The following is a 131,524-nucleotide window of genomic DNA, read 5'->3' on the forward strand; positions in this document are numbered from 1 at the left end:
CTGTCTCAACCCCCCTCTCCCCTCCATCCAGTTCTTCCTAAGGCCCAGAGGATAGGCATTTAAACAAACCTATAGGGTTCCAGCATGGAGAGAAGTGAGTTTCGAGAGAAAGTGGCTGTCACGTACCTCTGTCTTGGCTGCCACCTTTGTCTGGCTCTGATACCAAGAAAACAACACCCATATTCCATAAACAAAGAAACCGAGTAGCGTAAGGCTGAGATGTGTCGGCAGGGGGAAAGCGAGCCCCCATATTAGGGACATTTCTCAAGCCTATGCCCCTCTCAACTACTGAGTGTCTGTCTCTAGACTGAGATTCCATGACATCACAATAGACAGTACCAGGTAAAGCCAGTGTACACTCAGGTCCCAGCTGATGCCCTTCCCTGTGGCTGACCTTGGCTCTGAGCTCTAAAAGCCAAAGCTCAGGGAAGAATCCATCTATGAATCTTCTAGGGTCCAGGCAGACAAACTCGTCACTAAGGAAGGAGTGGCGAGGTAAAGTTTCAAAGGTCTTCCAAAATGACTTGTTCTGACTCACATTTTCTTTGGAGCCGGTCACTGTCATAAACTGGGAGTGGGTCTATGGCCATAAATTTCAAACTGCAGGTTAGAACACAGAGTCAAGTGGAATCTAAGAGAGCTGGGATAGTTGAAGTGGGAACTCTCAGGGACTTTGAGGCACCTGGTTTTCTAAGTTCACAGGTCTCCATATTGCCTAGTTGCTGTTGACCTGACAGACATCACACTAAGCAGTGGCCTTAGAGGATCTACAGTCTTACTGCCAAGTTTAGAGTAGTCATGGATCACCACACCATCTTATCAAGTCAACACAGTGCAAACAATACTGATGTGATCAATTCATGTGATCAAAATTATTCTTTTCATACAGGAACACTAATGAACCACTGACTGGTAGGCATCATTTCAGAAGACAAAGTCTTTTCCCCCCACAGTATATTCTGTCTATAGGGGCAATACAATTAATATTCTTGGGAAACCCACTAAAAAAAGAAATAGTTAAATAAATATAGTGTGTGTGCTTTATGAAGCACTATGCAATTTCTACAAGGATTTTAATTATAAAGAACTCTGACTTGTACATTGAGCACATGCTATGTGGCAGGTATATACCAGCTGTATACCAGCCTGGAGTCCTGGTGACATGCTATTATGATCAGGAATTCTGCTTTTGTTTTGTTTTCTCGAAACAAAGTTTCTCTGCACACCCTGGCCATCTTGGAACTCACTCTGTAGACCAGGCTGACTTTGAACTCAGTGATCCACCTGCCTCTGCATCCCAAGAGCTGGGATTAAAAGCATGCACCACCACTGCCTGGCAGGAATTCTATTTTTTTAATACACTTTTTATTTCGTAGTAATCACAAAAGCTGTAATAGTAGTAACTAAACCCCATTTACCCTTTCTCCTCTATCCTTAGCATCTTTTTTTAAATTTATTTTATGTGTATAGATATTTTGTCTGCATGAATGTCTGTGTACCACATGTGTGCCCAAGAGAGTCAGAAGAGGGCATCAGATCCCCTGGAACTGGAGTTACAGACAGTTATGAGCCACCATGTGGGTGCTGGTACTCAGCCCAGGTCCTCTGCAAGAGCAGCTAGTGATCTTAACCACTGAGCCATCTCCCCAACCCCACTCTTTTGCTTTATTTTTGTTAGTTTGCTTGTTTTGGTTTTTGTTGTAGTTGTTGTTTGAGACAGGGTTTCTTTGTGTAACAGCTCTGGCTGTTCTGGAACTCGATCTGTAGACCAGGCTGGCCTCAAACAGAGATCTGCCTGCCTCTGCATCCCAAGTGCTAGGATTAAAGGCAAGTGCCACCACTGTCCAACCCCAGCTCCACTCTAAACATAAAGTTATAAAACTTTAGTACACTTATCAAGACCATGAGCTAAACCTTGGAGGTGGAGGCAGGAGTATCCAGATTCCAAGGTCATCCTTGGCTACACTGAAAATTCAAAGCCAGCTTGAGCTACATAAACCCTATCTCAAAAAATAAAATAAAAGCATTGGCACATTTACTATTAACTAAACTTCAGCCTTCATTTGGATCTCACTCTTGATTTTGTTGTTGTTGTTTGTGATCGTGTCGTGTATTACACATTTGGCCAGGGGTTTGCAATAAACTCCAGGCTGGCCTCAAATACATAATCCTTTTGCCTTAGCTCCCCAAATTTGGGGATTACAGGGATATACCACCATGCCCAGCTCCAGCTCATTTTTGATTCTGGTTTTTTTCTTTTTCCTCTTTTGCCACTGAGGATTGAACTTCAGACTTCTCACATTCTACCATTAAGCTGTATCCCTAACCCTTTTTTCTACTTTTCATTTTGAGGCAGGGTCTTACTAAGCTGTCCAGGGCGGCTTTGAATGTGTGATCCTCTTGCCTCAGCCTCCTGAGTAGCTGGGACTGCATTCTTCTTTGCTGGCTGATGTGTATCTCCTGTAGTAAAGTTAGCCTCGTGGTGCCCATTCACATCCCTCCTCTTCCTTTCCCCAGCACCACATGCACACACACAAATGCATTATTCATAGGTGCACCAGCACTGTGGTTTGAAAAGAGGCACTTGGTATGACCTCTTTCAGGGCACACTCTCCAAGAGAATGTTTTGATGATGGGGAGATTCTGTGTCTCTTGTAGTCGGTATGGTAGCCACTTTTCATAGTTGGCTATTGAGTACTTGAAATATGGAAATTGTGACTGGAGACTGCATTTTAGATTTAAGTGAAATTAGATTTACATCTATGTTCACATTTTTTAAAAGATTATCTATTTTTATTTTATATGTATGGGTGTATTTCGCCTGTACCAGTGTTCCATGTGCATGCAGTGCATGTGGAGGCCAGAAGAGGGCAGCAGATCACCTGGAAATGAGTTACAGACAGTTGTTAGCAGCCATGTGGGTGCTGGGAATAAAACCTGGGTTCTCTGGAAGGGCAGCCAGTGCTGAGCCATCAATACAGCTCTAGATGAAATTCAATTTAAAAGCCACATGTGGCTAATGGATTTATTGGGCATTGCGGATATAAACTGTACTATATTAGGATACTTTCAACTATTACTTGATTTTTTTTTTCCTTTTTGTTTTTTGTTTTTCCAGACAGGATTTCTCTGTGTAGCTCTAGCTGTCCTTGAACTAACTCTGTAAACCAGGCTAGCCTTGAACTCGTAGGATCTGCCTGCCTCTGGCTCCTGAGGGCTGGGAATTAAAGGTGTGTGCCACCACTCCTGGCTAAAGGAAAACATTCAGTTGGGGCTGGCTTACAGTTCAGAGGTTTAGTCCATTATTGCCATGGCAGGAATGGCAGCATGCAGGCAGACATGGTGCTGGAGAGGTAGCTGAGAGGTCTACATCCTGATCCATAGGCATCAGGAAGAGAGAGACACTGGGACTGGCTTGGGCTTCTGAAATGTCAAAGCCCCGCACCCAGTGACACACTTCTTCCAACAAGGCCACACCTACTCCATCAAGGCCACACTTCCTAATAGTGCCATTCCCTATGAGCCTATGGGGGCCATAGAAAGAGAAGAAGCCAAAGTATGTATTTGCCAATTATAAGATCTTATATACAAAATCTCATAAAGATTACACAAAAGCTCTTAGAACTAATTTAATTCAGCAAAGTAACAGTACAAATCTGTCTTAGGGTTTCTATTGCTGTGACGAAATACCATGACCAAAAAGCAAGTTGGTAGGAAAAGGACTTATTAGGCTTTCACTTCAGCATTGCTATTGATCATTGAATGAAGTCAGGACAGGAATTCAAACATGGCAGGAGCCTGGAGGCAGTAGCTGATGCAGAGGCCATGGAGGGGTGCTGCTTACTGACTTGTTTCCCATGGTTTGCTCAACCTGCTTTCTTACAGAACCCAGGACCAGCAGCCCAGGGATGGCAGCACTTATCATGGGCTAGGCCCTCCCCCATTGATCACTAAATGAGAAAATGCCTTACAGCTGGATCTCATGGAGCTTTTCCGCAGCTAAGACCCCTTCCTCTGATGACTCTAGTTTGTGGCAAGTTGACACAGAACCATTCAGTACAAAGTAAGTTATGTCTCAGATACTAACAATATCCAGTTGTTATGGTTAGTTTTTTGTAAACTTGATAGGAGCTAGCGTCATTTGGAAGAGGAAACACAATTGAGAAAATACCCACAAAGATTGGCCTGTAGGTAAGCCTTAAGCCTTAGTGCCACTCATGGGCTGTTGGTCCTGGATATAGTAAGGAAACAGGCAGAGCAATCCTTGAGGAGCAAGCCAATAAGCAGCACTCCTCTGTGGTCTCTGGTCCAGGTTTTTCCTCCAGGTTCCTGCATTAAGTTCTTGCCCTGACTTCTTTTTGTGATGGATTGATCAGGACATACAAGCTAACATAAACCTCCTCTCCCCAAGTTGCTTTTGGTTGTTGGGTATTCTGGCAGCAAGAGAAGCCCTAACTGAGACACCAATCTAAGAAAGACATAGTGCAATCAATTCCATTTATAGTATATTCAAAAAGAGGAAAATATTTAGTAAATATTTAGCCAAAAAAGACTTGTGTGATGAGAACTATACTTAGAATTAGCAGATGGACTCAGTCAAAATGATTCTGGTTTGTTTAACATCCAAAGCATCAGAATCAGGAGCCAGCCTCACACACACCTTCCTCTCTCCATCAGGACTGATGTTGACGTCATTAGTGTCATAGAGTTTCTTCACAGCCTGCTTGCTCTGGTGCCTGTTGGCCTTGCAATCTCATCGAACACACCTGACTTGTTGTCTGCCTCTTCAGGGCTGACTCAGTGGTCAGGGGACACGTGATGACAGCACACTGGTCAGTCTTCTTGCTCCTGGAAATGCTCTTGAGAAGGTTTTGAGCCACTTCAAGAGCCTTGGGGTCTTGGGCTGGGAGGTGGGCGACTTACGGATCTTCTTTCGTGCTTGGTTGTGGACGCCGCTCAGCACTCACTGCCTTCTCTGTTTTCAGAGCCTTTGCTTGGGCTTTGGCCGTGGGAGGGCAGGAGCCCTTCTTCACTTTCAGCACCGTCTTGGCAAAAGCTAGAATGTGATTTCGATTTATTTAGATAATTTTGTTTTATTTCTCTGTCCCATATTTATCACCATAAGCTACATCATTCTCATTTTTAAAGTCTCTTAAGCATCAGGCTTCAAATGTTTATTTAGATTGTCTAATGATGCACCAAATGAACCCCAAATGGACTAAATATACGCCAAGTACTTTGTCTCCCAGAAAACAAGGAACGGGAGAGAATGCTTAGAAAGTTCTGCTGTAGGAATGAAGGGGAACTGAGTGCAGAATTCACGAGCACATTCAAGTAAAGATGAGCATGTAGTTCATAATAGTGACACATTTTAAAATCTTTGTTGTAAGAATAGAATATTCAGTATGTACCAAGTTGTTAGCCAGACATTAAGTCCAAAAAGTGAAGTTCTGCATCCATCCATAAGCCAAAATAGTTCAGATGGACAAAATATTTAAATTGGAATTCTAAACAGAATGCTACTGTAGGTAAGTGTAGACTTGGGAATTAGGCAGCCTGAGTTTGTCCCGCCTCTCTCTGACTCACTAGCCATGTGACCTTGGGCAGGTTAGTTAACCACTTCCTGCCTCAGTTCATAAGACAGGGATGAAACGGCAGCCACCTCCCAGAAGGGACAGTTGTGAGGATCAGATGTGTTAGTACACGTAATGGGTGTGGCCTGGGGCCTGGTGCATGCAAGTGCATTTAAAATAGTTGTCACCATCGTCAAACAGGTAAAACCGTAAAAGCATTAAAGAAAAATTTGGTAGATATTTTTATGAGCTTGGGGGTGGGGGAAAAGACATATAATCATGAAATCATAGAAGATGAAGAGATTTATCATTTAAAACTTCTGCACATGGAGAAGTACTTCTGATCAGTGAGTGAAGTGTGAGGTCACCAGCCAAGGGGAGACAGGCTATGAGGGTGACATTGTTTTGTGACTTCCTGCACTGAAGCCAGGCCTGGCCAGGTGAGTGCCTGGGAAGAGCTTATTTGAATGTTTTACACATTGTTTTGGTTCTTCTCAGAGCTGCTGTAACAAATTTCAACAAACTTGGTGTTCTGTGGAAGTTTCTTCTTGTCGTTGTAGTTCAGCTCTGGAATCCAGAAGTCCAAAATCAGAGTGTTAAGTTGTCATGTTCCTGGGATTCTGGGGGGAGGTCCTTCTAGTTTCTAGTGGTCCTGGACCTTCCTCTTGTGGTACCGAGGCTCCAAACTCAGTCATGTCTGTATTCTCTCCTCTCTGTCTGAGTTCTCTCCTCTTACATGGAAGGAATCAATGACTTCCAGTCCTAGCTACTGGGCTGAGGGAACACCTTGGTCCATATGACCTCATCATCACTAATTATATCTACAAAGACCCTGTTTCCCCCCAAACACTCATATTCTGGGGCCCAGGATGGACATGAATTTGGGAGAAACTTTATTTCACCACAATGTTATACTCCCTTTCATGGGGAAAACAGCTGTAAGCCTGGCTGTAAGAGTGTGGTGTGGCTCTCGGAACTCTCCAGAACAGATCCAACACCTCCCTGGAGGCTGGTGGAAATAGCAGAGGGGACGTGAGCAGAGGTACCTTGAGGGGAAGCCGGAGACCCTCAACTAGTCATGCCAGCGGCTTTCCTTTGGACACTGTCAGGGGTTCGGATGCCCAGGAACAACAGGGATATACCAAGAATATAGGAGGGGCTGGGTCTGTAGAAGATGGTGTGTTTGTGTGTGAGGTCCTGAGTGCAGTCGCCGGCACTGGGGAGAAAATCGGAGTTCACAGAAAGATGCTAAACCTCCAAAAGAGACGAGTGGGGCCAGCACGATGGTTCAATGGGTGAAGGTGCCTGCCAGCAAGGCTGAGGAGCTGAGTTCAACCCCTGGAACCCACAGTGTGGAAGAAGAGAAATGACTCCTCATTTATGCTGTGGCATACGCGTGTATACACCACACGCGCGCACACACACACACACACACACACGCATGCACACACACATATACACACACTCATATTTCAAAGTCAAATAAGAGGTGTGCATCTGCTCGTATGTAACATTAAGAGACAGCACTGGAACACCAAGCCCTAGAGAACAAATCAGAATTTCTAAAGAAATCTCTAGGAGATTATGAAATTAAATACCAAGATAAAAATTGTGTATATGGGTAAATACGTAATTGGGAGGATGTTCCAAACTCTCATTAGGTCCGGAAGGGTGTCAAGACCCATGAAGAGTGTCTAGACTGAGGAACTCTTCAGTGTAGACTGTTAGACCAGTCTCAGAGAAAAAAGCTGATGGACCTCCCCTTACAATTGCCAGGGAGTAGATTGGTCCCTTTAATGTATCACAGTACAAACAGGAAAATATCACAGGGCACATTTACTCTTGTTCTAGCTAGCATTGAAAGTTAGCATTGTTTTCCAAGTATGTGTAAGTAATTATATCCGTAGAAACAAACCAAAACCCTTAGCTCCACTCTGCTGCCAACCCCCCTCTGTCCCTTATGGCCAGTTCTTGGTGAGAGGCTGCCACCGGAGGCCCTGGGAACCCATGCCATTTAGTGCCATCTGCTCTCCCTGAGGGGCAGCTGACAGGGTGTGTGGCCATGTCTGCTGATGTCCAGCCTTCAGCCTCATGGAGCTCCACTAACCGCTGGTTCTTCACCTGGTTTTGAAATTTCTTGCTTCTTACCTCACCAGGTGTTTCCTAGCCTCTTTCACACACCCGCTCCCCTTTTCTTCTCTGGGAGAGGGTCCCCAAGTGTGATCCCCTCACTAATCTTCTTCCATGTAGTGAGGCTCCCTAGGGCATCTCATTCCTTCCTTCCATTTCTCTCCTACCCCCTGAGGTAGACATTTGTGAGCCTGACCCTTTAACTCTTCGTCATTGGGTCAGGTCATCTCATGCTGCGTGCTCTTTTCAGGTGTCCTGGTTTGTTCCTGTTGGCTGTGCTTCCCTCGAAATACTGGCGTCTGACTGATGTGTACTGGTGGGAGAGGCTAACACTAAAATGGAGCTCTTGCTGGAACTGGGCCATGGGGGGGTGCTCACCCCATCACTCTCCTCCTGCCACTAGTTGGTTCCTCGGGAAGCTCTGACTGCCAGGCGTACACTTTCCCGTGTCCGTCATCTGAACAGTCAGTTTCCCCTAGAATGTGGAAGATCCTGCCTGCCCCCTCCCCTGCAGCGAAGACCCCTGCCCTGAGGTGCTCACATGGTCCCTGGCTCGCACTGAGCTCGCCCTGCTCTGTTGCAGTTGGGCCATGCTGATGGCACGTGGCCCACAGCAGCAGGTGAAGGAGGAAAGGGCACAGTGCCCTCCCTTTGCAGCCGTCTCTGAACCTTCCCACCTCTCCCCTTCCTCCCGGCCACTTCTGTTCATTGGAGGATCTTCCTGTTAGCTACCTTCTCAGCCCGGCACCTAGATGCTTTTTCAAGTGGTGTTGCAGGCTGGCACTCGGAGGAGCTAGCAACGTGTTAGTTTATAATGAGCAATAAAACTTTCACGTTGGGGGGAAATGAGGTCAATGTACATTAAGAAAAATGTTAATTTCTTGAAAAGGAAGTATATTCAGTTCACAAACATTTGGAAATGTTTAAGGAAATGGTGAGGTTTAATTTCAATGATACCGTTAAAAAATACCTTTTGTAGAACAGTTTTCAGAGATTTTCATCCAGTGATGGTAATACAGAATAAAATGAATATATCCACATACTCCTGGTGGGTGTCTAACCTACTGCCCTTTTATATGGTAAAATGAGTATCTCCATGTACTCCTGGTGGGTGTCTAACCTACTGCCCTTTTATATGGTAAAATGAGTATCTCTATGTACTCCTGGTGGGCATCTCACCTACTGCGCCCTTTTGGAGTATATCTAACTCACTGGAGTCCTAAAATGTTTATTCCCTTTGACTCCACAATTTTGTTCTTGAAATTTTAACCCACAGGAAGCTTCAGCATGAGAAATCTTCAGGTACAGAGATATGTTCTTTGTATTATTTATGCTCCTGTCACCAACAGTGACCACACACAGAAATGGCCTGTCTGACTGCATGGGAATGTCCAATAGGCTGTAGTCCACAGGCCCAGGCAAACAGTTTGAATCTGGTAAGAACATATGGAAAAAAGAAAAAGAAAAATTGTGTATCAAATGTCGTGGCAGCGGAGAGATAAAATGGCTTACATGGTGTATGGCTCTCACACAGTAAAGACTAGAAAGAAACTCAGGCTGACATTCGTAGGCTTATATTCAGTCAATGGACAAATGAGAATTTTGTTTCCTCTTTTTCTGTTATATGAGCGCTAATGTCTTAGGAGAAATTTTTCATTAAAATAACTTAGAAAACAGAAATCTGTCTCTTTGGTAGATTCTAGATTTAGCAAAGAACAGTGAAATGATAAAGGGTTCTAGCTCATTATTTCATAAAAGTGAAAGGTTTCTGAAGAGAAAAGCAGGGAGCTATGCTTTGTTAATTAATATGACCAATGTTTGAGAGCAGGATTCAGGGCGTGGATTGTGAGTTCAAGTCCACACATGTCCCCATGTGTGTGACATTGGAGAGGTTGTTGCAGTTTTTAATCTGCAGAGTGCACCGGGCAGCACACCTTGCTGGCCGGATTGAGTGTGCACATGGTGCTGGCCTGTAGGAGGCGCTCTAGCCACTGTACTGCTCCCCTGTCATCACCTCACCAAAGCTCAGCCCCAGAGCCGGGAGCTACTCAGGGGTAAAGCGCTTGCTCTGCAAGCATGGGGTCCTGAGTTCTGTTCCCAGCACCCACGTGAAAACTAGGCATGGAGGCGCACATCTGTGACTGTAGTGCTGCGGGGTGGTCTGGAGGTGGACAGGTGCCAAGAGTGCAGTCTAACTGAAGGTGCCAGCTGTGCAGTCTAACTGAAACAGTGGTGGAGACCTAAAAAACAGTTGGGTGTGATGGCAGGCAGATCTCTGTGAGAGTTCAAGGCCAGCCTGGTCTACATAGCAGAGTTCCAGGCCAGTCAGTTACTCTGTCTTTAAGACAAACAACCATAAATAAGTGAAAAAGATAGAGTGCAATTAGAAGAAAATGCCTGAGTTTGACCTCTGACCTTCACATACATACACATGGCTGTGTACTCCCCCACTCCCCAATCAACTTGATAAGTCACTTGCTGGGTGACCTTGACAATTACTTGTGCAAGCCTTGTTTGGCTTTTTCGGTTTTTAGTTTGTAAAGTGGCAGCAGCAAACCACTTGCTTCCAAGTTATTGGGAGAATTGACTGAAGTCGAGCCAGAAGCTTGGTGTCCATAACAAGTGCAGAGGTGGAGAGGGGTATGGAGGGCTGATGGGATTGGTTCTGTTTTTCCATGGGTTTATTTTGAAGCGTGAAGAAGTAGGGAAGTGAGCAGAGGTGGGAGAGCTGGCTGGAGGTGAGTAAGCCAACACGTGCTGAGGGTTTATTTCTGCCCTGACAGATTTGGGGGAAAGTCTGTGGTGTCCACAGCGGCTGTAGGTTCACTCTGCAGTGACTCATTGGAAGTCTGTGATGTCGTTGGTTTGTTTTTCTTATTTATTCTTCTGGGGTGCAGCCACCAATTCCCAAATAATTCACACAGAGGCTTATTCTTTTTTTTTTTTTTCTTTTTCTTTTTTTCTTTTTTTTTTTTTTTTTTTTTTTGGTTTTTCTTCTTAATTACAAATGCTAGGCCTTAGCTTGGCTTGTTTCTAGCCAGCTTTCCTCAACTTAACTGATCCCATCTACCTTTTGCCTCTGGGCTTTTCCTGTTTTCTTTCTTGTGTAAATCTTACTCTGTGGCTTGCTGTGTAGCTGGGTGGCTGGCCCCTGGAGTCCTCCTCCTTCTCTGGCTCCTTCTTTTCTCCTCCCAGATTTCTCCTTCTATATATTCTGCCTGCTATTGGTCATTCAGTTCTTTATTAGACCATCAGGTGTTCTAGACAGGCACAGTACCACAGCTTCACAGAGTTCAATGCAGCATAAACGAAAGTAACAACCTTGAATCCTATTCTGCAGCAGTGTGATGTAAGTAGAGAACCTGTCCTCATTCCTGCTGCCTGGCCCCTTCCCAGGCTTCCCACATGCCCATGCACGTGACCCCTCCGCTGCTCTAGACCCAGTTGTTCCTGACTGGGGCTGGCCAGTGATGCTTTGCCTGCTAGGAATGCAGACTCTCATTACCCAGGGTGCTGGAGCACTTGCATGTAGGATTTTGTATTTCCAACAAGTTCCCAGCTCATGGCCCACACCGAGTAGCAGGGTTCTAGAGTATTCTCAAGCTGGTTCTTTAGATGGTTCTATGTGCCCCCATTCAAAGAGTGGAAGACTAAGGACACTCTTTGTGCATCTCCAGGGAAGCTGTTTTAAGATGCGCAGCTTAATGTAAATATGGCAAAGGTTTTGTGTTATGATGTAACCTGTTGTAACCTGTTAAATCCACCAACCAGTGTTCAAAATTCCCAGGTACAATCTGAGAACATGGTATTCTAGAAAGTTGCTAAATGGCAGGCTGACTTGGAGTAGTGGGAGGGAGAAGAGATGCTTTTTTTGGGGGAGGGGGATTTGAGACAGGTTTTCTCCATGCAACTTTGGAGCCTGTCCTGGAACTCCCTCACTGTAGACCAGGCTGGACTCGAACTCACAGAGATCCACCTGCCTCTGCCTCCCGAGTGCTGGGATTAAAGGCGTTTGCCACCACCACCCAGCTGAAGAGATGCTTTTTGAGGGTAGCATGTCAGTGTATTGGCAGCTTATCATTTGGCATTTAGGAACCTCTTTTAAGCAGCAGTAGAATGATGTCACCACAGTGCAGGTCAAAGTTCATGAGTCCGCTAAGATAGAGGAGGATGGACATAGGATTAGTAGGGAACTTGGAGTCAATTCTGCTACATGTGGCAGAATATCTATGCTATGATGTTCCAAAGTGCCAACACAAAACATCTTTATCAGAACTGTCTACACAATTTCAAAAATGTCCCCAGAAAACCTCACTTACTTCTTAGCTCCCACGATCCTGGTGCTCCTCTGTGGCTTAAAGGCTGTGGGTCCCGGGGTCTAGCAAATCACAAGCACACGAGTGAGTGCCAGGGACCTTGGAACCTCATCCACAAAGAGATGACTCCCCCTTGTGCCTTCAAATGGAAGGAAGGTGGGTGACACTTCTTAGGAAACGTGTGCCATCCTATTTTTCTACAGTGTGAAGGCGGGCTGACAATACCGGAGCTTTCGTCTTTGCCCATTCTCAAAGCCCTGTCCTAGAGGAAGGATCGAAAAAGGAGACGGAGGAAAAAATAAGAAAAAAAGGAACCGGGAGGCACTGGGGATGCTGAAGGAAGGTAACTAATTACAATCTGTCGAGGAACTGAGTCCGAGGACATGGGGAACAGGCAAAACTAAAAATGGGAGAGAAAGGGGGGCAAGTGGCTCTGATATAAAAGAGTGGGGCCTACGATGTGCTCTGATAAAACCAACTCCGAGTTCGGGACAAAAGCAAGGGCCCTGGTGTTCTCGGCTCGACAGTTCTATCTCTAAAGTATAATGGTCACACCAAGAAACTCACGGCGGTGACTGCACTGAGTCTGGAAGACATCACTCTCCCTCCACGCCTAACAATTTCACCCAAGGGCTCCGGCCAGACCAACGCCACTTCCGCTCTCCTCGCCTCTCCCGGATGTGGTCTCCTAGGCGACTAGCCCTGTTCTGAACATCTCCTTCCACCTAGCAGCTTCCAAGGGCGCTGGAGCGGGGAAAGTCACATGACGACTCGTCTCCTGATGCTTTTGAGACCCTGCCCTCATGGCGGCAGGAGGATTAGGGAGGCCACTGGGCCTGAGGGTTGGAGCAAGTGGGCGGAGTCTGAAGATTTAAGTGAGGGGTCCTCCTGAACCCCAACCCTTGGGTTCCGGCAGTTTGCACACCTAGTCCCACCCACCCCACAAGTGATCTTATGGATGCAAATAGAGTTCGATTATTGCCCCTTTATTGATCTTAAATAACAGACCCATTCTCACTCCCCTCCAGAAAGCTCTTTCTTTGCTGAGGGTGCAGGCAGTGGCTGAGCAGAAAGGGCAGCTAGGTGAAGATTTGCAGGCTATAATTAATAGAGGCAGGTCTCTCCTTATCTACTAACTTCATGTCTCCAAAATTGTCCAGCTTTTGGATTTTTTGGTGTGGTCCCTAGGAGGCATAAGTCCCTAGGAGTTTATAAGTCTTGAATCTTTATAGCTATGTCCGGGCTTCTCCTTACCCCTGAGCCTCTCCTTGGTACTGTGATGGAGTCCCTCGTTGTGACCTTGCCGGCTCCTCTCAGAATAACTGTGTCTATTCTCAGAGGGACTGTAGTGAGTTCTCTCAGAATGACTGCGGTGGAGTCTGGAAGAAGACCTGTATAGCCTGGACTCTGAGGGAAGGTGGTGGACTCTCCCAGAAGAATTATGCCTTTTCCTGCCAGAGGGACTGAAAGGGGTCCTCTCAGAGAAACTACCATGGCTCCTTTCTGAAGGACTGCACCGTGTCCTCCGGATGGGACTGAGATGGCACCTTTTTGAGGGACTGTGTCCTCTTCTCTCTCGTCCTCTTCTCTCTCTAGGACTAAGAGACCTCCTAGAGGGACTCCTAGGGCGTCTCCCAGGACTGAGTCGGCTCCTCCCTGAAGGAATGCGACCTATCCCCTTAAAGAGACTGTAATGGATCCAGTCAGAGATACTTTGAAGGGTTCTCACAGAGGGACTACTATCCTGTCTCGGGGAGGGACTGCAATGACTCCTCTCAGAGAGATGTCTAAGGGTTCTGTCAGAGGGACTGCTATGCCTTCTCTGAGAAGGACTGCGGTATCTCCTTTCAGAGAGACTTTCATGAATTCTCTCCCAAAGGATGCGATTGGTCCTTTCAAAAGGCTTACTATGGAGGGCCCTCTCCCTGAAGAAGCCATGTTGTTCTTCCTTGGGTGTGTGTGTCTCTTTAAAGTGACTCTGCAGGGATCTCTTCAAATGGGAGTCAGGTCCCATTCTCTCTTGGGCCTGAAATTTGGCTCCTACGTGAGAACAGTTCTTAGACTCCAGATAGGAGATTTCATCACCATAGTTTTTCTTTGCTCTGCCAAAATGCCGTTGACATTTTGAACTGCACTCAAAGGTTGGAGGATTGAAAGAGATGGATAGTGGCATCTCTTTCCGAAGCCATGGTCTCCAATTGCCAAGGTCTGGGTTGGAGAGAGCTCACTTGTTTTGGCTGTTGAGTCTGTCTACACTGGTCACCTGTTCCCTGCAATCTGTCCTCTTGCTTAGGCTTCACACCTGCTGACCTTGGCTGGGCAACTGGTGTGCTGGCTCCTTTGCTATCTCCTGCTAAACAATAACCCTTGGCTTTTTGTTTGGGGTGCAAGTATTTGGTTGACCTCAAATTGTCTGGCCTTGTCCTGTCCTCAGGCTTCTGTCCAGTATAAGCCACAATTCTATGTGCTATTTGGAATGCCTGCCTTAGGCCCTGGAAAAGCAGCTGGATGAACTTGGGCTGAGAGGATTTCTTAGGTTGTGTCTTCGAAGAAACAGTGCTTGTTTGAATGGTTTCAATACTCTTGCTTCTTGATGGACACATCATTCTAAAAGGACTCTCTTCCGGGGTTTCACTATTTTTGTAGAGCTTTGTGTTTTGTGTTTTAAGTCCCTTCATGGTTTGCTTCATTGGATAGTTTAAGTCAAAGGTCTTTTTGAGGCTTGATTTCGACCATTTTTTTTCCTGATTACTTTCAAAGCCACTCTCGGATACAGAGTGAACCTGACGGAATTCATGGTGCTCAGAGTCTTTGGCGTCTGTCTGGCGGACCACCCCATGGCTGCCCCGTTGCTTTTTTCTAATGTGCACTTGTACAGAAGCCTGGGAAGATCGGGCCTGGAAATCTCTTGGAGTAGTTGGACTCTTGGAAGCTGGAGGATAGATTTTAGCTTTCCTTCGTGATGGTGATGTAGTGCTCTTCCATGTATCTGCTCTTTTTCTCCCACGATGCTTTGAGACTTGAGGTCTTTTCCCAGTTCTCAGTCTAAAACCAAGATGCAACCGAATCTCAGCATGGCCTTCAGGGGTGCTTAAAAGGTGGATCTGTGGGTAGACGAGAAGATATGGACCAAAAGCAGGCTGTAACTTATGACAGCAATTAACTCCTGAACATCGGCCACACTGCAAGCAGGTGGGATATTTCAGGACAAGACCTGATGAGAAAGGTGGAGGGACATTGTGGGGTACTTGACTCTCTAAGAGTTTTGCTGCTATTTTTAGCTGTAGATCTTTTAGCAGATGGAGCTGTTCTGAGATATCCCTCTTGGCCTGAAAAAGACAACTTGCCTTGAGGGAGTGGTGAGAGTCAAGAGTCCTTGTTGGTGAATCACTCTGTGAGTCTTTACTCTGGTCACTGGAAACAGGGTCTTCCCTATTATAAAGTATCTTGAGAGAAGACTCCGGCTTCACTAAGGCAGGAAACTGGGCCCTGGTACACGAGACAGACACATGCTGAGTGACTTCCTGGAATATATCACTTAGTTTTGAGTTTGTTTTCTTTATTCCCAATCTGGTACCGGAGTATGGCTGTAATATGGAAGATGTGGATCCACGTGTCCACATCTTTAAGGGCATTCTTTTCTCGTGACCACGGCATAAAATATGTCTCTGAATATAGTTTCTGACCACTGAAGTCTGTGAAATCGTCCTAGGACCCCTCTCTAGTAGGCTCTGGGAAAATGCCATCAGTTCAGCTGGAACCCCAAATAAACTCTGAATAAATTGACAGATATCCATCGTGGCTCCTTCTGTTAAAAACGGCTGAGAACAAAGCTTCCTTTCCATAGTGGTTCCCAGGACATTTCCCAGCATCAGCATATTGGAGAGATACTTTCTAGGGAGTCGCTGCCTACAGACATGACTTTCCCAGACATTCTGTTGTCTACCCAGGAAAGAACGGATAGAATTTCTTCGAGCCCCTAATCCTGCCTGAAACTCCGAGGGTAGTAATCTCAGTGGATCTGGAGAATAGCTCTGGAATGAATTCCCAAATTCCTCCATTTGTTTCTTTTCAGTTGCTTCCTTGGATAGGACATCCATTTCCCAGATGTCAGGATATAGGGTTCCCACAGTGTTCCCGATATCAGGGGAAGAACCAAGGGAAGGGCTGATGAATGGAACATAATAGTGTCTGTACAGGACTCTGGAGACGGCAAAATACCAACAGCAAAGTTCTTCATAGCCAAGGCTCTTGATACCTCCGGCATTCCAGAACCCTGAAGGGGTCCTAACTCAGTTGTTTTGACAGAAATTGAAAAAATTGGGATTGAAGGGCTGAGTATGAACCTAGAGAAGGAATTCTGTGCTAGTAACTTTTCTGATGTTATCATTTCTGAGTCTCTATCCTCACACACCCGTCTTTGATTCAAAACCTCAATTTCCATTACTTTAGGAGATTCTGTTCTGATCTCTAGAGATTTTTCAGCCTGAAGCCTTTGCTCGTGAGTTAATACTGGAGGTTCCTCAAGTGGAGATGTTTGCTGTAAGATTAATTCTGCAAAATTCTCTTGAATATTTGCCCTTGGAGTTTGTTCCATAGGTTTTACCATGTCTTGAAGATGTGGTCTTGGGAGTAAATTCAAACCATCCATTATTTTAACGCTAGATTTTGTGGCAACTCCTATTGGTTCTATAGCCTGAGGATTTGGTCCTGGAGCCAGCTCTTCAGATTTTACAATCAGAAGCAGTGGTTTGGGAACCAATATAGTCTTTATAACTTGAAAGCCTGACAACTGTATTGTTTCTAAAATTTGATGTGTTGGTGCTGAGATTAATTTTTTGGATTGAACATTTTGTAAACAAAGGCTTGAAGCAAATTCTGACATTATCACATCGTGCAGTTTGGGAGTCAAATCAGTATGTTTTGACCCTTACGAAGTTGGCTCTGGTATCATCACAGATTCTATAACTTGAAACGGCGGTCCAGGGATAACTTCCACAGATTCGGAAACTTTGGGGAGAGCAGCTGACTGAGAAACATGATGCCGTGTCTTTGCAGATTCTGTCCCTTGACCTAGCTGCTTTGGACTGATCGTTATAAAATTTATCATTTGATCCAGTGATTCCATTGGAGTTATGTTTAAAGTTCCCAGGCTTGCACCCTGGGGCTTTGTTAGCCTACTTGCTACCTCCCCTGGTTGCCATGACTCAAAAGTGAGCTCCTCACAGTCTGTATCTTCGACAACTTGACTCGTTTGCTGGGTTGACAAATCTAAGGATTCTTCTATTTGCAGCCAAGGCTTAGAGGTCAAACTTACAGATTCAGGAATCTGAGGTTCTTGCCCTGGTGTTATCCCTGAAGCAGAATCTGGAATGTGATAGGATGGCCTTGGTGGCGATGCTACAGAGTGTTCCCTTTGGGATCTTTTCCCAGAGCTCACCACCACAGGTCCTAAGTCTTGAGGACACGGCCTTGGAGATTTTTCTACATGTCCAGTCTCTCTATTTACTGGCTTTGAAGTCACACTAAGAAATTCTTTCCTTGGTCTTACCTCACAAGTTAGCATCCTTACTTCTGCAACATGATTCTTGAGGTCGAGGGTCATTCTATCAGACTCTGTGGCTTGTTCTGTTGGTAACTCCTTGAAATCTTTAAATTGAGGCCACAAACAAGGCAGCAACTGCAGAGTTTCTGGGCTCCAGCAGCTTCTCTGTGGGGTTAGTTCTGAGGACTTTGAATCTTGATCACTTAGTGTTGGAGTCAGAGCAACAGATTCTGGTCCTTGAAGATCTAGCTGCTGAGGCATCCCTAATGATTCTAGGCCTTAATCTGTTGGTTTGGGGGTCAACCTCATAGATTTCTCTGTTGTTTCTGGGCTTTTATGTCCCAACCCTTTTGTCATTTCTGAAGACCCCGCATCTTGATAAACTGGTAATGAAATAAAATCCATGAATTTAGGGACTTGATGCCTCATCTTCTCAGCATAGTCCTCCAACTGGTGCCCTGGTCTGTATATCACTTGAGAGGATTCTATGATTTGATCACGTGTTTGGGGATTTTGGTTCCCAGGTGTCACATTTTGAAGGAATGGTCTTGGTGATAACCCCCTAGAGGTTCCAGTTTGTGGCAGAGACACCGATGACAATTTCACATGGTTTATACTTTGCCACTTCGGCTCTGAAGTAAATTCCGTCGATTTCATGCATTGTTGCTGTGATTCCGGAATCAAATTTGAAAATTTGACACTAGACAGTGCTGGTCCTGCTAAGAAGTCCCCGGTGGACTCTGGGGTCAATACCACTGGTTTCTCATTTAAAGGAAACTGTTGGCAATCCATGCTTTGCTGTTGGGAGCCTAGTCTCAGCTGCATAGGCTTTCTTTCATGAACACAAGGCTTCGGTGCAAAGGAAATCTTAGCACGTTGAGAACAGTGGCATGGAGCGAACTCTAAAGGGTTCACACTTGGAGTCGGTGAGCCTGGCTTCAACTTCACAGATTTAACTTTTTGAAAACAAGGTTCTGGTGAAAATTCCTTACTTCTCACGTCCTGCAGACCGCAGCCAGGTGTCACTTTTACAGATTTTGTCAAACAAAGGAATGGCTGGTTGCTCATCTCTGGAGACATTCTATCTTCAGACAGTGGGGTTGGTGAAACTCCCACAGATTTCACACCATTTGACTGAGGCCTCAAAGTAAATGTGGGTCGTGCAGTTTCCTGCCATGACCCAAGTTGGTTCTTCAAAAATGGGATCTCTTGAAACTCTGCCCCTACCATTAAGTGAGATGACCCTGGAGTTGATTCAAGCTTCAAATCTTGCACGTGTTGTCCTTTCTTAACTATTATAGGCATCTCTCTTTGAATTCCTGTCCCTGAGTTCGACTCAGAAAACTTCATACCTTGAAGTTTTGGGGCTTGTAAATGTGGCCCAGGGTTGTATCCAGTAGAATTTACAGACTGTGACTCTTGTCTTCTAGTACAGGCAGAAGAATCCACATCTTGCAAATGTGTTTTGGTATTGCACCAAACAGGATTTACACACATAATTTGTGGTGCTGGAAATGTTCTACCATGATTCATACCAAGAAGAAGTGGCTCAAGACTACACCTATTGGAATGTTCACACTGAGGGTTTTGCCCTGGAGTGCGTGAGGAAGGATTCATACCTTGATAATGTGATTTAGGATTGCGCCCAGTAGAACCTACACACTGAATGTGTGGCCCTAGAATTGATGCCCATTGATTCACACTTTGCGTATATGCTTCAGGATGGCACTCAGTGGAATTTACACATGGAGGACTTGGCCCTGGGGTGTATGCAGAAGAATTCACACACCGAGGCCTTGGGCCTGGGGTGGTGCATACAGAAGAATTCACACACTGAGGACTTGTCCCTGGGGTGCATGCAGAATTCACACACTGAGGACTTGGTCTTGGGGTGCATACAGAAGAATTCACACACTGAGGACTTGGGCCTGGGGTGCATACAGAAGAATTCACACACTGAGGACTTGGTCTTGGGGTGCATACAGAAGAATTCACACACTGAGGACTTAGTCTTGGGGTGCATACAGAAGAACTCATACACTGAGGACTTGGCCCTGGGGTGTAATTTACAGAAGAATTTACATCTTGCCAGTTTGGCTCATGAATGCACCCAGTAGAATCTACGCATTGCAATTTTGGTCCTAAAATGAATGCAGAAGAACTCATTCCATGCAAATGTGGCCCAGCATTGCACCCAGACTTTGTACATTGAGGGTCTGGCTCTGGAATGCATGCAGAGGAATTTATATCTTGCAAATATGACCCACGTTTGCACCCACTGGAGTTTATATATTGAGAATTTGCATTGGGAGTGCATGCAGAATTCACATCTTCCAAGTGCTGCCCCAGGCAGAACACCTTAGATTTTATACTTTGAAGGTCTGGAACAGGGTGCGACTCAGACAATTCTACATTTTGTGTTCTGGTGTTGGATGCCATAAAATTTTTACAGTGAATCTGTGGCCCTGCACTCGGGTCACAGGATGCCCTACCTTGCAGTCTAGGCTTATACTTGAATTTCAGAGATTCTGTGAGCCCCTCAAAAGGTATTATCTCTTGCAAATGTGGCCCAGGGTTGCCCTCTAAAGACTGAGGACTTGTTCCCAGGCCCAACTCAGAGGACATCACATCTTGCAACTGTTGCTCTGAATTGAATTCCATAGATTTCAGGTCTTGAAGCTTTGTACATAATTCTGATGACTTGATATGCTGCAAATGTGGCTCATCCCTGAACGCTGTCTGTTTTATTTTTTGAAGTTGTTGCTTTTGACTTAATTTGTGAGACTTCCGATCTCGCTTCTGGTTTCTGGCATTGAGTTCAGAAGGCACCACTCTATAAACCTTTGAGTCTGAGGCCTGCTTAGAGAATCCCACAAACTGTGATTCTGCACCATGACTGATCCCTGTATCCTTCATTGTGTAGATATATGTGGGCTCAGATTTCACACCTTTCCACTTTGATACACAGTTGACTGAGTCAGGTTTCATACCTTGAAGATGTAATTCTGATGTTAACATAGTTAATTTCCTGTCCTGTAAATGAGCGGTTTCCAACTGCAAAGGTTCCCTGTCGAGTGCCTTACCAAATGTCCACTTTAAAGATTTTACATCTTGCCAGAGCGGCTGATACACAAAACCTACGGGTTTCTCTTTTTGAAGTTTGTCCTCTGAAATCACTTCGGGAGACTTCATACCCTGTGAGCATAGGCCAGGACTGACCTCCATAGGTCTTCCATATTGAAGCTTTGTCCCCAGAATTGACTGAGAATATTTCTCATCTTGTAACTGAGGGCCTGAGTTTAACTTCCCTGATTCCCCATTTGGGGGCTTGGACTCCACTGTCACACCTTGTAACTTTGGGCCTTGATTAAACTCTACAGACTCCTTAGCTAGGAGCCTTTTCCCTTGAGCCAACTCAGACGGCTTTTTATTTTGTGTCTGTGGTCCAGAATTGAGGTCCACTGCTTTTACACCTTGGGATTTTATCTGTGTTACCACCTCAGAAGATTTTATACTTGTGACATGTTGTCCCATAGAGTTCACACCTTGAAGTTTCTTGCCCAGGATATTTCAAATCTTGTAAAGGGGGGCCTGAGTCCAGCTCTACAGATTTTGTACCTAAGAACATCTTCCTGGGGTGAAATCATGTTTCTTACCTTGTAACTTTGAACTAGGTTTGATTTCTACAGATTTCATACCATGAACCCTCTTCCCTGTAATGACTTCAGAGGTCATACCTTGTAAGTGTGGTCCAGGACCAAAGCCCACAGACATGACATCATGGACCTTTATACCCATGATTGTCCTTGAAGATTTCAGATCTTGTAACTGCGGGCCTGGTTCCCAGTCTTCCATTTCCATTTCTTGAGGCTTTGTCCTCAGAAATGAGTTAGATTTTATACCTTGCCACTGTGGCCCAGGTTTACAGCCTAGTTTGACACGTTGAGTTTTGGTACCCGTAGCTAACTTAAATACATGGTTTACCTTTCATCTGTGAGCTGCAACTTAACTTAGTACATTTCATATTTGGGGACTCTGTTTCAGGTGTCAAGTCAGAACATTTTGCACGTTGCCACTGGGACCCGGAGCTCTTCTCAGATTTCATACCTCGAGGCTTTGTCTGAAGTGCCAGCTCAGAAGATTTTCCACATTTCAACTCTACATTGTTTTGTGATTGTGGCCTTTGGCTTATTGCTCCATATTTCACTTCTGAGGACTGTGACTCTTGTTTAAACACTGAAGGTGTCACAGTTTGAGGCTGTGTTCCTGGGGATGACACTAAGGGATTCACTGCTTGTGGCTGTATTCCAGGGTTTAATCCAGGAGAGCTCCTGTCTTCTAAGCAAAACCTGGGTTTCAATATCAATTTTATATTATTGATTTTGACCTTAAGTTTGGGTCACATGCTTTCGTATTTCTAAACTGTTGCTCAGAGTTAAAATCAATACTTTTGGACCTCTGAGACTGATGTTCCTGGGTTGACCCTGAAGGTTGTTTACCTTGTGACTTCAGCCTCGTAGTCAACTGATCGGATGTCTTCACATCTAGTTGTACTGAGGGTTTTAACTCTTTAGCTGTGACATCCTGAGGTGGTAACCTAAGACTCAGTGTAGAGCTATTAACTTGATAGACAGTGGTATCCAAAGATCAGATTTTGTATTTTCAAGCTGTGGTCCCTGAAGTAATGCCACACTTTTCACACACTGAGACTGTAGCTCTGAGGTTGATGTGATGTTTTCCCCTTCTTGTAGCTCTGGTCCTGGGGACAACTCAAGGGTCTTCACACACTGTACTTGTGGCTCAAGGTTAAAATCCACGGATTTTTTTCCTTGAGGTTTTGGCCCTAGAGCCATCTCTGATGTCTTCCCACCTCTCAGCTGTATGGATGGTTTCCCTTCTGTAGATTCGACACCTGGAGATGGTGACCCACTATTGAATTGTAAAAATGTCACATACATATCAGGTCTTGGTGTCCACTGGATGGATCTTTCTACCTGTGTCTCTTTGTTTAGCTGATCAGTTTTGATCCCTTGAGGCTGTGGCTCAGAAGTTTTGTTCAAAGTTTTAGTTTTCTGCAGCCCTAGTGCTAACGCAGAGGTTTTTACTTGCTGTAACTGTGACTCAAGATGAAACTCTCCGGATTTTTCTCCTTGAATTTTTGACCTGACAGTCAACTCAGATGACCTCACACCTCTCCGTTGTGTAGACGGCTTCAATTCTGTAGGGCTGGCACTCTGAGACTGTAACCTAAAGTTTGACCCTATACATTTCTCCCTTTGAAACTCAGATACTGGAATCCACTGCACAGATTTTGTACCTCCAATTTGTGGTTCAGTATTTAGTGCCACAGTTCTCCCATCTTGAAGCGGTGGCTCTAACATTGGCTCCAAGTCTTTCACTTGGTACACCTGTGATTCTGGCGTCAATGGACAAGGTCTCATACTTGGCACCTGTGGCCCATATTGGCCCTCTTGAGCTTTTACCTTATGAACAACTGGTTCAGGAGCCAATTCAAATGAGGGTGCATCTTTACTTTGTACTTTAGAGGTGAGCTCTATGGGTTTTCTACCTGCAGGTTTGGGTTCTTGATCTGACCCCACAGACAACATATCTTCCGACTCCAACTGTTTGTTCAGGTGGCTGAACATCCCACCTTTCCACTCTGTTGAGCTTATGTGGTCATCCTGTCCGGGCTCAAGAGTTAAATCCATGGGTGCCCTCCCTTGATACTGTTGTGTTGAGACTAAATCCATGAATTTTACTCCTTGGATCCCTTGTGTTTTGGCTCTATTCACAGGTTTTAGACTTTGCTGCTTCAGACATGAGATAATCACACGTTTGCTATCTTGTGTTTGTGGCGGTGAAGTCAGTTCCTTGGGTTTTACATCTTGTAGATAAGGCCCTTGCAACACCTCCATAGGCTTGTCTTGAAACAGCATCCCTGGTACAAAAGTCACGGGACTCTCCCCTTGCTTCTTTGGTTCAAGTTCTAAGCCCATGGCATTTACATCTTGAACACGTGCATAACAGGCCAACCCCACAGTTATCAAATCTTGAATTCTTGAACCTGGAATCAGCTTTACAGATTTCATACCATCTAACTGGGAACTACTTGGGGATATCACTGTAGATTTTATCCTCTCTAGACATTGTCCTAGAGTTAAGACTGCAGGTTTCCTGTCTTCTAACTGTGGTCCTGAAGGTGGTAACTCATATTTTAAACCTTTCAAGTTGGAGCCCAGAGGCAACTCCTCACGTTCCTTATCTCCTGCTTGTATCCCCGGGGTTGACAGCATAGATTTGACTTTCCCCAGCTCTGACTTTGACCTTAACTCCATAGATTTCCTGTCTTCCAAATGAGGCCCTGGCGTTAACTCTTCTTGCTTTGAGGCTATGATCTTCTCTACAGGTTTTATATGTTCCAAATGTTGTCTGTGGATCAATGTAGAAGATTCTACACCTTGTGCCTGTGTTCTTCTGATCAACTCAGAATGATCTACACCTGCTAAGTGTTTCCCAGGAGTCAGTTTCTTTGATTCTGCTTTTGGTATCTGTAGTTCAGATGCTAGTTTATAAGACATTTTGCCTTCAAAGTTTGGTACTAGATTCCTTGTGACATATTTTATATCTTTAAAGGGTGACTCTTTTACTATTAACTCTGGCTTCATTCCTTGCCTCTCTGGCTGTGTGGTCAACTCAAATATTTTTACACACTCTAACTGCGGTCCTGAGTTTAACTCTGAAGTCTTCACACCTTGAGGTTGAGTTCCTGGAATTACATCAAAAAATTTGACATCCTGCAGCCATGGCCCCGAGTTAAAACTCACCTGCCTTGTGTCTTGTAGCCCTGGAGTCGCCTTTGCTGATTTGGGATCATGTATCCCTAACTCTGGAGTCATAGGACTCATACCATGAGACAATGATCCTGGAGTTTGCTCCCCTAATCTGACCCCTGATAGTTTCGGCCTAGAAGCCAACCCAGAAAATTTGGTATCTTGGTGCCACAGTCCTGGATTGACCTGCTTAGCTATCACTCTTGGATGTTGTAGTTCAGAGGCTGGGATTAGACGTTTCATGCTGCAAAACTCTGATACTTCCGGAGGCAACACAAGCTTCTTATCTTGAACCTGTGTCTCTTGGCTTAATGGCAAAAACGATTCTGGCATCAATCCCTGAGGCTTCCTATCTTGAAGCTCAACACCTGGCATGAACTGTACACATTTGAAATCTTGGTGCTTGGGCTCTGGGATCGCATCAGAGAATCTCACATGTTGCAAGCATGGTCTTATGTTTACGTCTACTGGCTTCCCAGGTTGTGGTTGTGGTTGTGGCTGTGGTTCTGGAAGCTTTGGCCCCAGGATAAAATCTGATGATGGGGTTTCTGGCCCCAGGAAACATGAAATTTCATCATGAGATTTCACACCATAATGTGGGAGGCCTGAGATGAAATTTGCTGGGTTTTCCCCTTGAAGAAGTAGCCCTTGATATAACATTGGAAACTGGACACTTTGCAATTTTGGCCCTGAAATTAATTCTGATTTGACACTTGGCTGCTGTGGGCCTAGATTTAAATCCACAGATTTCACATTTGTGTTCCCTCAATCCGTTCCTTCGGTGATAAACTTTGTAGACGTGGCTCTGGTTTTGTCTTTTCAGGATCTACCTCTCCTGCAGATGACAGTTGTATTACATTTACAGAGTTCTCATTTTGCAACTGTGATTCTCTATCCATTTGCCTAGACTTTACTTCTTGGAGCTGTGGCCTTGGGATCACATCTTTAATATGTGGTTTGGGTCCTGCAGTTAGTCCTGTAGGTTCCACAACTTGTAAGGGTGGTTCGGTGATTACTTCTGCAGACTCCAAATTTTGGGCAAAGGACTCTGATTTCTCACCTTGCACTCCTGGTTCTAGACTAAACTCCAGAGATCTCACTTCTGAATACAGGTCTATGACAGTTCCCTGGGTATCATCGACTTTAGAGACTGTCAATCTGAAGGTCTCTGTGTCTTCATGTTCTGGTTTCAGAGTTCTTTCCGATGGGTTAGTAACTTCTGCACACGGTTCTGGAGGCACCTGAACAAACTTCACATCTGGGGGCTGTGGCTCTGGGGCCATCACTCCTGAGGTCATAGTTTGCACTTCTGAATCTAGTAGCAAATCCAGAGTATCTTTAATTGCACTTCCTGATTCTGGAGTCTCTTCCATCTCTTTTACAACTTGAACAACCAGGTTCAAGAGTATCTTGGAGTGGTGGTGAGCTCATCTCCACAGATTCTGAGGTCTGGCTCAATGGTGCTGGAGTCATCCCTAATGATGATTGTGGCAACGGAGCAGATTCTTCCACCTGCCGGCAAGGTTCAGAGGTCACCCTTGCTTCTGAGGTTGGATGCTGTAGGGTCAGTCCTTTAGGTTCTAGGAAATGATAACTTGGTTTGGGGGTGGCTTCAAAAGATTTTGTTACATAAAAGTGTGTGCTTGGGATCAGTTCACCAACTTCCATACTCTCCACCAGTGCCTCAGGAATTAGACTCCTACCTTCTACCAATGGAGTCTCTGTATCCTCAAGCAATGGTACAGGGGCTATCTTATCAGAGCTGGTGCTTTGTGAACATGGGGCCAAGTTCACAGATTTTATATCTTCAAGTGATGGTCTTGGAGTCAACTCCACCATTTTTATATCTCCTTGTATGTCCTGTGATAGGGCTGAAAGAGCTTCTTCCATTCCTTGAGACTGATAATCGGGGATCCAATGTACTGATTTATTATTTTGCAAAAAATCTGTGCAGCAGACTTTTTGGTTTGGTGTTGTGGTTCAACTGTCAGTTGGCCAGATTTCACATCTCGAAACTGAGACTCAGGGGCCGATGACACAGATGTCTCACTTTGCAGTTGTGGTATGGGGGTTAATTCCTCATATTGTGTATGTGTATGGTGTGATCTGCTGATGCAGTTCTGGGGCCAAATCTATACATACCACTGTTGAGGTTGGTGGTCCGTATTTTTCCATTTCTGGGACTAATCTATGGTTATGTCCACAGATTTCACAGTTTGCAATCTTGGATCTGGGATTAGGTGCTCAGATTTTACATTCTTTAGTTCTGGGGGAAAGTCCATTGAATCCCTCACCTTAGGCTGTGGGATTGTGCTCCCCCCCCCAAATATTCCATTTCCTGTAGCAGTGGTATGACTGGCACTACTTCAGCTTCTGGAACTTGATGCTTTTGGCCCCTTCCTATAGGTACTGCACCTTGATCTGGTGGTGCTGGGATTGTTTTCCTGGATTCCATTATTTGATGATGTGACTTTGGAGTCAGTGACACACACTCTGTGCCTTGAGGTTGTGGCATAGTCTCCACGGAGTCTTCAACTTGACCCTGTAACCCAGAAGTCAATTGCAGAGACTCTTTGGTTTGAGGCTCTACAATTTGTAGTGGTGTGCTCATACTTCCTGGTCTTATGGCTTGATAGTTATGCAATGTATCCATCTTCACTAATTCCATGACTTGGTATTGTGGCTGTGGGGCTACTCCTACTGGTTCTATGCCATGTGGACTTAATTTGTCAATCATCTCCATGGAATCCGTGACGTGAAACAATGCCACAGGAGTTACCTCCAGGTCATCTGTGACTTGACTCAGTCTTGAGGCCATGCTCTTTAATTCCGTGGTTTGATGCTGAAGATGGGTTACTTTTATTGGTTCAACTACTAGTTTCAATGGCTGAGAAGTTACACTCACTGTTTCTGCTTGATTTGGCGGCTCTGGGGAAAACCCCACAGAGTCTATCAGCTCCGACTGTGATTCTGGGGTTACTGCCATTAAGTCCATAACCTGAAGCAATGCCAATGGAGTGACCTTTATTCTGTCAGTGGCTGAACGTGGTGTCTTGGGTGTCAGCTCCACATTAGTTAATTGGGCCTTATGTGTCTGTACCCTTTTTTTCTGGAAGACCTATGACCCTCTGCTCTATATTCAGCTCTAACACATGCTTTGAATCCTTTTTCACTAAAGCTTGTTCTTCCTGAATTATGTTAACTCCTAAATTTCTGGGAGATGGTGTGCCCGTTGATATAACTAAAGGATTCTATCTAAAGTTCTTGGCGGTCATCCTCGGGTTGTGACTGCCTGTTTGAGGGAAATGGCTGTGAAATGATTGCTTCCGTCCTATGGACTTCAGAATTCACCCCAATGTTCATGTGGAGATGAAATGATGGAGGATCTGGAGATGTGTTGGTATTTTGCTCAACACTCTGAGGGATGAGTGTAGGTAACTGAGTTTTCGGGAGCTCTTCTTCAGGGACTCCTTGTACATCCATGAAATGATTGAGTATGTTCCAGGATTTCTTCACAGGCAGAGGCATCACTTGTTGTCCCAAAGTAGAAACCTTCTGAGACATATGTCCTTCCAGTTCTCCTCTGATCAAAGGAGAGAGCTGGAGTGGAGCCCATACTAGGGGTCCTGGACTCTCATCCAAATCAGAGTCTGACCCATGATTTGATTGAAAATGAGTCTTTCCCTTATCTTTTGTTTTCTCTTGTTCCCAAGGATCTAAGGAATTTAAAATAGAGCTAATGAGGGAAGTTTGAGCTTGTAAGGGACGAAGAACTGCCAAATTCGGAGAAAGATCTGATTTCTCAGGATCTGTCAGCTGAGAAGTAGGCAGGGATGTGCCAGGGCTCCTGGGCATAGATGCTTCCTTTTGGGAGGAAACAGGTCCACTATCACTCTGGAATTGCCAAGCTGTCCCTTCAGGAAACATGGGAAGATAAGACAGGCTCGAGCTGTTGTTGGATGATGCAGAGGACATGCTGTAGTCAGTCGAAGTCTTTCCCTTTTTACAGTAACAGCTGGGTGGGACAATCTCCTGAACCACAATGTCAGAGATGGAGGAAGAAGTCACATCTTGGGATTCTGAAACATTCAGCTCCATAAGTGTTGATCTGAGAAACAAAGAGAAATGTTTTCATTTTCTTTGGAATCAGTAGGGGAAGTTAGAGAGAAGGGAGGGAGTGTCTAGTTCAAATCCAGAATATTTTCGGTCTAAGGGAGAGAAGAAGGCAAAGAGGGGTTGCATCCACAAACATCAATTATTTATGTAAAGAATTCCTCCGCCAAGAGCAAAGTAGACGAGCCCGTCAGTAGAGTACTGTGGGAGCCCGTTCTCGGGTTCCTCGTGGCTTTACCCAGCAGGTCCACACAGAGGATGATGAGGACCACGGGCCTGAGTGCAGGTGTCTGAGAGGGTCTGCACTTGGCTGTGCTGGAGGAGGAGGTCTTTTGCTCCACCCCTTGGCATCTCTATAAAAACCCTGGGGCAGAGACAGTCGGGGCCCGTTGGAGTAGGTTCCAGGCTCTCTCGAGGCTGTCCTTTATTTTCTATCTGTCTATCTCCGCGATATTCTTCGCAATATATCCTTCTATCTAATATTTTCTGCTGCTCGCACTCAAGAAAACTCTGGGGAACTGTGGGGGTGGTTGGGTATACGCCCCACAGAATCGCGCCATGAACAGGGACTAAAGAAAAAAAAAAGGGACTAAAGAAAAAAAAGGGGGGACTAAAAAAAAGAGGGGGACTAAAGACAAATGAACAGGGACTAAAGACAAAGTAATAGGGACTAAAGATAAAGGAAAATAGTAGTTTTATTACAGAGTTTTTGGCGAAAGTGCTGAGTTCAGCCCTGCCAGTGGATAGGCATGCCGGTGTTATGGAAAATATATATTTTTTATATATATTGAGAGGCAGGGGTTTTATCCTCGAGAGAAAAGGAAAGTGGCCTGGAAGGATGTCCGATGCTGCAGCGAAATTCTCTTCTGTGAAAATATTCTATCTTCTATCGCTTTCTCAATTTCTGTCTGTGAAAAATAAGTATAAGGCATAGGGTAGTAATATAGTGTAGGAAAAACTTAGACGTGTAAGATTGTGTAGAAAATAAGGCAACTAGACGGAAAAACTATTTAATTTTCTAACTTTGGGGGCTATGAATGCAAACTGGAAAAAAAAATCTTTCTTTGGGCTTTACGTGTAGTAAAAAAGCTCTTCTCTGAGCTTGTGGGGAAGAAAAAGTTTCCTATGGAAGCTTTTGACCTGGGGACAGCTGAAATGCAAAGTCCAAGCGGCAGGAGAAAGTAATTTCTCCTTGAGGCAAAAATGGGGGTGTAAGAAGTCAAAGTTTAAAGTTGGGAAGTTTTGGGAAAAGTTGGTCTTTCTCTCTTGGGAAAAAAAGTCTTTCTCTTAAACTATAAAGCTTTTCTTGGAAAATTTGGGGGAAAACAAATCTCTCTTAAAAAGCCTTAATCTTTCTCAAAAGCTTTCTTAAACTTAAAAACTAAAGCCTTTCAGAACTCACTCTCTCAGAAGGACAAAAATTAGAATCCCCTGAAGATTAATATGGGGACCACCTATGATTAGCTCTAAGGGAAAACAACAAACCTCTTAAGACAGCAAAACCTAAGCTCTCTTTCAAGCTTTAAAAATCCTCCCTGCAATGCAGGAGGCAGGGACAAGTTCCTAAAAACCTCTTCTAAGCTCTGTCTCTTCAAGCCAGGAAAAGACAGTGGGTCAGAGTACCCTGAGGGAAATGCTTGGGAGAGTGTGGGTAAAGAGCTATGGAGAGCCCAAAAGGGCGGGAACTTTACCTGAGAAAAGCAAAAAAGCCAAGCTTTTCAGTTACAGCCGAGCTGAGGCATCAAAGGTTTTGTTTGAGTGTTTCAGAAAGAAAAGGTGCTCCTAATCGTCCTTATGCAAAGATCCCCTGAAGCAATGCAAACTCTGTTAGCATTGTATCCTAGCTTCTGACCAAAAACTCAGAGGCGACTGGCCAGTGTCTGAGTTGGGGTGCATTTCGGGGATACTAGGGTTCCTGCAGTTGCAAACTTCCTGGAGCACAGAGCTGAGGCAGGAAGGTGCAGGACCCAGGGAAAAACTGCTAATGAACAAAAAAAGCTAAAGCCAGTGGGTATGGCACAGTTGTCTGCTTTCATGCAAATCCCGGGTTGATAGGTCCACAGCTACAGAAAGAAATCTAAAAAAAAAAAAAAAGCTTTTCTATCAAAATAAGGACCTTTCTGGGAAAACAGTAAAGCTAAACTGTGTCTGAAACAGTTGTGCTGCTGAGTCAGAACACTGTCTGGGGAAAGAGCCCAGCCAGGGCAGGGCAGAACTATCCAGGAGTAAAGCTTTCTTTTCTGTCAGAAAGCACCTCTTTGAGAAAAGCTTTGTTTCAACTGACTCCCATGAGATGAGGGAGTGTAGCCCTAAGGGGTGATGGTCTCTGGCATAAGCTCTGTCCTTGAGCACCCAGACAAGCAAATGCAACCCACTGGGGGACTGGGCCAGGTGAAGGCCTGATGAGGCAAAAAACCTGTCCTAATGGGAGTTTAGAAATGGCAAAAACCTCCCTTGTTAGATTTTCAGTCTGTACGCTAACCACACAGACCCCGAAAACAGACAAAAAGCCCTACCTTCAGTAGCAGGGAAAGCCGCCACTGTAGTGTCAGAAACTGTTTCTAGGTTAGAGGGGATAAACTGAGACCAAACTGGGAACTGTCTGGGAGAAAGACTCTGAAGAAACAGAGAAGGGACATAATCCTCCCCAGAAAATATATGACCTGAAAAAGCTGCTAGAATTTGAGGCAGATTCGGGGAGAGAAAAAAAAAAGCCCCTACCTCCAAAAGCAGCTAGCAGGGGAACAGAGCCACAGACAGATAACTGAAGCTCTGCATCTGGGGAAGGAAGGAACAAGCAAAATGAGATAGATCCGTGGGAGAAAATCTCTCTAAAAGAGCTATGGAAAAGCTGTTGTAAATGATTTTGTTTTTCACTGACTGGCTAAGACAAACACAAACCCCTAGGAAAGTTGCTATCAGAAACGCCAGCCTCAATGCCAGCTAACAAGGCAGGTGCAGTTCTGATTTGGGGGCCAGTGTCTGATGAAGGAGAAACACCTGTTAAAGCCAGTTGAGGAGAAAATAGGAATCTCCCAATGTCCCATAATTGAAAATGTAAAATGCTTGTTCAAATCTCCCGTTGCAAAAGCAAAAAACTTTGTTCAAACCTCCCGGGCAAGAATTTGTAAGCAAGTCTGGTAAAAAAACCAGTTGACTCTCAGACCCAAAAAGAACTATGGGAAATGACTGATATAAGGGAAATGATATAAGGGACTGATATTATTATGGACTGATATAAGGGAAATGCATTCTGGGAAAGGTAGTTTTTCCGCTAAAGATGGCGACATTGCCCTGAAACAATTTTGTCAGCTCAAAAATACGTTCATGATAAACTTAAAATACAGCTTTTAAAAGAATAAGGAGGAAAATCACCTAAGAGTTTAAGTGTCAGTTCCAATGAAACATTGAAAGGATATGGAACTAGGTGCTTCACGGTTTGGGGGTTGGTAAAATGCCTTATTTACCCTAATAGCTGTGCAAAGTTTTTATGGTAGTTAGATGACAAAAAGCTACCTATAAGAGCAAACAAGCCACTTTAAAATCCTTAAAACAAGGGAAAGCAGTTTATACACTGAACGTTGTCTTAGAATTGAAGCACTTAGGGGAGCTATCATGAATTTGGGTGAAGGGACAGCCTCTAGTTAAAAACCGTCTACCACTGACCGTGCATCTCTGCCGGTCCGGAACGGCTGAGAGAACTGGCAACTTTGGAGTGTGGCGTCATCCTGGGAAGGTTACAGTCCCCTAGCAACAACTATCACAGTTCTATAACAACACTCACTAAATCCCAGTGCTTTATAGCAAAGCTGACTATAAACTCTAAACTTTAGAAATGATGTATGTATTTCCTGTCTAGTTAAGAGAATCTAATAGTGATGATAATTAAGAGTATGAAGTAGAAAAAGATGAAAATAAGATATGTGAGTTTGTAGAAATTATTCTGTCTTGTTAGATCTGTGTTAAGGAAATCTTTAGGTGTTTGCTAAATTAGATATATGCTAATGGTAGCCCTATATAAGTTTGTAAAATAGATCTATAGAGTTCCTTTAAGAATATAAGCTTGCAAGAAGTATCTAAGGTAGTCTTAAGACATGTAGTAATAAGCTCGTAAGAAATAGATGCTAGTTGTAAATGTAAGTTTAAATAAGAAATAAGATGGAATGAATATAAGTATATAAGTAATAAGAAATATATTTGCTAAAGTAGTTCTATAGTTTCCTTAAGGAGTATAAATAAGTAGATGTTAATGTTACGAGTTTGTAAAAATGTGTAAATGTTGAATGTGAGTCTAAATGCTTTGCAAGGCAAAAAATATTATATTGTGAGTTTGTAAAAAAGTATAAATGTTAAGTGTGAGTCTATGCTTAATGTATATGATGAAAAAACCTGAGATATAGAAGTTAGTGTCCTAGCAGACTGCAAAGCAGGCAGTCTGAGCGGTTTTCAAAAGTTCCAGAAGCCGCTAAGAAGCTAATGGCGGACACCAGAACCAGCACAACAAGGCATCCGCAGCTGAGATCCGTGGAAAATCTTCGCAACACAGAAAAACCTGAGCTAACATCAAAAACGGTGCGGTTCAGAATACTACTGTACCTAAAAAAGAATAAGTTCAGAGACACTTGTTTGAACAAAAATTGTTAACTGAAAAAAGTTTTGGTTGAAAAAGTCTCTTCATATTTTGAAGTGAAAGCCTAATACCAGAATTTATTTCTTGTTTGAACTTTTTGAACTTAAAGTGAGGTAAAACTACAGAAAGATTTTGGTTCTGGATTTCTTCATATTTGGAAGGCTAGTACCAGAATTTATCATTTGAATTCTAGGACTTAATGAACTGAACAATAGATTTCATTGCAATGGGACAATTTTGAGTTTACTTACAGTAATGACCCAGAAACTGTTTTCTGGGACTGGTTTTGTGTTAAAAATGGAACTGTTTAAATGAAGAAATTTATTATTTCTACCTAGAATCAAGATGCAGTTTTGTGTATGCATATATGCTGGTGATTCATGAATTGTTCTGTGTTAAAAATGCAATTGTTTTGTGGAACTGTTTATGTAAAAATAGAATTACAGAGCTGGTTTTGTGTTACAAATGGAACTGTTTAAATGGAAAAGTTTGGGTTTTCTAACTAGGCTTGAGATTTTTCTTAAATTATGAAGAAAAGGGGGAGAGTTAATATTCCTTAGTCTAATTTCAGAAGTTGTTTGAGTGGATTAATGTCATGTTTTTGTTAGTAAAAAATACAAATGGGGTATTATTAAGAGACTACTTTTAAAGTGTAAAGAGTTTTATTAAGAAACTGCTTTTGGATGTTTTGCAAAGGTTTCAAAGTGTTAATGGTTAGATTGAAAATATTGCTTTTCAATATGGGTTTGTAGGAATTGTATAAGTTTGGGTTCCTCTAACTGGTTTGAGATTTTGTTTAAAAAATTATAAAGAAAAGGAGGAGTTATGAGATTGAATTATGTTTGCAGAAACCTATTGATATTAATGCACCCTGGTTTTGTGGAGTTAAGGAAATATTTAAGTTTGATGTGAATACATTGAAGTTTTTCCTATGTTCTGTTAGCAAGAAAATTCAAATGATTGAGTTAAAGTTGTAAGACGGAGAAAATTGTTAACTATATTTAGCACCATATATGCTAATTCAAATGGTTCTGTTAAGAGTTTGCTTTGAGTTGTAAGATTGAGAGAATTGTGGCTATGTATAGCAATATTTATGTTAACTTGTTAATGGTAATAAAGGGATTCTTTAAGTTTGTAGTTGCCTTAAGAGTTTTGGCTTAGAAAGGGCTTCAGGCAGCTAAGACTGCTGTAGTCACCTTGGACCTAATTCAAAAGAGAAATGCCATCTATATCATCCTCTACTCCCATACTGGGAGGTGTAACAGCTATGGAGATTGCTGTAAGCCATTAATAGTTACTTTTTATATATTAAAAAGGGGGGACCTGTGGGAGCCCGTTCTCGGGTTCCTTGTGGCTTTACCCAGCAGGTCCACATAGAGGATGATTAGGACCACGGGCCTGAGTGCAGGTGTCTGAGATGGTCTGCACTTGGCTGTGCTGGGGGAGGAGGTCTTTTGCTCCACCCCTTGGCGTCTCTATAAAAACCCTGGGGCAGAGACAGTCGGGGCCCGTTGGAGTAGGTTCCAGGCCCTCTCGAGGCTATCCTTTATTTTCTATCTGTCTATCTCCGCGATATTCTCTGCAATAAATCCTTCTATCTAATATTTCCTGCTGCTCGCACTCAAGAAAACTCTGGGGAACTGTGGGGGTGGTTGGGTAAACGCCCCACAGAGTACATGCTATACAAATAGAGAAGCTGAGTTCCATCCCTAGAACCCACAGGAAAATAAAAGAACACAGTGTCCTAGTGCTGGGCAAGCAGAGACAAGTAGATGCCCTGGGCCTCACTGGACAGCCAAGGCTAATCAGTGAATCCCAGGGAGTACCTCTATCTCACAACACAAGGTGGATGGCTCCCAGAAATGACACTCAAGTTTTACACACCACACACACACACACACACACATGCACACCTGTGCTTGGCATGACCTGAGTTTGAGCCCTAAGACTCACATGTTGGAAGGAGAGAACTGACTCCTGTGGCTTGTCCTCTGACCACCACATACATGATGTGGCACCCATGTGCACACATGCAAAAAATACAAATGAGTAAAATATATACATATGCTGTGGGATGTTCTGTATGGCAAATGTGTTGCTAATTAGTCAATAAATAAAACACTGATTGGCCATTGGCTAGGCAGGAAGTGTAGGCGGGACAAGGAGGAGAATAAAGCTGGGAAGTGGAAGGCTGAGTCAGAGAGACACTGCCAGCCGCCACGATGAGAAACAGCATGTGAAGATGCTGGTAAGCCATGAGCCATGTGGCAAGGTATAGATGAATGGAAATGGATTAATTTAAGCTGTAAGAACAGTTAGCAAGAAGCCTGCCATGGCCATACAGTTTGTAACCAGTATAAGTCTCTGTGTTTACTTGGTCGGGTCTGAGCGGCTGTGGGACTGGCAGGTGAGAGAGATTTATCCTGACTGTGGGCCAGGCGGGAAAACTCCAGCTACATACATATATTTACACAGTGAGGCCTAGAGAAATAGCCCAGAGGTTAAGAACAGTGACTGAGTGACTGCCCTTCCAGGGGACCCAAGTTTGAATCCCAACACACACATGGTAGGCCACAAACATCTGTAACTCCAGTACCAGGGGATCATATACCCTCTTGTGATCTCTCTGGGCACCAGGCATGCATGTGGTACACATACTTACTGCGGGAAAAATATCCATACAGATAAAACATAAAACAAGTAAAGCTCACAAAATAGTTCTCCACTGCTTCTCAAACTAACTTTTTTCCTTTACCTCCTTCCTTTACTTTCTTTCCTTCCTTCTCTTCTTCTTCTTCTTCTTCCTCTCTCTCTCTCTCTCTCTCTCTCTCTCTCTCTCTCTCTCTCCCCCCTTCCCCCCCCCCCCCGCCCCCACTCAGCCCCCTGCCTTGTGACTCTGTTTCCTGACCTTACATTATCCAGATGTTGGAAGATCTGTCGAAGACTCTTTTCTATTGACCAGAATACATATTCCTGGGTCCAGTCGGTAGGAAGTCCTGAAATACTGGACACAGCAGAATATGTCAATGGAACTGAAGTGACATTACAGTAGCAATAGAAAGATAATTTAGGAAGGAGGCAATTGCTCTCAGAGTAAATGAAGTCAGAGTGCCAGGTATTTTACGTACAGCATTCACAATGAAGATGGTGTCACGGGTAGGAATTCTATTGCTGTCATGAACCCCAATGAACATAAACAAGTTGTGGGGAGAGGGGAGAGGGGAGTTGTTTCAGCTTACAACACTCAGGTCATACTCCATTGCTGAGGGAAGTCAGGGTAGGAACTCAGGGCAAGATGGATCCAAGAGGCAGGAGCTGATCCAGAGGCCATGGAGCTGCTTACTGGCTTGCTTTCATGGTTTGCTCACCCTGCCTTCTTGTACCCCCTGAGACCACTAGCTCATGCGTGGTACCACTCACAGTGGGCTGGACCTTCCAACATCAATCTTCAATTAACAGAATGCAGCCAGGCATGGTGGCTCATGTCTTTAATCCCAGCACTCAGGAGGTAGAGACAGGTGAGTTCAAGGCCAGCCTGGTCTACAGAGCAAGTTCCAGGACAGCCAGGGTTATACATTGAAAAAAAAAAAAAAAAAAGAAAGAAAGAAAAAAAGAATGAAAATATACTATGGTGATATTTGTATTAAAATGTTATTTGTATGTTAATAAATAAAGTTGCCCAGGAGTCAGAGCTATTAGCAAGCCATAGGAAAGCCAGACAGTGATGGTGTACGCTTGTAATCCTAGCACTTGGTAGGCAGAGCTAGGTAACTCTCTTTGTGTTCAGGGATACAGCCAGCATTGGATACACACGCCTTTAATCTCAATACCAACCATAGAAGACCTGGAGGTCTGTACAGACAGGCAGTGACGAGGCAGTCATGCGGTTGGGTTTACAACCAATGAGAAGGCAGTGCATAAAGTCTATATAAAGACTTTAACACAGGAAGTAGCTCTCTTTCGGAGAGGTAGGACCACCACAGGAGGACAGGTAAGGTTTTTGCTCTTAGCTCTGACTTCTTGGATTTCTTCTTTGCATTGGTTCTGTGTTTCTTATTTAATAAGACGGTTGGTTACATCTACAATGTACCACAGGCTTGCCCACAGGGCAATCGGGGGGGGGGGGGGGGGGCAATTAAGGTTCCCTCTTCCAAAATGATGGCAGCTTGTATCAAGTTGACAGGAAACTAGTCAGCATGGGTATTTGTCACAGGACAGTCTGTAGACAGACTCTGCTTACCGTGTCAGATCAGCTACACTGACGTTCATCTCTGTTTCTTCCAACCATGAAACTGTAACAGGAGCCAAGAAACTGTTAGCAGAGTGACTGCTGACGTCATCTAACAGAACCCCCTTCATTTAACAATTAGGGGAGCAAAGATAGAGTCACACCCATCGTGAAGCTGATGAGTGGTACAGCACAGCTATCGAGTTTTGTTTTGCTTTTTAAGCATACTATCCTGTCTTCATCATGTACTAGAAGTGACCCAGGAGAAGCCCGGACTGGGAACGCAGCGCTGGGGGAACACAGAGATCCCGATACACCTTCCCCTTCAAAGATGGCTATCCCACATCCACATCTGTGGTAGAGGAATAAAGGTAATGGACCTCCTGCACCACACTCTTGGTAGTTCATCTTTGTCCATCCTCCTCTCCCATACTTTGGGCTCTACATGAAGATGTAGGGACAGAGAAGCCCGGGGAAAGGAAACAATGGAGGATGGAGCTGTCTGCCTGACTTTGGAAGGAAAGATGTCAGAGAGATGGGCGTACTCTCCAGGCACACCCTCTTTTTCAACTTTCTTCCACTTCAAGTGGAAAGAGTCCTAAAGCAGGTCCACAGTTGATCCGTCATCAGCCTTGAACTGACCCATAAGGATAGAATCATTCTTACCTCTGAGTTTCCGGATCTGTTTTAGAGATCTGTTTTGTTGCTTGGAAGTCTAGAAACACAGAAAGAGAAACCAAGTCAGGTTTACGTTCTAGTTTGGGGATTTTATTGACAACACATCTCATCTTATCTAGGGGATAGCGATATGTTTTATCAGTTGTCATCTGCAAACATATCATTAGTTACCATCTCATTTATTTAGTTGTGAATAATGGATTACATATCCTAAGGGACCGTCAAGATGACTCTGTGGGCACAGGTGTTTGACACCGATTCTAATGACATGAGTCCCATCTCTGGAGCCCACATAGTAAAAGGAGAAAAGCAATTTGCACAAGTTGTGCTCACCTCCACGTGCATGCCATTTGTCCATGCGTGCACCCACATACAAATTAGTAAGTGTTTAAACAAACCTAAGTCCTAGATTATTGTGTGTAGTCCTGAGACTCTAGAGGTAAATATGAGTCCTGTGCTCTAGAGACTTGCATTAGTAAGGAAAACAGTCAACTACACAGGTAAGATGCCATGCGGGAGCCAGCAAAATGGCTCAATGGCTGAAGGCACCTGTTGCCAAGCGTTGGCAACCTATGTTCAATCCCTGAGGCCACTATGGTAGATGAAAAGAACTGACTTGTTTAAAATAACCCTGAACTTGAATTATAACCTGTTTTTATGTTCAAGCTATCTGTGTATTATTTCTCCTGCAGTTGTACATAAAATGGTTTTATATTCAAAAAAAGGACAAATACTATAGAATTGTATTACATGAAATATATAGAATATACAATTTCATAGAGACAGAGAGATTAGACGTTATCTCAAGATGGAGAAGAAAGGAATATAGAGCAATGATTTCCTAAGTACAGAATCTCTGTTTTATGTGATGGAAAAGTCCCACAAATGGACAGTAGTATCAGGACATAATATCATGAATGTAATAAATCAATACAATTAATGTAATTAATAAATATCATAAATACAGTTATTGCAAATGTAATCAATGAACACCATAAATGTAATTAATATCATGAGTGTAATTAATGAATACCATGAATGTAAATAATAAGTAAATAAATGAAAAGAAAGGTCTGCTAATTGCCAAAAGTAACCACAAACAGAAGTGTAAGGGAGCAATTTACTGGACCAAAAATTAAGACATACCATAAAACAAGTTCATAAGAACAGGAGCAAGCAGGTAGAATTTAAAAACAAAAAAGTTCTGAATTAATCAGGAGGCAGAGGCAGAAGGATTTCTCTGCGTTGGAGACAGCCTTGTCTAAATAGTGAGTTCCAAGACAAACAGGGCTATATAGAGAAACCTGTCTCAAAACAACAAACAAAAAACCCTAAACCCAGCTCTGCAATAAATTCACTTACATATGGCAGCTTAATTGAAGAGAGCTCCACATAGTGACAAGAAATGCTTCCATAGCTGTGATAAGTGCTGTCAACTTGCGAAAATCTAAAATCATGTGGACCTGTGCCTCCGAGCATGCCCATGGGGAACCGTCTTGATAACCATACCTGGGGCGCCACTGTGGTGGCACCATTCTCTGACTGGGATCCTAGACTGAGTCAGTGGGGAAAGAGAAGTGAGCTACAGTTTGGACTCATCACTCATCTCCGCTTCTTTACTGCAGATGCAACGTGACTCGCTAGCCTAAGCCCCTGCAGTTGTGACCTCCTCTACCACGATGGACCAATGGACCATAACCTTGGGTGATGGTGAGCTGAAGTGAACCCTTGACCCATTAAGGCTCTTTTGTTAGGGCATTCTGTGACAGCGACAGAATAGAAACTAAGACAGTGGCAAATTATGAGAAAAATAAAAGTGGATCATTTCTCAATATGGGATTCAGAGATGGGCTCTAAGTGGGTTGAGAATTCAAATGTCGAGGGGCTGGAGAGACGGTTCAACCGCTAAGAGCAGGGGCTACACTTACAGAGGACCCAGGTTCGGTTCCCAGTACCCACATGGTGACTTATAACTTCAACTACAGTTTCAGAGGATCTGATCTCTTATGACCCCTGGAAGTACCAGGCAACATGTGGTGCACATGTACACTTACTTGCAGGCAAAATCCTCATATACATAAAATACAAAAAAAAATCTCAATTTTTATGAAAGAATTCAAGTGTGAAAAATAATGTGAATTTTTTGTCTGTGCATGTGCATAAGGTTACACAAGTGTGCAGGGGTGTGCCTGCTTATGTGGCATGTGCACATGGAGGCCAGAGGTCAGCCTCAGGCATCATTCCTCAGGTGCCACCCACCTTGATTTTTCAGACAAAGTCTCTCATTGGCCTGGAGCTTGTCAAGATCTGAACTGTCTGGGTAGAAAGCCCCAAGGATACGCCTGTCTCTACCCCCAGCCCAGTGCTGGTATTACAAGTGTGTACCACTGAGCACAGATCTCTTACACAATTCTAGGGATGGAAGTCAGGTCCTCATGCTTGTAAAGCAAGTACTTTACTGACTGACAGATCTCCTCATCCCTAAAAACTGCTTTGAAGCAGTCTGTTTTTGGACTTAATAACTAGAAACTCGTGAGAACTGAGAAGCATTGATATGTAAGTGTTAGGACAGCAGAAGCCGAAGAACAGCTGAATTAAGTAGATTCAAAAAATGCTGAAAATGGAAAGGAAGAATCTTAATACTTGGCCCCGAATTAAAGAGTTATCATATCCACATGAGCAGTAAGGGGAAGAGCTGCTGTGTTCTTAGAAATATAGGGCATGAGAAAACAACAGGATAAATTCTTTTTTTTTTAAGATTTATTTATTATGTACAAAGAAGAGGGTGCCAGATCTCATTACAGATGGTTGTGAGCCACCATGTGGAAGCTGGGAATTGAACTCAGGACCTCTGGAAGAGCACTCGGTGCTCTTAACCTCTGAGCCATCTCTCCAGTCCAGGATAAATTCTTGAATGTGCTATAAGAAAGCAAGTGCCTACCTAAGTACAAACAGTGGAACTACTCAAAAATGTAAGATAGAGTGCAGAAATTTGTTAATAAACATAAGCATAGTACACCTACTGGGCTGGCCAGAACTTACAGAATGATGATGAATCTGAGTGTTTGGAATTTATCCAAAGAATGTGTGGAGGTTTAATGTGACAGAGACACATGCCCATCAGCGTTTCCTGCAGCACTATACATAATAACTGAGTTATGGAACCAACCTATGTGTGCAACAATGGAGGAATGGATGTTAAATGTGTGTGTATACACAATGGACTTTTTCTGTCACCAAGAACAAGGTTACATAGTTTTCTCAGAAAAGGGATGTTTTATAGGAACTCCTATAAAGCAGCTAAGCCAGCCTCAGAAAGACAACATCAAATGATTCTTTTCCTTTGTGGTTCCTAATTTCATAGAGTACATAACCTCACAGATGTAAATATGCCATGAAAGTAGAAATGACTGGAAGAGTTAAGGACACTGTGGGGAGACAGTGAAGGAGAGTGGGGAGGGAGGGGACTGTGCACAGAGTAACAGTACCAGATACAGTAGATACACACAGTGAAATGATGTTTAAATAATGCAGGACTATTTCAAAATAGCACAGTGGTCAATACACTACACCATACTAATAACACAAAGTGGGGGTTGCCATGGTCATGGCAATGGTGCAGAAAAACCAAACATGTACTCATATGTGTTTTTTTTTTTTAAGACACTCAACAAAGTAGAAATACCTGGGAACTCCCCACAACATAAATTGGGTCCAATGTTATCCCCCAACTTGATATTTTAAATTCCTAACCTGCAAAGTAATGGTATTAGTAGATGGGGTGTTTGGGAGGTAGCTGTGTCATGAGATGGAAAAACTACAAAACAATGTTGTAGAGAGTAAATAGTAAATAAGACATCCTTTGTTCATGATTGGAAGGTTTGATGGTAAAATGACATTACCAACACAATCTATAGATTCTGCAGGGATGCTGTGTAATCCCTACCCAAACCCCAGTGACCTTTTTTGTATAAATGAAAACCCTGTCCTAATAATCCCTATGGAATTACAGAGATCCCTCAGGAGCCAAAACAACCTTGAAAAAGAAGTTAGGGCTGGAGGGATGGCTCAGCGGTTAAGAGCACTGGCTGCTCTTAGAGAGGTCCTGAGTTCTCAGCAACCACATGGTGGCAGGCAGGGATATATGCAGACAGTACATTGTATGCATGATAGATAGATAGATAGATAGATAGATAGATAGATAGATAGATAGATGATAGATAGATAGATAGATAGATAGATAGATAAAAAATAAATAAAAAGAACAGTCAGAAGACCCATACTTTCTGATTTTAAAACTTTTAGAGAGCCAGGTGGTGGTGGTACACACCTTTAATCCCAGCACTCAAAGACTGGTGGATCTCTGTGAGTTTGAGATCAGCCTGGTCTACAGAGTGAGTTCCAGGACAGCCAGGGCTACACAGAGAAACCCTGTTTTGAAAAAACAAAAAGAAAAAGAAAAACGGTGTACAAAACTACAGTACTGTAGTTAGAGTTTTCCTGCCTGGCCCACGGTCAGGGCAAATCTCTCTCACCTGCCAGTCCCACAGACATTCAGACCCGATCAAGTAAACACAGAGACTTATATTAGTTACAAACTGTATGGCCGTGGCAGACTTCTTGCTAACTGTTCTTATATCTTAAATTAATCCATTTCCATTAATCTATACCTTGCCACATGGCTCGTGGCTTACCGGGACCTTCCCACGCGGCTTGTCATGGTGGCGGCTGGCAGTGTCTCTCTGACTCAGCCTTCCACTTCCAGAATTCTTCTCCTTGTCCCGCCTATACTTCCTGCCTAGCCAATGGCCAATCAGTGATTTATTTACTGACCAATCAGCAACATACTTGACATACAGACCATCCCACAGCACTTCCCCTTTTCTTTTCTTAAAAAGGAAGGTTTTAACCTTTATACATCTCCAAAGTCAGCTTGGTATATTTGGGAATTTGGGCGTAGCTTCTCTTACTACTTCCTGCTGGAGGGGGGCGCTGTATCTTATGGGGACACAAAGAATATTTTAGGATTATGGAGTAGTCCATGAGGGTGTATCGTCTGAGCCAGTTGCCTTGAAACAGTTCTGGATGTTGAATCATCTGGGCCATGGTGTCATCGGAGACCTTTCAGGTGGTCTTGGCTGGTCAAACCTGATGTATCTTAATCTGGAACAAATCCATAGCCTCTGGCTTTCTGTGGAAACAAAAGCAGAGTCTCCTTTCCAAAGCAACATATCCTTACATCCAAATTTTGAAGTCAAGGTACTTTTAAAATATACATTTTGGCATAACTCAACAGCTTTTGTAATCAAATGTTTTTCTTCAGTTACGAATATCAAAGAGAACATAATCCAGATTCTCTGTGTGGTAGCCATCTTTACGTGGCTTATTTTTTTATATTAGCTTGAGCCTATTGCTTTAAACAGTAGCCTTCTAAGCCTGAAACGGCGCTGGCGCTGTGGCTGCTGGCTCCGCCCACCTCAGCTTCCCAACGTGGAGGTGGCACGTTTTCCGCCAGCTCTGGGAGCCATCAACTCTCAGAAATAGTGGGTGTATGCTTCTATCAAAGCAGCATGTAGCCCAGAAACCTCTTTTTTTGTTTTGTTTTGTTTTGTACTAGCAAAGGCTAAATCCACCACACAGCTTAATGTACCACTTGCAGAGGCCTCATTCCCGCCATACTGCAGGTCCAGTATGTACGCCAGGAACCCGCCATAGTAGCTCAAACCCGCAGGCTGCCGCTAGCTTGAAAGAGACAACTAGGAGCTGTTTTTACCTCCGTTTTAGAATCTTTTTACTCAGGTTTTAGGTGGAAACTCTTGCCCCACATTGGGCGCCATTTGTAGTTAGAGTTTTCCTGCCTGGCCCACGGTCAGGGCAAATCTCTCTCACCTGCCAGTCCCACAGACACTCAGACCCGATCAAGTAAACACAGAGACTTATATTAGTTACAAACTGTATGGCCGTGGCAGACTTCTTGCTAACTGTTCTTATATCTTAAATTAATCCATTTCCATTAATCTATACCTTGCCACATGGCTCGTGGCTTACCGGGACCTTCCCACGCGGCTTGTCATGGTGGCGGCTGGCAGTGTCTCTCTGACTCAGCCTTCCACTTCCCAGAATTCTTCTCCTTGTCCCGCCTATACTTCCTGCCTAGCCAATGGCCAATCAGTGATTTATTTACTGACCAATCAGCAACATACTTGACATACAGACCATCCCACAGCACAGTACTCAAAAATAGTTGTGGTACTGGTTTAAGAATAGACATCTAGAGTAGGGTGGTGGTGGTGCACGCCTTTAATCCCAGCACTTGGGAAGCAGAGGCAGGCGGATCTCTGTGAGTTTGAAGACAGCCTGGTCTACAAAGTGAGTTCCAGGACAGCCAGGACTGTTACATAGAGAAACCCTGTCTCTAAAAACAACCAAAAAATTTATTTAAAAAATAGACCTATAGGATCAAAGGAATCTAATATTAAAAGTCAGCTGATTCTCTACATAGGCACTATGACCATTCAATGCAAAAAGAATAAGCTTCAGCCAGTGGTGCTGAGACAACTGGATAACCACATGTAAAGGAATGAAGTTGGGCTTTTTACTTCATATCATATTTAAAAACAAACTGGAGATGGAGTGAAAACCTAAATGTAAGAACTATTTAAGTTATGAAACTCTTTCCAGATAAAAAAGAGGCAAAGAATTAGGCTTGGGGAGATGGTTCAGTGGTTAACAACAGCACATACTGCTCTTGCAGAGGTCCCAAGTTTGATTCCTAGCATCCATATCACACGGCTCACAATCCCCTGTAACTCCAGATCCAGGGGGATCCAGCACCTCTGGCTTCTGCTGGCACCTGTGCTCATGCTCACACTCACAATTACACAAACACACAATTTTATACACACACACACAACACACCTTTTTAAAAATAATAATAAATCTAAGCAAGAGAAAGGAGTGTAATGGTTAATTTATGCCGACTTGGCTAGGCTATGGAGCCCAGTTGTTTGGCCATATATTAGTCTAGAACATTTCTTTGACAGTAATTTTACATATGATTAACATTTAAAATCAGTACACTTTAAAGCAGATTGCCTTCCATACTGTGAGTGGGCATCACCCAATCAGCTGAAGGCTTTAAGAGCAGACAGAGGCCAGAACTCCCTGAAGAGGCAAGAATCCTTCCGCAAGACTCAAGCACACAAAAGTGTACCCATTTTTCTAGCCTGTCCTGTCCTGCAGAGTTTGGCCTTGGGACAATGACATTAACTCTTACCCAAGTTTGTCTATGAATTTCAGAGGAGCTATGAGAGCCTATTTCTTAACCTTAATATATCCTCCTTTGCTGTGTGTGTCTGTGTGTCTGTGTCTGTGTGTGTTTGTGTGTGGTGTGGGTATGTGTGTGCATGTGTTGTGTATGGTATGTATGTATGTGTGTGTGTGTGTGTGTGTGATAAAGAACAACCTGGTCTTTATTCCAGATTCTTAGTACAGAACTCCAAAAACCCTTGCAATTCCATGAATATTGAGGGAGTCTGTTATATTAATGAGATGGAAATTCGGATTTGCTTCTATTTTTAATTGAACAAGCTGGAACAATCATCATTCTAAAATCTAATTAAGACCTGACCAGTCAATATATTTATGCATAGATGCATAAATCTCAAACAAAATATCAGCAAACTGAATCTAATGAATCTAATTAAAGTATGGGGACTAACATTACAAATGTGTTATACATATCTTAGGAATTCACAGCTGGTTTATTATCTTACATTCTCATGCAACTCAGTACATTGATTGCACAAACAAGAAAAAATATATGACCATCTAAATAGAGGCAGGAAATATACTTAATATTTAGCACCCAGTATAAAGAGATTTAATTTAAAATTTTAGATTTTTTTAAAATTAACACTAATTCTTGCTAAAACTTCCTTAATTTGGAAGAGAATATTTGAAAAACATACATAACTGGTGAATTATTGAAAAATGTCCTTGACTTAATAAAGAGACAGATGCCCACAACACATTGCTACTGAATATTGTACCTGAAGTCATAATCATAAATGAAGGCAAGAAGAACCAAGACATAAGGTTGGAAAAGAGGTAATAAAACTGTTGTTATTTACACATGACATGATTTAGAGTATATTCCTACAAGAGGATAAAGTCAAAGTGATACACTTAGCAGGGTTCTCTAAGCAGCTCAGTATGGAAAGATCTGTTGTATTCTCAGGTTTCAGCATCATTTGTATAAAATGGTATTTACAAGGGGTGGTGGTAGTGCACATCTTTAATTCCAGCACTTGGGAGGCAGAGGCAAGTGGATCTGTGTGAGTTCAAGGCCAGCCTTGTCTGCAAAGTGGATTCCAGGGAAGCCAGGGCTACACAGGAAAACCCTGTCTCAAAAAATAAAAAAGAAATTATAATATTATACCAGGCCTGTGGATGTAGTTCAGTGGTGGACTGCTTGCAGAGAGCACAAGGCTCTGGATTTGATCCTTAGCAATAAAATATGTAAATAGATAGACATAGATGACAGATAGATAGATAGATAGGTAGATAATATGGATAAGATAGATAGATGATAGATAGATAGATTTAGATGATGATAATGATGATGATGATAGATAAAAATAAAATGCCATGCCAAATCGCACATTTTTGCCTCCTGATGATTATCATTACCTATGAACTATGTCACCTCTTCCTACCAGAAAACAAATTCTGATAAATCTTAGAACCAACTTCCTCATGGTTTTAGTTCATTTTGAGCTGCTGAATTAGAATACTTATAATCAGTTCATTTATGAGGGAGAGAGGTTTAGTTGGCTTCATGGTTCCAGATGTCTAAGATCCTAGAGCTAGCATGTCCTTCCCTTCACATGAGGATGTCTAAGAGCCTAGTGCTAGCATGTCCTTAGCTTCGCGTGAGGTCTTTGCGTAGCTTCAACTCACAGCAGAGGCAGAGGAGCAAGTGGATGTGTGTGGAAGACAAAAGGGGTCCCGTCTCCTGTGGCAGCTAACCCAGTCCTCAGAGAGTGAGGAGCCATGCCTGTGAGACCTTAGTCTGGAAAGAATGCATTAAACCCGCTTGAAGGTCACACTTTCCAACCCTGCTCCCCTGGCAAATGCATTTCTACATGAGTTCCGGATAAATCTCAACTCACTCACATGAAGTACGAGAGGCACCAGTTGTCAACTGACGACATGGAGGGGCATTATCATTTACCTGATTTCAGAATATTTTATACATGTGTACAATAAAATATAATCATACCCACCCCTCCCCACTCCAACTTCCCCCATACATACCCCACAATATATCCACCTCCCAACTTCATGCTTTCTTTTTTTATAACCCACTAAGTCCAATCAGTGTTGCCTAGATGTGTATGGCTATACCGCATGGGTATTTGATCAACAAAATGTTGATTGTGAAATCGAGAGAAATGACCCTTTTATCCAATACATGAATGAAACTAATAAAATAAGAGAGACTCTGTAGATTAGAATACAGAAACATATTGTTCAATCTCAACATTCAATATTGAGTTGGGCTAAATAATAATTTATGCCATTAAGTTTCTGAGTGACTATTGAAATTTAAATGCTGGGGAGTATTTGAGGTATTAAGGAATTACTCAGATTTTATTGTTACATTTTTAGGTGTAATAATGATATTGTGATTAACCTGTTTTTCTTTTTTTTCTTTGTGGAGTGGGGCAGGATCTCAAAATATACATACTAAAACATTCACCATGAAATTATTTCTGAATTGCCTCAAAATGATTGAGTGACAGGTCTCTGAAGATTCATCAGACCACCTTTAATTTTTTTCTTATACTAAGGATTGAATGCCTTGTTCAAACTAGGCTCATTTACCAATTCTGTGTGCCTTTGATTTGCCTGAAATTATCCTCAATAAAAATCAAGGAAAGCCGGATGGTGGTGGCACATGCCTTTAATCCCAGCACTTGGGAGACAGAGGCAGGTGGGTCTCTGTGAGTTCAAGGCCAGCCTGGGCTACAGAGTAAGATCCAGGAAAGGCGCAAAACTACACAGAGAAACCCTGTCTCAAAAAACATAAACAAAAAAAAAGGAAAAAAATGTACCCGAGATGTAGCTTAGTGGTAGAGTGCTTTGCCTAGCATGAGCAATAACCTGAATTTGATCCTTACTAACACACACCTAACACACACACACACACACACACACACACACACACACACACACACAGTGCACAAATGACTTAATAGGCAGTTTACAAGAGAGAATTTCCAAATGGCTAATAAACCTGAGACACTGCTCGGTGTTTAGTTATGGGGGTTGCACAGGAAATCACAATGCGATACCACACACTCACTGGAATCACTAAAATAAGAGGTGGGTGTGCCAAGTCTGGGCAAGATCACAGGACTGTGGGGGAGCCAGTCACTCATGGTCTGCTCACATGATCGAAAACTCAGAAGAGGCACGACCTACTCATGTTAAACACGTGCACCACGAACTCAAACAATTGTACTCCTTCTGGAAATAAAAATCCTACAACAAAGTGTCACTTGATTTTCTTTGTCTCGTCATATGATAATAAATCTTTCTTTATAAAACAAAGTCACTCTACCGTCTGTCTCCCATCCCGTGTGATGGACAATACCCACAGCACCCTTACCACATTCTTTTTCCCAAAGTTATGTCATATGAATGTGTCACTTCAGCTCGAGCTCCTAGACAGCACTTTCTCAGCATCTAGTACATTCTGCCTCGGTGTCTATTTGATAATAGATCCTAAAGCTACCGTTACTACTACTTCCTTCTTTTCTCCTTCTCCTCCTCCTCTTCCTCTTCCTTCTCCTCCTCCTATTCCTTTTCTCCTCCTCCTCCTCTTCCTCCTCCTCCTCCTTTCTTCTTCCTTCTTCCCTCTTCCTCCTCTTCTTGGTTTTCTGAGACAGACTCTCCCTGTGTAGTCCTGACTGTCCTGGAACACACTATGTAGACCAGGCTGACCTCGAACTCAGAGAGATACTCCTGCACCATGCCCATCCTAACGCTTCTTGAAGTGAATTAAGAGAAAGGCAAGCTGGGCAGTGGTGGCTCATGCCCTTTATCCCAGCACTTGGGAGGTAGAAACAGGCAGATCTCTGTGAGTTCAAGGCCAGCTTGGTGTACAGAGTGAGTCAGGAGAGCCAGGGATACACAGAGGAACCTCGTGTCAGAAAACCAAGACAAGAAACAAAAATAAAAGAGGAAGCCATCTATCAACGCTGTCTCAACCCCCCTCTCCCCTCCATCCAGTTCTTCCTAAGGCCCAGAGGATAGGCATTTAAACAAACCTATAGGGTTCCAGCATGGAGAGAAGTGAGTTTCGAGAGAAAGTGGCTGTCACGTACCTCTGTCTTGGCTGCCACCTTTGTCTGGCTCTGATACCAAGAAAACAACACCCATATTCCATAAACAAAGAAACCGAGTAGCGTAAGGCTGAGATGTGTCGGCAGGGGGAAAGCGAGCCCCCATATTAGGGACATTTCTCAAGCCTATGCCCCTCTCAACTACAGAGTGTCTGTCTCTAGACTGAGATTCCATGACATCACAATAGACAGTACCAGGTAAAGCCAGTGTACACTCAGGTCCCAGCTGATGCCCTTCCCTGTGGCTGACCTTGGCTCTGAGCTCTAATAGCCAAAGCTCAGGGAAGAATCCATCTATGAATCTTCTAGGGTCCAGGCAGACAAACTCGTCACTAAGGAAGGAGTGGCGAGGTAAAGTTTCAAAGGTCTTCCAAAATGACTTGTTCTGACTCACATTTTCTTTGGAGCCGGTCACTGTCATAAACTGGGATTGGGTCTATGGCCATAAATTTCAAACTGCAGGTTAGAACACAGAGTCAAGTGGAATCTAAGAGAGCTGGGATAGTTGAAGTGGGAACTCTCAGGGACTTTGAGGCACCTGGTTTTCTAAGTTCACAGGTCTCCATATTGCCTAGTTGCTGTTGACCTGACAGACATCACACTAAGCAGTGGCCTTAGAGGATCTACAGTCTTACTGCCAAGTTTAGAGTAGTCATGGATCACCACACCATCTTATCAAGTCAACACAGTGCAAACAATACTGATGTGATCAATTCATGTGATCAAAATTATTCTTTTCATACAGGAACACTAATGAACCACTGACTGGTAGGCATCATTTCAGAAGACAAAGTCTTTTCCCCCCACAGTATATTCTGTCTATAGGGGCAATACAATTAATATTCTTGGGAAACCCACTAAAAAAAGAAATAGTTAAATAAATATAGTGTGTGTGCTTTATGAAGCACTATGCAATTTCTACAAGGATTTTAATTATAAAGAACTCTGACTTGTACATTGAGCACATGCTATGTGGCAGGTATATACCAGCTGTATACCAGCCTGGAGTCCTGGTGACATGCTATTATGATCAGGAATTCTGCTTTTGTTTTGTTTTCTCGAAACAAAGTTTCTCTGCACACCCTGGCCATCTTGGAACTCACTCTGTAGACCAGGCTGACTTTGAACTCAGTGATCCACCTGCCTCTGCATCCCAAGAGCTGGGATTAAAAGCATGCACCACCACTGCCTGGCAGGAATTCTATTTTTTTAATACACTTTTTATTTCGTAGTAATCACAAAAGCTGTAATAGTAGTAACTAAACCCCATTTACCCTTTCTCCTCTATCCTTAGCATCTTTTTTTAAATTTATTTTATGTGTATAGATATTTTGTCTGCATGAATGTCTGTGTACCACATGTGTGCCCAAGAGAGTCAGAAGAGGGCATCAGATCCCCTGGAACTGGAGTTACAGACAGTTATGAGCCACCATGTGGGTGCTGGTACTCAGCCCAGGTCCTCTGCAAGAGCAGCTAGTGATCTTAACCACTGAGCCATCTCCCCAACCCCACTCTTTTGCTTTATTTTTGTTAGTTTGCTTGTTTTGGTTTTTGTTGTAGTTGTTGTTTGAGACAGGGTTTCTTTGTGTAACAGCTCTGGCTGTTCTGGAACTCGATCTGTAGACCAGGCTGGCCTCAAACAGAGATCTGCCTGCCTCTGCATCCCAAGTGCTAGGATTAAAGGCAAGTGCCACCACTGTCCAACCCCAGCTCCACTCTAAACATAAAGTTATAAAACTTTAGTACACTTATCAAGACCATGAGCTAAACCTTGGAGGTGGAGGCAGGAGTATCCAGATTCCAAGGTCATCCTTGGCTACACTGAAAATTCAAAGCCAGCTTGAGCTACATAAACCCTATCTCAAAAAATAAAATAAAAGCATTGGCACATTTACTATTAACTAAACTTCAGCCTTCATTTGGATCTCACTCTTGATTTTGTTGTTGTTGTTTGTGATCGTGTCGTGTATTACACATTTGGCCAGGGGTTTGCAATAAACTCCAGGCTGGCCTCAAATACATAATCCTTTTGCCTTAGCTCCCCAAATTTGGGGATTACAGGGATATACCACCATGCCCAGCTCCAGCTCATTTTTGATTCTGGTTTTTTTCTTTTTTCCTCTTTTGCCACTGAGGATTGAACTTCAGACTTCTCACATTCTACCATTAAGCTGTATCCCTAACCCTTTTTTCTACTTTTCATTTTGAGGCAGGGTCTTACTAAGCTGTCCAGATGTGTGATCCTCTTGCCTCAGCCTCCTGAGTAACTGGGACTGCATTCTTCTTTGCTGGCTGATGTGTATCTCCTGTAGTAAAGTTAGCCTCGTGGTGCCCATTCACATCCCTCCTGATGTGTTTCTCCTGTAGTAAAGTTAGCCTCGTGGTGCCCATTCACATCCCTCCTCTTCCTTTCCCCAGCACCACATGCACACACAAATGCCTAATTTATAGGTGCACCAGCATTGTGGTTTGAAAAGAGGCACTTGGTATGACCTCTTTCAGGGCACACTCTCCAAGAGAATGTTTTGATGATGGGGAGATTCTGTGTCTCTTGTAGTCGGTATGGTAGCCACTTTTCATAGTTGGCTATTGAGTACTTGAAATATGGAAACTGTGACTGGAGACTGCATTTTAGATTTAAGTGAAATTAGATTTACATCTATGTTCACATTTTTTAAAAGACTATCTATTTTTATTTTATATGTATGGGTGTATTTCGCCTGTACCAGTGTTCCATGTGCATGCAGTGCATGTGGAGGCCAGAAGAGGGCAGCAGATCACCTGGAAATGAGTTACAGACAGTTGTTAGCAGCCATGTGGGTGCTGGGAATAAAACCTGGGTTCTCTGGAAGGGCAGCCAGTGCTGAGCCATCAATACAGCTCTAGATGAAATTCAATTTAAAAGCCACATGTGGCTAATGGATTTATTGGACATTGCGGATATAAACTGTACTATATTAGGATAGTTTCAACTATTACTTGATTTTTTTTTCCTTTTTGTTTTTTGTTTTTCCAGACAGGATTTCTCTGTGTAGCTCTAGCTGTCCTTGAACTAACTCTGTAAACCAGGCTAGCCTTGAACTCGTAGGATCTGCCTGCCTCTGGCTCCTGAGGGCTGGGAATTAAAGGTGTGTGCCACCACTCCTGGCTAAAGGAAAACATTCAGTTGGGGCTGGCTTACAGTTCAGAGGTTTAGTCCATTATTGCCATGGCAGGAATGGCAGCATGCAGGCAGACATGGTGCTGGAGAGGTAGCTGAGAGGTCTACATCCTGATCCATAGGCATCAGGAAGAGAGAGACACTGGGACTGGCTTGGGCTTCTGAAATGTCAAAGCCCCGCACCCAGTGACACACTTCTTCCAACAAGGCCACACCTACTCCATCAAGGCCACACTTCCTAATAGTGCCATTCCCTATGAGCCTAGGGGGGCCATAGAAAGAGAAGAAGCCAAAGTATGTATTTGCCAATTATAAGATCTTATATACAAAATCTCATAAAGATTACACAAAAGCTCTTAGAACTAATTTAATTCAGCAAAGTAACAGTACAAATCTGTCTTAGGGTTTCTATTGCTGTGACGAAATACCATGACCAAAAAGCAAGTTGGTAGGAAAAGGACTTATTAGGCTTTCACTTCAGCATTGCTATTGATCACTGAATGAAGTCAGGACAGGAATTCAAACATGGCAGGAGCCTGGAGGCAGTAGCTGATGCAGAGGCCATGGAGGGGTGCTGCTTACTGACTTGTTTCCCATGGTTTGCTCAACCTGCTTTCTTATAGAACCCAGGACCAGCAGCCCAAGGATGGCAGCACTCATCATGGGCTATGCCCTCCCCCATTGATCACTAAACACAAGAAAATAATAGAAATTATGTCTAGCTTTTAAAAATCAAATTCAAATTACACATTAAACTCAAGCTAGTGGCTGATGAATTTTAAGCATACTTTGGACATATCATGGCACTAAAAACTGAAGCCTTTGTGTGGAGTCTGTCCGACCTCTGGAAAGACTTCTTCCCCAAGGCTAGAAGAGAGCTGTCCACTCTCACTGCGGAGGAGAAGGTGGACTGTGAGCTCTGGGGACTGCTGGACTGCCCATCAGACTGCTTTCCTTCCCACGGGACTGGGGAGAAAACACGGGAAGACAGGTACACTGAGATTCGAAACCAACCATAAGGAACTACAGGACAGCTCTACCAACCCTGACAGCCTGCCTTATCTATCTCATGGTAAGAGAAAATGACTCCCTCAAGTCAGCCCCAGACTTGCATGCAGCTCCTCCCCAGACCCCAATAAATCTAATAATTAAAAGAGAGTGCCGGGCGGTGGTGGCGCACGCCTTTAATCCCAGCACTCGGGAGGCAGAGCCAGGCGGATCTCTGTGAGTTTGAGGCCAGCCTGGGCTACCAAGTGAGTTCCGGAAAGGCGCAAAGCTACACAGAGAAACCCTGTCTCAAAAAACCAAAAAAAAAAAAAAAAAAAAAAAAGAGAGAGAGAGAGTAAAATAAAAACATCAAACCATGCCCCCTGGAAACCACAAGTCACAGTCTACAATGCATGGAAGTAAATCTAAGTCATACAGAAGGGAGAAGAAGAGAGTGAGTAGAGGTATTGAAAGGAAGGCAAAGCCGCCAGTGAACCAGAAAGAAGACTTGTTACAGGCAGAAGGGTGAAGTTTGGTCTCCAGCAACTTAGCTCCATGCTGGTGCCTCACCTCAGCCCGGAAAATTCTTCACTCTTCCCAATCCCCCTACTCCTTCCCAGCCCACAGATAGCTGCCACGAGGGAGAGATTTGTGTTGGAAGAAAAGGGATTCTTGGGAAATAGAAACGGTCATTAAAAGTCTCCCAACCGGGCTGGAGGGATGGCTCAGAGGTTAAGAGCACTGACTGCTCTTCCAGAGGTCCCGAGTTCAATTCCCAGCAATCACATGGTGGCTCACAACCATCTATAATGAGGTCTGGTGCCCTCTTCTGGTGTGCAGACATACATACATACAAACAGAACACTGTATACATAGATAAATAAATAAATCTTTGGAAAAAAAACAAAAAACAAAAACAAAAACAAAAAGTCTCCCAACCAAAAAAAGCCCAGGACCAGATGGTTTCAGTGCAGAATTCTATCAGATTTTCAAAGAAGAGCTAATTCCAATACTCTTCAAATTGTTCCACACAATAGAAACAGAAGGAACATTATCAAACTCTTTTTTATGAGGCTACAGTTACCCTGATACCCAAACCAAACAAAGATGCAACAAAGAAAGAGAATTACTGACCAATCTCCCTCATGAATATTGATACAAAAATACTTAACAAGCAAACCAAATCCAAGAACACATCAAAAAAATAATCCACCATGACAAAGTAGGCTTAATCCCAAGGATGCAAGGATGGTTCAACATACAAAAATCTGTCAATGTAATACACCATATAAACAAACTGAAAGAAAAAAACTACATCATCATCTCATTAGATGCTGAAAAAGCCTTTGACAAAATCCAACACCCCTTCATGATAAAGGTTCTGGAGAGATCAGGAATATAAGGAACATACCTAATCATAATAAAGGCAATTTACAGCAAGCCAACAGCCAACATCAAATTAAATGGAGAGAAACCCAAAGCGATTCCACTAAAAACAGGAATAAGACAAGGCAGTCCACTCTCCCCATATTTATTCAATATAGTACTTGAAGTTCTAGCTAGAGCAATAAGACAACAAAAGGAGATCAAAGGGATAGAAATTGGAAAGGAAGAAGTCAAACTTTCCCTATTTGCAGACGATATGATAGTATACATAAGTGACCCCAAATATTCTACTAGGAACTCCTACAGCTGATAAACACCTTCAGTAATGTGGCAGGATACAAGATAAAAAAAAAAAAAAACAATAGCCCTCCTATATACAAATGATAAACAGGCTGAGAAAGAAATCAGAGAAATATCACCCCTTACAATAGCCACAAATGATATAAAATACCTCGGAATAACTCTAACTATACAAGTGAAGGACCTGTATGACAAGAACTTTAAGTCTCTGAAGAAAGAAATTGAAGAAGATACCAGAAAATGGAAAGATCTCCCATGCTCATGGATAAGTAGGACTAACATAGTAAAAATGGCAATATTACCAAAAGCAATCTACAGATTCAATGCAATCCCCATCAAAATCCCAACACAGTTCTCCACAGACAAAAAACCCAGGATAGCTAAAAGAATCCTGTGCAATAAAGCAACCTTTGGAGGCATCACCATCCCTGACTTTAAGCTCTACTATAGAGCTATAGTAATAAAAACAGCTTGGTACTAGCATAAAAACCGACATACAGACCAACGGAATCAAATTGAAGACCCTGACATTAATCCACACACATAGGAACACCTGATTTTTGACAAAGAAGCCAAAACGATACAATGGGAAAACGAAAGTATCTTCTACAAATGGTGCTGGCATAACTGGATGTCAACATGTAGAAGATTGCAAATAGATCCATATCTATCACCATGCATAAAACTCAAGTCCAAGGGGATCAAAGACCTCAACATTAAATCCAGTTACACTGAACTTGATAGAAGAGAAAGTAGGAAGTACTTTTGAGCGCATTGGCACAGGAGGCCACTTCCTAAATATAACACCAGTAGCACAGACACTGAGAACAACAACTAATAAATGGGACCTCTTGAAACTGAGAAGCTTTTGTAGGGCAAAAGACACTGTCAATAAGACAAAAAGACAGCCTACAGAATGGGAAAAGACCTTCACCAACCCCACATCTGACAGAGGGCTGATCTCCAAAGTATATAAAGAACTCAAGAAACTAGACATCAAAATGCTGAACAATCCAATTTAAAAAAAGGGCTAAAGAGCTAAACAGAATTCTCAAAAGAAGAATCTCAAATGGCTGAAAGACATTTAAGGAATTGGTCAACACCCTTAGTCATCAGGGAAATGCAAAATCAAAACGACTCTGAGATACCATCTTACACCTGTCAGAATGGCTATGATCAAAAACACGAATGACAGTCTATGTTAGAGAGGATGCAGAGCAAGGGGAACACTCCTCCACGGTAGGTGGGAGTGCAAAGCTGCACATACAGCCACTTTGGAAATCAGTATGGCTATGGCAGTTTTCTCAGAAAATTGGGAATCGATCTACCTCAAGACCCAGCTATACCACTCTTGGGCATATACCCAAGGAATGCTCAATCATATCACAAGGATACATGCTCAACTATGTTCATAGCATTATTCCTAACAGCCAGAATCTGGAAACAATCTTGATGCCTGCCAACTGAAGAATGGATTAAGAAAATGTGGTACATATACACAATGGAGTACTACTCAGCAGAGAAAAACAATGACAGCATAAAATTTGCAGGCAAATGGATAGAACTAGAAAATATCATCCTGAGTGAGGTAACCCAGACTCAGAAAGACAAACATGGTATGTACTCACTCATAAGTGGATGTAAAGCAAAGGAAAATCAGACTGCAACCCACAGCTCCAGTGAGACTACCCAGCAGGGAGGACCCTACGAGGGACGCATGATCGCCCAGCGAAGGAGAAATAGATGAGATCTACATGAGCAAACTGGGGGCGAGAAGGGGTAATGGAGGGCAAGGGATGGGGGACGAGAACATAGGGGAACGGGAGGGTTGAACTGGAACAGAAACCAAGTGGGAGAATAAGGAAATAGAGATCATGACAAATGAAGACATCATAGGAATATGCAGAAACAAAGTGCTAGGGAAGTTCCCAGGAATCCACAAAGATGATCCCACCTTAGACTACCGACAATACTCTAGAGGGTGCCTGAACTGGCCTACTCTGGTGATTGCATGGATGAATACCCTAAATGTCATCATAGAGCCCTAATCTAGAGACTGATGAAAACAGATGCAGAGATCCACCACCGGGCACCAGGATAAGCTCCAGAAGCCCAATCGATGAAAGAGAGGAGAGATTCTATGAGCAAGGGGCATCGAGATGATAATGGGAAAATATACAGAGATGGCCAGCCAAACCAGTGGACATGCATAAACTGTGGACCGAAAGCTATAGAACCCCCATGGCACTGGATTAGGACCAAGGGACACATGAGACAGTTGTTTAGCTTGAACTCTTTAGGGGGTCCCCAGGCAATGGGATTGGGATCTGTCCCTGGTGCATGAGCTGGTTTTATGGAGTCCAGTGCCTATGGTGGAACACTTAATGCTGCCTTGATGCAGGGATGTGGGTCTTGGTCCTGACTCAACTGAATGTACCAGGCTCTGCTAACTCCCTATGAGAGACCTTGCCTTGGAAGAGGTGAGACTGGGGGGTAGGTTGGAGGAAAAGGCTGGGGTGTGGGAAGAGGGAGGAGAGGGAGATCTGTGGTTGGTATATAAAGTGAACAGAAAACCTTTTAAATAAATAAATTAAATTTAAAAAATATCAAACCATTATTCAAGTCAAACCATTATTCCATGGTAACTACAGAAGTTATAAATGAAGAAATGTAGGCTTCTTGAATACTTTGTAAAATAAAATCCCTTACATTCTCCTCTTACATTATTATCTCCAATGGCAAATATTAAAAAGAATGAAAAGATTTGTAAGACTCAGACCTTTGACTTTGATGGCAGTCCCTAGAATCAGCTTATGGCATTCAATTGAACTATATAATACAAAACAAAGTCTGCGAGGCAGAACCAGGTGGATCTCTTTGAGTTCAAGGCCAGCCTGGGCTACAGAGTGAGTTCCAGGAAAGACGCAAAAGCTACACAGAGACCCTGTCTCAAAAAAAAAAAAAGTCTGTGGCAAAATAAAATAAAAAACAAAGAAGTAACAACAAATACACAAAGTCCATGTAAACATATCCAATGTAAACTAAAGAGTATCTATTTTTAGAAAGCCCCATACTTCATTTTTTGCTTTTTATTTTAAAATTTATTTTGTTTTTATGTGTACGAGCGTGTTGTTGTCTACACGTATATTATTGCCCCAACTGTATGCCCATTGTCCACAGGTACCAGAAGATGGAATCCGATCAGTACATGTTCTTCATGACTGAGCCATTTCTCCAGACCCATCTTCATTATTTTAAATGCCGGCATTGGGAAAGAGTTCACTTTGGGGCTACATAATGGCTAAGTCCAAAAACTACTTGTTCCCTAAGTTTGCATAAGGACCTATGTTTGATCCTCAGAAACCACATAAAGAGCCAAAATAAGCACAGCACACTTGAAATGCCAGCGCCAAGAAGTGGAGACAGGAAGATTCTTGAGGTTTGCTGGTCAGCCAGTTTAGCCTAAACCACAAGTCCCAGGCCAGTGAGAGACCCTGTCCAAAATGATACAAAAAACAAGACCACCAGAAGATAGGTGGTACAGGAAAATGACATGAGGCTATCCTCTGACCTCAACAAGCATGTACACACACGTACCTGCCTACATATACACACAGAGACAGAGTTCACCTTGACCTTGGAAACAACAGATTTATAAGGTTAATGAATATAGGCTTCCAAATCTCACTCCTGCACTTTTAATCAAGTATACAATAATTTTATATGAAAATATTTCCTATTTATCTTAGAATTTTTGGGGTGTGTTTTTTGTTGTTGTTGTTTTGTTTTTTGAGACTGCGTTTCTCTGTGTAGCCTTGGCTATCCTAGAGCTAGTTCTGTAGACTAGGCTGGCCTTGAAGTCATAAATCTGCTTGCCTCTGCCTCTCAGTGCTGGGATTAAAGGCGTGTGCCACCACCATCCAGTCCTATCCTAAGATTTATATCAGTTTTGTGGCAGCAGAAAGATTATGCTAGTAAAATAGCAATTTAAAAATAAACAATACAGTATAAAAATTGACAGCATCAAAAGCACAAATATGCTGGTAAAAAGACACTTCCACTGGGAGAGAAGACGAGTCAACTGCCTACCAGGTTTGGCAGGGAGAGGGTCCCCAGCTGCTTTGACAGTCTTGATAGAGAGCTGTTGATTGGAGATGGACATGCTTGGCCTGCATTGCTGCTGCTGCTGCTGCTGCTGCTGCTGCTGCTGCTGCTGTTGTTGCTTCAGGGCCTATAAAGAAAAACTGGTAGTAAGAAACAAGCTGGTTTTCAGTGAGGGACATCTCTTATGGCGAGAACTACTCTGGCATCTATTCAACACAAACAAAAGCCTAAATTTAACAAAACTGACACAAGCCTATAGGACCTATGGAATTTGGGTACTTTGGGAGGACAAGATTATTCCATTATATACAGCTGTAAGGAAAAATCATTAGATTTTCTTCAGAACTTAAAAATCAGCAGCAAGGCAAGGGATTTACAATCTTCTAATTGAGAATTACACACTTTTATCATTTCTGAAAACAGAATTCTAAGCATTGATTCTATGGAAAAGAGCAATTATCTGTATTATTTATGCTTCACAGGTGTTACAGTTTAATAAGTATTTGTATTACCTTGAGTAAGAGTGAAGAGACTTGCCCAAATGATAAAGTCTTAGCTACTTACAGCAATGAAATAAACAGAGAGCAAAGGACACAGCAGTGTAGGTTCTAACAACAGCAGTTAGTTCCTTCTGGCCATTTTAGCTCATTTTTATTTCTAAGAGGTTCTTAATTAACAGAGTTAACACGATATTATTTAGAGTGACCATTTAAAAAGAAAGAGGGTCTGGGAGATGGCTCAGTGGGTCAGAGGTGGATCCCTAGGACCCGTACCATGGAAGAAGAGAAGTGACTCCCAAAAGTTGTTCTCTGACCCCCATGTGGATACATGTGTGTGCAAAGACACACACACACACACACACACACACACACACACGCACGCACGCACGCACGCACGCATGCACGCACGCACAGATAAAAAGGGCGGAGGAGATGATTCTTGCAGAGGATGCAGGTTCAGTTCCCAACACCAACATAGCGGCTCTGTGTGTGACACTATGCCTGTCCTACAAACAATTTTCAATAAAACAACTTTTAAATACTTTGAAATTCACATTTTTTAAAATGTTTGTGGACTCGGGGCCAGGAATGGTGGCCCACATCTTTAATCATAGTTTTCAGGAGGCGGAGGCAGAAACTCAAAATCTTTGAGTTTCAGGGCAGCCAACACGATACAATAACAGTCAATCTCAAAAAATTAAAATTATGAGTTCTAATCCTTCAGAAAAAACAAAAAATACATTTTTAAAAATTATTAATTTAAATTCAAAGCCAAATTCTTTTTTGACTATCACTTAAGTTTTAATGGGCAATCCAACTGCACTGGTCAATTTATTTTTACTTATTAAACTTCTTCATACACACTTCTACTAAATATAGCACTACTTTTGTGCATTTTGTGAACAGCACTATTATCTACATACTGTAGTCAAACTTCTCTAAGAATATGCACAGGGGCATGAGTGTAGCAGTCAGAGGCTAACTTGCTGGAGCTGGTGTTCTTCATCATGTGGGTCCAAAGGACAAAACTCAGGTCACTGGGCTTGGCAGTATCTCTATCCAGTGATTTATCTCATTGGCCCTTAGGATTTAAAAGTATTTTTTAGGCATTATACAACTAAGGATATTTTCATGTAAGTATGTACTGTAGGTAAAGTGTATTTTACTTCATATCTTTTCTTAGCACCCTGGACAGTTTTGTGTCTGTTCACATGTTATATGTATAACCTTGGTATTATATGTCTATATACAGCCTAAGCACCAAAAAATGAGAGAAAAACTAGTATTTGCGTTTCATGGACTAGATTAATCCATTTATTTATCATCCATGTTTCTGCAAATGCTTTAAGTTTGTTCTTTGTATGGCCGAAAACAAATGACATTGTATATACACTGTTTATCCAGTTGGGACACCTGGGTGGATTCCACAACTTCATTACTGGGAATGCGGCTGCAATCAACACTGGATGCAGGTGTTCCCGCCAGGGTCCTCGGGATCTGTGACATTAACACCGTCAAGGTGACAGCATCTAGTCTCCTCTAGGAGACAAATGCGGGACAAGTCCGTGAGGATTTCTAGACTGGGTTCACTACTTTGAGAAGACCCTCCACATCGTAGGTGAGAGCAGCTGCCTCATGTCTTTGACATCAACGCAGACCTCTCATGACAGGCATGTAAATGAAAACCAGAACAAACTGTTCCTCCCTTAAGCTGTTCAGACAGCGCTTTTTTCCCCCTGGGGGAGAGGGTGTCACAGAACTGATACCAAGCTACTTAGCTGGGTTATAGGTTTATTTTTATTCTATGAGTATGGGTGTTTGGTCTGCATGTGTCTGTGTACTTGTGTCTGTGGAGGCCAGAGAGTGCATTAGATCCCTCTGGAACTGGACTGACAAGCAGTGGTTAGCCAGTTTGGGTTCAGGGGATCGAATCTCAGTCCTCTGCAAGAGTAGCCAGTATTCCTAACTGCTGAATCATCGTTCTAGCCTCCCAATTTAAATCTTTTGAGAAACCTCTACTGATTTCAGAAAGTCCTTGCATATGCCCTGGAACTGTTTCTCCTTGTTCTTCTAAATGTTTCAGGTTTTATATTAGGGTCTTTCCATCCATTGGGAGTTAGTATTTCTGAAAGGGATCTAATTTTGTTCTTCTACACATGGATAAGTAGTTTGCCCAGAATCATCTGTTAAGAGGTTGCCTCTTCTCCGCTGTGGATTTACATTGCATGTCCTCTATTCAGTTGCATTGATCTGTATGTATGTCAGTGTCATGGTTTTGTTACAATGGCTCTGTAGTACAACTTGAAATCGAGTACAGTAATGCTCCCAGCATTCTTATCGCCTAGAATTGCTTTGGCTCTTCATATTCAGGTATTACGTCTCCATATAAATTTTAAAGTTGTTTTCTAGTTCTGTAAGAAGGCACATGAAATTTTTGTGGAGACTGTACCGAACTTATACTGAACATATATATTTATTTCATCTGGTAGCACCATCATTCACAATAGATATCTATCCATTTTCTAGCATCTTCAATTCCTTTTTTAGATGTTGAAGTCTTAATTTTCTTTCTTTTTTTTTTTTTTTCCCCACGAGACAGTTTCTCTGTGTAGCTTTGGAGGCTATCCTGGAATTCACTTACAGAGATCCATCTGCCTCTGCCTCCCAGTGCTAGGATTAAAGGCAGGCACCACCAACGCCCAGCTCTTTCTTACATGTTTTAAGATGTTTACTGGTTTTAAGGTTTTTACAGATTTTACATTTTATTGCTGTTTTAAAAGAGAGTTTAAGTACTATACTAATTAAAGGTAGAGAGGGTAGACATACTTGTATCTGAGTTTAGTGGAAATATTTTGAATTTTTTCACACTTTGTATAATACTAGAGTATATTTATAGTATATAACCATTATTATGTGGAGGCACTTTCCTTCCATTCAGAGCCTCGTGAATTCAACACTATGGAACAAATGTCAAATTTTGTCAGAAGTCCTTTCTACATACATTGGGATGCTTAATTTCTACACTAGGGTGCATTTATGTGATGTATTAGACTTGTTAATTTGTGTATTATGAAGCAACCCTGTAGCTGATGTTTTACACAAATTTTCACGGTCACACAGTCTTATGTATAATAAGCTGGCTATAAGCCTGAGGGTGACTGAACTGCTTCTCCTACCTTCATGTCCTATGTGCGGGGATTACAGGTGTGTGCCACCGTCTTGCAGTTTTAAGTTTTACGAGATGCAATACCAGGCTTCATGTATATTAGGTAAGCACTCTGCCAAGTGAGTTACATCTACAACCCTTGCTATGTTCTTGAATATGGCCTGCGAGTATTTTATTGAAAATGTTTGTATGTATGTTCACCAGGAAGACTGTCTATATAACACCCCCACCAACCCACACATCCTTCTGCGTGTGCATGTATGTTTTTCTGTGTCTGTTTTCAGTATTGGAGTAATATTGATGGATTTACTCTTTCAGGCAAACTGATGTTTTTCCCTGCAGCTTTCAAGACACTTTCTTTGTTCTGTATATTTAATGTTTTGACAGTTAATGATATGGGCAGGTTCTCCTTTGTTTACTGTTCTAAATGCTGCCTGTATCTGAGTGGATATCTCTTTTCACAGATTATTTTCCATTATGATTTTCCTGGAGATATTTTTTATGCCTTTATCATGAATTTCTTCTATACACAGTTCATTGATTCTCTGCTTTCAGAGAGTTACAATCATCTTGAATGCTAGTTTCTTATTAACTTATCCTTGCCAGTGCCTGGATGTTCCAACCGCTTAACTGTATCCTTCAAGTCCTTATATTCTGCCCTCATCTTTGATATATTCTACTGGCTTTCAACAAAGATCAGCCAGTGCTTTGAACCCTTGAGCATCTCTCTAGACCCTAAAACATTTTAAGATTTAATTATTTAATTTTATATGTGTATCTTAAGTATATGCTATGTGTGTGCAGGTGTCTGTAGAGGCAAAAAGGAATCAGACCCCTGGAATTGGAGCTAAACTGTAAGTGATCTGATGTAGGTGTTGGAAACCTAGGTCTTCTGTGAGAAGAAAAAGCACTCTTAATCAATGAGCCATATCTTCAAACCCTTTATTTTTGTTTTTAGTTATAGGTAATGTATGCATTTGTGCACATGACTACAGCACCTATTAAGATCAGAAGAGAACTATGACTTCCCTGGAGCTAAAATGACAAGCAATTGTCAGCCAGTGCAGTTTCTGGGAACTAAAACTGGGTGTTCTGTGAGAGCAGTATATTTTTGGTTATTTCTTCATCTCTTAACTGCATAGCACAACCTTTTACAGCATAAGCTTCTAACCCTCTACAACTGTCCATCTTTCACAAATGTTTATACAGTCCCCGAAATGATTTATCTTAGACACATATGAGTAACAAATATATGCAATATATACAAATTATATGATAAAATTTATGTAAAAGTTAGGCCGTTTGCTATTTCTTACTATTAATAAATTGTTATGCTAATATTTTTCTGTGTATCTTTCTTAACATAAGCACTAAACTGTTTAATCACATGTTCATGAAGCATGAACATTTAAAATTTAATAGATATTATAAAATTTTCTCCAATAGAGCTATAGTGGCTGGGTATATAGCTCAGGGACAGAGTACTTGCCTAGCACGCACAAGGTCCTATATTCAATCATTTCTATTTAATGATTGTTTTTTACTACACTGCATCAGTATATGAGTAGCCATTGTCACCTTACTTGTCAATTCTCGATATAATACAATCTCTTAGTTCATAGCAAATTATGAAACTAAAATTATGTTATTTAATGTTTTCCTAATTACTTGTCAGTTTGTATTTATTGATTCTTCTTGGAAGAAGCTGCTATATAACCCAGGCTGCCTTGAAATTAGAACCCTCCTGTTTCAGCCTCCTGAGTACTGGGATTATGTGACTATGCTACCAGACAAAGCATTTCAAGAATGAAAAATAAAGAAAAAGAAGGGGGGGGGGGACAGCCTGGAATACATATTGAGCCAATCCAAACAACACAGCAAGGTGTTATCTCGAAACAAAAACAATCCAAAGCCAGCTCTTTGAAAATTCCAATAAAACAGAAAATTCAACTGGCAATTAACACTGGGAACAAATAAATGAACAAGGACAAATGAAAAACAAAACATTATATATCTTTACAGCAGTACATGCAATAAATCAGGTAAAAACAATATTTACTTCTTTTTTAACATACATTTATGTATTTATTATATTATGGAGTTGGGGGGGACATGTATATGGAAGTAAGAAACAATGCCAAGGAGGTAGTTTTCTTTTCCATCATGTGGGTTCCAGGAATCAACTCAGGGTTTCAGGTTTGGGGGTAAGTGCTTTTACCGGCTGAGCAACTTTACTGGCACAGAAATGGACCATTTTCTAAGAAAAAATCCCCAAAATTGATGCAAAAGGAGACAAATCAATTGACTAATATAATAACAACAAAGAACAGTATAATTCAAGGAAAATGATTCTTACGTACTATTTATTCAACCTAGGGAGTAAAGATAATTTCTACAACTTTCTCCCCAAATCTAGAATAAAATAAACAACTCCACAGTTTATGTTATGCTGTATTTCAAAACTGCACTACAATAGAAGGATACTGCAAGACAGAGTCTTGCTACTTGTACAATCCGTGATGGTTTCAAGCTCTTCCCTCCCGACCTCAGCCTCCAATGTAACAGGATTACAGATGTGTGCTACAAAACACAGCTGACTAGAAACTCAGTTATTATTTATTTATGGTTTTTTCAGACAGGGTCTCTCTGTGTAACAGCCCTAGCTGTCCTGGAATTCACTTTGTAGTCCAGGCTGGCCTCAAATTCACAGAGATGTGCCTGCCCCTGGAGTGTTCTTAAAGGCATGTGCCACCACAGCCGGCTTAAAAACTAAAATTAAAAAAAAAAAATTTGCACAAGCTATGTAAAGAATAAACACATAGGTTCTATTCCATTCTTACAATTAGTGCAATATTAGGAAATCTAGCAATATGATTCTATATATTAGATTAAAAGTAAAAAATCTACCTGATCATTACAATAAGCTCCAAAGCAAACAAACCTGAGGATCGGGAATGTGGCTCAGTGTGAGAAGTATTTGCTCAATGAGTGATGAGTTTCATCCTCAGTACCCCCAAAACAACCAGACACACATAAGAAAATCTCTGAAAATGTAAACACCTATTCATGATTCAGAACACATACCTTAGCAAACTAGGAAAAAATCTGGGTCTTCAAAACCATTTTAAACCCTACATACAATGGGTGATACATACAGAGTACAAAAATTACTAACAGCAAATTAGCAGATTATGGACATTTACCCTGTAAAGACATGAATCTAAAAGCTTTCAATAAATTTTCAGTAATTAACAGAAGATTTGATGAAGTGTTTTATTGAAAAAGGACCTCGATACATCATTGTCTATTACACAACAGAACTAAAGGCGTGAAACACCATGTAGCTCTCATTATTATTATTATTATTATTATTATTATTATTATTAATTATTTGTTTTGGTTTTTTTTTCTAGACAGGTTTTCTGTGTAGCCCTGGCTGTCCTGGAACTCATTCTGTAGACCAGGCCGGTCTCAAACTCACAGAGATCCACCTGTCTGTCTCCTGAATGCTGAGATTACAGGCATGTGCCACCACAGCCCAGCTTTCCTAATTATTTTTAATTAGATTATTCTTCTGATAAACAGAGACTTAATGCTTACCTGCTTCAATGCCTTTTTGCTGTGCTTCTGTGATGGAGAAATGACTTTACTTGCTGGAATGGTAGGTGATGGGCAGCCTGACTGGGGAGAGGATGGCTGTGACAGTCTAGATGATACTAGGGAAAAATTGACAAGGAAACATTTGTTATCAGAGTTGTTATCAGGCACCACTCCTTCCCCAGATCATATGCTGCTACCTGTTAACAACTGTGACCAAACACTTTAGGAAAGGATCTTCTCTTTGGAGTTGTCCTGCAAACAGTCTCCCTTTTCAGTTTATTTCCTCAGAAAGTTCTAGTGCAGGATGATAGGACGGGGAAGGGGCGAGTATTAGTATAGATTACTTCTCATTGTTAAATATATGAGAAGTGATTAAAGAAGCCGGAAGTCATGTAAATCATGTTATCAAATTAGAACTGTAGTATCTGTGGTCCTACGGTAAACTTGAAAATGAATAACAACAACAACATGGTGGGAAGTTATGAAAAGTTTAAACTGAAGACAATAAGGCCATTTCTACTTGAAAATTCTTGCATTGTTTTCACCCTGTCATTCCTTCCCTCATGCCCCAAGTTTTAGGTTTATCTGTTCAAGAGGGGTTTTGAAGACTTCTCTACTGGAAACAACCACTTCCTATGCCATCCACATCTGCTTTGCATAGCTGGAAACTGACTACACTGAAGTCATGGCAGGCCCATGCTTATGCTCTATAAACTTTAACATTATGTGAGCACATTTAAAATTTTATTTTTTACATCCATGCAATGTCTACTGCCCACAGAGGCCAGAAGAGGGTGTGGCATCACCTGGAAAGAGGTTACAGATAGTTGTGAGGTGCCATGGGGGTGATAGATATTAAACCTGGGTCCTCTGGAAGAGCAGCCAGGACTCTATTGAGCCACCTCTCCAGCCCCATTTTAAAGTAAGGTGTGTGTGTGTGTGTGTGTGTGTGTGTATGTGTGTGTGTGTGTGTGTGTGTGTGTGTGTGCATACGCACGCACGCATGATCACAAACACATATGTACACATCTGAGGACATTGCCCATGGAAGCCAAAACAGAGCATCAGATCCTCTAGTGATGGAGTTATAGGCACTGTGAACAGCCCAATTGTGGATGCTGGGAACCAAACTCATGTCTTCTACAAGTTCAATGAATACATCTTATGTTAGTTAAGGAAAAAGACGAAAATTGTTGGTTCAGACATCTCATGTGAGAGCAAGGAAGTTCAATTTAAGAGAGGAAAGAACCTAGAGATGACTCTTGAAGGATACATTTTGCCTAATATTTTCTTTTTAAATACTTGACCTGAAAACATTTATAGCAAAATGGTATTGCATGGTTAAGACCATGAAGATTTAAGACACATTAAGTATGTGCTCCTAGATATCTGACACAAAAATAAGAAATATACATAGTGAAATAAGCAACGCCTAGAGTACAACATACCACTTTACTCTTAAATGTCCTAATAGTAAGACAATTTAACTTTGGTTCTGTATCCTTATCTTCATAAATATCATGTTTATATACATGGGAAGGAACTGATATAACAATCAGCTTTAAAAAAAGCACCTATAATCTACCACAAAAAAAAAAAAAGAGATTGAGCTAAATATAGAGATGGCTCAGAAGTTAAGAATGCTTACTGCTCTGTTTGCCAACACCCACATCAGGTGGCTCACAACTGCCTGTATGGAACCCCAGTTCCAGGTCATCTAATATTTCTTTCTGGCCTATGTAGTATATATATAAACAAATGTAAGCATGTACACATACACATAGAATATGTTTTAAGAAAAATGAGCTAGGTAAATCTTGAAATGACTGAGCAACAGAAGGAAAATGTATTCTCAATGTGTATTAGATGTTGACAAACTATAAAATAAAACATAAAAGTATTTAAGGTCATTTGCCTGTTTAAAGTGTACAATTCATATCTGCAAAACTATGCAACAATTACCACCATCAATTTTCACCATCCCATCCCAAAGAGCACATGTGTTGGCTGGCCACTGTTCTACTCCTCTACTTTGCCCCTAATCCTAGCCAATTACCTACCTACTATTTGTCTCTATGGATCTATCTAAGGTTCTATGTTTGATATGATGGAATAATAAAATGTTCTGTGAGTGAATTTTTTTTCAATAGTGCAATCTTTTGAAGATTCATTTACATTCTGACAGGAATACTCCATTTCATGGTTGAATAACTATCCATTCACATTTTGTTTATATTCATCAACTGTCAAATAAGAACAATATTGAGAACAACACTCTTTCTGTATATATACTTTCAGGTGGGGTTGCCCCTGTCTTTCTTTGTTGTGTTTTTTGAGACAGGGTTTCTCTGTGTAGTTTTGGTGCCTGTCCTGGATCTCGCTCTGTAGACCAGGCTGGCCTCGAACTCACAGAGATCCACATGCCTCTGCCGCCCAAGTGCTGGGATTAAAGGTGTGTGCCACCACTGCCTGGCGCTCCTGCTTTCTTTGTTTTTTTTTCCTTTTTGTTTTTGGTTTTTCGTTTGTTTGTTTTTTGAGAAACAGACCTACAACTATAGCTTAGCTCTCATTCTGTAGTCTAACTCCTGGTAATCTTCTGGGATTGTATGTGTGCACCAACCTGCTTGGTTCAGCTTCTTAAACATTCTTTCTTGCTCTCCCTCCTGCATGACTCCATGTTTTGTTTGTTTGTTTTGCGTGTGTGTGTGTGTGTGTGTGTGTGTGTGTGTGTGTGTGTGTGTTCTGTCTTATTGGGTTTGTTTGTTTGTCTGACCTTTGCTTTTTTTTTGTCTACTCTTGGGTTTTTTTGGGGGGTGGGTAGTGAACATGAAGTAGGGTGGGTAGGTGGGGCAGGAAGATCTAGGAAGAGTTGGGGGATTGGAAAGAATATGATCAAAATGTATGGTATGACAAAAAAAAATTAAAAATCAAACAAACAAAAGCCCTTGGATTTGGGGAACCTAAATTCGTGTTTGCACGCCTCATTATCCACAGCTCTCCAATTTCTTGAGTTCAATCCAAGAAGGAACTGCAGGGTCTTATGGTAACTCTGTGCTTAATTTTCTTGAGAAACTGCTGTGCTGTTCACGAAGTGATAACAATTCTAGCAGGAATGCAAGAGGGTTCCACTTTCTCTATATAACTGACAGCATGTGTTGTTATGTCTTTTTTATTTGGTCAATGATATGACAGAGAACATATGAAAATACAAGGTAAAACTATTAATAATCAACTGTGTTTTTTTTTTCCCAAAGCCTTGTAAAAATTTTGTAATATATATTTTCTTACCTCTAAAAATTGCCTAGTTACAAACAGCAAACATTCAGAACTACCCTACTAAAGAATCTAAGAATCATACTTCATTGTCTTAAAAAGACAATGAAGCTATCTGTAATAAGCAAGACATGCCGGGCGGTGGTGGCGCACGCCTTTATTCCCAGCACTTGGGAGGCAGAGGCAGGTGGATCTCTGTGAGTTCGAGGCCAGCCTGGGCTACAAAGTGAGTTCCAGGAAAGGTGCAAAACTACACAGAGAAACCCTGTCTCAAAAAACCAAAAAAAAAGCAAGACATGTTGACATGTTACTTGGAAGGTTCTTCCTTAAGGTAAATGTCTTTTCTAACAAACAAAAGCACAAAACTATCACTAAGTCAACTCAAATATATGGTGAAAATTATAGGACCCATCAATAAGGGCTTAAATTATGGTAAGTTCTAGTCTCATCATCTATGAAACTTAAAACACTCTTCTTTTCAAATGCTTCAAAGTGCAAACGAGACTTAAACACATGCTGAAAAACCTCTCTTAAAATTCCCTTCTACAATTTAGTAATAGCAAGCAAGTCTTTCTATGTGCGTAAAACTATATTAGGTTTATTTAACAAGATTTTGATCAACTCTTCTATCTTCTAACAAAAGTATAAGTTCTCTTTTCTATTCCAAGCTCCTGAAATTCTATTTCCAGAGATAACTAAATCTAAATAACTAGGTTTGCATCATTACATTCTTTTCTGTGCAAATAAAACAGTACAAAGATACACATTGGCTGCTATGTATGTTCTCATTACCTGTATTTACTTCTCAAAAAAACTGAATCAGCTTGAGAAAAGATACAAAGCTAGTATGGAGCAAAGGCAAGATTTAAATCTTATTTTCAGAACAATGAATAAGTACCTGGAGTAGCTCACAGTGGTGACCACTGAAAACATGTGCTAATGTCCGAATTCTCAGAGCCTGTGAACACTGCTTTATTGGTGAAAGGGCTAAATATCTTATGATTAGATTACCTAGATTATGCCAGTCAGTCTTAACGTATTTTTTACTTTTCAAGACAGGGTCTCAATTTACAGCCCTAGCTGGCCTTGAACTCTGAGAGATCCGCCTGCCTCTGCCTCCCAAGCATTAGTATTAAAGTTGTGTGTTATCACATCCCACACAACAAAGTATTTTTATAAGAGACACAGTGAAGACAGATTTAGAGAAGGTGAAGAAAAAGCCAGGTTAGAATAAAGTGGCCATAATGCAAGTTAGTTGGCCATCACAGGAAGCCAGAAAAGGCAAGGAACAGAAGAGTCTCTCTGAAATCCTCTGGAGGGATAGCATCCTTGCTGACTCTTGGGCTTACAAACTCGTGGCTTTCAGAACTGTGAGAGAACAAATTTGTGTTACTTAAGCCACACAGTTTGTGGTAATTTGCTGCTTCAGGAACAATATAGTAACTAAGTTTTGTTTTGTTTTGTTCTGTTTTTGAGACAGTGTTTCTCTGTGTAACCCTGACTGTAGCTAGAGTTTTCCTGCCTGGCCCACAGTCAGGACAAATCTCTCACCCACCAGCCCCACAGCCGCTCAGACCCGACCAAGTAAACACAGAGACTAATATTGGTTACAAACTGTATGGCCATGGCAGGCTTCTTGCTAACTGTTCTTACAGCTTAAATTAATCCATTTCTATAAATCTATACCTTGCCACATGGCTCGTGGCTTACCGGGATCTTCACATGCGGCTTGTCATTGTGGCGGCTGGCAGTGTCTCCCTCTCAGCCTTCCACTTCCCAGAATTCTTCTCCTTGTCCCGCCTATACTTCCTGCCTAGCCAATGGCCAATCAGTGATTTATTTACTGACCAATCAGCAACACACTTGACATACAGACCATCCCACAGCACCTGGCTGTCCTGGAACTTGCTTTGTAGACCATGCTGGTCTCAAACTCATGGATATCCACCTGCCTCTGCCTCCCAAGTGTTGGGATTAAAGGTGTGCACCATCATCACCACTACCACTGGCATAAGTTTTTAAAGTATTACTATCAACTTACGGACATTTGAAACATACATTTGAAATGTTTAAATAAAAATCAAGCCTGGCCTGGTGGCACAGGCCTTTAATTCTATCACTTGGGAGACAGAAGCTTTTTCCCTTGCTTCTGGTTATCCTTAAAGCCTCAGTCCTAATAGTACGGCCATCTTTAACACAGGCTGCGCCCAAACCTTCACCTCAGCCACTATCAACAAGAACATCTCCCAGAAGTCTTTCAACCTAAGTTAACTTTGTCACAAGTTTCGTTTCTAGGATGCATTTGAAAGAGAACCCAATCTTCCCCATTCACTAACTTAGCACATATAAAAAAAAAAATGCCAGAGGGCTGGTGGATTTACCGTATTTTCTAACTCCAGTTAGTAAATTACTGATTTAAAAAAAAAAAAAAAAAGTCTTGAATATATGCTAACAGTCATGTGCTCTGGGAAACAGGGATCCCTTACAATGAAAAGGAGTATTTTACTAACTCATTTTTTTTCCCTTAAAAATAGCAAAAGCAAACCAAATCTCACAACTTTTCCTTATAACAAGATAAAAACTATAACCATGCAGCATCTTAAATCCCAGCACTTGGGAGGCAGAGGCAGGAGGATCTGTCAGTTCAAGGCTAGTCTGGTCTATATAAGTTCCAGGACAGCCACGGTTATATAAAGAGATCCTGTCTCCAAGGAAGAAAACAAAAGAAAACAAAACAATTATCCATGCAGCTGTTTCATATTATAGTATTTATAACATTTGGGGGAAAAACAGAAATTTCCCTTAGCTATGACCATAAAACAATAAGAGAGACAGTTGATTTTTTTGTTTGTTTGTTTTTTGAGACAGGGTTTCTCTGTGTAGCTTTGCGCCTTTCCTGGAACTCACTTGGTAGCCCAGGCAGGCCTCGAACTCACAGAGATCCGCCTGGCTCTGCCTCCCGAGTGCTGGGATTAAAGGCGTGCGCCGCCACCCTGAACGCGCCCGATCTCGTCTGATCTCGGGAGCTAAGCAGGGTCGGGCCTGGTTAGTACTTGGATGAGAAATAGTTGATTTTACTAGTAGTTTTTCTGACATTATTCCACCTTACCTTGACTTGAAATTCCATTAAGCTCTTCTCTGAACATGTTTCCTGTCTGAAAGCTAAAAACCAAAACTACAAACTAGTACTTTCCTCTACTTTACATATAAATCAATAAGCTAGATTCAATACTGGACTGAGTTTCTGAGTTCTAGTCTGTTCCTATTTGGCTGAAAGGTATACATATCAAGAGTTTCTATCAATTTTCAACTAAAAGTATCAGTTTTGCTGTCAGAGCTCTATATTTTTGCACATAAAAAGGAAGTGGGTTTTGATACTATCTCAATGTTCGTCCTGTCTTACAATGCATTTCAAATCATGATGTCAAACTCAGAGTCAAAACCCCAAATAAGAAAAATGAACAGCCACAATTAGATCGCTGTATTGATAAGTAGGACTGTCTTTTCAATATTTTTATCTGTTTAAAATCTTTTCACAATGTGTCTCACTGCATGGTGCTGGCTGGCCTAGAAATCATACTATGGTCCAGGCTGACCTTGAACTCGCTGCAATCCTCCTGCTTCTGCCTGTCAAATGCTAGGAGCTTGAATGTGTGCTAACTCACTCATCCTAGAACTGCCTTTCTTTATGTGTGTGTAGAAGCATGTCTGTGGAAGTCAGAGGACAGCCTTAGGAAGTCAGTGCTCTCTTTCTACCATGGAGGTTCCAAGGTTCAAACTCAGGTTAGGAAGCTTAGCCACAAGTGTACCTGCTAGTCAATTCTCCAGTCCCTTCATTTTTATTTATTTCTTCCTCCTTGAGACAGAGTCATGTGTGGTAGCCCAGGAAGCATTCCATTTCCAAGTCCTCCTGCCTCAGCTAAGCTTAGAACTGCCTTGTTGAATGATGCAGCTATTCCTATCAGGCTATAGGTCTGCCGCATTCATTTCCACAGGAGTATAAAAACTCACAAATATGTAATACATACCTAACATTTTAAGGATATTATACTATGAATGATCCAAAAATAATAAATCTAGATCCTAAGAGAAACTGTTATTCTGTATTACTGGTAGCTCAGCATTTACCCATTTCTTAAGACTATCCGAGCTGCTCCAGTAAACCTGAGTTACGTGCACACTCCCACTTCCCGTTCAAAACCACTCTCCTCCCAGTTTATAGACTCTCTACAGTTAGGTGATAACTTCAGAGACTGTCTCATCAGAGTATAATTCAAGGAGAAACGGCCGATACTGTCCTCATTTCTAGAAGAGCGATGAATCAAAGGCAGATCAAAAACAATGCTGAATCTGCTATCATCTAGTTGTCAACCTCTGTTACTATGGAGACTGTAGAGTAAGGTCAGACTATTCACATTTACCTAGGGAGCTACTGACAATGGAATTTTATGATTACTATTTAAGATATTTCTGCATTATTTGAACTAACCTTAATTTTTTGGCATGGCCATTAACAGACAAAAGCACTGGCAAGAGCCATTGCTCAAAGGGTTTCTGCACCAGGGGTAGCTTTGTTCAAAAATGTATTTAAAAGAACAAAAAAACCCCATCTTCATTTTACATGAATGGGTGCTTTGCTTCCATGTACACCTGTGCACTGTGTGGTGCCTAGTACCTGCAGAGGCCAGGAAGGGGCATGGGGTCCCCTCATGAACTTACAGATGGTTGTGAGCTGCTATGTGAGTGCTGGGAAAGGAACCAGATCCTCTGCAAGAACAACAAGTGCTCTAACTGCTGAGCCAATCACCCCAGCCCTGCATGTGCGACTCTTAAAAGGTAGGAATGAGCCGGCATGTGGATATCTATTTAGCAAGTTCCAGGCCAGTCTCTACTTAACAAGTTCCAGGCCAGCCACAGCTACACAGTGAGACTTGTCTCAAAAACCAAAAAGTAAAAATAAAGCCAGATGGGGTAATCTGCTTGTCACTCCAGCTCTTGGGAGGTAGAGGCAAGAAAGCTAGGCGTTCACAGCCAGCTCTGGCTAAATAGTCAGTTCCAGACTAGCCTGGGCTATGTGAGGACATGCGAGCACTCCATCCCCAAATAAGGATGTTCCAATGCATGCCAAAGACAATGATTTTTGTTCACAGTTTAGACTGGCCACCTTTAATGTTGATCTTCTTGTTTATGATGCTACCTAGAAAATATGAATCTTGCTAGGTATTTCCCTTGCCTGATGTCTTGGCTTTGTTCTATAATTTTCAAACTTATAGAGAAAAGTCCAAGCTGGAGAGAAGTAGAGAAAAGACAAAGCACCTTTCACCTGTAGCATTAGCCTTCCCAAATCAGAATTCTCAAAAGAAGACTCTCAAATGGCTGAAAGACATTTAAAGAAATGGTCAACATCCTTAGTCATCAGAGAAATGCAAATCAAAACGACTCTGAGATACCACCTTACTCCTGTCAGAATGGCTATGATCAAAAACACGAATGACATTCTATGTTGGAGGGGATGCGGAGCAAAGGGAACACTCCTCCACTGCTGGTGGGAGTGCAAACTTGTACAACCACTGTGGAAATCAGTATGACGGTTTCTCAGAAAATTGGGAATCGATCTACCTCAAGACCCAGCTATACCACTCTTGGGAACATACCCAAGGAATGCTGATTCATACCACAAAGATACATGCTCAACTATGTTCATAGAAGCATTATTCACAATAGCCAGAACCTGGAAACAACCTAGATGCCTGTCAACTGAAGAATGCATTAAGAAAATGTGGTACATATACACAATGGAGTTCTACTCAGCAGAGAAAAACAATGACAGCATGAAATTAAATTTGCAGGCAAATGGATGGAACTAGAAAAAATCATCCTGAGTGAGGTAATCCAAACCCAGAAGGACAAACATGGTATGTACTCACTCATAAGTGGATTCTAGATAGAAAGCAAAGAACAATCAGACTGCAACCCACAGAACCAGGGAAGCTACATAGCAGGGGGAACCCTAGGATGACTGTGGCTTATAATAAGTTTTGGTTTTACTCAATCACTGGGCAAGCTTCAGTGAAACATTTCACTATTAGGATAAGAATTTGTACTGTACCAAGCTGATAATAGAAAAAAAAAAAAGAAAAAGAACTGGATAATTTAGGGAGACTGTCTCAAAAACAACAAAATGGTTGGGAGTACAGCTGAGTGGTACAAAGCTTGTGCCAGGCTGCAGGTTTAATATCCAGTATCCAGGAGAGGCAGGGATTTTGAGGTTTATTCCTAGCCCCCTATACATTCATTCTGTATTGTTTACAACAAATACTGTCAGCCGGTGGTGGCACACATCTTTAATCCCACCACTTGGGAAGCAGAGGCAGGCGGATCTCTGTCAGTTCGAGGCTAGCCTGGTCTGCAGAGTGAGTTCCAGGACACCCAAAGTCACACGAAGAAACCACCTCAAAAAAGAAGCCAAACCAAAAATCAAAAACCAAAATCAGTCAACTAACCAACCAACCAAAAACCTTGAGGTAAATGCCATGTTCTGGATTTTTCAAGAGGGTATTACTGACATTATGAATAATGAATAGTCCTTGACCAGACATAGCTGAATCGTTCAACAAATATTTATCGGATGCCTGATACATACAGGCACCGTGCCATGGGCTGAATTCACTGAGGTAAATGACATTTCTTTGATGAGACTAATCACATGTAAAAATGTAACTGTGGCTTCTAGTGGCCTGAAAAAGTCACCCAAGTTTGAGAGGCAAGTCTTGTGAGCTAACAATCTGGTTTTTGGTTTCTCCACATCCTACACGCGAGAGTTTGGTACATCAATCTAACCTATCTCATCTATTGAGATTAATTATAGACGAGAACTGCTTGCTGTACATCTTTAAAAAGCCAAGCTTTGTAAAAACGAACTCAAGGGCACAGTGGTGCATGCCTGTAATTACCAATAATGGGAAAACAGGATCTGGAGTTTAAGATCAGCCTTCCCTCCATGAGCCTGTACCACAATAAAATACAACATGAAGTTTATCGGAACGGTACTTGGCAAGACCCCTTAGGCGAGCGTCGGGCTCTTTAAGTCTCCAGAGTTCCCCCTGGCATACAGGCGGTCAGCAACCGCTCAATCAGCCTTACCCCAGAAGGAGCCAATTCCCTTTCTGCCGGCAGATCTTCGTGGTGGGTGTGGCCGCCCAAACATCCGACCCGCCCCAGACTCTGGAGGGCCCGCCCTCCATCTCAAGCATGCGCCGGAGGCGGGCCCGAGACAGGAAGTGCAGGGGCGTGGCGAAGCCGCTCCAGACAGCCGGACGCTGAGGCGGGGAAGTTGGGAGGGGGGAACTGGGGACGGGGGACCGGAACGCGGAAGTGCGCACTGGTTCGCGCAGCCGGGCTCAGCGGCTGCCGGTACAGTAACGGCTGCCGGTACAGTAAGAAGCCAATGTGGCCGGGCGGTGGTGGCGCACGCCTTTAATCCCAGCACTCGGGAGGCAGAGCCAGGCGGATCTCTGTGAGTTCGAGGCCAGCCTGGACTACAGAGTGAGTTCCAGGAAAGGCGCAAAGCTACACAGAGAAACCCTGTCTCGAAAAACCAAAAAAAAAAAAAAAAAAAAGACCCCAATATGGCAGCGGCGTTAGCAGCGGCAACAGCAGCAGGACCGGCCGCCCCGTAGACAGCCCTCCACCCCCGCCACTGCGCGCCTCCGCTGAGTTGCTTCTCCGGTCCGACTTCCCCTTTTCTCCCACCTTTCCCCGCCTCGCGGGAAAAGCCGTGCAGGGCGCAGCAGGCAAGGGAAGGCAGCCGGAGCCGGGGCAAGGGAAGGCAGCCGGAGCCGGGGCACGGAAGCCTCCCAGTCAGTTCAGGACCCGACATGAGGGAAAAGGGCCGTAGGAAGAAGGGCAGGACCTGGGCGGAGGCCGCCAAGACGGTAAGGAGCGGGGCGCGGAGGGGAAGGCCGGCAGGAGTTGGTTTCCTCGCCGGCTGCCGGTCTCCGGGGAAGGGAGGTCAGTTGGCCCCGCGACCGGGCTGAGGGGCTCGAAAGTGCGCGCAGAGGGCGGCGGTTAGGGTGCCGTTGGCGAGCCCCGAGGAGAGCGGGGCGCCGGCGCGAGGGGGTTGGTGGCGCGGCTGGCTGCCGGTTCTCCCGGGGGCTGCGACCGGACCCTTCGGTGTTCCGAGGTTGCCCTGTCGGGGGTCATGACGCCGTCGCCCCCGCACTGCTAGCCCTTGTTTCGGCACCGTGTGTTGTGCTGGCCCTTGTGCGTCTTGGAGAGCCCCGATTGGATGCAGGCAGGAGGAGGCTTGTGCGTGCATCCAGCCCGGGAAAGGAGAGGGGAGCGCTGGAGCTCGGCGGCGTTTCCCCGCCGAGGCGGTGGTGCCACCAGACCCGGGGGCCCCTGCTTATCTGGCTCTGGGAGCCAAGGGCAGGTCCCGAGGCTTTTGTGTTTGCCGTCGGAGCTGAAAGTGCAGGAGGTGTTTAGAAACAAAGTAACAGGTGGGACTTGGAGAATGGGTTTTTTTTGTTTGTTTGTTTGTTTTCTGTTTCCGTAGAGACCTACTCTGAATAAGGCAGCAATGCATGGTGGGACGTGTAGTTTACCGGGCCTCCACTTTTCTTTAGCCAAAGGTGGACCAACGAAATTGTGTTTAGTGGGCACACACACACACACACACACACACACACACACACACCCGCCCACAATTTTGTTATACGGAATTTAGAAGTCATTTCAGAATGAGTATTAGTGAGGTCTTGTTTTGAAAAAAAAAAGTTTAAAAACGTGTATTTATGAAGAAACGTTACTTTAAGGAGAAATTGAAATTCCATCATTGCATGTGTAACAGAAAAATAACAGGACATTAAACAGAAAAATAACAGGACATTAAACATTAGTAGCATTTCAACCTCTTTTATAAATGGACAACACGTTGGGTCTTAGTAAGTGAACCCTTACAGGTTATAAGGTGTATTTTCTCCTTTAAAAAAGTGTGTGTGGGGGCTGGAGAGATGGCTCAGAGGTTAAGAGCACTGCCTGCTCTTCCAGAGGTCCTGAGTTCAATTCCCAGCAACCACATGGTGGCTCACAACCATCTGTAATGAGATCTGGTGCCTTCTTCTGACATGCAGGCAGAACACTGTATACATAATAAAAAAAAAAAGTGTGTGTGTGTGTGTGTGTGTGTGTGTGTGTGTGTGTGTTTCTGTGTCTGTCTTAGGGGCGGGGCGTGTGCAGATGGCCATGGAGCACATGCAGAAGTGAGAGTTGATGCAGGTTCTCAGTCTTGCTGGCCAGCACTTTTACTCACTGAGTAACTTTGCTGGTCTTGGTTTATTTGTTAATTTATTTTCTGGTTTCTAGAGACAGGGTTTCTCTGTCTAGTCCCTGCAGACCTTGAACCCACCGTATAACACTGTAGATCACTGTAGATAACTGTTTCCTTTAGAAGATGGACCAGGCTGGCCTCGAACTCAGAGATTCCTCCTGAGTCTGCCTCCCAAGTGCTGGGATTGCACCACACTGCCCGGATCCTGGTTTCTGCTTTTAAATGAGACTTTCAGAATTCAAAAGTAATGTTCATCATGGAGAAAATTGGAAAGTATGAAAAAGAAAAAAACACTCTGTTCACTCCTTTACTACTGCCTAGTCTTGTTTCCCCAAATCTGTGTTATATTGTTTATTCAATCTGCATTTTTTTTTGTTGAATGTTTCCCCATATACATTTATTAACTTATTTTTTGGGGTAGAATCTCACATAAATGATTGTCTCAAGTTCGCAGCAGTCCTCTTGCCTTTGCTCCTTGAGTGCTGGGATTATAGGCAGGCACCACCTTGCCCACTTTTATGGGATGCTCAGGATAGAACCCTGGGCATCATGCATACTAGGCAGATGCTCTTCCAGCCCACTTAGAATTTGTCTTTGTGACAGTATTGGTAGTTTCCCCTAACAAACATCTCTAGAAATAATATTTTGGTGGTGAGGAGTTTCTCTTCCACAGAAGTTTTACTTTCTACTTTAGGGGCACCTCATTGACTGCTTCCTGTTAATAAAAGAGAAGATGCTATTTTAGTTAAAAGTATGCAAATCCCAAAATTAATTAGGTGAATTAATTTTACTTACTTATTAGGCTTTAGTTTTTTGAGACCAGGTTTCACTTTGTAGCCCAGGCAGGCCTTAGCATTGGAAGCAGTAAGATTTCAGGAATCTCAGCAATCTTTATATCTTTTTGTTAACTTTGTTTGTTTGTTTGGTTGGTTGGTTTTTGAGATGGACTCTTCGTAGCTCCGCCTAATTAAGAGCCCATTGTATAGTCCAGGCTGGCCTTAAACTTGAGGTGATCTCTTACCTCAGCCTCCTCAGGGCTGGGATTATAAGCACATACTACCATGTCTGATTCAATCTGTACAGTACCTTGTGAATTATGATCTTTTTGGGTTAAATAGTTTAATGATTGGGAAATTGTGACAACTAGGAAGAATAATTTTGCATCTGTTTCATTTTCTGAAATAATAACTTAGAACATTTACTGATTTTGTGCCCCAGATATCTATGTGAAAAATGATGTTTAAAAGACAGAGAGTAGGCTGGGGAAATGGCTCAGTGTTTAAGAGCACTTGTACACGAATGCACCTTTACAAAATATCTCCTCCCCATCTAAAAAACATTCATGTATTTTACTTTTCTGCTGCCTTTTTGGGGGAGGGATGTCTGTGTATATCTAGATGTGCATGTGGAGGCCGGAGGATGCTATCCAGTGCTTTTCTCAGTTCCTCTCCACTTTTTTTACTGAGACACGGTCTCCCACTAAACCGGAAGCTTGCCAGTTGGTCTGCATGTGTATCTGGCCAGCTTGCCCAGGCCTCCCCCATCTCTACTTTCCAAGTACTAGTATTATTTATATGGGGCCAACATGCACACCTGAATTCAAAGTTTTGTAAATTTATTTCATGTGTATGTATATTCTGTCTGCATGTCTGTGCACCACATGCACACCTGGGGTCAGAAGAGGGTGTCTGGTCCCCTGGAACTGCAGTTACAGATGGTTGTGTTTTGTTCCAGGTTACTGAATATACTAAATTTAAAAACTTTTTAAATATGACTTAAAGGGTATTAATTACACCCTTTAAATCAAATATAGAAGCCCCCATGGTGCCTCATGTCTACAACCCAAGCTCTCAGCAGGATCAGAAATTCAAGGCCAGGTTCAGCTATGTAAAATTTGAGGATAGCCTGGGCTACATGAAACTCCCTCACAAATAAAAGAAAAAAACAATGCTATAAAATTTATATAAACTCATTTAAAAAAAACAGAATTGCGTAATTTCAGATGAGTCTAGTCTACTGAAAAGTGTGCATATTAAAATACTAGAGATGCTCAGTTTGGAGCTGGAGAGATGACTCAGTGTAAGAGCACTTGTTTCTCTTGCGGAGGACCGAGGTTCAGTTCCCAGCACCCACATGGTGGTTCACAACCATCTATATAACTCCAGTTCTAGGGGGCCCAATGCTTTCTGCTGACCCTGGACACCAGGCACACATACATGCAGGCAAAACACTCATACATATAAAATAAGTATTTTAAAAAATGCTCCTTAAGTTAGCCAAGATTGACATTTTGCTAAACATACAAGCAGGTGGAGGGTGTATATTACATAAAGTTCTATAATTTGCTTTATGAATATCATGGATATCTTCTCATGGCAATAACTAAATTGCTGCCACCTTCCAAATTGCTGCCACCTTCCTTTTTTTTGAGACAAAGTCTCATGGTGGCAGGGTTGGAAAGAGTGTGCAAGTGCTAGCAAGCCAGTGCGCAGACACAGAGACAAACTGGGACAACGTAGTGCATGTGCCCTATACCCAAGGACCTACTTTATTGTTGTTTTGTTTTTTCAAGACAGAGTTTCTCTGTAGGTCTAGCTGTCCTGGAATGTGCTCTGTATACCAGGCTGGCCTTGAAGGCGTGAGCCACCAATGCCTGGCTAAGATGGTATCTATCATCTACCCACCCACCCACCCCCCCTATCTATCTGAGACAGGGTCTCTCTACATACCACTGGCTGTCCTGGAACTTGCTCTGTAGACCAGACTGGCCTTGAACTTGAACTCAGAGATCTGTCTTTCTCTGCCTTCTAGTGCTGGGATTAAAGGCATGTGCCACCACTCCCGGCTTACACATATTTCTTAAAACTAGGCTGACCTTGCCGGATGATGGGAGGCAGAGGCAGGTGGATCTCTGTGAGCTGGAGGCCAGCCTGGTCTACAGAGAGAGTTCCAGGACAGCCAAGGCTACATAGAGAAACTCTGTAACCAGGCCCTACCTCTTTAACATTTCTGCTGCGTAATAAATCTGTCAGATTGCAGATCCATCAATGAATTTGCCCTTTGATGAAACCATGCCTTCATGATCCATTCACTACCCTGAATCCCCCCACCTGAATACTGACGCATTAGGAACCAAGTCTTCAACACTTGAGCCTTTTGGGGATACACTTATGTCAGAATTATAATGATATCTGTGTTGTCATGTGCTAAAAATATTCCATTGCCTTTGAGCACCTAAAATGGCCACTGTGATTATGAACTGCATTTAACATTTTATTTAATCTTAATTACTGCTAAAAATCGATATGTGGGCCAGGCGGTGGGTGCACGCCTTTAATCCCAGCACTTGGGAGGCAGAGGCATGCAGATCTCTGTGAGTTCGAGGCCAGCCTGGGCTACAGAGTGAGTTCCAGGACAGGCTCCAAAGCTACACAGAGAAACCCTGTCTCGAAAACAAAACAAACAAACAAACAAAAAATCGGTATATGCCTATTATTGGATAATATAGAATTAAAGTAATTTCCCATGTTTATTGACTATTACTATATTCTTTTTTTTTTTTTTAAATAGGGTTTCTCTGTGTTTCTTTGGTGCCTGTTCTGGAACTCTGTAGACCAGGCTGGCCTTGAATTCACAGAGCCTGCCTCTGCCTCCTAAGTCCTGTGATTAAAGGCATGCACCACCACCACCCAGCTGACTATTGTTATATTCAATCCCCAGTACTGGGGATTGAATTTAGGGCCTTGTGTTTGCTAGTCAGGTGCTACATTCATGTACATCCATAGTGTCATGCCTCTGACTCTCATTTTAAGTTTTGAGACAGTCTCACTAAGTTGTCCAGGCTGGACTTGAACTTACTGTGTAGCCCAGGCTGGTCCTGCATCAGTTTCCTGAGTAGCTGAGGTTGTAGATGTATTTCAACTTACAAAAATACAATATTTGTATTTTCTGCCAGTAAACTTTGCTATTCAGATCTTATCTTTTATCTTTTTCTATGTTATTCCTGATCTTTAAAATTTTAGTTTTTATTTATATGAATGTGTTTGTCTCTCTGTGTGTATGCCATGTGTGTGCAGGTTCCTGCAGAGTCTAGAAGAGGGTGTTAGATATCCCAAAGCTGGAGGAGCAGTGAGCTTCCTAGCCCAAACTTGGGTCCTGGAAGAACAAAATATTCTTTGTTTGTTTGTTTTTATTATTATTATTATTTATGTTTTTCTGTCATCAGCTTGATACAGTACAAATTCTTATCCTAACAGTGAAATGTTTCACTGAAGCTTGCCCAGTGATTCAGTGAAAACTTACTATAAGCCACAGTCATCCTAGGGTTCCCCCTGCTATGTAGCTTCCCTGGATCTGTGGGTTGCAGCCTGATTGTTCTTTGCTTCATATCTAGAATCCACTTATGAGTGAGTACACACCATGCTTGTCCTTCTGGGTTTGGGTTACCTCACTCAGGATGATATTTTCTACTTCCATCCATTTGCCTGCAAATTTCATGCTGTCATTGTTTTTCTCTGCTGAGTAGAACTCCATTGTGTATATGTACCACATTTTCTTAATCCATTCTTCAGTTGACGGGCATCTAGGTTGTTTCCAGGTTCTGGCTATTGTGAATAATGCTTCTATGAACATAGTTGAGCATGTATCTTTGTGGTAGGATTGAGCATTCCTTGGGTATATGCCCAAGAGTGGTATAGCTGGATCTTGAGGTAGATCGATTCCCAATTTTCTGAGAAACCGCCATACTGATTTCCACAGTGGTTGTCCAAGTTTGCACTCCCACCAGCAGTGGAGGAGTGTTCCCTTTGCTCCGCATCCCCTCCAACATAGAATGTCATTCGTGTTTTTGATCATAGCCATTCTGACAGGAGTAAGGTGGTATCTCAGAGTTGTTTTGATTTGCATTTCTCTGATGACTAAGGATGTTGAGCATTTTCTTAAGTGTCTTTCAGCCATTTGAGATTCTTCTTTTGAGAATTCTCTGTTTAGCTCTATAGCCCATTTTTTGATTGGATTGTTCAGTATTTTGATGTCTAGTTTCTTGAGTTCTTTATATACTTTGGAGATCAGCCCTCTGTCAGATGTGGGGTTGGTGAAGATCTTTTCCCATTCTGTAGGCTGTAGTTTTGTCTTATTGACAGTGTCTTTTGCCCTACAAAAGCTTCTCAGTTTCAAGAGGTCTCATTTATTAATTGTTGTTCTCAGTGTCTGTGCTACTGGTGTTATATTTAGGAAGTGGCCTCCTGTGCCAATGCGTTCAAGAGTACTTCCTACTTTCTCTTCTATCAAGTTCAGTGTAACTGGATTTATGTTGAGGTCTTTGATCCACTTGGACTTGAGTTTTGTGCATGGTGACAGATATGGATCTCTTTGTAATCTTTTACATGTTGACATCCAGTTATGTATGCCAGCACCATTTGTTGAAGATACTTTCTTTTTTCCATTGTATAGTTTTGGCTTCCTTGTCAAAAATCACGTGTTCATAAGTGTGTGGATTAATGTCAGGGTCTTCAATTCGATTCCATTGGTCCGTATAGAACAAACTATTCTTAACCACTGTGCTCTCTCTCCAGTTCCTATATCCTGGTCTGTCTGTCTATCTTTTTAAAGACATCTACCTCCCTACCTCCCTAGTGTTGGGATTTCCTTCATGTCAATTTCTGAGTGTTTTATATATAAAGGTAATTTGCTATTTTACAGATCTGTTTTCCTGATTTGTCTTTTGAATGGATTCGTGGAAATTTTTCTGTACCAATTTTTTTTGTGTTTGGTGTGTGTATGAAATGAAAGTCAGATGACATCTGCCCTTCATTTGGGGTGTGTGCGCAGAGGACAGCTTTTATGAGTTGGTTTTCTCCTCCTGAGGGTTCCATGGGTTTTGTAGATCAGACTGAGGTTGCCAGGCTTATTTGGCAAAGACACTTACCTACACTGACCCATCTTATTGGCCCCTGTCCTGGGCATGTACTCAAGTGTGCACCCTTATACATATATATTTCAAGATTTACTTTTATTTGTGTGTGTCCATATGGGTGTATATCATGTGTGTGCAGGTGCCCACAGAGGACCTCTTGGAACTGGAGTTAGAGGTGGTTGTGAACCATTTGACATAGGTGTTGGGAACTGAACTTCGGTTCCTCTGCATGAGCAGGAAGTGCTCTTAACTGCTGAGCCATCTCTCTAGCCCCTGCACATATATATTTAATGGTAATGCAATTAAGTTGATCAGTCTTTACCTTTTCTTCTTTCTAGGTTTTGGGAATCTTATGAAGTATTTTTCAAACCATTAAGAGATTATAAATCGTGGGCTGGCGATGTAGCTCAGTCCGAAGATTGCTTGCCTGACAAGAATGAATTGGTTCTATCCCCAGCACTGCATAGTTTCATGGCATAAACTGAGTTGTTGGTATAATCTTGTATGGGCTTAAGAGGTGGAGATAGGAGAATCGAGGGTTCAGAGTTATTCTCTGCTTCATAATGAATTTGAGGCATCTGGGCTTGAGACCCTTGGGAGAGGGTTTTTGGGGAGGGGGAAGGAGTGAGAAATGGGGGTATTAAGTGATTTTATTCATTTAGATTTTGAGACAGGATCTCAGGTAGTTTAGGCTGCCTCAAACTGGCTATATGTTTGAGGATGACCTTGAACTTCTTATCCTCCTGAGTGCTGGGATTTCAGGTGGGCGCCACCATGACAGGTTTATGTGGTACCTGGACTCATGCAGTGCTAGGAATGAAATCCAGGGCTTCCTGTACGCCAGGCAGGCAGTGTGCCAGCCGAGCCACATCCTCAGGCCTCCATCTGGAGTCTAACTCACTGATGTTTGAATTATTCAGTAGCTGGTTTATTGATACTCAATTTCAAATAACACTGTTCCTGTGGACGGTGTTAGTACTTTCTGCTCCCTTTCTTCCTTCTTTGTTTTTTGTTTGGTTTTGAGATAGGGTCTTGTGTGTAACCCAGGTGGGCCTGGCATTTGCCGTGCATCCCAGATTGGTCTCCAAACCGACAGTCAGTATGAGCCACCAGCTTGACTCCAGTGAAATGCATTAACATGCTATGAAGTTTTCCCTACTGTGGATTTTGTCTCCTTATGTCAAAAGCAATGGGTAAAATAGAGAAATAATTTTTATCCTAGAAGGTGTGGGTTAACACCAGAGAGGCTGAGGCCGATTTGCCAGGAGCTTGGAGTCAACGTGGGTTATATAGTAAGTTTTAGGCCGTACTGGACTGTGTTGTGAGACCTTGTCTCAAAAAAAAACAAACAAAAGAAGCAAACAACACAGCCGTGTTGTGGTCTGGTGTGAAAGAGGACAGATGGCAAGCAGCCTTACGAGTTGAGTGAGTATTAGCTAAGTGCCAACAAGGACTAGACAGGGACCACACAGCTCAGCTAAGTTCATACTCTGAAGTGACACTTGGTTTTCACAGCTTGGTCTGATTTTAAGAGGACCAGTTAATCTGCTTGGAACCATGACACATAGAAATTGTGAGATAAATGTATATTGCTGTAACAAAAATTTGATAATAAAATGTATAGTCATGAATAAGAATAAATATGTGTTGAAGCTGTATAGTGGTAAGTTAATAAAATTTGAGTGTTCAAGGCCTCAGTGTTTAAAAATGGTGAGTAAAGGCTGGAGCAGTTTGGCCTAATGGCTAAGAACATGGACTGCTCCTCCTGCCCTCCAGACAGGGTTTCTCTGTGTAGCTTTGGAGCCTGTTCTGGAACTTGCTTTGTAGACCTGGCAGGCCTTGAACTCATAGAGATCCTCCTGCTTCTGACTCCTGAGTACACCTTCCGGCAAGAACATGAAATGCTCTTGTGGAGGACCCGTATTTGATTTCCAGTACCCATGGCTAGCATTTACAACCACCTGTAACTCAGCACTTCAGGGGCGATCCAACTCCCTGAGTCTGCAGATACCTGCATTCACGTGTATAGACACACATATCCCCATACAAAAGTGAAAATCTTAAAGATGATGGATAGAAAATTTACAGATGAGTAATATGTAAGGTCATTGTAAAATGAGGCACACGGTGAGGAGAAGGAAGACTGAAAAATGTCTGCTCTATTGCTAGTTCACCTTTGAGTATTGTGAAGTATTGTATTGGAAGAGAAAGGCTGCAAAGGTAGAAGGTTAAAAAAATGGACGTGACATGTTTTTATTCTGGGAATAGTAGCTTTTTATGCAGGAGCTAGCATGTCTGTTTTAGGTGGTTGGGCCATGTGTGGGGTTTGTTACAGAGGTCTGGAAAGTCTAGTGTGACTGGCTGTGTATTTCTTCCCTTGGCCTTCACACTGTTTTCATTTGACGTTTCTTCTCCCCACATGTATTACACATGGAGTTCCCCAGCTGAACCTTTTTCTCAAATTCTGTTGGTCTCCTGAAGTGTAAGGAGCTTTAGTGTGGTTCTTTCACACAAAAATTGTACCGTTTCTTTATTATTATTTGTTTTTGTTCATTTCGTGAGGTAGAGTCTTGCACTATAGCCTTAACTGGCCTGGAACTTGCTATGTAGGCCAGGCTGTCCCTCAGTGCTGGGATCTTAGTTCTTAGTCATCAGGCCTGGCTTACTTATCTTTAATGGTTTTTATTAGTCCACATTAAGTTATACATAAATAATAACGCATTTCATTACAACATTTTCATCCGTGTACATGAATTTTTATCATTTTACCCACCCTTCTCCTGTCTTGTCTCCTCCTCCTGTTAATGCCCTTCCTCTTCCCCACTTGCCCTTGTACTTCCTTTGCTGTTAACAGTTTGGTGGCCCAGTGAGTTTTCATTTGGGTTGCTTACAGGTGCATGGAGAAGGGGTTATTGACAGGACTGTGGGCACTTCCCAGTGTAGCCACTGAAGAAAATGCCCCTTCCTCCTCCTCTAGCAGCCATCAACTGCCAACATTCCCAGGAAGAGGGTGGCTCATAGGGGCCACTCCCCACTTATTGGTTCTTTGAGATAGGGTCTCTCACTGTGAGAACCAGTCCAGGCTGACATCAAATTCCTGTTAATCTTTCTACCTCCACCTCATAGCCTTGCCTCATGGCCTCAGCTCTTATCGTAGGTGTGAGCCACCACACCTTCTTTCTAAGTTGTCTCATTTTGTGTTTGTCGTCCCCCCACATTGCTCTAGAGAGTAGAGTATACCTACCTTTTAGAATCACTGTTTTACTTATCACCACATAGTTCCCTTTACTAACCTGTATATATTGTCATATATTTCAATGCAGAGTTTCTCTGTGTAACAGCCTTGGCTGTCCTGGAACTCTCTTGGTGGTCCAGGCTGGCTTCGAACTCACAGAGATTCCCTGTCTGCCTCCCAAGTGCTGGGATTAAAGGTGTGAGCCACCACACCTGGCATGGAAAATAATTTTGAAAGTTCAGGAGAATAGCCTATTATACTTATCATATATTTGCTCTTTATTATTATTTTTTAAATGTATTATTTTATGTGTATGGATGTTTTGCCTGTATGTATATTTGTATTCTATGTGCATGTCTGGTGCCCTTGGAGGTCAGAAGAGGGCATTGAATTCCCTGGAACTGAGGTTAAAAATGGTTGTGAGCTGCCGTGTGGGTGCTAGGAATTGAACCAGAGTCTTCTGGAAGAGCAGCCAGTGAGTGCTCTTAACCTCTGAACCATCTCTTCAGCTCCCAACTCTTTTAAACCTGGTAAATGGAAATATAATCTAAATGATCTCAAAGCATAGTTTGGACAAAACCCTGGCAATAAGGGATAAGGCAGTTTTGTCCAAAGCTTAAACATTTTAAATGTTAGGGGGCTAAGTAATGAATTGGTTATATGAAACTTAGCATACTTAGCATGTATATAAATATGATTTTGTATACATTTCAGAATTTGATCATTCATGAGATAATCAAGTTTTAATTTGTATCCTAATAATTATCTCTATTAGCTTATAGCTTTGGTACAACTTATCCTTAACAGTTTACAGTTTAGGTTGGCCAATCAATCAATAAGTTTTATTTCTTAATTACCTTTAATTAAAGTAAACTTTTTTTTTTTTTTTAATTCTCGGGAGAGCGCGAACGCAGTCCCCCACTACCACAAATTATGCAGTCGAGTTTCCCTATTTGGGGAAATCGCAGGGGTCAGCACATCCGGAGTGCAATGGATAAGCCTCGCCCTGGGAAAACCACCTTCGTGATCATGGTATCTCCCCTGCCAGGTAAGTATAAAAGTAAACTTATTCTTAACAATTTATAAGTTAGTTGTCTTTGTAAACTTAGAACTTAGGTTTTATACCTGTCCGGTTAGCCTTAAAATATGAAGCTTGTGGTGAAGTTATTTTAATATAGAAACAGCTCTTATTTAAAAATATGGTATATAAGGAAAATGACAATTTAATAAATCCTTTAAGGTGTATCGTGAAATGAGATAAGCATGGTTAAAAAAAAAAAAAAAACAACTAAAACGGAGGAGAAATGTTTTGTTGTTGTAGCAGCTGCAGCCGGTTTGTCCAATCTGTATCAAGCCAGACAGCCACCAGAAATGGAGAGGGGAGGGGAGGGGTGGAGACAGACTGAAGTGAGCTGAGATGCAGAGAGCAGACAGTTAGGTTCAGAGAGAAGAAGGCAGATGCTGATGAATCCATACAGGTCTAAGGGCGTCCCTCACCAGGGCCTGTTTTCTTGCAATGGGTTAACTGAAGTTCTTGTACTTGGCCAAGATTTTTGTAAATTACCAAGAACTTAACAGTCAACCCAAAAGAAGAAAGAGAGAGAGACACTTTTTTTTAAATACAGCAATAGACAAGTTGGGAGTTGCCATTATTATTTTAACTGGTACTATCCGGCATGTGAGGCCTGCATTATTATTTAAATGAGGGCTGCTGGAGCAGAGCTCCTAGTTAGCTACAGGGCAGTTTTGAAGGTTTACAGCTCAAGTTAGCCCTTAGATTCCAGTAGTTTTAGCAAAAAAGGCTGTTTGTAGCAGGACACTGCTGCTACTATGGAGAACATAGTGAACTTCATTAGCTCTAGTTTACACTCTCAGGAGGTCTTGTAGTGTGATGATCTCTTTGTAAGACCCCGAATGAAGTAACAGCAGGTTTCTCCCTAGAAGGGAGGGGTTAGAATCTGTGCCGCTTATCATAGTCTGAAGGTAAGTCAATTTCATAAGGTTGGCAGCTTTTAGGGGTCCCCTAAATCTCTCCTTACGGTTTTTAGGAGGCCTTATGGGATTAAGATAGTCTGTTGTTTCCTTATCTAAGCCTGTAAACTGACTGGAGCTGACTGAAACACCTTCTGTAACTTCTATCAGCACCATCTTGGCAAAAGCTAGAATGTGATTTCGATGTATTTAGATAATTTTATTTTATTTCTCTGTCCCATATTTATCACCATAAGCTACATCATTCTCATTTTAAAGTCTCTTAAGCATCAGGCTTCAAATGTTTATTTAGATTGTCTAATGATGCACCAAATGAACCCCAAATGGACTAAATATACGCCAAGTACTTTGTCTCCCAGAAAACAAGGAACGGGAGAGAATGCTTAGAAAGTTCTGCTGTAGGAATGAAGGGGAACTGAGTGCAGAATTCACGAGCACATTCAAGTAAGGATGAGAATGTAGTTCATAATAGTGACACATTTTAAAATCTTTGTTGTAAGAATAGAATATTCAGTATGTACCAAGTTGTTAGCCAGACATTAAGTCCAAAAAGTGAAGTTCTGCATCCATCCATAAGCCAAAATAAGTTCAGATGGACAAAATATTTAAATTGGAATTCTAAACAGAATGCTACTGTAGGTAAGTGTAGACTTGGGAATTAGGCAACCTGAGTTTGTCCTGCCTCTCTCTGACTCACTAGCCATGTGACCTTGGGCAGGTTAGTTAACCACTTCCTGCCTCAGTTCATAAGACGGGGATGAAACGGCAGCCACCTCCCAGAAGGGACAGTTGTGAGGATCAAATGTGTTAGTACACGTAATGGGTGTGGCCTGGGGCCTGGTGCATGCAAGTGCATTTAAAATAATTGTCACCATCGTCAAACAGGTAAAACCGTAAAAGCATTAAAGAAAAATTTGGTAGATATTTTTATGAGCTTAGGGGTGGGGGAAAAGACATATAATCATGAAATCATAGAAGATGAAGAGATTTATCATTTAAAACTTCTGCACATGGAGAAGTACTTCTGATCAGTGAGTGAAGTGTGAGGTCACCAGCCAAGGGGGGACAGGCTATGAGGGTGACATTGTTTTGTGACTTCCTGCACTGAAGCCAGGCCTGGCCAGGTGAGTGCCTGGGAAGAGCTTATTTGAATGTTTTACACATTGTTTTGGTTCTTCTCAGAGCTGCTGTAACAAATTTCAACAAACTTGGTGTTCTGTGGAAGTTTCTTCTTGTCATTGTAGTTCAGCTCTGGAATCCAGAAGTCCAAAATCAGAGTGTTAAGTTGTCATGTTCCTGGGATTCTGGGGGGAGGTCCTTCTAGTTTCTAGTGGTCCTGGACCTTCCTCTTGTGATACCGAGGCTCCAAACTCAGTCATGTCTGTATTCTCTCCTCTCTGTCTGAGTTCTCTCCTCTTACATGGAAGGAATCAATGACTTCCAGTCCTAGCTACTGGGCTGAGGGAACACCTTGGTCCATATGACCTCATCATCACTAATTATATCTACAAAGACCCTGTTTCCCCCCAAACACTCATATTCTGGGGCCCAGGGTGGACATGAATTTGGGAGAAACTTTATTTCACCACAATGGTATACTCCCTTTCATGGGGAAAACAGCTGTAAGCCTGGCTGTAAGAGTGTGGTGTGGCTCTCGGAAGTCTCCAGAACAGATCCAACACCTCCCTGGAGGCTGGGGGAAATAGCAGAGGGGACGTGAGCAGAGGTACCTTGAGGGGAAGCCGGAGACCCTCAACTAGTCATGCCAGCGGCTTTCCTTTGGACACTGTCAGGGGTTCGGATGCCCAGGAACAACAGGGATATACCAAGAATATAGGAGGGGCTGGGTCTGTAGAAGATGGTGTGTTTGTGTGTGAGGTCCTGAGTGCAGTCGCCGGCACTGGGGAGAAAATCGGAGTTCACAGAAAGATGCTAAACCTCCAAGAGAGACGAGTGGGGCCAGCAAGATGGTTCAATGGGTGAAGGTGCCTGCCAGCAAGGCTGAGGAGCTGAGTTCAACCCCTGGAACCCACAGTGTGGAAGAAGAGAAATGACTCCTCGTTTATGCTGTGGCATATGCGTGTACACCCCCCACACAGACACACGGACGCATGCACACACATACATACACACATACACACACGCACACACACACGCATGCACACACACATATACACACACTCATATTTCAAAGTCAAATAAGAGGCGTGCATCTGCTCGTATGTAACATTAAGAGACAGCACTGGAACACCAAGCCCTAGAGAACAAATCAAAATTTCTAAAGAAATCTCTAGGAGATTATGAAATTAAATACCAAGATAAAAATTGTGTATATGGGTAAATACGTAATTGGAGGATGTTCCAAACTCTCATTAGGTCCGGAAGGGTGTCAAGACCCATGAAGAGTGTCTAGACTGAGGAACTCTTCAGTGTAGACTGTTAGACCAGTCTCAGAGAAAAAAGCTGATGGACCTCCCCTTACAATTGCCAGGGAGTAGATTGGTCCCTTTAATGTATCACAGTACAAACAGGAAAATACCACAGGGCACATTTACTCTTGTTCTAGCTAGCATTGAAAGTTAGCATTGTTTTCCAAGTATGTGTAAGTAATTATATCCGTAGAAACAAACCAAAACCCTTAGCTCCACTCTGCTGCCAACCCCCCTCTGTCCCTTATGGCCAGCTCTTGGTGAGAGGCGGCCACCGGAGGCCCTGGGAACCCATGCCATTTAGTGCCATCTGCTCTCCCTGAGGGGCAGCTGACAGGGTGTGTGGCCATGTCTGCTGATGTCCAGCCTTCAGCCTCATGGAGCTCCACTAACCGCTGGTTCTTCACCTGGTTTTGAAATTTCTTGCTTCTTACCTCACCAGGTGTTTCCTAGCCTCTTTCACACACCCGCTCCCCTTTTCTTCTCTGGGAGAGGGTCCCCAAGTGTGATCCCCTCACTAATCTTCTTCCATGTAGTGAGGCTCCCTAGGGCATCTCATTCCTTCCTTCCATTTCTCTCCTAGCCCCCTGAGGTAGATATTTGTGAGCCTGACCCTTTAACTCTTCGTCATTGGGTCAGGTCATCTCATGCTGCGTGCTCTTTTCAGGTGTCCTGGTTTGTTCCTGTTGGCTGTGCTTCCCTCGAAATACTGGCGTCTGACTGATGTGTACTGGTGGGAGAGGCTAACACTAAAATGGAGCTCTTGCTGGAACTGGGCCATGGGGGGGTGCTCACCCCATCACTCTCCTCCTGCCACTAGTTGGTTCCTCGGGAAGCTCTGACTGCCAGGCGTACACTTTCCCGTGTCCATCATCTGAACAGTCAGTTTCCCCTAGAATGTGGAAGATCCTGCCTGCCCCCTCCCCTGCAGCGAAGACCCCTGCCCTGAGGTGCTCACATGGTCCCTGGCTCGCACTGAGCTCGCCCTGCTCTGTTGCAGTTGGGCCATGCTGATGGCACGTGGCCCACAGCAGCAGGTGAAGGAGGAAAGGGCACAGTGCCCTCCCTTTGCAGCCGTCTCTGAACCTTCCCACCTCTCCCCTTCCTCCCGGCCACTTCTGTTCATTGGAGGATCTTCCTGTTAGCTACCTTCTCAGCCCCGCACCTAGATGCTTTTTCAAGTGGTGTTGCAGGCTGGCACTCGGAGGAGCTAGCAACGTGTTAGTTTATAATGAGCAATAAAACTTTCACGTTGGGGGGAAATGAGGTCAATGTACATTAAGAAAAATGTTAATTTCTTGGAAAGGAAGTATATTCAGTTCACAAACATTTGGAAATGTTTAAGGAAATGGTGAGGTTTAATTTCAATGATACCGTTAAAAAATACCTTTTGTAGAACAGTTTTCAGAGATTTTCATCCAGTGATGGTAATACAGAATAAAATGAATATATCCACATACTCCTGGTGGGTGTCTAACCTACTGCCCTTTTATATGGTAAAATGAGTATCTCCATGTACTCCTGGTGGGTGTCTAACCTACTGCCCTTTTATATGGTAAAATGAGTATCTCCATGTACTCCTGGTGGGTGTCTATCCTACTGCCCTTTTATATGGTAAAATGAGTATCTCCATGTACTCCTGGTGGGTGTCTAACCTACTGCCCTTTTATATAGTAAAATGAGTATCTCTATGTACTCCTGGTGGGCATCTCACCTACTGCACCCTTTTGGAGTATATCTAACTCACTGGAGTCCTAAAACGATTATTCCCTTTGACTCCACAATTTTGTTCTTGAGATTTTAACCCACAGGAAGCTTCAGCATGAGAAATCTTCAGGTACAGAGATCTGTCCTTGGTATTATTTATGCTCCTGTCACCAACAGTGACCACACACAGAAATGGCCTGTCTGACTGCATGGGAATGTCCAATAGGCTGTAGTCCACAGGCCCAGGCAAACAGTTTGAATCTGGTAAGAACATATGGAAAAAAGAAAAAGAAAAATTTTGTATCAAATGTCAAGTGGCAGCGGAGAGATAAAATGCCTTACATGGTGTATGGCTCTCACACAGTAAATACTAGAAAGAAACTCAGGCTGACATTTGTAGGCTTATATTCAGTCAATGGACAAATGAGAATTTTGTTTCCTCTTTTTCTTTTATATGAGCGCTAATGTCTTAGGAGAAATTTTTCATTAAAATAACTTAGAAAACAGAAATCTGTCTCTTTGGTAGATTCTAGATTTAGCAAAGAACAGTGAAATGATAAAGGGTTCTAGCTCATTATTTCATAAAAGTGAAAGGTTTCTGAAGAGAAAAGCAGGGAGCTATGCTTTGTTAATTAATATGACCAATGTTTGAGAGCAGGAGTCAGGGCGTGGATTGTGAGTTCAAGTCCACACATATCCCCATGTGTGTGACATTGGAGAGGTTGTTGCAGTTTTTAATCTGCAGAGTGCACCGGGCAGCACACCTTGCTGGCCGGATTGAGTGTGCACATGGTGCTGGCCTGTAGGAGGCGCTCTAGCCACTGTACTGCTCCCCTGTCATCACCTCACCAAAGCTCAGCCCCAGAGCCAGGAGCTACTCAGGGGTAAAGTGCTTGCTCTGCAAGCATGGGGTCCTGAGTTCTGTTCCCAGCACCCACGTGAAAACTAGGCATGGAGGCGTGCATCTGTGACTGTAGTGCTGCGGGGTGGTCTGGAGGTGGACAGGTGCCAAGAGTGCAGTGTAACTGAAGGTGCCAGCTGTGCAGTCTAACTGAAACAGCGGTGGAGACCTAAAAAACAGTTGGGTGTGATGGCAGGCAGATCTCTGTGAGAGTTCAAGGCCAGCCTGGTCTACATAGCAGAGTTCCAGGCCAGTCAGTTACTCTGTCTTTAAGACAAACAACCATAAATAAGTGAAAAAGATAGAGTGCAATTAGAAGAAAATGCCTGAGTTTGACCTCTGACCTTCACATACATACACATGGCTGTGTACTCCCCCACTCCCCAATCAACTTGATAAGTCACTTGCTGGGTGACCTTGACAATTACTTGTGCAAGCCTTGTTTGGCTTTTTCAGTTTTTAGTTTTTAAAGTGGCAGCAGCAAACCACTTGCTTCCAAGTTATTGGGAGAATTGACTGAAGTCGAGCCAGAAGCTTGGTGTCCATAACAAGTGCAGAGATGGAGAGGGGTATGGAGGGCTGATGGGATTGGTTCTGTTTTTACATGGGTTTATTTTGAAGCGTGAAGAAGTAGGGAAGTGAGCAGAGGTGGGAGAGCTGGCTGGAGGTGAGTAAGCCAACACGTGCTGAGGGTTTATTTCTGCCCTGACAGATTTGGGGGAAAGTCTGTGATGTCTACAGCGGCTGTGGGTTCACTCTGCAGTGACTCATTGGAAGTCTGTGATGTCGTTGGTTTGTTTTTCTTATTTATTCTTCTGGGGTGCAGCCACCAATTCCCAAATAATTCACATAGAGGCTTATTCTTTTTTTTTTTTTCTTCTTAATTACAAATGCTAGGCCTTAGCTTGGCTTGTTTCTAGCCAGCTTTCCTCAACTTAACTGATCCCATCTACCTTTTGCCTCTGGGCTTTTCCTGTTTTCTTTCTTGTGTAAATCTTACTCTGTGGCTTGCTGTGTAGCTGGGTGGCTGGCCCCTGGAGTCCTCCTCCTTCTCTGGCTCCTTCTTTTCTCCTCCCAGACTTCTCCTATATATTCTGCCTGCTATTGGCCATTCAGTTCTTTATTAGACCATCAGGTGTTCTAGACAGGCACAGTACCACAGCTTCACAGAGTTCAATGCAGCATAAACGAAAGTAACAACCTTGAAATCCTATTCTGCAGCAGTGTGATGTAAGTAGAGAACCTGTCCTCATTCCTGCTGCCTGGCCCCTTCCCAGGCTTCCCACATGCCCATGCACGTGACCCCTCCGCTGCTCTAGACCCAGTTGTTCCTGACTGGGGCTGGCCAGTGATGCTTTGCCTGCTAGGAATGCAGATTCTCATTACCCAGGGTGCTGGAGCACTTGCATGTAGGATTTTGTATTTCCAACAAGTTCCCAGCTCATGGCCCACACCGAGTAGCAGGGTTCTAGAGTATTCTCAAGCTGGTTCTTTAGATGGTTCTATGTGCCCCCATTCAAAGAGTGGAAGACTAAGGACACTCTTTGTGCATCTCCAGGGAAGCTGCTTTAAGATGCGTAGCTTAATGTAAATATGGCAAAGGTTTTGTGTTATGATGTAACCTGTTGTAACCTGTTAAATCCACCAACCAGTGTTCAAAATTCCCAGGTACAATCTGAGAACATGGTATTCTAGAAAGTTGCTAAATGGCAGGCTGACTTGGAGTAGTGGGAGGGAGAAGAGATGCTTTTTTGGGGGGAGGGGGATTTGAGACAGGTTTTCTCCATGCAACTTTGGAGCCTGCCCTGGAACTCCCTCACTGTAGACCAGGCTGGACTCGAACTCACAGAGATCCACCTGCCTCTGCCTCCCGAGTGCTGGGATTAAAGGCGTTTGCCACCACCACCCAGCTGAAGAGATGCTTTTTGAGGGTAGCATGTCAGTGTATTGGCAGCTTATCATTTGGCATTTAGGAACCTCTTTTAAGCAGCAGTAGAATGATGTCACCACAGTGCAGGTCAAAGTTCATGAGTCCTTCGCTAAGATAGAGGAGGATGGACATAGGATTCGTAGGGAACTTGGAGTCAAATCTGCTACATGTGGCAGAATATCTATGCTATGATGTTCCAAAGTGCCAACACAAAACATCTTTATCAGAACTGTCTACACAATTTCAAAAATGTCCCCAGAAAACCTCACTTACTTCTTAGCTCCCACGATCCTGGTGCTCCTCTGTGGCTTAAAGGCTGTGGGTCTCGGGGTCTAGCAAATCACAAGCACACGAGTGAGTGCCAGGGACCTTGGAACCTCATCCACAAAGAGATGACTCCCCCTTGTGCCTAGACGGGAAGCTCTCACGGGCAACTACTTCAAATGGAAGGAAGGTGGGTGACGCTTCTTAGGAAACGTGTGCCATCCTATTTTTCCACAGTGTGAAGGCGGGCTGACAATACCGGAGCTTTCGTCTTTCGTCTTTGCCCATTCTCAAAGCCCTGTCCTAGAGGAAGGATCGAAAAAGGAGACAGGGGAAAAAATAAGAAGAAAAGGAACCGGGAGGCACTGGGGATGCTGAAGGAAGGTAACTAATTACAATCTGTCGAGGAACTGAGTCCGAGGACATGGGGAACAGGTAAAACTAAAAATGGGAGAGAAAGGGGAGCAAGTGGCTCTGATATAAAAGAGTGGGGCCTACGATGTGCTCTGATAAAACCAACTCCGAGTTCGGGACAAAAGCAAGGGCCCTGGTGTTCTCGGCTCGACAGTTCTAGCTCTAAAGTATAATGGTCACACCAAGAAACTCACGGCGGTGACTGCACTGAGTCTGGAAGACATCATTCCCCCTCCACGCCTAACAATTTCACCCAAGGGCTCCGGCCAGACCAACGCCACTTCCGCTCTCCTCGCCTCTCCCGGATGTGGTCTCCTAGGCGACTAGCCCTGTTCTGAACATCTCCTTCCACCTAGCAGCTTCCAAGGGCGCTGGAGCGGGGAAAGTCACATGACGACTCGTCTCCTGATGCTTTTGAGACCCTGCCCTCATGGCGGCAGGAGGATTAGGGAGGCCACTGGGCCTGAGGGTTGGAGCAAGTGGGCGGAGTCTGAAGATTTAAGTGAGGGGTCCTCCTGAACCCCAACCCTTGGGTTCCGGCAGTTTGCACACCTAGTCCCACCCACCCCACAAGTGATCTTATGGATGCAAATAGAGTTCGATTATTGCCCCTTTATTGATCTTAAATTACAGACCCATTCTCACTCCCCTCCAGAAAGCTCTTTCTTTGCTGAGGGTGCAGGCAGTGGCTGAGCAGAAAGGGCAGCTAGGTGAAGATTTGCAGGCTATAATTAATAGAGGCAGGTCTCTCCTTATCTACTAACTTCATGTCTCCAAACTTGTCCAGCTTTTGGATTTTTTGGTGTGGTCCCTAGGAGGCATAAGTCCCTAGGAGTTTATAAGTCTTGAATCTTTATAGCTATGTCCGGGCTTCTCCTTACCCCTGAGCCTCTCCTTGGTACTGTGATGGGGTCCCTCGTTGTGACCTTGCCGGCTCCTCTCAGAATAACTGTGTCTATTCTCAGAGGGACTGTAGTGAGTTCTCTCAGAATGACTGCGGTGGAGTCTGGAAGAAGACCTGTATAGCCTGGACTCTGAGGGAAGGTGGTGGACTCTCCCAGAAGAATTATGCCTTTTCCTGCCAGAGGGACTGAAAGGGGTCCTCTCAGAGAGACTACCATGGCTCCTTTCTGAAGGACTGCACCGTGTCCTCCGGATGGGACTGAGATGGCACCTTTTTGAGGGACTGTGTCCTCTTCTCTCTCGTCCTCTTCTCTCTTGAGGACTAAGAGACCTCCTAGAGGGACTCCTAGGGCGTCTCCCAGGACTGGGTCGGCTCCTCCCTGAAGGAATGCGACCTATCCCCTTAAAGAGACTGTAATGGATCCAGTCAGAGATATTTTGAAGGGTTCTCACAGAGGGACTACTATCCTGTCTCGGGGAGGGACTGCAATGACTCCTCTCAGAGAGATGTCTAAGGGTTCTGTCAGAGGGACTGCTATGCCTTCTCTGAGAAGGACTGTGGTATCTCTTCTCAGAGAGACTTTCATGAATTCTCTCCCAAAGGATGCGCTTAGTCCTTTCAAAAGGCTTATTATGGAGGGCCTTCTCCCTAAGAAGCCATGTTGTTCTTCCTTGGGTGTGTGTGTCTCTTTAAAGTGACTCTTCAGGGATCTCTTCAAATGGGAGTCAGGTCCCATTCTCTCTTGGGCCTGAAATTTGGCTCCTACATGAGAACAGTTCTTAGACTCCAGATAGGAGATTTCATCACCATAGTTTTTCTTTGCTCTGCCAAAATGCCGTTGACATTTTGAACTACACTCAAATGTTGGAAGTTTGAAAGAGATGGATAGTGGCATCTCTTTCCGAAGCCATGGTCTCCAATTGCCAAGGTCTGGGTTGGAGAGAGCTCACTTGTTTTGGCTGTTGAGTCTGTCTACATTGGTCACCTGTTCCCTGCAATCTGTCCTCTTGCTTAGGCTTCACACCTGCTGACCTTGGCTGGGCAACTGGTGTGCTGGCTTCTTTGCTATCTCCTGCTAAACAATAACCCTTGGCTTTTTGTTTAGGGTGCAAGTATTTGGTTGACCTCAAATTGTCTGGCCTTGTCCTGTCCTCAGGCTTCTGTCCAGTATAAGCCACAATTCTATGTGCTATTTGGAATGCCTGCCTTAGGCCCTGGAAAAGCAGCTGGATGAACTTGGGCTGAGAGGATTTCTTAGGTTGTGTCTTCGAAGAAACAGTGCTTGTTTGAATGGTTTCAATACTCTTGCTTCTTGATGGACACATCATTCTAAAAGGACTCTCTTCCGGGGTTTCACTATTTTTGTAGAGCTTTGTGTTTTGTGTTTTAAGTCCCTTGATGGTTTCCTTCAATGGATAGTTTAAGTCAAAGGTCTTTTTGAGGCTTGATTTCGACCATTTTTCTTCCTGATTACTTTCAAAGCCACTCTCGGATACAGAGTGAACCTGACGGAATTCATGGTGCTCAGAGTCTTTGGCGTCTGTCTGGCGGACTACCCCATGGCTGCCCCGTTGCTTTTTTCTTTTTTTTCTTTTTTTTTTTTTTTTTTAAGATTTATTTATTATGTATACAGTGTTCTGTCTGCATGCATGCATGCAGGCCAGAAGAGGGCACCAGATCTCGTTACAGATGGTTGTGAGCCACCATGTGGTTGCTGGGAATTGAACTCAGGACCTCTGGAAGAGCAGCTAGTGCTCTTAACCACTGAGCCATCTCTCCAGCCCCCCGTTGCTTTTTTCTATTGTGCACTTTTTGGGAAGATCGGGCCTGGAAATCTCTTGGAGTAGTTGGACTCTTGGAAGCTGGAGGATAGATTTTAGCTTTCCTTCGTGATGGTGATGTAGTGCTCTTCCATGTATCTGCTCTTTTTCTCCCACGATGCTTTGAGACTTGAGGTCTTTTCCCAGTTCTCAGTCTAAAACCAAGATGCAACCGAATCTCACCGTGGCCTTCAGGGGTGCTTAAAAGGTGGATCTGCCCCAGGCAGAACACCTTAGATTTTATACTTTGAAGGTCTGGAACAGGGTGCGACTCAGACAATTCTACATTTTGTGTTCTGGTGTTGGATGCCATAAAATTTTTACAGTGAATCTGTGGCCCTGCACTCGGGCCACAGGATGCCCTACCTTGCAGTCTAGGCTTATGCTTGAATTTTAGAGACAGCTCATCTGGCAGCTTAGTTTCTGTGAGCCCCTCAAAAGGTATTATCTCTTGCAAATGTGGCCCAGGGTTGCCCTCTAAAGACTGAGGACTTGTTCCCAGGCCCAACTCAGAGGACATCACATCTTGCAACGGTTGCTCTGAATTGAATTCCATAGATTTCAGAATTGTACATAATTCTGATGACTTGATATGCTGCAAATGTGGCTCATCCCTGAACGCTATCTGTTTTATTTTTTGAAGTTGTTGCTTTTGACTTAATTTGTGAGACTTCCGATCTCGCTTCTGGTTTCTGGCATTGAGTTCAGAAGGCACTACTCTATAAACCTTTGAGTCAGGCCTGCTTAGAGAATCCCACAAACTGTGATTCTGAACCATGATTGATCCCTGTATCCTTCATTGTGTAGATATATGTGGGCTCAGATTTCACACCTTTCCACTTTGATGCACAGTTGACTGACTCAGGTTTCATACCTTGAAGGTGTAATTCTGGTGTTAACATAGTTAATTTCCTGTCCTGTAAATGAGCGGTTTCCAACTGCAAAGGTTCCCTGCCTTACCAAATGTCATTTTTAAAGATTTTACATCTTGCCACAGTGGCTGATACACAAAGCCTACGGGTTTCCCTTTTTGAAGTTTGTCCTCTGAAATCACTTCGGAAGACTTCATACCCTGTGAGCATAGGCCAGGACTGACCTCCATAGATCTTCCATATTGAAGCTTTGTCCCCAGAATTGACTGAGAATACTTCTCATCTTGTAACTGAGGGCCTGAGTTTAACTTCCCTGATTCCCCATTTGGGGGCTTGGACTCCACTGTCACACCTTGTAACTTTGGGCCTTGATTAAACTCTACAGACTCCTTAGCTAGGAGCCTTTTCCCTTGAGCCAACTCAGACGGCTTTTTATTTTGTGTCTGTGGTCCAGAATTGAGGTCCACTGCTTTTACACCTCGGGATTTTATCTGTGTTACCACCTCAGAAGATTTTATACTTGTGACATGTTGTCCCATAGAGTTCACACCTTGAAGTTTCATGCCCATGATCAGCTCAGGATATTTCAAATCTTGTAAAGGGGGGCCTGAGTCCAGCTCTACAGATTTTGTACCTAAGAACATCTTCCTGGGGTGAAATCATGTTTCTTACCTTGTAACTTTGAACTAGGTTTGATTTCTACAGATTTCATACCATGAACCCTCTTCCCTGTAATGACTTCAGAGGTAATACCTTGTAAGTGTGGTCCAGGACCAGAGTCCACAGACATGACATCATGGACCTTTATACCCATGATTGTCCTTGAAGATTTCAGATCTTGTAACTGCGGGCCTGGTTCCCAGTCTTCCATTTCCATTTCTTGAGGCTTTGTCCTCAGAAATGAGTTAGATTTTATACCTTGCCACTGTGGCCCAGGTTTACAGCCTAGTTTGACACGTTGAGTTTTGGTACCCGTAGCTAACTCAATACATGGTTTACCTTTCATCTGTGAGCTGCAACTTAACTTAGTACATTTCATATTTGGGGACTCTGTTTCAGGTGTCAAGTCAGAACATTTTGCACGTTGCCACTGGGACCCGGAGCTCTTCTCAGATTTCATACCTCGAGGCTTTGTCTGAAGTGCCAACTCAGAAGATTTTCCACATTTCAACTCTACATTGTTTTGTGATTGTGGCCCTTGGCTTATTGCTCCGTATTTCACTTCTGAGGACTGTGACTCTTGTTTAAACACTGAAGGTGTCACAGTTTGAGGCTGTGTTCCTGGGGATGACACTAAGGGATTCACTGCTTGTGGCTGTATTCCAGGGTTTAATCCAGGAGAGCTCCTGTCTTCTAAGCAAAACCTGGGTTTCAATATCAATTTTATATTATTGATTTTGACCTTAAGTTTGGGTCACATGCTTTCGTATTTCTAAACTGTTGCTCAGAGTTAAAATCAATACTTTTGGACCTCTGAGACTGATGTTCCTGGGTTGACCCTGAAGGTTGTTTACCTTGTGACTTCAGCCTCGTAGTCAACTGATCGGATGTCTTCACATCTAGTTGTACTGAGGGTTTTAACTCTTTAGCTGTGACATCCTGAGGTGGTAACCTAAGATTCAGTGTAGATCTATTAACTTGATAGTCAGACAGTGGTATCCAAAGATCAGATTTTGTATTTTCAAGCTGTGGTCCCTGAAGTAATGCCACACTTTTCACACACTGAGACTGTAGCTCTGAGGTTGATGTGATGTTTTCCCCTTCTTGTAGCTCTGGTCCTGGGGACAACTCAGGGGTCTTCACACACTGTACTTGTGGCCCAAGGTTAAAATCCACGGATTTTTTTCCTTGAGGTTTTGGCCCTAGAGCCATCTCTGATGTCTTCCCACCTCTCAGCTGTATGGATGGTTTCCCTTCTGTAGATTCGACACCTGGAGATGGTGACACAACTATTGAATTGTAAAAATGTCACATACATATCAGGTCTTGGTGTCCACTGGATGGATCTTTCTACCTGTGTCTCTTTGTTTAGCTGATCAGTTTTGATCCCTTGAGGCTGTGGCTCAGAAGTTTTGTTCAAAGTTTTAGTTTTCTGCAGCCCTAGTGCTAACGCAGAGGTTTTTACTTGCTGTAACTGTGACTCAAGATGAAACTCTCCGGATTTTTCTCCTTGAATTTTTGACCTGACAGTCAACTCAGATGACCTCACACCTCTCCGTTGTGTAGACGGCTTCAATTCTGTAGGGCTGGCACTCTGAGACTGTAACCTAAAGTTTGACCCTATACATTTCTCCCTTTGAAACTCAGATACTGGAATCCACTGCACAGATTTTGTACCTCCAATTTGTGGTTCTGTATTTAGTGCCACAGTTCTCCCATCTTGAAGCGGTGGCTCTAACATTGGCTCCAAGTCTTTCACTTGGTACACCTGTGATTCTGGCGTCAATGGACAAGGTCTCATACTCGGCACCTGCGGCCCATATTGGCCCTCTTGAGCTTTTACCTTATGAACAACTGGTTCAGGAGCCAATTCAAATGAGGGTGCATCTTTACTTTGTACTTTAGAGGTGAGCTCTATGGGTTTTCTACCTGCAGGTTTGGGTTCTTGATCTGACCCCACAGACAACATACCTTCCGACTCCAACTGTTTGTTCAGGTGGCTGAACATCCCACCTTTCCACTCTGTTGAGCTTATGTGGTCATCCTGTCCGGGCTCAAGAGTTAAATCCATGGGTGCCCTCCCTTGATACTGTTGTGTTGAGACTAAATCCATGAATTTTACTCCTTGGATCCCTTGTGTTTTGGCTCTATTCACAGGTTTTAGACTTTGCTGCTTCAGACATGAGATAATCACACGTTTGCTATCTTGTGTTTGTGGCGGTGAAGTCAGTTCCTTGGGTTTTACATCTTGTAGATAAGGCCCTTGCAACACCTCCATAGGCTTGTCTTGAAACAGCATCCCTGGTACAAAAGTCACGGGACTCTCCCCTTGCTTCTTTGGTTCAAGTTCTAAGCCCATGGCATTTACATCTTGAACACGTGCATAACAGGCCAACCCCACAGTTATCAAATCTTGAATTCTTGAACCTGGAATCAGCTTTACAGATTTCATACCATCTAACTGGGAACTACTTGGGGATATCACTGTAGATTTTATCCTCTCTAGACATTGTCCTAGAGTTAAGACTGCAGGTTTCCTGTCTTCTAACTGTGGTCCTGAAGGTGGTAACTCATATTTTAAACCTTTCAAGTTGGAGCCCAGAGGCAACTCCTCACGTTCCTTATCTCCTGCTTGTATCCCCGGGGTTGACAGCATAGATTTGACTTTCCCCAGCTCTGACTTTGACCTTAACTCCATAGATTTCCTGTCTTCCAAATGAGGCCCTGGCGTTAACTCTTCTTGCTTTGAGGCTATGATCTTCTCTACAGGTTTTATATGTTCCAAATGTTGTCTGTGGATCAATGTAGAAGATTCTACACCTTGTGCCTGTGTTCTTCTGATCAACTCAGAATGATCTACACCTGCTAAGTGTTTCCCAGGAGTCAGTTTCTTTGATTCTGCTTTTGGTATCTGTAGTTCAGATGCTAGTTTATAAGACATTTTGCCTTCAAAGTTTGGTACTAGATTCCTTGTGACATATTTTATATCTTTAAAGGGTGGCTCTTTTACTATTAACTCTGGCTTCATTCCTTGCCTCTCTGGCTGTGTGGTCAACTCAAATATTTTTACACACTCTAACTGCGGTCCTGAGTTTAACTCTGAAGTCTTCACACCTTGAGGTTGAGTTCCTGGAATTACATCAAAAAATTTGACATCCTGCAGCCATGGCCCCGAGTTAAAACTCACCTGCCTTGTGTCTTGTAGCCCTGGAGTCGCCTTTGCTGATTTGGGATCATGTATCCCTAACTCTGGAGTCATAGGACTCATACCATGAGACAATGATCCTGGAGTTTGCTCCCCTAATCTGACCCCTGATAGTTTCGGCCTAGAAGCCAACCCAGAAAATTTGGTATCTTGGTGCCACAGTCCTGGATTGACCTGCTTAGCTATCACTCTTGGATGTTGTAGTTCAGAGGCTGGGATTGGACGTTTCATGCTGCAAAACTCTGATACTTCCGGAGGCAACACAAGCTTCTTATCTTGAACCTGTGTCTCTTGGCTTAATGGCAAAAACGATTCTGGCATCAATCCCTGAGGCTTCCTATCTTGAAGCTCAACACCTGGCATGAACTGTACACATTTGAAATCTTGGTGCTTGGGCTCTGGGATCGCATCAGAGAATCTCACATGTTGCAAGCATGGTCTTATGTTTACGTCTACTGGCTTCCCAGGTTGTGGTTGTGGTTGTGGCTGTGGTTCTGGAAGCTTTGGCCCCAGGATAAAATCTGATGATGTGGTTTCTGGCCCCAGGAAACATGAAATTTCATCATGAGATTTCACACCATAATGTGGGAGGCCTGAGATGAAATTTGCTGGGTTTTCCCCTTGAAGAAGTAGCCCTTGATATAACATTGGAAACTGGACACTTTGCAATTTTGGCCCTGAAATTAATTCTGATTTGACACTTGGCTGCTGTGGGCCTAGATTTAAATCCACAGATTTCACATTTGTGTTCCCTCAATCCGTTCCTTCGGTGATAAACTTTGTAGACGTGGCTCTGGTTTTGTCTTTTCAGGATCTACCTCTCCTGCAGATGACGGTTGTATTACATTTACAGAGTTCTCATTTTGCAACTGTGATTCTCTATCCATTTGCCTAGACTTTACTTCTTGGAGCTGTGGCCTTGGGATCACATCTTTAATATGTGGTTTGGGTCCTGCAGTTAGTCCTGTAGGTTCCACAACTTGTAAGGGTGGTTCGGTGATTACTTCTGCAGACTCCAAATTTTGGGCAAAGGACTCTGATTTCTCACCTTGCACTCCTGGTTCTAGACTAAACTCCAGAGATCTCACTTCTGAATACAGGTCTATGACAGTTCCCTGGGTATCATCGACTTTAGAGACTGTCAATCTGAAGGTCTCTGTGTCTTCATGTTCTGGTTTCAGAGTTCTTTCCGATGGGTTAGTAACTTCTGCACACGGTTCTGGAGGCACCTGAACAAACTTCACATCTGGGGGCTGTGGCTCTGGGGCCATCACTCCTGAGGTCATAGTTTGCACTTCTGAATCTAGTAGCAAATCCAGAGTATCTTTAATTGCACTTCCTGATTCTGGAGTCTCTTCCATCTCTTTTACAACTTGAACAACCAGGTTCAAGAGTATCTTGGAGTGGTGGTGAGCTCATCTCCACAGATTCTGAGGTCTGGCTCAATGGTGCTGGAGTCATCCCTAATGATGATTGTGGCAACGGAGCAGATTCTTCCACCTGCCGGCAAGGTTCAGAGGTCACCCTTGCTTCTGAGGTTGGATGCTGTAGGGTCAGTCCTTTAGGTTCTAGGAAATGATAACTTGGTTTGGGGGTGGCTTCTAAAGATTTTGTTACATAAAAGTGTGTGCTTGGGATCAGTTCACCAACTTCCACACTCTCCACCAGTGCCTCAGGAATTAGACTCCTACCTTCTACCAATGGAGTCTCTGTATCCTCAAGCAATGGTACAGGGGCTATCTTATCAGAGCTGGTGCTTTGTGAACATGGGGCCAAGTTCACAGATTTTATATCTTCAAGTGATGGTCTTGGAGTCAACTCCACCATTTTTATATCTCCTTGTATGTCCTGTGATAGGGCTGAAAGAGCTTCTTCCATTCCTTGAGACTGATAATCGGGGATCCAATGTACTGATTTATTATTTTGCAAAAAATCTGTGCAGCAGACTTTTTGGTTTGGTGTTGTGGTTCAACTGTCAGTTGGCCAGATTTCACATCTCGAAACTGAGACTCAGGGGCCGATGACACAGATGTCTCACTTTGCAGTTGTGGTATGGGGGTTAATTCCTCATATTGTGTATGTGTATGGTGTGATCTGCTGATGCAGTTCTGGGGCCAAATCTATACATACCACTGTTGAGGTTGTGGTCCGTATTTTTCCATTTCTGGGACTAATCTATGGTTATGTCCACAGATTTCACAGTTTGCAATCTTGGATCTGGGATTAGGTGCTCAGATTTTACATTCTTTAGTTCTGGGGGAAAGTCCATTGAATCCCTCACCTTAGGCTGTGGGATTGTGCTCCCCCACCCAAATATTCCATTTCCTGTAGCAGTGGTATGACTGGCACTACTTCAGCTTCTGGAACTTGATGCTTTTGGCCCCTTCCTATAGGTACTGCACCTTGATCTGGTGGTGCTGGGATTGTTTTCCTGGATTCCATTATTTGATGATGTGACTTTGGAGTCAGTGACACACACTCTGTGCCTTGAGGTTGTGGCATAGTCTCCACGGAGTCTTCAACTTGACCCTGTAACCCAGAAGTCAATTGCAGAGACTCTTTGGTTTGAGGCTCTACAATTTGTAGTGGTGTGCTCATACTTCCTGGTCTTATGGCTTGATCGTTATGCAATGTATCCATCTTCACTGATTCCATGACTTGGTATTGTGGCTGTGGGGCTACTCCTACTGGTTCTATGCCATGTGGACTTAATTTGTCAATCATCTCCATGGAATCCGTGACGTGAAACAATGCCACAGGAGTTACCTCCAGGTCATATGTGACTTGACTCAGTCTTGAGGCCATGCTCTTTAATTCCGTGGTTTGATGCTGAAGATGGGTTACTTTTATTGGTTCAATTACTAGTTTCAATGGCTGAGGAGTTACACTCACTTTTCTGCTTGATTTGGCGGCTCTGGGGAAAACCCCACAGAGTCTATCAGCTCCGACTGTGATTCTGGGGTTATTGCCATTAAGTCCATAACCTGAAGCAATGCCAATGGAGTGACCTTTATTGTGTCAGTGGCTGAACGTGGTGTCTTGGGTGTCAGCTCCACATTAGTTAGTTGGGCCTTATGTGTCTGTACCCTTTTTTTCTGGAAGACCTATGACCCTCTGCTCTATATTCAGCTCTAACACATGCTTTGAATCCTTTTTCACTAAAGCTTGTTCTTCCTGAATTATGTTAACTCCTAAATTTCTGGGAGATGGTGTGCCCGTTGATATAACTAAAGGATTCTATCTAAAGTTCTTGGCGGTCATCCTCGGGTTGTGACTGCCTGTTTGAGGGAAATGGCTGTGAAATGATTGCTTCCGTCCTATGGACTTCAGAATTCACCCCAATGTTCATGTGGAGATGAAATGATGGAGGATCTGGAGATGTGTTGGTATTTTGCTCAACACTCTGAGGGATGAGTGTAGGTAACTGAGTTTTCGGGAGCTCTTCTTCAGGGACTCCTTGTACATCCATGAAATGATTGAGTATGTTCCAGGATTTCTTCACAGGCAGAGGCATCACTTGTTGTCCCAAAGTAGAAACCTTCTGAGACATATGTCCTTCCAGTTCTCCTCTGATCAAAGGAGAGAGCTGGAGTGGAGCCCATACTAGGGGTCCTGGACTCTCATCCAAATCAGAGTCTGACCCATGATTTGATTGAAAATGAGTCTTTCCCTTATCTTTTGTTTTCTCTTGTTCCCAAGGATCTAAGGAATTTAAAATAGAGCTAATGAAGGAAGTTTGAGCTTGGAAGGGACGAAGAACTGCCAAATTCGGAGAAAGATCTGATTTCTCAGGATCTGTCAGCTGAGAAGTAGGCAGGGATGTGCCAGGGCTCCTGGGCATAGATGCTTCCTTTTGGGAGGAAACAGGTCCACTATCACTCTGGAATTGCCAAGCTGTCCCTTCAGGAAACATGGGAAGATAAGACAGGCTCGAGCTGTTGTTGGATGATGCAGAGGACATGCTGTAGTCAGTCGAAGTCTTTCCCTTTTTACAGTAACAGCTGGGTGGGACAATCTCCTGAACCACAATGTCAGGGATGGAGGAAGAAGTCACATCTTGGGATTCTGAAACATTCAGCTCCATAAGTGTTGATCTGAGAAACAAAGAGAAATGTTTTCATTTTCTTTGGAATCAGTAGGGGAAGTTAGAGAGAAGGGAGGGAGTGTCTAGTTCAAATCCAGAATATTTTCGGTCTAAGGGAGAGAAGAAGGCAAAGAGGGGTTGCATCCACAAACATCAATTATTTATGTAAAGAATTCCTCCGCCAAGAGCAAAGTAGACGAGCCCGTCAGTAGAGTACTGTGGGAGCCCGTTCTCGGGTTCCTCGTGGCTTTACCCAGCAGGTCCTCATAGAGGATGATTAGACCACGGGCCTGAGTGCAGGTGTCTGAGATGGTCTGCACTTGGCTGTGCTGGAGGAGGAGGTCTTTTGCTCCACCCCTTGGCATCTCTATAAAAACCCTGGGGCAGAGACAGTCGGGGCCCGTTGGAGTAGGTTCCAGGCTCTCTCGAGGCTATCCTTTATTTTCTATCTGTCTATCTCCGCGATATTCTTCGCAATATATCCTTCTATCTAATATTTCCTGCTGCTCGCACTCAAGAAAACTCTGGGGAACTGTGGGGGTGGTTGGGTATACGCCCCACAGAATGGCGCCATGAACAGGGACTAAAGAAAAAAGAAAAAAAAAAGGGACTAAAGAAAAAGGGGGGACTAAAAAAAAAGAGGGGGACTAAAGACAAATGAACAGGGACTAAAGACAAAGTAATAGGGACTAAAGATAAAGGAAAATAGTAGTTTTATTACAGAGTTTTTGGCGAAAGTGCTGAGTTCAGCCCTGCCAGTGGATAGGCATGCCGGTGTTATGGAAAATATATATTTTTTATATATATTGAGAGGCAGGGGTTTTATCCTCTAGAGAAAAGGAAAGTGGCCTGGAAGGATGTCCGATGCTGCAGCGAAATTCTCTTCTGTGAAAATATTCTATCTTCTATCGCTTTCTCAATTTCTGTCTGTGAAAAATAAGTATAAGGCATAGGGTAGTAATATAGTGTAGGAAAAACTTAGACGTGTAAGATTGTGTAGAAAATAAGGCAACTAGACGGAAAAACTATTTAATTTTCTAACTTTGGGGGATATGAATGCAAACTGGAAAAAAAAATCTTTCTTTGGGCTTTACGTGTAGTAAAAAAGCTCTTCTCTGAGCTTATGGGGAAGAAAAAGTTTCCTATGGAAGCTTTTGACCTGGGGACAGCTGAAATGCAAAGTCCAAGCGGCAGGAGAAAGTAATTTCTCCTTGAGGCAAAAATGGGGGTGTAAGAAGTCAAAGTTTAAAGTTGGGAAGTTTTGGGAAAAGTTGGTCTTTCTCTCTTGGGAAAAAAAGTCTTTCTCTTAAACTATAAAGCTTTTCTTGGAAAATTTGGGGGAAAACAAATCTCTCTTAAAAAGCCTTAATCTTTCTCAAAAGCTTTCTTAAACTTAAAAACTAAAGCCTTTCAGAACTCACTCTCTCAGAAGGACAAAAATTAGAATCCCCTGAAGATTAATATGGGGACCACCTATGATTAGCTCTAAGGGAAAACAACAAACCTCTTAAGACAGCAAAACCTAAGCTCTCTTTCAAGCTTTAAAAATCCTCCCTGCAATGCAGGAGGCAGGGACAAGTTCCTAAAAACCTCCTCTAAGCTCTGTCTCTTCAAGCCAGGAAAAGACAGTGGGTCAGAGTACCCTGAGGGAAATGCTTGGGAGAGTGTGGGTAAAGAGCTATGGAGAGCCCAAAAGGGCGGGAACTTTACCTGAGAAAAGCAAAAAAGCCAAGCTTTTCAGTTACATCCGAGCTGAGGCATCAAAGGTTTTATTTGAGTGTTTCAGAAAGAAAAGGTGCTCCTAATCGTCCTTATGCAAAGATCCCCTGAAGCAATGCAAACTCTGTTAGCATTGTACCCTAGCTTCTGACCAAAAACTCAGAGGCGACTGGCCAGTGTCTGAGTTGGGGTGCATTTCGGGGATACTAGGGTTCCTGCAGTTGCAAACTTCCTGGAGCACAGAGCTGAGGCAGGAAGGTGCAGGACCCAGGGAAAAACTGCTAATGAACAAAAAAAGCTAAAGCCAGTGGGTATGGCACAGTTGTCTGCTTTCATGCAAATCCCGGGTTGATAGGTCCACAGCTACAGAAAGAAATCTAAAAAAAAAAAAGCTTTTCTATCAAAATAAGGACCTTTCTGGGAAAACAGTAAAGCTAAACTGTGTCTGAAACAGTTGTGCTGCTGAGTCAGAACACTGTCTGGGGAAAGAGCCCAGCCAGGGCAGGGCAGAACTATCCAGGAGTAAAGCTTTCTTTTCTGTCAGAAAACACCTCTTTGAGAAAAGCTTTGTTTCAACTGACTCCGATGAGATGAGGGAGTGTAGCCCTAAGGGGTGATTGCCTCTGGCATAAGCTCTGTCCTTGAGCACCCAGACAAGCAAATGCAACCCACTGGGGGACTGGGCCAGGTGAAGGCCTGATGAGGCAAAAAACCTGTCCTAATGGGAGTTTAGAAATGGCAAAAACCTCCCTTGTTAGATTTTCAGTCTGTACGCTAACCACACAGACCCCGAAAACAGACAAAAGCCCCTACCTTCAGTAGCAGGGAAAGCCGCCACTGTAGTGTCAGAAACTGTTTCTAGGGTAGAGGGGATAAACTGAGACCAAACTGGGAACTGTCTGGGAGAAAGACTCTGAAGAAACAGAGAAGGGACATAATCCTCCCCAGAAAATATATGACCTGAAAAAGCTGCTAGAATTTGAGGCAGATTCGGGGAGAGAAAAAAAAAAGCCCCTACCTCCAAAAGCAGCTAGCAGGGGAACAGAGCCACAGACAGATAACTGAAGCTCTGCATCTGGGGAAGGAAGGAACAAGCAAAATGAGATAGATCCGTGGGAGAAAATCTCTCTAAAAGAGCTATGGAAAAGCTGTTGTAAATGATTTTGTTTTTCACTGACTGGCTAAGACAAACACAAACCCCTAGGAAAGTTGCTATCAGAAACGCCAGCCTCAATGCCGGCTAACAAGGCAGGTGCAGTTCTGATTTGGGGGCCAGTGTCTGATGAAGGAGAAACACCTGTTAAAGCCAGTTGAGGAGAAAATAGGAATCTCCCAATGTCCCATAATTGAAAATGTAAAATGCTTGTTCAAATCTCCCGTTGCAAAAGCAAAAAACTTTGTTCAAACCTCCCGGGCAAGAATTTGTAAGCAAGTCTGGTAAAAGAACCAGTTGACTCTCAGACCCAAAAAGAACTATGGGAAATGACTGATATAAGGGAAATGATATAAGGGACTGATATTATTATGAACTGATATAAGGGAAATGCATTCTGGGAAAGGTAGTTTTTCCGCTAAAGATGGCGACATTGCCCTGAAACAATTTTGTCAGCTCAAAAATACGTTCATGATAAACTTAAAATACAGCTTTTAAAAGAATAAGGAGGAAAATCACCTAAGAGTTTAAGTGTCAGTTCCAATGAAACATTGAAAGGATATGGAACTAGGTGCTTCACGGTTTGGGGGTTGGTAAAATGCCTTATTTACCCTAATAGCTGTGCAAAGTTTTTATGGTAGTTAGATGACAAAAAGCTACCTATAAGAGCAAACAAGCCACTTTAAAATCCTTAAAACAAGGGAAAGCAGTTTATACACTGAACGTTGTCTTAGAATTGAAGCACTTAGGGGAGCTATCATGAATTTGGGTGAAGGGACAGCCTCTAGTTAAAAACCGTCTACCACTGACCGTGCATCTCTGCCGGTCTGGAACGGCTGAGAGAACTGGCAACTTTGGAGTGTGGCGTCATCCTGGGAAGGTTACAGTCCCCTAGCAACAACTATCACAGTTCTATAACAACACTCACTAAATCCCAGTGCTTTATAGCAAAGCTGACTATAAACTCTAAACTTTAGAAATGATGTATGTATTTCCTGTCTAGTTAAGAGAATCTAATAGTGATGATAATTAAGAGTATGAAGTAGAAAAAGATGAAAATAAGATATGTGAGTTTGTAGAAATTATTCTGTCTTGTTAGATCTGTGTTAAGGAAATCTTTAGGTGTTTGCTAAATTAGATATATGCTAATGGTAGCCCTATATAAGTTTGTAAAATAGATCTATAGAGTTCCTTTAAGAATATAAGCTTGCAAGAAGTATCTAAGGTAGTCTTAAGACATGTAGTAATAAGCTCGTAAGAAATAGATGCTAGTTGTAAATGTAAGTTTAAATAAGAAATAAGATGGAATGAATATAAGTATATAAGTAATAAGAAATATATTTGCTAAAGTAGTTCTATAGTTTCCTTAAGGAGTATAAATAAGTAGATGTTAATGTTACGAGTTTGTAAAAATGTGTAAATGTTGAATGTGAGTCTAAATGCTTTGCAAGGCAAAAAATATTATATTGTGAGTTTGTAAAAAAGTATAAATGTTAAGTGTGAGTCTATGCTTAATGTATATGATGAAAAAACCTGAGATATAGAAGTTAGTGTCCTAGCAGACTGCAAAGCAGGCAGTCTGAGCGGTTTTCAAAAGTTCCAGAAGCCGCTAAGAAGCTAATGGCGGACGCCAGAACCAGCACAACAAGGCATCCGCAGCTGAGATCCGTGGAAAATCTTCGCAACACAGAAAAACCTGAGCTAACATCAAAAACGGTGCGGTTCAGAATACTACTGTACCTAAAAAAGAATAAGTTCAGAGACACTTGTTTGAACAAAAATTGTTAACTGAAAAAAGTTTTGGTTGAAAAAGTCTCTTCATGTTTTGAAGTGAAAGCCTAATACCAGAATTTATTTCTTGTTTGAACTTTTTGAACTTAAAGTGAGGTAAAACTACAGAAAGATTTTGGTTCTGGATTTCTTCATATTTGGAAGGCTAGTACCAGAATTTATCATTTGAATTCTAGGACTTAATGAACTGAACAATAGATTTCATTGCAATGGGACAATTTTGAGTTTACTTACAGTAATGACCCAGAAACTGTTTTCTGGGACTGGTTTTGTGTTAAAAATGGAACTGTTTAAATGAAGAAATTTATTATTTCTACCTAGAATCAAGATGCAGTTTTGTGTATGCATATATGCTGGTGATTCATGAATTGTTCTGTGTTAAAAATGCAATTGTTTTGTGGAACTGTTTATGTAAAAATAGAATTACAGAGCTGGTTTTGTGTTACAAATGGAACTGTTTAAATGGAAAAGTTTGGGTTTTCTAACTAGGCTTGAGATTTTTCTTAAATTATGAAGAAAAGGGGGAGAATTAATATTCCTTAGTCTAATTTCAGAAGTTGTTTGAGTGGATTAATGTCATGTTTTTGTTAGTAAAAAATACAAATGAGGTATTATTAAGAGACTACTTTTAAAGTGTAAAGAGTTTTATTAAGAAACTGCTTTTGGATGTTTTGCAAAGGTTTCAAAGTGTTAATGGTTAGATTGAAAATATTGCTTTTCAATATGGGTTTGTAGGAATTGTATAAGTTTGGGTTCCTCTAACTGGTTTGAGATTTTGTTTAAAAAATTATAAAGAAAAGGAGGAGTTATGAGATTGAATTATGTTTGCAGAAACCTATTGATATTAATGCACCCTGGTTTTGTGGAGTTAAGGAAATATTTAAGTTTGATATGAATACATTGAAGTTTTTCCTATGTTCTGTTAGCAAGAAAATTCAAATGATTGAGTTAAAGTTGTAAGACGGAGAAAATTGTTAACTATATTTAGCACCATATATGCTAATTCAAATGGTTCTGTTAAGAGTTTGCTTTGAGTTGTAAGATTGAGAGAATTGTGGCTATGTATAGCAATATTTATGTTAACTTGTTAATGGTAATAAAGGGATTCTTTAAGTTTGTAGTTGCCTTAAGAGTTTTGGCTTAGAAAGGGCTTCAGGCAGCTAAGACTGCTGTAGTCACCTTGGACCTAATTCAAAAGAGAAATGCCATCTATATCATCCTCTACTCCCATACTGGGAGGTGTAACAGCTATGGAGATTGCTGTAAGCCATTAATAGTTACTTTTTATATATTAAAAAGGGGGGACCTGTGGGAGCCCGTTCTCGGGTTCCTCGTGGCTTTACCCAGCAGGTCCACATAGAGGATGATTAGGACCACGGGCCTGAGTGCAGGTGTCTGAGATGGTCTGCACTTGGCTGTGCTGGGGGAGGAGGTCTTTTGCTCCACCCCTTGGCGTCTCTATAAAAACCCTGGGGCAGAGACAGTCGGGGCCCGTTGGAATAGGTTCCAGGCCCTCTCGAGGCTGTCCTTTATTTTCTATCTGTCTATCTCCGCGATATTCTCTGCAATAAATCCTTCTATCTAATATTTCCTGCTGCTCGCACTCAAGAAAACTCTGGGGAACTGTGGGGGTGGTTGGGTAAACGCCCCACAGAGTACATGCTATACAAATAGAGAAGCTGAGTTCCATCCCTAGAACCCACAGGAAAATAAAAGAACACAGTGTCCTAGTGCTGGGCAAGCAGAGACAAGTAGATGCCCTGGGCCTCACTGGACAGCCAAGGCTAATCAGTGAATCCCAGGGAGTACCTCTATCTCACAACACAAGGTGGATGGCTCCCAGAAATGACACTCAAGTTTTACACACCACACACACACACACACACACATGCACACCTGTGCTTGGCATGACCTGAGTTTGAGCCCTAAGACTCACATGTTGGAAGGAGAGAACTGACTCCTGTGGCTTGTCCTCTGACCACCACATACATGATGTGGCACCCATGTGCACACATGCAAAAAATACAAATGAGTAAAATATATACATATGCTGTGGGATGTTCTGTATGGCAAATGTGTTGCTAATTAGTCAATAAATAAAACACTGATTGGCCATTGGCTAGGCAGGAAGTGTAGGCGGGACAAGGAGGAGAATAAAGCTGGGAAGTGGAAGGCTGAGTCAGAGAGACACTGCCAGCCGCCACGATGAGAAACAGCATGTGAAGATGCTGGTAAGCCATGAGCCATGTGGCAAGGTATAGATGAATGGAAATGGATTAACTTAAGCTGTAAGAACAGTTAGCAAGAAGCCTGCCATGGCCATACAGTTTGTAACCAGTATAAGTCTCTGTGTTTACTTGGTCGGGTCTGAGCGGCTGTGGGACTGGCAGGTGAGAGAGATTTATCCTGACTGTGGGCCAGGCGGGAAAACTCCAGCTACATACATATATTTACACAGTGAGGCCTAGAGAAATAGCCCAGAGGTTAAGAACAGTGACTGAGTGACTGCCCTTCCAGGGGACCCAAGTTTGAATCCCAACACACACATGGTAGGCCACAAACATCTGTAACTCCAGTACCAGGGGATCATATACCCTCTTGTGATCTCTCTGGGCACCAGGCATGCATGTGGTACACATACTTACTGCGGGAAAAATATCCATACAGATAAAACATAAAACAAATAAAGCTCACAAAATAGTTCTCCACTGCTTCTCAAACTAACTTTTTTCCTTTACCTCCTTCCTTTACTTTCTTTCCTTCCTTCTCTTCTTCTTCTTCTTCTTCTTCCTCTCTCTCTCTCTCTCTGTCTCTCTCCCCCCCTCCCCCCCCCCGCCCCCACTCAGCCCCTGCCTTGTGACTCTGTTTCCTGACCTTACATTATCCAGATGTTGGAAGATCTGTCGAAGACTCTTTTCTATTGACCAGAATACATATTCCTGGGTCCAGTCGGTAGGAAGTCCTGAAATACTGGACACAGCAGAATATGTCAATGGAACTGAAGTGACATTACAGTAGCAATAGAAAGATAATTTAGGAAGGAGGCAATTGCTCTCAGAGTAAATGAAGTCAGAGTGCCAGGTATTTTACGTACAGCATTCACAATGAAGATGGTGTCACGGGTAGGAATTCTATTGCTGTCATGAACCCCAATGAACATAAACAAGTTGTGGGGAGAGGGGAGAGGGGAGTTGTTTCAGCTTACAACACTCAGGTCATACTCCATTGCTGAGGGAAGTCAGGGTAGGAACTCAGGGCAAGATGGATCCAAGAGGCAGGAGCTGATCCAGAGGCCATGGAGCTGCTTACTGGCTTGCTTTCATGGTTTGCTCACCCTGCCTTCTTGTACCCCCTGAGACCACTAGCTCATGCGTGGTACCACTCACAGTGAGCTGGACCTTCCAACATCAATCTTCAATTAACAGAATGCAGCCAGGCATGGTGGCTCATGTCTTTAATCCCAGCACTCAGGAGGTAGAGACAGGTGAGTTCAAGGCCAGCCTGGTCTACAGAGCAAGTTCCAGGACAGCCAGGGTTATACATTGAAAAAAAAAAAAAAGAAAGAAAGAAAAAAAGAATGAAAATATACTATGGTGATATTTGTATTAAAATGTTGTTTGTATGTTAATAAATAAAGTTGCCCAGGAGTCAGAGCTATTAGCAAGCCATAGGAAAGCCAGACAGTGATGGTGTACGCTTGTAATCCTAGCACTTGGTAGGCAGAGCTAGGTAACTCTCTTTGTGTTCAGGGATACAGCCAGCATTGGATACACACGCCTTTAATCTCAATACCAACCATAGAAGACCTGGAGGTCTGTACAGACAGGCAGTGACGAGGCAGTCATGCGGTTGGGTTTACAACCAATGAGAAGGCAGTGCATAAAGTCTATATAAAGACTTTAACACAGGAAGTAGCTCTCTTTCGGAGAGGTAGGACCACCACAGGAGGACAGGTAAGGTTTTTGCTCTTAGCTCTGACTTCTTGGATTTCTTCTTTGCATTGGTTCTGTGTTTCTTATTTAATAAGACGGTTGGTTACATCTACAATGTACCACAGGCTTGCCCACAGGGCAATCTGGGGGGGGGGGCAATTAAGGTTCCCTCTTCCAAAATGATGGCAGCTTGTATCAAGTTGACAGGAAACTAGTCAGCATGGGTATTTGTCACAGGACAGTCTGTAGACAGACTCTGCTTACCGTGTCAGATCAGCTACACTGACGTTCATCTCTGTTTCTTCCAACCGTGAAACTGTAACAGGAGCCAAGAAACTGTTAGCAGAGTGACTGCTGACGTCATCTAACAGAACCCCCTTCATTTAACAATTAGGGGAGCAAAGATAGAGTCACACCCATCGTGAAGCTGATGAGTGGTACAGCACAGCTATCTAGTTTTGTTTTGCTTTTTAAGCATACTATCCTGTCTTCATCATGTACTAGAAGTGACCCAGGAGAAGCCCGGACTGGGAACGCAGCGCTGGGGGAACACAGAGATCCCGATACACCTTCCCCTTCAAAGATGGCTATCCCACATCCACATCTGTGGTAGAGGAATAAAGGTAATGGACCTCCTGCACCACACTCTTGGTAGTTCATCTTTGTCCATCCTCCTCTCCCATACTTTGGGCTCTACATGAAGATGTAGGGACAGAGAAGCCCGGGGAAAGGAAACAATGGAGGATGGAGCTGTCTGCCTGACTTTGGAAGGAAAGATGTCAGAGAGATGGGCGTACTCTCCAGGCACACCCTCTTTTTCAACTTTCTTCCACTTCAAGTGGAAAGAGTCCTAAAACAGGTCCACAGTTGATCCGTCATCAGCCTTGAACTGACCCATAAGGATAGAATCATTCTTACCTCTGAGTTTCCGGATCTGTTTTAGAGATCTGTTTTGTTGCTTGGAAGTCTAGAAACACAGAAAGAGAAACCAAGTCAGGTTTACGTTCTAGTTTGGGGATTTTATTGACAACACATCTCATCTTATCTAGGGGATAGCGATATGTTTTATCAGTTGTCATCTGCAAACATATCATTAGTTACCATCTCATTTATTTAGTTGTGAATAATGGATTACATATCCTAAGGGACCAGCAAGATGGCTCTGTGGGCACAGGTGTTTGACACCGATCCCGATGACATGAGTCCCATCTCTGGAGCCCACATAGTAAAAGGAGAAAAGCAATTTGCACAAGTTGTGCTCACCTCCACGTGCATGCCATTTGTCCATGCGTGCACCCACATACAAATTAGTAAGTGATTAAACAAACCTAAGTTATAGATTATTATGTGTAGTCCTGAGACTCTAGAGGTAAATATGAGTCCTGTGCTCTAGAGACTTGCATTAGTAAGGAAAACAGTCAACTAAACAGGTAAGATGCCATGTGGGAGCCAGCAAAATGGCTCAGTGGCTGAAGGCACCTGTTGCCAAGCGTTGGCAACCTATGTTCAATCCCTGTGGCCAGTATGGTAGATGAAAAGAACTGACTTGTTTAAAATAACCCTGGACTTGAATTATAACCTGTTTTATGTTCAAGCTATCTGTGTATTATTTCTCCTGCAGTTGTACATAAAATGTTTTTACATTAAAAAAAGGACAAATACTACAGAATTGTATTACATGAAATATATAGAATATACAAATTCATAGAGACAGAAAGATTAGATGTTATCTCAAGATGGAGAAGAAAGGAATATAGAGCAATGATTTCCTAAGTACAGAGTCTCTGTTTTATGTGATGGAAAAGTCCCACAAATGGACAGTAGTATCAGGACATAATATCATGAATGTAATAAATCAGTACAATTAATGTAATTAATGAATATCATAAATACAGTTATTGAATGAATACTGCAAATGTAATCAATGAACACCACAAATGTAATTAATATCATGAGTGTAATTAATGAATACCATGAATGTAAATAATAAGTAAATAAATGAAAAGAAAGGTCTGCTAATTGCCAAAAGTAACCACAAACAGAAGTGTAAGGGAGCAATTTACTGGACCAAAAATTAAGACATACCATAAAACAAGTTCATAAGAACAGGAACAAGCAGGTAGAATTTAAAAAGAAAAAAGTTCTGAAATAATCAGGAGGCAGAGGACAGCCTTAGCTAAATAGTGAGTTCTAAGACAGCCAGGGTTATATAGAGAAACCTGTCTCAAAACAAACAAACAAAAAACCCTAAACCCAGCTCTGAAATAAATTCACTTACATATGGCAGCTTAATTGAAGAGAGCTCCACATAGTGACAAGAAATGATTCCATAGGTGTGATAAGTGCTGTCAACTTGCTAAAATCTAGAATCATGTGGACCTGTGCCTCCCGAGCATGCCCATGGGGAACCATCTTGATAACCATTCCTGGGGCGCCACTGTGGTGGCGCCATTCTCTGACTAGGATCTGAGACTGAGTCAGTGGGGAAAGAGAAGTGAGCTACAGTTTGGAATCATCACTCATCTCCGCTTCTTTACTGCAGATGCAACGTGACTCGCTAGCCTAAGCCCCTGCAGTTGTGACCTCCTCTACCACGATGGACCAATGGACCATAACCTTGGGTGATGGTGGCCTGAAGTGAACCCTTGCCCCGTTAAGGCTCTTTTGTTAGGGCATTCTGTGACAGCGACAAAAATAGAAACTAAGATAGTGGCAAACAGTGAGAAAAATAAAAGTGGATCATTTCTCAATATGGGATTCAGAGATGGGCTCTAAGTGTTTGGGAATTCAAATGTTGAGGGGCTGGAGAGACGGTTCAACTGCTAAGAGCAGGGGCTACTCTTACAGAGGACCCAGGTTCGGTTCCCAGCACTCACATGGCGGCTTATAACTTCAACTCCAGTTTCAGAGGATCTGATCTCTTATGACCCCTGGAAGTATCAGGCAACATGTGGTGCACATGTACTCTTACTTGCAGGCAAAATCCTCATATACATAAAATACAAAAAAAAATCTCAATTTTTATGAAAGAATTCAAGTGTGAAAAATAATGTGTTTTTTGTTGTTGTTGTTTTTCATTTTTCAAGATAGGAGGGTTTCTCTGTGTAAATCTGACTCCCCTGGAACAACTCTGTAGACCAGGATGGCCTCAAACTCAGACATCTGCCTGCCTCTGCTTCCTGAGTGCTGGGATTAAAGGTGCGCACCACCTCCTCACCACCCCATCCCCCTACTCCTGGCTAGTAATGTGAATTTTAAAGTATTCAAATGTGAAAGACTAGAACAAAGAAAATAAATCGATTAAAAAATTCTGGGGTTGGGGATTTAGCTCAGTGGTAAAGCGCTTGACTAGCAAGCGCAAGGCCCTGGGTTCGGTCCTCACCTCTGGGAAAAAAAAATTCCTACCACCTTGGACAATGAACTAATTAAAGAAAACTTTATAAAAACTCTAATAGCTAAAATAGATCTTAAATTTTCTCATCATACACATGAAAAAAGTCTGAAGTGAAAAAATGTATTAACTAGCTTGATTTAATTATTATACAATGCAAAAAGCAAAACATATTACGCTTCATAAAGATGTATTTGTTAATAACATTATTTATTTGTATGTATATAAATGTTTACTTGTATGAAAGTGAACCACATGTATGCCTGGTGCCCCTCTGAGTCCAGAAGATGGTGTCAGATCCCCTGGAACTAGAGTTACAACACATGGTTGTGGCATACTGTGTGGATTCTGGGAATCAAACCTGGGTCCTCTGCAAGAGCAGCAAGTGCTCTTAACCACTAAACAATCTCGCCAATTAGTATCATTTTAATCCAGCAGAAGACGCCCCCACATGCTCATTTACAAATTCTAAGTGACAGATTTACCACTTATTCCTAGGCCCTGGGACCTGCCAGCAAACTTGGCTTCACACTGAAAAGTACAAGGCCTGAAGGGGAGTCCCCAGAAACCTTTAGCCACAGGCTGCTTGTGTGGTTCACAGTCTCTATTAGTTACTCCTAATGCTGTCCCAAAAGCAGGCTGAGGAAGGAACGGTTTAATTTGGCTCACAGTCTGAGGGTGCAGAGCATCATGGTGGAGAAGGCAGGTGTTAGCTGGTCACATTCCAGTCACAGTCAGAGAGAGATGACTGGTGGTATTCACTCGGCTCACTTCCTCAATTTCATTCGAGACCACAGCCCATGGAGCCATGCTGCCCACATTTTGACTGGGTCTTCCCACCTTAGTTAACACAGTCTCTAAACTCCCTCACAGACATGCCTGCAAGTTTGTCTCGTAGAAGACTGGAGATAGCATCGTGTTCACGTGATCTGAGTGGTCCTCCAAACACCCTCAGACCATGAATTTTAAAGTGTTTCTGAATTGATGGTGCCATCATTAAAGGCAGATGAAATGCTTTGAGTGAATTCCTAGACTTCCAAACCCACTGTAAAGCCAGGTTGTGGTGGCTCATGCCTGTAAACTCTCCACTCTGGAGGCTGACATAACAGAATTACCATGAGTTTGAGGCCATCTTAGGATGTCTAGTAAGTTCCCAGCTAGCCTGGGCTACAGAATGAAACCCCACTCCCAAACAAAACTTCTGAACTTGGGTGGCAAATGTCTTTAATCCCAGTGATGTATATGAAATGTCTATGAAAGAAAAATCTCTCCTATTCAATTGAAATTTCCGTGTAATGAAGGATCTGAAGAAGGTACCTATGGTGCAGCAGGGAGAGATAGAATCGAGCCAAGAAACACAGGAGCTACCATAGAAGAGCCCCAGAAGGCGAGGGCAGAAAGAATGTAGCAAGACATCACTTGAGGATTAACAACACTGAAGAATATAGAAACCCCGGACTCTCAGCTCCATTTTCCAAGAGTCTAAAAACTGCTTTTTTTTAATGTATGTTTGTGTGTGCATATGCATGTGCACGTTGGTACACAGGTGTGCAGGGGTGTGCCTGCTTATGTGGCATGTGCACGTGGAGGCCAGAGGTCAGCGTCAGGCGTCATTCCTCAGGTGCCATCCACCTTGATTTTTGAGACAAGGTCTCTCATTGGCCTGGAGCTTGTCAAGATCTGAACTGTCTGGACAGGGAGCCCCAAGGATACGCCTGTCTCTACCCCGACCCCAGTGCTGGTATTACAAGTGTGTACCACTGAGCACAGATCTCTTACACAATTCTAGGGATGGAAGTCAGGTCCTCATGCTTGTAAAGCAAGTACTTTACTGACTGACAGATCTCCTCATCCCTAACAACTCCTTCGAAGCAGTCTGTTCTTTGACTTAATAACTAGAAACTCGTGAGAACTGAGAAGCATTGATATGTGTTAGGACAGCAGAAGCCGAAGAACAGCTGAATTAAGTAGATTCAAAAATGCTGAAAACGGAAGAGGAAGAATCTTAATACTTGGCCCCGAATAAAAGAGTAGGCATATCCGCATGAGCAGTAAGGGGAAGAGCTGCTGTGTTCTTAGAAATATAGGGCATGAGAAAACAACAGAATAAATTCCTTTTTTTTTTTTAAGATTTATTTATTATGTACACAGAAGAGGGTGCCAGATCTCATTAGAGATGGTTGTGAGCCCCCATGTGGATGCTGGGAATTGAACTCAGGACCTCTGGAAGAGCAGTTGGTGCTCTTAACCTCTGAGCTATCTCTCCAGCCCAGGATAAATTCTTGAATGTGCTATAAGAAAGCAAGTGCCTACCTAGACTTGTACTTTGTGGAGCTACTCAAAAATGTAAGATAGAGTGCAGAAATTTGTTAATAAACATAAACATAGTACACCTACTGGGCTGGCCAGAACTTACAGAATGATGATGAGTCTGAGTGTTTGGAATTTATCCAAAGAATGTGTGGAGGTTTAATGTGACAGAGACACATGCCCATCAGTGTTTCCTGCAGCACTATACATAATAACTGAGTTATGGAACCAACCTATGTGTGCAACAATGGAGGAATGGATGTTAAATGTGTGTGTATACACAATGGACTTTTTCTGTCACCAAGAACAAGGTTACATAGTTTTCTCAGGAAAAGGGATGCTTTATAGGAACTCCTATAAAGCAGCTAAGCCAGCCTCAGAAAGACAACATCAAATGATTCTTCTCCTTTGTGGTTCCTAATTTCATAGAGTACATAACCTCACAGATGTAAACATGCCATGAAAGTAGAAATGACTGGAAGAGTTAAGGACACTGTGGGGAGACAGTGAAGGAGAGTGGGGAGGGAGGGGACTGTGCACAGAGTAACAGTACCAGATACAGTAGATACACACAGTGAAATGATGTTTAAATAATGCAGGACTATTTCAACATAGCACAGTGGTCAATACACTACACCATACTAATAACACAAAGTGGGGGTTGCCATGGTCATAGCAATGGTGCAGAAAAACCAAACATGTACTCATGTGTTTTTTGTTTTTTTTTTTAAGACACTCAACAAAGTAGAAATACCTGGGAACTCCCCCCAACATACATTGGGTCCAATGTTATCCCCCAACTTGATATGTTGAAATCCTAACCTGCAAAGTAATGGTATTAGTAGATGGGGTGTTTGGGAGGTGGCTGTGTCATGAGATGGAAAAACTACAAAACACTGTTGTAGAGAGTAAATAGTAAATAAGACATCCTTTGTTCATGATTGGAAGGTTTGATGGTAAAATGACATTACCAACACAATCTGTAGATTCTTTAGGGATGCTGTGTAATCCCTACCCAAACCCCAGTGACCTTTTTTGCGTAAATGAAAACCCTGTCCTAAAAATCCCTATGGAATTATAGAGATCCCTCAGGAGCCAAAACAACCTTGAAAAAGAACAGTCAGGGCTGGAGGGATGGCTCAGCAGTTAAGAGCACTGGCTGCTCTTAGAGAGGTCCTGAGTTCTCAGCAACCACATGGTGGCAGGCAGGGATATATGCAGACAGAACATTGTATATATAATAGATAGATAGATAGATAGTGATAGATAGATAGATAGATAGATAGATAGATAGATAGATAGATAGTGATAGATAGATAGATAGATAGATAGATAGATAGATAGATAGATAGATAAAAAATAAATAAAAAGAACAGTCAGAAGACCCATACTTTCTGATTTTAAAGCTTTGTACAGAGCCAGGTGGTGGTGGTACACACCTTTAATCCCAGCACTCAGAGACTGGTGGATCTCTGTGAGTTTGAGATCAGCCTGGTCTACAGAGTGAGTTCCAGGACAGCCAGGGCTACACAGAGAAACCCTGTTTTGAAAAACCAAAAAGAAAAAGAAAAACGGTGTACAAAACCACAGTACTCAAAAATAGTTGTGGTACTGGTTTAAGAATAGACCTCTAGAGTAGGGTGGTGGTGGTACACACCTTTAATCCCAGCACTCAGGAGGCAGAAGCAGGCGGATCTCTGTGAGTTTCGAGGGCAGCCTGGTCTACAAAGCCAGTTCCAGGAAAGGTACAAAGCTACACAGAGAAACCCTGTCTCGAAAAAACAACAACAACAACCCCTCTTCGCCGGGCGGTGATGGCACATGCCTTTAATCCCAGCACTGAGGAGGCAGAGCCAGGCGGATCTCTGTGAGTTCGAGGCCAGCCTGGTCTACAGAGCAAAATCCAGGACAGGCACTAAAACTACACAGAGAAACCCTGTCTCGAAGAAGGAAAAAAAGAGAGAGAAATCTCATTTGGAGAAAAAAAAGAATAAGCTTCAGCCAATGGTGCTGAGGCAACTGGATAACCACATGTAAAGGAATGAAGTTGGGCCTTTTACTTCATATCATATTTAAAAACAAACTGGAGATGGAGTGAAAACCTAAACGTAAGAAGTATTTAAGTTATGAAACTCTTTCCAGATAAAAAAGAGGCGAAGAATTAGGCTTGGGGAGATGGTTCAGTGGTTAACAACAGCACATACTGCTCTTGCAGAGGTCCCAAGTTTGATTCCTAGCATCCATATCACACGGCTCACAATGCCCTGTAACTCCAGATCCAGGGGGATCCAGCACCTCTGGCTTCTGCTGGCACCTGTGCTCATGCTCACACTCACAATTACACAAACACACAATTTTATACACACACACACACACACACACACACATACACACACACACACCTTTTTAAAAATAGTAATAATAAATCTAAGCAAGAGAAAGGAGTGTAATGGTTAATTTATGCCGGCTTGGCTAGGCTATGGAGCCCAGTTGTTTGGTCATATGTTAGTCTAGAACATTTCTTTGACAGTAATTTTACATATGATTAACATTTAAAATCAGTACACTTTAAAGCAGATTGCCTTCCATACTGTGAGTGGGCATCACCCAATCAGCTGAAGGCTTTAAGAGCAGAGGCCAGAACTCCCTGAAGAGGAAAGAATCCTTCCGCAAGACTCAAGCACACAAAAGTGTACCCATTTTTCTAGCCTGTCCTGTCCTGCAGAGTTTGGGCTTGGGACAATGACATTAACTCTTACCCAAGTTTGTCTATGAATTTCAGAGGAGCTATGAGAGCCTATTTCTTAACCTTAGTATATCCTCCTTTGGTGTGTGTGTCTGTGTGTCTGTGTCTGTGTGTGTGTTTGTGTGTGGTGTGGGTATGTGTGTGCATGTGTTGTGTATGGTATGTATGTGTGTGTGTGTGTGTGTGTGTGTGTGTGTGTGTGTGTGTGTGTGATAAAGAACAACCTGGTCTTTATTCCAGATTCTTAGTACAGAACTCCAAAACCCTTGCAATTCCCTGAGTATTGAGGGTGTCTGTTACATTAATGAGATGGAAATTCAGATTTGCTTCTATTTTCAATTGAGGAAGCTGGAATAATCATCATTCTAAAATCTAATTAAGACTTGACCAGTCAATATATATATGCATAGATGTATAAATCCCAAACAAAATATCAGCAAACTGAATCTAATGAATCTAATTAAAGTATTGGGACCAACATTACAAATGTGTTATATGTATCCTAGGAATTCACAGCTGGTTTATTATCTTACATTCTCATGCAACTCAGTACATTGATTGAACAAACAAGAAAAAATATATGACCATCTAAATAGAGGCAGGAAATATACTTAATATTTAGCATCCAGTATAAAGAGATTTAATTTAAAATTTTAGAAGATTTTTTTTTAATTAACACCAGTTCTTGCTAAAACTTTCTTAATTTGGATGAGAATATTTCAAAAACCACAGAAAACATTACACATAACTGGTGAATTATTGAAATTTTTCCTTGACTTAATAAAGAGACAGATGTCCACAACACATTGCTACTGAATATTGTACCGGAAGTCATAATAATAAATGAAGGCAAGGAGAACCAAAACATAAGGTTGGAAAAGAGGTAATAAAACTGTTGTTAGCCAGGCGGTGGTGGCGCACGCCTTTAATCCCAGCACTTGGGAGGCAGAGCCAGGCAGATCTCTGTGAGTTCGAGGCCAGCCTACCAAGTGAGTTCCAGGAAAGGCGCAAAGCTACACAGGGAAACCCTGTCTCGAAAAACCAAAAAAAAAAAAAAAAAAAAAAAAAAAACTTTAGAAAAAAAAACTGTTGTTATTTACACATGGCATGATTTAGAGAATATTCCTACAGGAGGATAAAGTCAAAGTGATACACTTAGCAGGGCTCTCTAAGCAGCTCAGTATGGAAAGATCTGTTGTGTTCTCAGGTTTCGGCATCATTTGTATAAAATGGTAATTACAAGGGATGGTGGTAGTGCACATCTTTAATCCCAGCACTTGGAAGGCAGAGGCAAGTGGATCTCTGTGAGTTCAAGGCCAATCTCGTCTACAAAGTGGGTTCCAGGGCAGCCAGGGCTACACGGGAAAACCCTATCTCGAAAAACAAAAAGTAATAAAAAAGAAAGAAAACAGTATTTATAATGTTATTTACAATATTATACCAAGCTTGAAGATGTAGTTCAGTGGTGGACTGATTGCCGAGAGCACAAGATGCTGGATTTGATCCCTAGCATTAAAAATAAGTAAGAAGATAGATATAGATGATAGATAGACAATAGACAGAAAGAGATGATGATGATGATGATAGATAGATAGATAGATAGATAGATAGATAGACATAGATGATGATGATGATAGATAGATAGATAGATAGATAGATAGATAGATAGATAGATAGATAGACATAGATGATGATGATGATAGATAGATAGATAGATAGATAGATGATAGATAGGTAGACATAGATGATGATGATGATAGATAGAGAGAGAGAGAGAGATAAAAATAAAATGCCATGCCAAATCACACATTATGTGCCCTCTGATGATTATCATTACCTATGAACTATGTCACCTCTCCCTACCAGAAAACAAATTCTGATAAATCTTAGAACCAACTTCCTCATGGTTCTAGTTCATGTTGAGTTACTGAAATAGAATACTTGTGATCAGCTCATTTATGAAGGAGAGAGGTTTAGTTGGCTTCATGGTTCTGGATGTCTAAGATCCTAGAGCTAGCATGTCCTTCCCTTCACATGAGGATGTCTAAGAGCCTAGTGCTAGCATGTCCTTAGCTTCGTGTGAGGTCTTTGTGTAGCTTCAACTCACAGCAGACAGGGCCAGAGGAGCAAGTGGATGTGTGTGGAAGACAAAAGGGGTCCCGTCTCCTGTGGCAGCTAACCCAGTCCTCAGAGAGTGAGGAGCCATGCCTGTGAGACCTTAGTCTGGAAAGAATGCATTAAACCCGCTTGAAGGTCACACTTTCCAACCCTGCTCCCCTGGCAAATGCATTTCTACATGAGTTCCGGATAAATCTCAACTCACTCACATGAAGTACGAGAGGCACCAGTTGTCAACTGACGACATGGAGGGGCATTACCATTTACCTGATTTCAGAATATTTTATACATGTGTACAATAAAATATAATCATACCCACCCCTCCCCACTCCAACTTCCCCGATACATACCCCACAATATACCCACCTCCCAACTTCATGCTTTCTTTTTTATAACCCACTAAGTCCAATTAGTGTTGCCTAGATGTGTATGGCTATACCGCATGGGTATTTGATCAACAAAATGTTGATTGTGAAATCGAGAGAAATGACCCTTTTATCCAATACATAAATGAATAAAATAAAAGAGAGACTCTGTAGATTAGAATACAGAAACATATTGTTCAATCTCAACATTCAATATTGAGTTGGGCTAAATAATAATTTATGCCATTAAGTTTCTGCATGACTATTGGAATTTAAATGCTGGCGGATATTTGAGGTATTAAGGAATTACTCGGATTTTATTGTTACATTTTTAGGTGTAATAATGATATTGTGATTAACCTGTTTTTCTTTTTTTTTTTTTTTCTGTGTGGAGTGGGGCAGGATCTCAAAATAAACATACTAAAACATTTACCATGAAATTATTTCTGATTTGCTTCAAAAGGATGTAGCAAGGGTTAAGTGAAGTCTATGAAGATTTATCAGACCACCTTTTATTTTTTTCTCATACTACGGATTGAATGTGTGGCCTTGTTCAGACTAGGTAGGCTCATTTACCAATTCTGTGTGCCTTTGATTTGCCTTAATTATCCTTAATAAATTATCCTTAATAAAAATCACGGAAAGCCGGGCAGTGGTGGCACACACCTTCAATCCCAGCACTTGGGAGGGAGAAACGGGGATTTTTGTGAGTTTGAGGCCAGCCTGGTCTACAGGTAGAGTTCCAGGACATCCAGGATTACAGAAACAAACTGTGTCTTGAAAAATGGAAGGGAAAAAAAAACTAAAACAAACAAAAAAAATCAAGGAAAATATGGACAAGAGATGTTGCTCAGTGGTAGAGTGCTTTGCCTAGCATAAATAGTGACCTGAATTTGATCCTTACTAACACACACCTAACACAAACACACACACACACACACACACACACACACACACACACACAATGCACAAATGACTTGAATAGGCAGTTTACAAGAGAGAATTTCCAAATGGCTAATAAACCTGAGACATTGCTCAGTGTTTCGTTATGGGGGTTGCACAGGAAATCACAATGCGATACCACACACTCACTGGAATTACTAAAATAAGAGGTGGGTGTGCCAAGTCTGGGCAAGATGGCAGGACTGTGGGGGAGCCAGTCACTCATGGTCTGCTCACATGATCGAAAACTCAGAAGAGGCATGACCTACTAATGTTAAACACGTGCACCATGAACTCAAACAATTGTACTCCTGCTGGAAATAAAAATCCCACAGCAAAGTGTCACTTGATATTCTTTGTCTCGTCATATGATAATAAATCTTTCTTTATAAAACAAAGTCACTCTACTGTCTGTCTCCCATCCCGTGTGATGGACAATACCCACAGCACCCTTACCACATTCTTTTTCCCAAAGTTATGTCATATGAATGTGTCACTTCAGCTCGAGCTCCTAGACAGCACTTTCTCAGCATCTAGTACATTCTGCCTCGGTGTCTATTTGATAATAGATCCTAAAGCTACCGTTACTAATACTTCCTTCTTTTCTCCTCCTCCTCCTCCTCTTCCTTCTTCTTCTCCTCCTCCTCCTCTTCATTCTTCTCCTCCTTTCTTCTTCCCTCTTCCTCCTCTTGGTTTTTTGAGACAGACTCTCCCTGTATAGTCCTGGCTGTCCTAGAACACACTATGTAGACCAGGCTGGCCTTGGACTCAGAGAGATCCTCCTGCCTCTCCCTCCCTAGTGTTGGTATTAAAGGTGTGCACCACCATGCCCATCCAAAGACAGAGGCAGGTAGATCTCTGTGAGTTCGAGGCCAGCCTGGTCTACAAAGCCAGTTCCAGGAAAGGCGCAAAGCTAAATGGAGAAACCTTATGTCAAAAAACCAGAGAGAGAGAGAGAGAGAGAGAGAGAGAGAGAGGGAGGGAGGGAGGGAGGGAGGGAGGGAGGGAGAGAGAGAGAGAGAGAGAGAGAGAGAGAGAGAGAGAGAGAGAGTCCATCTGAAGGCAACAGCACCCCTGAGGTGAATTCCCTGAATCCGAGAGCATAGCTCCATCTCCAAAGAGGAAAGTGATTGTAGGTTGGCTGGACAGTCGCGGCCGAACTGACGTCACTGCTCTTGTCTCACTGGCCACACAGAAGGGTTCCTGTTCTGAGAAACTGTTCCTGTTCTGAAAAGGGGGGACTTCTTGTTTCCTCTTGGTAGCTACAAGTCCTACTTGTACATTCCAAAACACAGTCCAGCACCTACCCCCACCGTGAAGAATTTGGGGCGACTTTGCCAGGACACCAGAGCTTTAGAATAGCTTAACCACATCTCTTATGGGGAAAATCTGTCGTAGCTAATGACATCTCCTATCTAGCCTCACAGAGTCTCCATCCCTGTCAATCCTCCTTGTTGGGGAGGTA

At 42.7% G+C, this 131,524-nt stretch overlaps 4 protein-coding genes and 1 non-coding gene across 5 annotated transcripts; all 5 read right to left on the reverse strand.

Annotated features, from left to right (window-relative positions):
• Nucleotides 1-8,625: 8,625 nt before the first annotated feature.
• On the reverse strand, nt 8,626-28,060 carry LOC131897559 (uncharacterized). The gene is given in 4 exon segments (XM_059248489.1): nt 8,626-9,136; nt 12,023-25,153; nt 25,156-25,803; nt 25,805-28,060. Coding segments are annotated over 3 exon segments (4,116 nt in total). The 5' UTR covers nt 26,288-28,060; the 3' UTR covers nt 8,626-9,136; nt 12,023-22,168.
• LOC131897560 (uncharacterized) lies at nt 27,653-29,086 on the reverse strand. The gene has a single exon (XM_059248490.1). It carries the CDS (start codon nt 28,493-28,495, stop codon nt 27,653-27,655), a length of 843 nt encoding a protein of 280 aa, XP_059104473.1. The 5' UTR covers nt 28,496-29,086.
• Nucleotides 29,087-29,187: 101 nt separating this feature from the next.
• On the reverse strand, nt 29,188-78,517 carry LOC131897735 (probable serine/threonine-protein kinase DDB_G0281745). Its single transcript, XM_059248725.1, has 8 exons — nt 78,496-78,517; nt 77,846-78,121; nt 66,661-66,776; nt 59,380-59,521; nt 38,035-38,083; nt 37,381-37,432; nt 36,049-36,144; nt 29,188-29,418 (listed from the first exon to the last, which is right to left on the reverse strand). The coding sequence occupies exons 1-6, from the start codon at nt 78,515-78,517 to the stop codon at nt 37,390-37,392; spliced, it is 648 nt and encodes a 215-aa protein (XP_059104708.1). The 3' UTR covers nt 29,188-29,418; nt 36,049-36,144; nt 37,381-37,389.
• Nucleotides 78,518-89,303: 10,786 nt separating this feature from the next.
• On the reverse strand, nt 89,304-89,466 carry LOC131897750 (U1 spliceosomal RNA). The gene has a single exon (XR_009375773.1). It is a non-coding gene; the product is annotated as a U1 spliceosomal RNA (small nuclear RNA).
• A 4,704-nt stretch (nt 89,467-94,170) lies between these two features.
• Nucleotides 94,171-107,643, reverse strand: LOC131897371 (uncharacterized). The gene is made up of 3 exons (XM_059248266.1): nt 98,929-107,643; nt 97,643-97,936; nt 94,171-94,799 (listed from the first exon to the last, which is right to left on the reverse strand). Exon 1 carries the CDS (start codon nt 106,154-106,156, stop codon nt 103,469-103,471), a length of 2,688 nt encoding a protein of 895 aa, XP_059104249.1. The 5' UTR covers nt 106,157-107,643; the 3' UTR covers nt 94,171-94,799; nt 97,643-97,936; nt 98,929-103,468.
• Between the last annotated feature and the right edge of the window lie 23,881 nt (nt 107,644-131,524).

The sequence above is a fragment of the Peromyscus eremicus genome, chromosome 22, assembly GCF_949786415.1.
Source record: "Peromyscus eremicus chromosome 22, PerEre_H2_v1, whole genome shotgun sequence".
NCBI classification, from domain to species: domain Eukaryota; kingdom Metazoa; phylum Chordata; class Mammalia; order Rodentia; family Cricetidae; genus Peromyscus; species Peromyscus eremicus.

Coding starts and splice junctions, on each gene's coding strand:
- LOC131897371 (XM_059248266.1), bottom strand. CDS start 106,156: ATGTTATATCAAGGGCTACTTCTTCAAGGGGAAAACCCAGCAAATTTC.
- LOC131897735 (XM_059248725.1), bottom strand. CDS start 78,517: ATGCATTGCTGCCTTATTCAGA. Junction 66,777..77,845: donor TCTTGGCGGCCTCCGCCCAG/GTCCTGCCCTTC, acceptor ATTTTTCCCTAG/TATCATCTAGACTGTCACAG. Junction 38,084..59,379: donor CCCTCTCCCTGCCAAACCTG/GTAGGCAGTTGA, acceptor CTGTGTTTCTAG/ACTTCCAAGCAACAAAACAG.
- LOC131897560 (XM_059248490.1), bottom strand. CDS start 28,495: ATGGAGCTGAATGTTTCAGAATCCCAAGATGTGACTTCTTCCTCCATC.